At 42.7% G+C, this 120,923-nt stretch overlaps 6 protein-coding genes across 10 annotated transcripts; 3 read left to right on the top strand and 3 right to left on the bottom strand.

Annotated features, from left to right (window-relative positions):
- Positions 1-4,653: 4,653 nt before the first annotated feature.
- LOC112252186 (megakaryocyte-associated tyrosine-protein kinase) lies at positions 4,654-18,293 on the bottom strand. 4 transcript variants are annotated; one of them, XM_024423203.2, is made up of 13 exons: positions 18,157-18,293; positions 16,767-16,829; positions 15,750-15,863; positions 15,253-15,368; positions 14,044-14,263; positions 9,541-9,634; positions 9,236-9,301; positions 9,007-9,106; positions 8,787-8,871; positions 8,496-8,569; positions 7,341-7,536; positions 6,808-6,894; positions 4,654-5,196 (listed from the first exon to the last, which is right to left on the bottom strand). In XM_024423203.2, the coding sequence occupies exons 2-13, from the start codon at positions 16,812-16,814 to the stop codon at positions 5,005-5,007; spliced, it is 1,392 nt and encodes a 463-aa protein (XP_024278971.1). In that variant the 5' UTR covers positions 16,815-16,829; positions 18,157-18,293; the 3' UTR covers positions 4,654-5,004. The 4 variants fall into 4 exon arrangements, with proteins under 4 accessions (XP_024278971.1, XP_024278972.1, XP_042178983.1 ...); XM_024423204.2 differs by having other exon boundaries at positions 16,767-16,794; XM_042323049.1 differs by lacking the exon at positions 18,157-18,293 and having other exon boundaries at positions 16,767-17,537.
- Positions 18,294-20,590: 2,297 nt separating this feature from the next.
- Positions 20,591-51,426, bottom strand: LOC112252185 (zinc finger RNA-binding protein). Its single transcript, XM_042323048.1, is given in 20 exon segments — positions 20,591-22,362; positions 23,218-23,315; positions 24,405-24,516; positions 24,641-24,736; positions 24,922-25,010; positions 27,765-27,939; positions 28,979-29,150; positions 29,331-29,566; positions 29,713-29,839; positions 34,592-34,767; positions 35,191-35,310; positions 35,412-35,566; positions 35,719-35,938; positions 36,493-36,678; positions 36,908-37,161; positions 37,164-37,205; positions 37,359-37,568; positions 37,833-37,947; positions 38,935-39,190; positions 51,304-51,426. Coding segments are annotated over 20 exon segments (3,066 nt in total). The 5' UTR covers positions 51,357-51,426; the 3' UTR covers positions 20,591-22,188.
- Positions 51,427-52,511: 1,085 nt separating this feature from the next.
- Positions 52,512-71,284, top strand: LOC112252184 (caytaxin). Of its 2 annotated transcripts, XM_024423199.2 has the most exons (13): positions 52,512-53,196; positions 55,269-55,358; positions 61,642-61,700; positions 63,093-63,344; positions 63,685-63,858; positions 64,558-64,660; positions 64,926-65,057; positions 65,436-65,522; positions 65,644-65,742; positions 66,082-66,117; positions 67,872-67,955; positions 68,497-68,561; positions 69,097-71,284. In XM_024423199.2, coding segments are annotated over exons 1-12 (1,152 nt in total). In that variant the 5' UTR covers positions 52,512-53,194; the 3' UTR covers positions 68,531-68,561; positions 69,097-71,284. The 2 variants fall into 2 exon arrangements, with proteins under 2 accessions (XP_024278967.1, XP_024278968.1); XM_024423200.1 differs by lacking the exons at positions 52,512-53,196; positions 55,269-55,358 and adding an exon at positions 57,536-57,745.
- Positions 71,285-80,224: 8,940 nt separating this feature from the next.
- LOC112252183 (protein-lysine 6-oxidase-like) lies at positions 80,225-85,364 on the top strand. The gene is made up of 6 exons (XM_024423198.1): positions 80,225-81,249; positions 81,519-81,627; positions 82,202-82,496; positions 82,567-82,662; positions 84,306-84,421; positions 84,522-85,364. The coding sequence occupies exons 1-6, from the start codon at positions 80,376-80,378 to the stop codon at positions 84,526-84,528; spliced, it is 1,497 nt and encodes a 498-aa protein (XP_024278966.1). The 5' UTR covers positions 80,225-80,375; the 3' UTR covers positions 84,529-85,364.
- An 8,405-nt stretch (positions 85,365-93,769) lies between these two features.
- Positions 93,770-102,181, top strand: LOC112252182 (myeloid-derived growth factor). The gene is made up of 6 exons (XM_024423196.2): positions 93,770-93,973; positions 94,597-94,647; positions 94,890-94,951; positions 95,307-95,388; positions 100,938-101,010; positions 101,251-102,181. Exons 1-6 carry the CDS (start codon positions 93,833-93,835, stop codon positions 101,328-101,330), a joined length of 489 nt encoding a protein of 162 aa, XP_024278964.1. The 5' UTR covers positions 93,770-93,832; the 3' UTR covers positions 101,331-102,181.
- LOC112252181 lies at positions 100,133-118,296 on the bottom strand. Its single transcript, XM_024423195.2, has 3 exons — positions 117,160-118,296; positions 106,040-106,928; positions 100,133-100,710 (listed from the first exon to the last, which is right to left on the bottom strand). Exons 1-2 carry the CDS (start codon positions 118,165-118,167, stop codon positions 106,158-106,160), a joined length of 1,779 nt encoding a protein of 592 aa, XP_024278963.1. The 5' UTR covers positions 118,168-118,296; the 3' UTR covers positions 100,133-100,710; positions 106,040-106,157.
- Positions 118,297-120,923: the final 2,627 nt, after the last annotated feature.

The following is a 120,923-nucleotide window of genomic DNA, read 5'->3' as shown; positions in this document are numbered from 1 at the left end:
GTAATTGCAGCCAAAGGTGATTGTAACATGTATTAACTTAGGGGTGTGAATACTTATGTAAATTAGATACAATGGGCTCTAAATGTCAATTAAAATGTTATTTGTCACATGCGCCGAATACAACAAGTGTAGACAAATTCACTTATATGTGTATTAAAGTAGTTGAAAGTTAAGTATTTTGTCCCATATTCCTAGCACACAATAACTACATTAAGCCTGTGACTGTACACACTTGTTGGATGCATTTGCAGTTTGTTTTGGTTGTGTTTCAGATTATTTTGTGCCCAATAGAAATAAATGGTAAATAATGTATTGTGTCATTTCGGAGTCACTTTTATTGTAAATAAGAATATAATGTTTCTAAACACTTTACATTAATATGGATGCTACCATGATTACAGATTATACTTATGCCTCTGTAACTTTCTCACTCATCATTATTCACGATTTATTCAGGATTATCTGTAATCATGGTGAATTTGTCCCAAAACCTTTGGACCCCTAAAATGGTGGACTATGTACAAAAAGTGCTGTAATTTCTAAACGGTTCACCCGATATGGATGAAAATACCCTCAAATTAAAGCTTACAGTCTGCACTTTAACCTCATAGTCATTGTATCCTTTCAAATCCAAAATGCTGGAGTACAGAGCCAAAATAACTGAACATGTGTCATTGTCCCAATACTTTTGGAGCTTACTGTATTTCTGTACTTAATTTTCAATACATTTGCAAAAATGTCTAAAAACATGTTTTAACTTTGTCATTATGGGGTAGAGTGTAGATGGGAGATATTTTATTTATTTAATCCATTTTTAATTCAGGCTTAACAAAATATAGTCAAGGTATGAACACTTTCTGAAGGCACTACATAGTTTTGTTATTGTACAGTTAGTTCTGATGGCTGGAGTTTATTTGTTGCAAAGATGATTTCTTTAGACAGTGATTCTGCCATAGAGAAACCCATGTCCACATTTCACTGCTGTTTATAGTATGGAGTAGAGGTCGACTGATTAATCGGAATGGCCGATTAATTAGGGCCGATTTCAAGTTTTCATAACAATCGTAAATCTGTATTTTTGGGCGCCGATTTGACCATTTTTTAAATATATTTTTTATTTTTTATACCTTTATTTAACTAGGCAAGTCAGTTAAGAACACATTCTTATGTTCAATGACTGCCTAGGAACGGTGGGTTAACTGCCTCGTTCAGGGGCAGAATGACAGATTTTCACCTTGTCAGCTCGGGGGATCCAATCTTGCAACCTTACAGTTAACTAGTCCATCGCAATAATGACCTGCCTCTCTCTCGTTGCACTCCACAAGGAGACTGCCTGTTACGCGAATGCAGTAAGCCAAGGTAAGTTGCTAGCTAGCATTTTTTTTAAATGCCTTCCTAACCATCTTAAATAAACATGCCCCATTCAAGAAATTTAGAACCAGGAACAGATATAGCCCTTGGTTCTCCCCAGACCTGACTGCCCTTAACCAACACAAAAACATCCTATGGCGTTCTGCATTAGCATCGAACAGCCCCCGTGATATGCAGCTGTTCAGGGAAGCTAGAAACCATTATACACAGGCAGTTAGAAAAGCCAAGGCTAGCTTTTTCAAGCAGAAATTTGCTTCCTGCAACACTAACTCAAAAAGTTCTGGGACACTGTAAAGTCCATGGAGAATAAGAACACCTCCTCCCAGCTGCCCACAAGATAGGAAACACTGTCACCAATGATAAATCCACCATAATTGAGAATTTCAATAAGCATTTTTCTACGGCTGGCCATGCTTTCCACCTGGCTACTCCTACCCCGGACAACAGCACTGCACCCCCAACAGCAACTCGCCCAAGCCTTCCCCATTTCTCCTTCTCCCAAATCCATTCAGCTGATGTTCTGAAAGAGCTGCAAAATCTGGACCCCTACAAATCAGCCGGGCTAGACAATCTGGACCCTTTCTTTCTAAAATTATCTGCCGAAATTGTTGCCACCCCTATTACTAGCCTGTTCAACCTCTCTTTCGTGTCGTCTGAGATTCCCAAAGATTGGAAAGCAGCTGCGGTCATCCCCCTCTTCAAAGGGGGGACACTCTTGACCCAAACTGCTACAGACCTATATCTATCCTACCGTGCCTTTCTAAGGTCTTCGAAAGCCAAGTCAACAAACAGATTACCGACCATTTCGAATCTCACCATACCTTCTCTGCTATGCAATCTGGTTTCAGAGCTGGTCATGGGTGCACCTCAGCCACGCTCAAGGTCCTAAACGATATCTTAACCGCCATCGATAAGAAACATTACTGTGCAGCCGTATTCATTGATCTGGCCAAGGCTTTCGACTCTGTCAATCACCACATCCTCATCGGCAGACTCGACAGCCTTGGTTTCTCAAATAATTGCCTCGCCTGGTTCACCAACTACTTCTCTGATAGAGTTCAGTGTGTCAAATCGGAGGGTCTGCTGTCCGGACCTCTGGCAGTCTCTATGGGGGTGCCACAGGGTTCAATTCTTGGACCGACTCTCTTCTCTGTGTACATCAATGAGGTCGCTCTTGCTGCTGGTGAGTCCCTGATCCACCTCTACGCAGACGACACCATTCTGTATACTTCCGGCCCTTCTTTGGACACTGTGTTAACAACCCTCCAGGCAAGCTTCAATGCCATACAACTCTCCTTCCGTAGCCTCCAATTGCTCTTAAATACAAGTAAAACTAAATGCATGCTCTTCAACCGATCGCTACCTGCACCTACCAGCCTGTCCAACATCACTACTCTGGACGGCTCTGACTTAGAATACGTGGACAACTACAAATACTTAGGTGTCTGGTTAGACTGTAAACTCTCCTTCCAGACCCATATCAAACATCTCCAATCCAAAGTTAAATCTAGAATTGGCTTCCTATTTCGCAACAAAGCATCCTTCACTCATGCTGCCAAACATACCCTTGTAAAACTGACCATCCTACCAGTCCTCGACTTTGGCGATGTCATTTACAAAATAGCCTCCAATACCCTACTCAACAAATTGGATGCAGTCTATCACAGTGCAATCCGTTTTATCACCAAAGCCCCATATACTACCCACCATTGCGACCTGTACGCTCTCGTTGGCTGGCCCTCGCTTCATACTCGTCGCCAAACCCACTGGCTCCATGTCATCTACAAGACCCTGCTAGGTAAAGTCCCCCTTATCTCAGCTCGCTGGTCACCATAGCATCTCCCACCTGTAGCACACGCTCCAGCAGGTATATCTCTCTAGTCACCCCCAAAACCAATTCTTTCTTTGGCCGCCTCTCCTTCCAGTTCTCTGCTGCCAATGACTGGAACGAACTACAAAAATCTCTGAAACTGGAAACACTTATCTCCCTCACTAGCTTTAAGCACCAACTGTCAGAGCAGCTCACAGATTACTGCACCTGTACATAGCCCACCTATAATTTAGCCCAAACAACTACCTCTTTCCCAACTGTATTTAATTTTTATTTATTTATTTATTTTGCTCCTTTGCACCCCATTATTTTTATTTCTACTTTGCACATTCTTCCATTGCAAAACTACCATTCCAGTGTTTTACTTGCTATATTGTATTTACTTTGCCACCATGGCCTTTTTTGCCTTTACCTCCCTTCTCACCTCATTTGCTCACATTGTATATAGACTTGTTTATACTGTATTATTGACTGTATGTTTGTTTTAATCCATGTGTAACTCTGTGTCGTTGTATCTGTCGAACTGCTTTGCTTTATCTTGGCCAGGTCGCAATTGTAAATGAGAACTTGTTCTCAACTTGCCTACCTGGTTAAATAAAGGTAAAATAAAATAAAATAAATAAAAATTAAACTTATCTTATAAAAAACAATCAATCATAATCACTAGTTAACTACACATGGTTGATGATATTACTAGATATTATCTAGCATGTCCTGCGTTGCATATAATCTGACTGAGCATGCAAGTATCTAAGTATCTGACTGAGCGGTGGTAGGCAGAAGCAGGCGCGTAAACATTCATTCAAACAGCACTTTCGTGCGTTTTGCAAGCAGCTCTTCATTGTGCGTCAAGCATTGCGCTGTTTATGACTTCAAGCTTATGAGGCTGGTGTAACCGAAGTGAAATGGCTAGCTAGTTAGCGCGCGCTAATAGCGTTTCAAACATCACTCGCTCTGAGCCTGTGGTTGTTTCCCTTGCTCTGCGTGGGTAACGCTGCTTCGATGGTGGCTGTTGTCGTTGTGTTGCTGGTTCGAGCCCAGGGAGGAGTGAGGAGAGGGACAGAAGCTATACTGTTACACTGGCAATACTAAAGTGCCTATAAGAACATCCAATAGTCAAAGGTTAATGAAATACAAATGTTATAGAGGGAAATAGTCCTATAATTCCTATAATAACTACAACCTAAAACTTCTTACCTGGGAAAATTGAAGACTCATGTTAAAAGGAACCACCAGCTTTCATATGTTCTCATGTTCTGAGCAAGGAACTGAAACGTTTGCTTTCTTACATAGCACATATTGCACTTTTACTTTCTTCTCCAACACTTTGTTTTTGCATTATTTAAACCAAATTGAACATGTTTCATTATTTACTTGAGGCTAAATTGATTTTATTGATGTATTATATTAAGTTAAAATAAGTGTTCATTCAGTATTGTTGTAATTGTCATTATTACAAATAAATAAATACAAATCGGCCGATTAATCAGCATCGGCTTTTTTGGTCCTCCAATATTCGGTATCGGCGTTGAAAAATCATAATCGGTCGACCTCTAGTATGGAGTCATAGTGAGTGTGCATAAAGGCTCATTGATGATCTAAGAAAGATGTATGCTGCATGTCCCCTTCGCAAAATCAGCCAATGTTCAGCCTCTTTATGAGTCACTACCATTAGATCCAACCCTGACCAGCCTTCTGTGGGTTCAGGCTCACTTCGGTCCACCTGTCCCGGGTTACTGTCCATCTCCAGGCAGCTCTGAACAAAGAACAATAGTTATTTGAATAGGATTATTGAGGTGACCTCAGCAGGCAGGCCCAGGGCTGTGTTTGGTCAGCTCTCTCTCTATCTTCTCCTGTAGTTTATGAAAGGAGGGCCTTTTCTTGGGCTCGGCCTCCCAGCAGCCCCTCATCAGGGCGTAGACACTGGGGGGGCACTCCTCTGGAGCATCCATACGGTAACCCTGCTCCACCCGCTCCTTCACCTCCTTCACAGACTGAGGGAGACGAGGAAGGAGATAGAATAGGAGAAAGACAGAAAAAGAGATGGCGCATGAGATAATGCCACCCCCTCTTAATGGGTCGGTTCACTTTTTAGTGGACAGAAAATAAAAGGTCAAACGTTCAGCCTACATACTGTATCTGTATGTTAATCACCTGGATTAAACAAGTACAGTACAACTCACTCATTCTAATTATATGGTTAGACACTAAGCATGCTTTAAGTCATTCTACCTGATCCCCCCCCCAGGCTGTCCCTATATCCCCCCCTGACCTACCAGGCAAACAGGGACAGGGCTAGATGGGTACAAAGGATTGACAGTGAGACTGTGTGTCACAGGAGAGTGTAAGTACCATAATCTCCCTTCCCCCATGTACAAACACAAAATACGCACAAAAGGACGCAAGTACACACACTCACACTCTCTCTCACATCCCCACCCCTCCCCTTCGCTCTTCTTTTTGGCTGGCTGCCATCAGGAGCTGTTGCCTTAGAAACGCAGCCTACAAGCACTAATCCTGGTTTATCTCTGCTGTTATTACCTGGTTAGTGCCATTGCTTTGATTCTCTGCTTTACATACCTGTGGGGGGAGTAACAGACTCCCTACAAACAGATACAGCATGGAAAAAGGGGATTTTAAGTATGGAGTAAATAAATAAATACACACGCCCTTCCGTTTCACTCCAGTTAACTGCCTTCTGATCACAGCAGAGTTTGTTCATCGGCGCTGCTTCACTAAGACTGAAGTGTGTCTCTTCAATTGAACACATATCGACAATGAGTGTCAATGAAAATATAGTGCTACATAAACAGAGGTCTGGGCCAGATTACAGTATGTGACACCATGGGAAAGAAATAAAAACCTACTCATGGGGTCCTCTTACTGGTATAACATCATGACTACACATAGAAGAACCCCATCTTATGAATGCTCAAATTTCACCCCCGACTCCTATTCAGGGTAGATCAAATGAGCCCGGGGCAAATCCATGTCCTGACGCACTAACCTGCCTTTAATCTTAGGGGAAGTTTCTTTAGTTTCAGTACCATAAGTCTATCAGTGGATAAAGCACTGCTGACATAAACTGGATAATGGGTCATAGAGGGATAAGGGTCAAACAAACCCCATTTTCCATGACCTGCCCTAATAGATCAGGTGTTTTATGTAACCTGAGATTATGGTCATTTGGAGAGACGCACTGGTGCCAGGATGTCAATGGTGTTTTCAGTTAGTAAAAACTACTGGGTTGCCACTGATCAGCGGTAAGATGAGGGCACTGGACGCTGTGGCAGGCATCCTGAGAACAGCATCAGTAAGCTTTATTGTACTGTGGCTCACCTCTCACGGGCAAAGACCTCTGGAACACCTGCTGAGAACAGAGGACCTTGCAGCTTCCATGAAGCACAGAGAGCTATGGCATGCCATCATTCAGCGCATTGCACCACCATAATAAGCAAGTGAGCAACTGGGTCAGACTGCCTTGATAATAATTTTCAAAGCAGCCGTTCATATTTTTGTCACACACTAATTTCTGTTGCATTGTTGTGCCAGTAACTCAGAACTATACATCAATGTTCATAAAGATCAGTAAAGTCAGGACTCACCATCTTGGGGTAGGGCTGTCGACCGTAGGAGAACGTCTCCCAGAGGAGAACACCATAGCTCCATACGTCTGACCGCATGGAGAATTTCTGAAGGACAATCACACATGACCACAAAAGCAATTCAATGACAAAATTCCACTGATGGCTGCTCGACATGCTAGTTACTGTGTAATAGCCACATAGGCTAAAAAAACAGACTCCAAACCTTATAGTTCACATACAATTCACATGAATTACACATACTGTTAAGTCTGTAAAGTGGGCGTCAGTAACCGGAAGTTTGAATCCCTTAGCCGACAAATCTGTCGACGTGCCCTTGAGCAAGGCACTTAGCGCTAATTTCTCCCACACTCCGAAGGTGTCTCAGGGGGAGTTGGGATATGCAAAAAAAACTTTTACAATTCACACATTTGCATTAATACACACTTGTGAAATAGGACAGATAAGCACCCACCTAATTCATATTTTATAATAAACATGTCTGTACTATAAGCATGATAAACACTAGATGTTAGAGGTAAACATGATCCTACCTCTTTCTTCAGGGCCTCAGGGGCTGTCCATTTGACTGGTAGTTTAGCATTGTCCGAGGCCTTGCAGTCCACCTTGGTCAACCCAAAGTCACTGACTTTGGCCACGCCTTCGTTGGAGACCAGGATGTTACGGGCAGCTAGGTCTCTGTGAACCAACCTCTTAGACTCCAGGTACTCCATGCCCTCGCACACATCTCTGAACACACACATACACACACTCTTACTGAAATACACAGAAATGCAAAGCTTCTAATAAAGACTCTCAAAAAGAGGCTTTCAGTAAAGTTGGTAATGTGGCAATGTTTTAATGTATAACATATAAAGTTATATTAAATGATATACTCCGAGTCAATATTCATGTCATAAGAAGCAATTCCCTACGACTATGCCCACAAAAATAGGTGAAACACATTCTTTCCCATTGACCGCCATTGTAAAAGAGCCAACTTCATCGTCAATGTTTAGTTAGTGCATTCGGAAAGTATTCAGACCCCTTGACTTTTTCCACATTTTGTTACGCTACAGCCTTATTCTAAAATTGATTAAATTGTTGTTTTTCCCTCATCAATATACACACAATAGCACATAATGACAAAGCAAAAACAGTTTTTTAGAAATGTTTGCAAATATAAAACTGAAATATCACATTGACATAAGTAAGGTATTTAATTGTTATTTTATTTTATACATTTGCAAGAATTTCTAAAAACCTGTTTTCACTTTGTCATGATGGGGTATTGTGTGTAGATTGATGAGAAAATAAAATATTTAATACATTTTAGAATAAGGTTGTAACGTAACAAAATGTGGAAAAAGTCAAGGGGTCAGAATACTTTCAGAATGCACTGTACAGAAGTAACAAAACATGCTGAAAAGCTGCTGTGTTGTTCAATGTACATGTAATCAGGTCAAAACTCCAATCCTACGGTTGCCTCGGGAGCAGGTAATATTGAAAAGTAGTCTTTAGACATGCTGCACTTTTCTTAAATGTAATTTTGTACTTGACTAAAACAAGCCGATAACAAGAAAATTGTGTTTGAAAAATGTCAGTTTTTTTGCTGTGGGCCAATGGGGTAACCTAGGTTGATTTCCCCACAGGCGGGCAGGGCCACGAAGTTCTATCAAATACCGCCTGGGACTGTGGTGGGGCCTCACAGTGCAAAACGTAGAAGCTGGCCAGTGCTAATGACAAAACGGCCCCTCGTCCGGAGGAAGTTCACCAGATTACCCTGCAACACACAAATAATACAGTTGGATAACAGTTGTGTAATCTGAATTAGATGAGTAGATAGTCCTAATTGTTTGTTTGTTACAGATAATTGTTTTGCATCAACAAGCTGTTGGGGCTTGTCTCCTGGACTGAGATTAAGCCTACTCCTAGTCTGTTAGTTAGTCTTGATTGACTGTGATGACAGATTGATGGTACTGAAGTCACGGCAGCAGAACCTTGGCCATGAGCTCTGTGACGATGTGCAGTCCATTGTCTACGATCACCCCCAACAACCGCACCAGGTTCTTATGCTGCAGTTTCCTAGTGGAAAGTTCGTAATCAGATCAAAAACAGATCAAAACAATAAAATGAAAAAAAGAAAGGAACAAAGGTCAGACAGTCGTTACTCCATTTAATGAAGTTAATTAAGAAACTGTGTCGCCACTCTGGACTCACGTCATAACAGTGGTCTCTTCTAAGAATGCCTGTGCCGTTACATCACATTTGATGTTCTTTACTGCCACCTTCTGGCCAATGTAGTCTCCTTCAAACACCGCTAGGGGACAACAAAATAAGACCAAATTAAATCTGTAACAGAATCAGGGTTCAACTCAAGGTTACAATGGTCTACCGGCTTATTTAAAAAAAAACTCCACCGACACAATTGAGGAAATTGCAGCCTCACCTCCAAACTCCCCCTCTCCGATACTCTCTCCCAAGGTCAGCTTCCTGATGTCCAGCAGCCATCCCGCTGTGACACACAGAGATACCAATCTAAAACGGTATCTTTTTTTCTCTCTCTCACTTCTAAAGAAACAGGTAGCTTTTACATTTATCACTCTCACTTCTAAAGAAAGTCACATTAACACCCCACCACCACATCCTCCCACATACAGAATACCCTTCATCCCCCTCACCCAGGAAGGGTTCTCCGAGCCTTAAGGAGGCCAACTCTGACACATCATGAGAGTGTAAAGACCAAGCCCTTACTTTTAGACAGTTCCAACTCAGCTGACTTGGTGCCCTCCTTATCTTTGGGCTTCAGAAGTTTGGTGGCGATAGCTCCCTTGTGCTTGGAGTGGAACTACAAAGATGGCCATTATTATTATTAACCTTTATTTATACAGGGTGGGTCCCCATTGAGACCAGGTTGTCATTTACAAGGGAGCCCTGTGAACATGAATATACACAATAAAATGTAACAACATAATGTAAAATAACAATACCAATACAACAAGAATAATCAAATCAAACAGAACTCTCACATATCACCTCCCTTAAAACTTGATCTAAACTTTCCAATGAGACCAGCGAGTCTAGCTTCAAGGTGGCCTGAAGGCTATTCCATGAGCTGGGGGCATAAAGACTAAAAAGCATTTCTCCCCCAACTAAGTGGAGACCCACGGGACCTCCAGAACCATCCAGTCCAGAGAGCGGGTCAGCTTGTGACAGCTTACGGTATATTAAGAACAGAGAATGAACTATGCTGTCGTTGACACTTAAAAGGGTCGGTATGAGGCTTTGATTGCTTAGTTGGTTGCTAAAACTCACAACACCAGTAGAGCTGATTCCTGTATGGGCAACATACAGTATACCAATTGTATGTACAGTATTTACTGTTAGTTATTCATTCTAAAACTAGAACAATTAAGTACTGTCAAAAAGAAAACAGAATGATGGTAAGGGGAACTGTACACAACAAATGCATTTTTTACAAATCCAATAGTCCTGTGTGTCAGGAAGCAGCTGGATTCTCCCTTTATTTCCTCACAAGAGTAAGTCAGCGATATGAGTCAGGACTAAAGACTTCTGTGCTCCACAGATAAGGGAGTGGTGAGGCATCTTTAGCCTTTACAGTCACCCGTATCTCCAAACTCCTTAATGACTGTCCTTCCAATAGCTCGGAAACTCACAGGGACAACATAGATAAACCTTAAAAGGTCTGCTAAGACCTTTCTTTTAAACTGTAAGCAATTAATGACAGTTACTTTCTATGGGTGACAGTTTGCCGTGGTTAGGTTCAAATACAATTCTGAGTGATTCTTTTTCCATATAGAGGCTGATTATGAACATTAGCTCCTCAGTATAAAGATGTAGGCAAGACATTTGTATGGAAATCCTGTATTTTCATACACTCCTCTTTTAAATGTGACTCTACTATACTACCCTACCAAGCAAAAAGGCAGTAACTCCTCATTTGGTCAAAAATGAGTTAGTCATTTTTGCTATATTAAATACATGCTTAAATATATATGCCCCCCCAACCCCTCTTTCTGTTTACCATATATGCATAGTCACTAACTATACATTCATATGCATACTACCTCAATTAGCCCGACTAAATGGTGCCCCCACACATTGGCTACCCGGACTATCTGCATTGTGTCCTGCCACCCACCAACCACTCTTTTACACTACTGCTACTCTCTGTTTATAATATATGCATAGTCACTTTAACCATATCTACATGTACATACTACCTCAATCAGCCCGACTAACCGGTGCCTGTATATAGCCTCACTACTGTTATAGCCTCGCTACTGTTATTTTTCAACTTAAATTGCACTGTTGGTTAGAGCCTGTAAGTAAGCATTTCACTGTAAGGTCTACACCTGTTGTATTCGGCGCACGTGACAAATAAACTTTGATTTGGACAAGTATCCTGCCTCTATTTTATTGTGTTTGTGAGAAAATGGGGGTCATGTTAGCAGTAACTGCATAAAGTTACTGTGAAACCAAGGTAAATAAAAGCCATTTTTCTCAGTTCCACACTATGAGCAGTTACTGCCTTTTTGCTTGGTAGGGCAGTGTATAATCTAGCATTTTTTATTTGAGGTCAAATGTTTACTATGAGGCCGATGTGAGTAAGAACTTTAAACAGGTTAAACACATTCGTAAGGCTGTGGGGCCAGAATGAATACCAGAGCGCTTAATCAGAGCATGCGCTGACCAGCTGGCAAGTGTGTTCACTGACATTTTCAACCTACCCCTAACCCGGTCTGTAATACCAACTTGTTTCAAGCAGAACAGCATAGTCCTCATGCCCAAGAATGCCAAGGTTCACATCTATAGCCATGAAATGCTTTGAAAGGCTGGTTATGGCTCAAATCAACACCATCATCCCTGACAACCTGGACCCACTCTAATTCGCATACTGCCGTAACAGATAGAATAGAATAAAACTTTATTGGACATTTTTCTTTGGCATCACCTTCATTAAAAGAATCACATACACATTCATTTTTTATTTATCTGTTATTTTACCAGGTAAGTTGACTGAGAACAATTTCTCATTTGCAGCAATGACCTGGGGAATAGTTACAGGGGAGAGGAGGGGGATGAATGAGCCAATTGTAAACTGGGGATTATTAGATGACCATGATGGTTTGAGGACCAGATTGGGAATTTAGCCAGGACACCGGGGTTAACACCCCTACTCTTACGATATGTGCCATGGGATCTTTAATGACCTCAGAGAGTCAGGACACCCGTTTAACATCCCATCCGAAAGACGGGTGAATGGGCAAGACAAAAGATTTAACTATCTTTGAACAGGGTATGGTAGTATCTGCCAAGCACACCGGTTTGTGTCGAGAACTGCAACACTTCTGAGGTTTTCATGCTGAACAGTTTCCTATGATGTCAAGCAAAGAGGCGATGAGTTTGACGGTAGGCCTGTAAATACATCCACAGATACACCTCCAATTGACTCAAATGATGTCTATTAGCCAATTAGAACCTTCTAAAGCCATGACATAATTTTCTGAATTTTTCCGAGCTGTTTAAAGGCACAGTCAACTTAGTGTATGTAAACTTCTGACCCACTAGAATTGTGATACAGTGAATTATAAGTGAAATAATCTAATCTGCCAACAATTGTTGGAAAAATCTAAAGAAATCAGCCAAGACCTCTGGTTCATCATTGTGGGATCAATTTCCTGACACCTGAAGGTACCATGTTCATCTGTACAAACAATAATACGCAAGAATAAACAACATGGGACCATGCAGCCGTCATACCACTCAGGAAAGAGTTGTGTTCTGTCTCCTAGAGATGAACGTACTTTGGTGCGAAAAGTGCAAATCAATCCCAGAACAACAGTAAAGGACCTTGTGAAGATGCTGGAGGAAACAGGTACAAAAGTATCTATATCCACAGTAAAACGAGTTCTATATCGACATAACCTGAAAGGCCGCTCAGCAAGGAAGAAGCCACTGCTCCAAAACCACCATAAAAAAAGCCACACTCCGGTTTGCAACTGCACATGGGGACAAAGATCGTACTTTTTGGAGAAAGGTCCTCTGGTCTGATGAAACAAAAATATAACTTTTTGGCCATAATGACCGTTGCTTTGTTTGGAGGAAAAAGGGGAAGGCTTGCAAGCCGAAAAACACCATCCCAACCGTGAAGCACAGAGGTGGCAGCATCATGTTGTGGGGGTGCTTTGCTGCAGGAGAGACTGATGTACTTCACAAAATAGATGGCATCATGAGGAGGAAAATTATGTGGATAAATTGAAGCAACATCTAAACACATCAGTCAGGAACTCAAAGCTTGGTCGCAAATGGGTCTTCCAAATGGACAATGACCCCAAGCATACTTCCAAAGTTGTGACAACATGGCTTAAGGACAACAAAGTCCAGATATTGGAGTGGCCATCACAAAGCCCTGACCTCAATCCTATAGAAAATTTGTGGACAGAACTGAAAAAGAGTGTGCGAGCAAGGAGGCATACAAACCTGACTCAGTTACACCAGCTCTGTCAGGAGGAATGGGCCAAAATTCACCCAACTTATTGTAGGAAGCTTGTGGAAGCCTACCCGAAACATTTGACCCAAGTTAAACCATTTAAAGGCAATGCTACCAAATACTAATTGAGTCTATGTAAACTTCTGACCCACTGGGAATGTGATAAAATGTAAAAAAGCTGAAATAAATAATTCTCTCTACTATTATTCTGACATTTCACATTCTTAAAATAAATTGGTGATCCTAACTGGCCTAAAGACAGGGAATTTTTACTTGGATTAAATGTCAGGAATTGTGAAAAACTAAATGTATTAAATGGTTAAATGTATTTGTATTAAATGTATTTGGTGTTTGTAAACTTCCGACTTCAACTGCAGCCATGTTATTTTTACTCGTTATTGTTATTCAATCTGCATTGTTGGAAAAGGACCTGTAAGTAAGCATTTCACTGTTCGTCTACACCTGTTGTTTACGAAGCATGTGACAAATACAATTTGATTTGATAGTACAGAATGTCACCTTTGTGGGTATTTTTTATACATATCTGTTTTACCTTTTAGAAATGAAAGCACTCCATGTATCTAGTCCCCCCATTTGAAGAAGTCATAAATATTTGGACAAATTCACATATAATGTATTAAAGTAGAAAAAAGTGTAGTATTTGTTCCCATATTCCTAGCACTCTTTGACTACATCAAGCATATGACTCTACAAACTAAATAACAAATCCATCTCCGCCTCACCTCTATCATGTCTATGAGGTTGTAGAAGTACTGGGTGTTGTCGATGGTCAGTTTGCTGTGCTGGTACATGACTCGGTAGTGGATGACCTGGCTGGAGTAGCCGACACAGAGCACATAATCACCAGGGTGGCGGATGGACTCCCGCACCAGGAACAGGCCATCCTCTACAGGCCGCAGCTTGGACACCGCCTCGGGACCTGAGATCTTCCCATGGAACCAGCTGACATGGACCAAAAAATTATTCGTAGAAGCAATTAATAAAGAGACATTCCACAAAGTGTATTGCACAGGGCTAAGGATTTTGTTCTGGTCAAGTCACCTGTTCAGGAAATCACCTGGCCCTAGCTATATAAAACCCTCTTAGGCCTCACTCCCCCCTATCTGAGATATTTACTGCAGCCCTCATTCTCCACATATAACAACCGTTCTGCCAGTCATATTCTGTTAAAGGTCTCCAAAGCACACACATCCCTGGGTCTCACATCTTTTCAGTTTGCTGCAGCTAGTGACTGGAACAACCTGCAACAAATACTCAAACTTGACAGTTATCTCAATCTCTTTATTCAAAGACTCAATCATTGACACTCTTACTGACAGTTATGGCTGCTTTGCGTGATGTATTGTTGTCTATACCTTCTTGCCCATTGTGCTATTGTCTGTGCCCAATAATGTTTGTGCCATGTTTTGTGCTGCTACCATGTTGTGTTGCTACCATGTTGTTGTCATGTTGTGTTGCTACCATGGTATGTTGTTGTCATTGGTCTCTCTTTATGTAGTGTTGTCTCTCTACTCATGATGTGTGTTTAGTCCTGTATTTAAAAAAATATATATATATTTTTTTAAATCCCAGTCCCCGCAGGAGGCCTTTTACCAGGCTGTTATTATAAATAGGAATTTGTTCTTAACTGACTTGCCTAGCTGAATAAAGGTTAAATATTATTTTTTAAATAGCTCTAAGCTTACATAACTGGAAAAAAATCCCCATCTAAATTATATTATAAACTGCTAGTACAAAAAAATGGCACGATGAGGAAGTGTACATATCAGTCCTTCTGTGGAAGACAGTGTGGATATTATGGAGAAGAACAAAAAGGAAACAGAAAAAAACACAAATGCTTAAATTGCACAATATACATGGTGGTCAGTCATATGACTGGGGATAAAGGAAAAATAATGAAATCCAGACTGATAGCCTTAACGTAGACTTACGGCATGAGACTGAGACTGGGGTCGACACGAATGGCCTCTCGCTCTCGCATGTTGGTGGCAAAGATGAGTCCTTCCTCTCCTGTGGTGTTGTGTCTGGCCTTGTAATGTTCTTTCCCCTAGAAAACAGCAGCAGAACAGCTTTCAGTAGAATCATGCAAATAGATACATTTTTATCTCAGTTCAGTTCAATTATATTTATAGAGCCCCCACCAAAGCAGACAGTGCACAAAGATCATGGGCAAGCTTTTATTTTAATTTTAGAAAAGTACATTATAAATGATGTGCTTACATTTGTATACGATCACATATCTCTCTCTATTATGCATGGGAATATTTTGGAACAGATTACCTAAATAAAAATATCATGGAGCTTATTTGCTGGTGTTTTTACAGTCTCTTTTTGCTCAGAAAACTTGTGGGGCAAAATAAAATCGCCTGCGCGCCAAATTCGGCCTGTTGCCGCAAGTTAGGGAACCTTGCTATAAATCATTACATACCATTCCTGTTCTAATAATAGTGAGGATGTCTCCTTTGCGATAGGCCAGTTCACCAGTTTTGGGCTGGCTGTGGTCACTCTTGGCAACACATTGTGTGCCGAACACCAAACACTTCTGTAAGGGAGAGGTCAAAAATGCAAAGGCCTGTGAAAGAACTTTGACATTTACAGCATCGGTTGGTTCAAAATTCTAAAATTAGGACATTTCTCTGAAATGTGTACACTACATTTAACAAACATTATAAACTGGGTGGTTTAAACCCTGAAGGCTGATTGGCTGACAAATCAAATCAAATTTATTTATATAGCCCTTCGTACATCAGCTGATATCTCAAAGTGCTGTACAGAAACCCAGCCTAAAACCCCAAACAGCAAGCAATGCAGGTGTAGAAGCACGGTGGCTAGGAAAAACTCCCTAGAAAGGCCAAAACCTAGGAAGAAACCTAGAGAGGAACCAGGCTATGTGGGGTGGCCAGTCCTCTTCTGGCTGTGCCGGGTGGAGATTATAACAGAACATGGCCAAGATGTTCAAATGTTCATAAATGACCAGCATGGTCGAATAATAATAAGGCAGAACAGTTGAAACTGGAGCAGCAGCACAGTCAGCCGTGGTATATCAGATCGTATACCACGGGTATGGCAAAACATGTATTTTTACTGCCCCAATTACATTGGTAACCAGTTTATAATAGCAATAAGGCACCACGGGGTTTTGTGGTATATGGTCAATATACAGTACCACCGCTAAGGGCTGTGTCTAGGCACTCCGCGATGCGTCGCACTTAAGAATAGCCCTTAGTCGTGGTATATTGGCCATATACCACACCTCCTCGTGCCTTATTACTTAATTATTGTTCAGACACTGGTGATTGTACATTATGAATTACGATAAGTTATTTCTCAGGCGGTAATGAATCACACTACTAACAGATAAAGAAGCTTGTGTCCTGACAGAAAGATGGCTTTTATCTCCCGGTGAGTGACCCTGTAGTGACCCAAACATGGAATGGATACATACCGTTGCCATCCTCAAGATTGGAATATGCCTGGGTGGATGTAAATTCATAAGTAAAGAGAACACCTGTTTAAGGAGAGCACATTATGCAAAACCTCATATGGAAAACGTTCAACACAAGTCTAGCAATAATAGTAGGCTAAATAAACAATATGTTATTTAAGAGTAACAGTAGCCTCCCACTGGGAAAAAAAAATGGTTGAATTAAGGGTTGTTTCCACGTCATCCTTTTTTTTTTTTTTTTTTTTTTTTGTATCTGATGACCTTGAATCAACGTGGAAAACTGATTGGATTTGCAAAAGGTCATCAACATAAGGGCATTTTGTATTTTTTTTCACACAATTCTTTTTATCTAAATGCAGTGTGTCATGGTGAAATTTTTTGCAGTGGTGGAAAAAGTACCCAATTGTCATACTTGAGTAAAAGTAAAAGATACCGTAATAGAAAATTACTCAAGTAAAAGTCACCCAGTAAAATACTACTTGTGTAAAAGTCAAAAGTATATTTAACACCAAATAATTTAAGTATCAAAAGTAAAAGTATCAATCATTTCAAATTCCCTGCACCATTTTCTTGTTTTATTATTTACGGCTAACCAAGGGCACACTCCAACACTCAGGCATAATTTACAAACGAAGCATTTGTGCTTAATGAGTCCACAAGATCAGAGGCAATAGATGACCAGGGATGTTCTCTTGATAAGTGCATGAATTTGACAATTTTCCTGTCCTGCTAGCCATTCAAAATGTAACGAATACTTTTGGATGTCAGGGAAATTGTTTGGAGCAAAAAGTACATTATTTTCTTTAGGAATGTTACGTTAGTGAAGTAAAAGTAGTTGTCAAAAATATAAATAGTTAAAGTACAGATACCCCCAAAAACGAGTTAAGTAGTAGTTTTTGTTAATTTCACGTAGTTGACAACTTATGTGCAGTGGGCTACCACTGCTCATTTCCCTGTCATTAAAATATATACATTCCTGAAAAAATAAGCCCTTTTTGAATTATCAGTTCAATATAATTATTAAAAGAAAGGAAAAAACAAAGTAGGCAACAGCATTAACAGACGACTGAGGGTGGGGCATCATATGGCAGTGGCAGTCTGTATACCTGTGGCTCAGCAATGTAGCAAAATGTTGCCTAATGTGGTCCAAGGACAGATGTGATCAGAGCGCTAAGAGTATACAGGTTTTTGGTGACCAGTCAATAGACACATGAACTAACACCATTTCCTGACAATGAGAAGACAGTTGAAGCCATAACACAGCTATAACGCTGCATTTGTACGACCTGTTACATTTAATCATTGCAGTGTCGAGTGGGTAACCAATCGCTGCGATTCATTACAGGCTATTCCGTAAAAAAAGGAAATCGAGGTAGAGATAACTGCTTACTTCTTCCTTAGGTCAGACGTCAAGAACGGAAAGGTTAAGCAGACGCATCTTCGAATAATAGACAGCGCTTCATGCACTATTATTCATCATCACTCACAATAGTCCATCTCATCGCCCCCTTTCCAATCATGAATATTCAATAAGCCAGAGGGGTGTTCTAGGATATGTGGAAGTGCTGACAATTTTTTCAATGACATGACTGGCAACACATTTTAAAAAGGTTCGTGGGGCGCCAGTTCCGTCAAAAATAATAAATTATTCATTCACACAATGAGAAAAGTATACATGAGTTATGTCTAATATTCATCCTTGGTTTCAGGCAGCACTACAAAGACGTTCAAATAATATTACAGCAACGTTAACTCACCTTTTAACAAAAAGTTGATTGCAACATGATCCAAAGACCAAAAGTTAATTAAAATGGCTATTGTGAAGATGCTCTTTGAAAATAACATCAAAAGCGTTTTTTTTATTTTTTTTTACAAAAACCATAATTCAAAGATATCTGCATTTTTCCTCATTCATCACAATAAGACGTTCAAAATATTGCATGATACAGTATTGATTTATTACAATGTTCCCCTTTTAGAACTGTCAGTCCATATCACTCCTCCTCGCCTCCCCACCTGATGTGTGGTGAGCATTCTGGCCCAAATCGGTTACTGTGCATCACCCAAGTGGGTGTCACACATTGGTTGTGGATAAGGTGAGCTTCCCCCTAACTACAGTTGAAGTCAGAAGTTAACATAAACGAGTTTTAATGACTCCAACCTAAGTGTTTCAATCACTCCACAAATTTCATGTGACCAAACTATAGTTTTAGCAAGTCGGTTAGGACATCTACTTTGTGCATGACAAGTAATTTTGACAACAATTGTTTACAGACAGATTTCACTGTATCAGTATTCCAGTGGGTCAGAAGTTTACATACACTAAATTGACTGTGCCTTTAAAACAGCTCAGAAAATTCCATAAAATGTCATGGCTTTAGAAGCTTCTGATAGGCTAATTTACATAATTTGAGTCAATTGGAGGTGTACCTATGGATGTATTTCAAGGCCTACCTTCAAACTCAGTGCCTCTTTGCTTGACGACATGGGAAAATCAAAAGAAATCAGCCAAGACCTCAGATAAAAAAAAATTGTAGACCTCCACAAGTCTGGTTCATCCTTGGGAGCAATTTCCAAAACGCCTGAAGGTACCACGGTCATCTGTACAAACAATAGTACCCAAGTATAAATACCATGGGACCACGCAGCCGTCACACGACTCAGGAAGGAGACGCATTCGGTCTCCTAGAGATGAACGTACTTTGGTGCGAAAAGTTCAAATCAATCCGAGAACAGCAGCAAAGGACCATGTGAAGATGCTGGAGGAAACAGGTACAAAAGTATCTAGATCCACAGTAAAACGAGTCCTATATCGACATAACCTGAAAGGACACTCAGCAAGGAAGAAGCCACTGCTCCAAAACCGCAATAAAAAAAAGCCAGACTACGGTTTGCAACTGCACATAGGGACTAAGATCGTACTTTTTGGAGAAATGTCCTCTGGTCTGATGAAACAAAAATATAATTGTTTGGCCATAATGATCATTATGTTTGGAGGAAAAAGGAGAGGCTTGCAAGCCAAAGAACACCATCCCAACCGTGAAGCACGGGGGTGGCAGCATCACGTTGTGAGGGTGCTTTCTACAAGAGAGATTGGTGCACTTCACAAAATAGATGGCATCATGAGGAGGAAAATTCTGTGAATATATTGAAGCAACATCAGTCAGGAAGTTATAACTTGGTCGCAAATGGGTCTTCCAAACGGACAATGACCCCAAGCATACTTCCAAAGTTTTGGCAAAATGGCTCAAGGACAACAAAGTCAAGGTATTGGAGTGGCCATCACGAAGCCCTGACCTCAATCCCATAGAAAATGTTTGGGCAGAACTGAAAAAGCGTGCGCGAGCAAGGAGGCCTACAAATCTGACTCAGTTACACCAGTTCTGTCAGGAGGAATGGGCCAAAATTCACCCAACTTATTGTGGGAAGCTTGTGGAAGGCTACCCAAAACATATGACCAAAGTTAAAAACAATTTAAAGGCAATGCTAACAAATACTAATTGAGTGTATGTAAACTTCTGACCCACTGGGAATGTGACGAAAGAAATAAAAGCTGAAATAAATCACTTTATCTACTATTATTATGACATTTCATATTCTTAAAATAAGGTGGTGATCCTAACAGGGAATTATTACTAGGATTAAATGTCAGGAATTGTGAAAAACTGAGTTTAAATGAATTTTGCTAAGGTGTATGTAAACTTCCAACTTCAGCTATATGTAAAGCGCTATGTAAATCCAACCAATTAATTATTTGAAATCTCCAAACACACTCCACAAAAGACAGACTTTTAAATGCAAAGAATATGGCTGCATATAATAACTCATTTCATAAGAGCTTTATTCTCATAGCATGCTAGACAGACTGTGCAACATAGGAGCGATCTGTCAACTCCTCTTAAACAAAACATATTCTAGAACCCTGTGATTTCCTTAAAAGCGTTTTGTGGTGCAATCAATCACATCTTCAAAAATGCAGATTTTTTTTTCAGGTGTCTGACAAATTTATAGACATCTTTAGACTACACAGAGAGAGTGCTTTTCAAAGCGCTGTTTTCAGAGTGTTGCTTTACAGCTTTAGCATTTTATTTGTCATTGCCTGCAATTTTGGCACAATGAACTGTACATTTTTAAAACTTACTTTAATGTACTAATGTCGGTCTTTAAAGGGGGGCTGAACTTGGTTTCAAGTCTCATTAGAAAATGCGACAGAACGGTTTCGGAGGCGTGCATTGATGTGGGTTACTCGTCTGTGTTTGAACATGGGAAGTATTTGTACTTTTACTATGCCAAAACAGTAGTTACATTCACTCACCCTTCTAGATAACTTGAAACAGTCTAACCATGTCTCAAAGTAGTCTTGCTAGTAAGTTAGCCAACTTCTTTCACCAAGTCGCTTCAGCCGCCTGGTGTGCAACTGTGGCAAAATTGGGTTGACTTTGGATTGCCTGTCTGTGGAGCTAGTTAGGGACTGTCAATAAATTACACAATGTAAATGAGACAATAACTTCATGTTGCACACCTGTTCTCTTTAAATTATTTCAATATTTGTATATTCATTTCTAAAATGTATAGTTGGTTTGATGTCAAGTCATTGAAATTTGGAGCTATTGATATTTTTAAATGTTGTCCCATGTACATTGTGTAATTTACTGATGGTCCCTAACTAACCCCATAGCGATATCGAATGTCAAACCAAATTGACCATGGGCATTACGATCTAGTCCTGTGCAGCTGCGCTCTGAAGTGATGATTATTTGGGTGCTGCCAGCTATGGGCAGGATGATAATAAACCCAATATATGTACCTAAATTAGTAACTCCTGCAGTCTTCAGTATATAACTGGCCTGTACAGTAAATGATTACATCTTCTCTTCAATAAGAAAAGCAGGGGGAAAAAGTCCTTACAGTACATACAAAACAATGTAAGGAACAGTGGTTGGTACAAGTACTGTAAATGGCAGGGCTTCAGAAGTTGAGTGGGCAAATATTCTGGAAATGGAATGATGCAATCATTTAGTCTGGTTCCAGATCCGTATGTGCTTTAGCAAACTCCTCTGATGATTGTTGTCATGAAGCACATATAGATCTGGGACCAGACTATCAGTCATTAGCTCCTAGAAACCTCAGTAAGTCAGTCTGACGTTAAAGCCAATTTTCAGCACAATTTTAAGAGTAAATCATCTTTACCTTTCCTATCCCATTCCCTCTAATGGAGACATACATGTTACAACTAAGTCAGTTATATTCATATAGATTCTGAAAATTAAAAATAAATGTAAAGGATGTGACATTCTGCCAGTATAGACGACTAACCTGCTATAGCCTGGGTGCTGATATGTTTGTTTTACTCTATCATTATCATGCCAACATTAGAAGCAAAACCAGACTGCCATCCAAGCTAACACTGCTCTGTCAGAGATCAAGCATCCACCTCTTCTGTATCCTCCTTCTTGTCTTTCTTGACCTCCCCTTCTCCAGTCTCGCTCCCGTCCCTTCTGCGCTTGCGGTTCCGAGCGCTGGCCTTGGACACCGGCAGGGAGTCCATCCCCAGAACCTTGTGGATCTGACGGAACGCCAGCAGTCGCAGAGCATGCTGGAATCAGAGACGAGAGGAGGATCAGTGGACTTCAAACACATTCCATTGTCACACATATCAATGGGTAAAAATCAAAGACGAATGAAGTGTAATTAGAGCTAGCATAATGACTAGGGGTTTAAGTTAGAGGGATATGAGTGTACAAAACTTTAACACCTGCTCTTCCATGACAGACTGACCAAGTGAATCCAGGTCAACGCTATGATCCCTTGATTTATGTCACTTGTTAAATCCACTTCAAATCAGTGTAGATTAAGGGGAGGAGACAGGTTAAAGAAAGATTTTTAAGCCTGGAGACAATTGAGACAATAATTGTGTGTGCCATTCAGAGGGTGAATAGGCAAGAGTAATGTAAGTGCCTTTGAACAGACTGTTAGTAGGTGCCAGCCAGGCGCACTGGTTTGTATCAAGAACTGCAACGCTGTTGGGTTTTTCATGCTCAACAGTTTCCCATGTGTATCAAGAATGGTCCACCACCCAAAGGACATCTAGCCAACTTGACACAACTGTGGGAAGCATTGGAGTTAACATGGACCAGAATCCCTGTGGAACATTTGACACCTTGTAGAGTCCATGCCCTGACGAATTGAGGCTGTTCTGAGGGCAAAAGCTCAAGAGGTTGCAACTCAATATTAGAAGCGATCTCAGTGAGATTGAAAGAGGAGTCGCAAAGAAACATAGGGGGTTTAAAGATTGTGTGTACACACACACACCTTATCCATGATTTCTTTACAGAAATTCATATTCAATGTCTTCTGTACGCAGCACAGTTTCCCAGTCTAAGATGGTAGACCACCAAATGTTAAAGTTGATTATACCAATCACATGGTGAGAGTGTGGTAGTGAGCATACCTGTGCACTGGCAGTAATGTCTTCCCTGGCTTGTTTGGTCATGCTCCACAGAGCATCGGTTTGGTGTTTCTCACAGGGGTCCAGCAGCCCAGGACCATCTAAGAAAGAGGAACACAAAATCAGTACACACACACACTGATTTGTTTAACACTTTTTTGGTTACTACATGATTCCATATGTGTTATTTCATAGTTTTGATATCTTCACTATTATTCTACAATGTAGAAAATAGTAAATATAAAGAAAAACTCTGGAATGAGTAGGTGTCCAAACTTTTGACTGGTACTCTGTGTGTGTGTGTGTGTGTGATATATATATCACACACACATCCTACTGCCACATTATTTAGATTGTTCCACTCACTGTTCATTTTCGTACTGGTCCCCTAGGGGTAAGTATCAAACCCACAACCCTGCCATTGCAAGCGCCATGCTCTACCAACTGAGCCACATGGGATCAATGTGATGTGGTGGTGATTCCCCCCCTCCCCCTGGCCTAACAAATAGATGTGGGGTGAACCTGGCCTAACTAATAGATGTGGGGTAATCCCCCTGGCCTAACTAATAGATGTGGGGTGATTTCCCCCCGCCCTAACTAATAGATGTGGGGTGAACCTGGCCTAACTAATAGATGTGGGGTAATCCCCCTGGCCTAACTAATAGATGTGGGGTGATCCCCCTCCCTGGCCTAACTAATAGATATGGGGTGATTTCCCCCCCCGCCCTAACAAATAGATGTGGGGTGAACCTGGCCTAACTAATAGATGTGGGGTAATCTCCCTGGCCTAACTAATAGATGTGGGGTGATTTCCCCCCCCCCCTAACTAATAGATGTGGGGTGATCCCCCTGGCCTAACCAATAGATGTGGGGTGATCCCCCCTCCCCTGGCCTAACTAATAGATATGGGGTGATCCCCCTGGCCTAACCAATAGATGTGGTGATCCCCCGGCCTAACCAATAGATGTGGGGTGATCCCCCTGGCCTAACTAATAGTAGATGTGGGGTGATCCCCCCCCCCTGGCCTAACTAATAGTAGATGTGGGGTGATCCCCCCCTGGCCTAACTAATAGTAGATGTGGGGTGATCCCCCCTGGCCTAACTAATAGATGTGGGGTGATCCCCCCTGGCCTAACTAATAGATGTGGGGTGATTCCCCCCCTGCCTAATGAATACTATAACTCCCTCACCTGGCAGTAGGATGCCAGTAGCGATACATTCCAGGACCCTACGCATGGCTTCCCCTGGGCTGAGGGGCCCTGTGGCACTGCTGATGGCCTTCTCTACCAGCAGCTCCATAGCCTGAACACAGGGAAAGGACACACACAAACACACCACGTAAGACACAATTGACACAATCGAAAACATCAATTATCATCAACTAGCTTCCTTAGAAAAGCTCAACACTGAGACAGAACATCCTCACCCAGGATGGCATCTTGCCCCAGGTTGGCACTCGCTGGCAAAGATCCCGTAACACTCTAATGATGATCACACATGACTGAAGACCATTGGCACGAGCCTGTAGATGCCACACACACACACACCTGTTACAGTACAGTGTTACACAGAGGCTAGCCTGGAGTACTTTGTAGTTAGCCTGAGTCCCAGATCTGTTTGTGCCGTTAGGCCAACTCCATTGCTGTCATCGTCATGATCCAGGACTCCAGCTAGTTTGAAGTGATCCATTGTACATATTGTCTTTACCTGGAACCACTTGGCATGTCTCAGAGCAGCTAGGTATTCCAGGCACTTGTTCTGGTTCAGAACATCAGCAGGGTCTTTCTCAGGCACCCCTAGAGTAGGAGAGAAAGGACACACTGGCTCATTGATTACTGATCGATCACTCATATGACTGTCCAGCAGTGCCACCTACAGTTCTGTTTCACATAGATTTATGGGTTATGGCCCAGTATTAACAACAGAGAGATATTTAAATATTTAAGTGATTGCACTGGATGTGTTGATTAACAAAAGATAACAAACAGGATAATTCAACAAAATGATTATGTCAGACTGTCTTCCCACAAATCTGTTCCATGGTAAGACGATGTGCCTACAATGCGCCTACAATGCATTCAAGTTGGGAACTCAAGGAATTCTGTTTTGGGACTTGATGTTCTTAATGCATTCATTGCCATGTCATACTATTTATCAATAGACAGACATATTGAACTGAGTAGACATATGGAATGCCAAATGGTAACTTCTCAGTAATTTCACAAGATAAGCTACAGTAAGCAGTACCATGGGGCTTTCCATACTTCCATGTTCCTAGAGACTGTTGTGGCAAAAGTGGTAGACACCTTACCGCAGGGGTGGACAAACTACAGCCCGTGGGCCGGAACTGGCCAACGAGCCTATTCAATCCTGCCCGATGGAGGTTTGAGTAAAAAAATGTGTGTGTGTGGGGTTAAAAAAAAACACTTCAGGCCACTCAAGCATCTAAAACCAGATAGAAAGTAAGTAGAAATTATAAACGGACATACACTACCGTTCAAAAGTTGTGTCACTTAGAAATGTCCTTGTTTTTGAAAGAAAAGCACATTTTTTGACCATTAAAATAACATCAAATTGATCAGAAATAACCATAAAACTTAATTAAAAAGTACCCGCAAAACACCAGTCTCAACGTCAACAGTGAAGAGGCGACTCCGGGATGCTGACCTTCTAGGCAGAGTTTCTCTGTCCAGTGTTCTTTTGCCCATCTTAATCTTTTCATTGGTCAGTCTGAGATATGGCTTTTTCTTTGCATCTCTGCCTAGAAGGCCAGAATCCCAGAGTCACGTCTTCACTGTTGAGACTGGTGTTTTGTGGGTACTATTTAATGAAGCTGCTAGTTGAGGACTTGTGAGGCGTCTGTTTCTCAAACTAGATAGTCTAATATACTTGTCCTCTTGCTCAGTTGTGCACCGCGGCCTCCTACCCTTACTATTCTGGTTAGCCAGTTTGCGCTGTTCTGTGAAGGGAGTAGTACACAGCGTTGTACCAGATCTTCAGTTTCTTGGCAATTACTCGCATGGAATAGCCTTCATTTCTCAGAACAAGAATAGACTGACGAGTTTCAGAAGAAAGTGCTTTGTTTCTGGCCATTGAGCCTGTAATCGAACCCACAAATGCTGATGCTCCAGATACTCAACTAGTCTATAGAAGTCCAGTTTTATTGCTTCTTTAAATCAGAACAACAGTTTCCAGCTGTGCTAACATAATTGCAAAAGGGTTTTCTAATGATCAATCAGCCTTTTAAAATGATAAACTTCGATTAGCTAACACAACGTGCCATTGAAACACAGGAGTGATGGTTGCTGATAATGGACCTCTACATAGGCGTACAGATATTCCATTTTTAAAAATCAGCCATTTCCAGCTACAATTTACAACATTAGCAATGTCTACACTGTATTTCTGATCAATTTGCTGTTATTGTAAATGGACAACAAAAAAAAGTGTTTCTTTCAAATACAAGGACATTTCTAAGTGACCCAAACTTTTGAACGGTAGTGTATATATTTCAAATAACTGCCATTTTTCAGGCCCGTAAATTGCTTTTGACAAACAATTCGGTCCGTAAAAGAATCTGCGTGTCCCTCCACAAAATTTGGTAATCCCAATGTGGCCCTTCAGCAAAAAACATTGCCCACCCCTGCGTTAGATCCTCTGGTACAGGGGGATATACATGTACATACTGTATGGTTGTCTAGGTCTGCTGATACAGGCAGACACACTGATCAACAAACCCAAACACAACTTAAGCAATGGGAAATATAATTTGTTTTCCAAGTAGTGTATACAGTAATAGAAAAAGGTGAAATCAGCTCAAATAGGTGAGGGAGTGTTTTACATCTCACAATGGTTCTAACAGTGTGCTGCACTGCATCGCAGCCTAATCAATTCATAAATCTCGTCGCAACTTTAATAGAGACCATTGTGTGGGGATAGAATTACACTCCAACACCGTGTCAACCAATACTTTGATAATGCCGTTTCAGTTAGCAGGCATGAGAGACGGAAGTGTGGGAAGGTCATGGGACCTTGTGAAATCCCTTAGCAACTATTGACCAATTACATGACAGAAATAGACATGGCGATCAATGGTAACAAAATAAAGTCATTAATTTCAGAAAAGTGTTAAATGCACCCTTAACCCTGGGCATCATCTTCACATAGCTCAGTACTTCCATTGTTGTCATGGTTTCATGGGGCATATCTGGGCATGTTTAGAGAAACATACACAAAAACCTTAATGGCATAGAAAGGTCGGAGAGCCCGGCTTTAGATTTCCATATCAAACAAAGTGAAAAACAACTGGTACTACAAATAATGGATAAATTAAAACAAGAGACAGAAACAAAATGGTGAGTCAATTCACTTCATATCATCGGTGTCCGGGATGGGAGAAACAAAAGTATTATTCTATGATATCTACCACATTTGGATGAAATAGTCATTATGTGCTTGGTTAAAAGTCCCATTTGAGTTTTTTTTGGTTCAGCTTGAGGTTTGGGGGACACACAGTGCATTTATTGGACTGAAAGCTTGGCTTCTCTAACCTTTCTCAGCCGCTTTGTCTCCTGCCTTTTCCTCCTTGTCAGGGGCAGGGTCCTCCCTCATCAGTGGCGAGGTTAGAGAGATGGTGACCTGCATTTTTGGCTCCTTGCTCGAAAAAATCACGATGTTGGCTTCCTCAGGGTGAGCCTTCACCTCATACTGATCTTCAGAAAATGGCTGCCGGTTAAAAGGACACTGGATTACTCACTACAGAGGAGGGGGTTATCTTTATGGACTGGGGGGCAGGGGAGATTAGTTTGATAGGGCACTGGATTCATGTATTTGGCCCCAGATATTCAAATAATTTCTTAATAGCTGCATTTAGCTTTTAAAAAGGCCAATTTAGATAACCTTGTGCTAGTGGACAAATGCAGAATTATATATTTTTTTTTAGACAGTAGTTGTCAATACATGGGCACAAATGTTGTTTTTAATCAATGGCTTTATGTAACCTTAGGGGAGTAAATTTTAACTATAGCCCCACTCTCTCTGTAGGGTTCAGGTGTCATAACCAGGCAGTGGCACTAAAGATCAGTCAAATGCACTACTAATGAAACACTTATTGTAGCAGAACTTCAGGAGGGAGGAAGGAAATGCAACACACACCACAGGTTTAATCTACACCTGGGCTCAACAAGTATTTGTTTTCTTTCAAATGCTTTGAACATTTAGTTAAACCTGCTTGGAGTGCCAGATGTGCAGAATTTGCACTCACTTGTATTTGATTTGTTTTACCATTTCATTGTTTCCATTGTGCCAGACAAGCTCATAGCTCAATCAAGCGCAGCCAAAGTATTTGAATGAAAACAATTACTTTAAGCCAAATCTGTTTGGTATAGGTCCTCTCCTTAACTGTTTCGTTTTGAATAGCCTTGATGTCCATCTGTATCCACTCTCCTTTAATAATTAATGATACAGTGTGATCTTCCAATTAGTTCCTCCTTCAGTGTTGGTGCCGATTTCTTTCACTTTAGCCCTGATGACAACCTCACGACATGAAGTCAAGCGTTGTAGTTCGTATTTAAAATGATCAGATTTCCTCTGTTGTGACACTTTGCCTAACAAATATGATTGGGGGGGCTGCTTATAATGGTTGATGTGATTAATATTTCTGGTGTGTAATCCAACTGTATGTAGAAAATCCCACCTCCAACACATAGACAGTGGATCCCAAAAGACAGTGATTCCACTAAAGGAAAGCTGTCTGTGGTCTTACCGCCATTTCTTTGGGCAGCTGCTCAGCAATGTCCTTCAGCAGAGAGAGGGTGGGCTTCTTGGCAGCCAGCAGAATGAGCTCCACGTTCCTATCCCCATGGAGCAGCAGGCCCTTGGCCAGGATGCCCACCCTCATCACCCCCTTCAGCATACGGGCCGCCTGGTTGTCCGGTCTATACACCAGGGATCAGAGGACCAGCAGGAATGAGTAAAGAAAAAGCTACAGATCAGGCTACATGCCCATGGCCCACACCACGAGGGATCAGCGTTACAGAACTTTCAAGTATAAATGTGTTGTAGAGAACATTGTGTGAATGATGTAGTGCACTAGTACAGACCCATACAGCTCTTACCCTTTCTCTCCAGCATCAGCCTCTGTAGCAGCCGATGGAGCAGCCGACGGAACAGCCGACGGAGCAGCCGACGGAGGCTCTTTCTCCAGCAGGGAGACAGACACCAATTTGAGGGCTCTCTCAGTGTGGGAGACGATCCTCTGCACCGCCTGCAACTCCTCCTCCACAGGGTAGATGGTGGAGTGTTTGGCCATGATGTGACGGTCGTCTGGGGAGTCCGGCCGACGCACAGGCTGCTAAGGGGAAAAGAGAAGAGCTCAATAAAACCAGGTGCCCTCTTAAAACTAGCCACTTCTGGAAACAAACTGAAAAGCTAAAACACCAGTTTTTTTCTCTATTGATCAAGTTCATATAAATGATTGATTGAATCATTGATTCTCACCAGTAGGGGGGGAACTGGCATGCCGGGCCGGCTCATGAGTGGAGGGGGGGCCATCATGTGCCTCTGCTCCCCCCAGTACAACTGCTCCTCCTCCCTCCTCCTCCAGTACATGTCCTCCTCATAGCGGCTGGCAGAGGACACACATACAGAACAGGAATATTAAATATTCTGACTGGGTAGATTTTTCTGCTGAGATACCCGTCTCTGTCAGGTGAAAATGCTGATCAGGAGATAAGGAAACATCTTTGAGACAGTTAGAAAGCAGTTTGCAAAATTATGCAGGGGGAATGAAGAGAACTTCTTGATCAACAGAAAGCAAATTACAGACTCCTTTTTCAATCTGCGTATTCCCTCAAATCTCAGTTGTCTTGAGTCTGCGCAGAACTTTCAGGACCTAGAATCAATGGAGAAACTCAAGTTTTTAATCCTGTATCTATTGGACACATTCACAAAAATAGTTATGGCCTCTAAACCCTCAAGATGCATAGCGGACCCTATTCCAACTAAACTAATGAAAGGCAGGCCAAGCACCGGAAGTAGCTCTCTGTTGAACATAATAAATGGCTCCCTATCCTCCGAATGTGTACCGCAAACGACCACCCCTCATCACTGTCAAAAGCACCATAAAATGGCTTCCCGGGTGGCGCAGTGTTCTAAGCCACTGAATCGCAGTGCTAGCTGTGCCACCAGAGACTCTGGGTTCGAGCCCAGGCTCTGTCGCAGCCGGCCGCGACCAGGAGGTCCATGGGGCGACGCACAATTGGCCTAGCGCCGTCCGGGTTAGGGAGGGTTTGGCCGGTAGGGATATCCTTGTCTCATTGCGCACTAGCGACTCCTGTGGCGGGCCGGGCGCAGTGCACGCTGACCAGGTCGCTAGGTGTACGGTGTTTCCTCCGACACATTGGTGCAGCTGGCTTCCGGGTTGGATGCGCGCTGTGTTAAGAAGCAGTGTGGCTTGGTTGGGTTGTGTTTCGGAGGACGCATGGCTCTCGACCTTCGTCTCTCCTGAGCCCGTACGGGAGTTGTAGTGATGAGACAAGACAGTAACTACTAACAATTGGATACCACAAAATTGGGGAGAAAAAGGGAGTAAATGTTGTTTTTTAAGAAAAGAAAAAAAGCGCCCTAAAACACTTCAGCGAGCAGGCCTTTCTAATCGACCTGGCCTGGGTATCCTGGAAGGATATTGACATTCCATCAGTACAGGATGCCTGGGTATTCTTTAAAAGTGCTTTCCTCACCATCTTAAATAAGCATGCCCCATTCAAAAAATGTAGAACTAAGAAAAGATATAGCGCTTGGTTCACCCCAGACCTGACTGCCCTTGACCAGCACAAAAACATCCTGTAGCATTCTGCATTAGCATTGAATAGCCCCCGCGATATGCAACTTTTCAGGGAAGTTAGGAACCAATATACACAGGCAGTTTGAAAAAGCTAGCCTTTGCCTTCCTAACAGAAATTTGCATCCTGTAGCACAAACTTCAAAAAGTTCTGGGCCACTGTAAAGTCCATGGAGAATAAGAGCACCTCCTCCCAGCTGCCCACTGCACTGAGGCTTGATCTTTATCTTGGCCAGGTCGCAGTGGTAGATGAGAACAAGTTCTCAACTGGCCTATCTGGTTAATAAAGTTGAAAAAAAATGGAAAGAAATAAAGCACTAAATAAAGTTAAGTTAGTGTTAAAACCTCTTACGGATAAGCCCGTTTCCCCCCCCAATTTTTGCCTAAAATGACTTATCCAAATCTAAACACTGCTGATAAATTCTTGACAAGAACAAAAAAAAAAAATGTGATCATATTACTCCAGTGCTAGCCTCTACACAGGCTTTATGTTAAGGCTAGGGCTGAGTTCCAAGGTTTTACTGTTAACCTACAAAGCATTACATGGGCTTGCTCCTACCAATCTCTTCGATCTGGTCCTGCGTTAACACCTACACCTGCGCTACGGTCACAAGACGCAGGCCTCCTTATTGTCCCAAGAATTTCTAAGCAACAGCTGGAGGCAGGGCTTTCTCTTATAGAGCTCAATGTTTATGGAATGGTCTGCCTACCCATGTGAGAGACGCAGACTTTAAGTCTTCTCTTGAGTAGGTCCTAACCTGTACCCCAATACATTGACTCGGTACCAATACCCCATGTACAGTGTGGCAAAAAAGTATTTAGTCAGCCACCAATTGTGCAAGTTCTCCCACTTAAAAAGATGAGAGGCCTGTAATTTTCATCATAGGTACACTTCAACTATGACAGACAAAATGAGAAAAGAAAATCACATTGTAGGATTTTTTATGAATTTATTTGCAAATTATGGTGGAAAATAAGTATTTGGTCAATAACAAAAGTTTCTCAATACTTTGTAATTGCCAACAAAGCGTATATAACAGAGGTCAAACATTTTCTGTAAGTCTTCACAAGGTTTTCACACACTGTTGCTGGTATTTTGGCCCATTCCTCCATGCAGATCTCCTCTAGAGCAGTGATGTTTTGGGGCTGTTGCTGGGCAACACGGACTTTCAACTCCCTCCAAAGATTTTCTATGGGGTTGAGATCTGGAGACTGGCTAGGCCACTCCAGGACCTTGAAATGCTTCTTACGAAGCCACTCCTTCATTGCCCGGGCGTTGTGTTTGGGACCATTGTCATGCTGAAAGACCCAGCCACGTTTCATCTTCAATGCCCTTGCTGATGGAAGGAGGTTTTCACTCAAAATCTCACGATACATGGCCCCATTCATTCTTTCCTTTACACGGATCAGTCATCCTGGTCCCTTTGCAGAAAAACAGTCTCAAAGCATGATGTTTCCACCCACATACTTCACAGTAGGTATGGTGTTCTTTGGATGCAACTCAGCATTCTTTGTCCTCCAAACACGACAAGTTGAGTTTTTACTAAAAAGTTATATTTGGTTTCATCTAACCATATGACATTCTCCCAATCTTCTTCTAGATCATCCAAATGCTCTCTAGCAAACTTCAGACGGGCCTGGACATGTACTGGCTTAAGCAGGGGGACACGTCTGGCACTGCAGGATTTGAGTCCCTGGCGGCGTAGTGTGTTACTGATGGTAGGCTTTGTTACTTTGGTCCCAGCTCTCTGCAGGTCATTCACTAGGTCCCCCCGTGTGGTTCTGGGATTTTTGCTCACCGTTCTTGTGATCATTTTGACCCCACGGGGTGAGATCTTGCGTGGAGCCCCAGATCGAGGGAGATTATCAGTGGTCTTGTATGTCTTCCATTTCCTAATAATTGCTCCCACAGTTGATTTCTTCAAACCAAGCTGCTTACCTATTGCAGATTCAATCTTCCCAGCCTGGTGCAGGTCTACAATTTTGTTTCTGGTGTCCTTTGACAGCTCTTTGGTCTTGGCCATAGTGGAGTTTGGAGTGTGACTGTTTGAGGTTGTGGACAGGTGTCTTTTATACTGATAACAAGTTCAAACAGGTGCCATTAATACAGGTAACGAGTGGAGGACAGAGGAGCCTCTTAAAGAAGAAGTTACAGGTATGTGAGAGCCAGAAAACTTGCTTGTTTGTAGGTGACCAAATACTTATTTTCCACCATAATTTGCAAATATATTAATTAAAAATCCTACTATGTGATTTTCTGGATTTTTTTCTTCTCATTTTATCTGTCATAGTTGAAGTGTACCTATGATGAAAATTACAGGCCTCTCATCTTTTTAAGTGGGAGAACTTGCACAATTGGTGGCTGACTAAATACTTTTTTTGCCCCATATATAGCCTAGTTATTGTTGTCATTTTCTTGTGTTACTTTTGGATATTTATTTTTTTAAAGTTTATTCAGTAAATATTTTCTTAACTCTATTTATTGAACTGCATTGTTGGTTAGGGCTCGTAAGTAAGCACTTCAAGGTAAGGTATTGTATTCGGCGCATGTGACAAATACAATTTGATGATTGAGTGTCCAGTTTTGTGCCCCCTCAGTCTCGTGCAGTGGAGGAGATCTTCGTGGGCTATACTCAGCCTTGTCTCAGGGTAGTAAGTTCGTGGTCTGTTGATATCCCTCTAGTGGTGTGGGGGCTGTGCTTTGGCAAAGTGGGTGGGTTATATCCTGTCTGGTTGGCCCTGTCTGGGGGTATCGTCGGACGGGGCCACAGTGTCCTTCAACCCCCCCATCTCAGCCTCCAGTATCTATGCTGCAATAGTCTATGTACCTGAGGGCTAGGGTCAGTCTGGTATATATGGTGTAATTGTCCTGTCTGATCTGGTGTCCTGTGTGAATTTAAGTATGCTCCCTCTAATTCTCTCTCTCCCCCCAGAGGACCTGAGCCCTAGGACCATGCCTCAGAACTACCTGCCTGATGACTCCTGGCTGTCCACAGTCCACCTGGCCGTGCTGCTGCTCCAGTTTCAACTGTTCTGCCTGAGGCTATGGAACCCTGACCTGTTCACCGGACGTGGTACCTTGTCCCAGACCTGAGGTTTTCAACTCTCTATCGCACCTGCTGTCTCGACCTCTGAATTCTTTGCTATGAAAAGCCAACTGACATCTACTCCGGAGGTACTGACCTGTTGCACTCTCTAAAACCACTGATTATTATTTGACCCTGCTGGTCATCTATGAACGTTTGAACATCTTGAAGAACAATCTGGCCTTAACAGGCATAATATTCTATTACTGAAGAAGGCAGGGGATTCCCCTTTTGGTTGAACCAGTGTGACAGCGTGGGTTGCAAAACTGCATGGGGAGTTTACCCAGCACCCACAAGTGGGGTTCCCCTGTCTGCCTTCCTCTGGCATCATCAGCAAGAAACATAGGAAGAATGACTAAGCACAGCTCAAACCTTAACCCCAAATGGATGAGGCTAGGATTTGGGGAGGGTAAGCTTGATCCTAGATCTGTGCCTAAGCAAGGGCTCTGACCTCATCTCTGTGTGCCAGCTGCCGTCTGGCTCTGACCTCATCTCCAAGTGCCAGCGCTGCTCGTCATCCCGCTGTCTCTTCAGCACAGCCTTCTGCTTCCTCAGTTTGCCCTCTTGCAGCTTCCTGGCCCGATTACTGGGCTTGATCTCCACCGACAGCTCTGGGTTCACCTTCTTCTACAGGAGGGGATGGAAGGGATAGTAAACAATGTCAAGAGCTGTCAAACATACATACATAAAATACATACATAACACACACCCAGTGAGTGAGTAGCAGGCTCTCCAACTGAGAGGTAGGCCTATAGCCATCATCCAAATAAATGATTATATGATGTGTCAAGGTATTCATAATTCAACAGATGACCAAATTACAAGGGGGCTACAGGACATCAAGCAATGTCTACATCCTGCCTAAATAAATTCTGCCATCTAGTGGCGCTAGTTTTGCAGTGACTTGACATAATGCTTGTACAACAGGGCTCAATGCCTAAGTTGCAGTCAATTAATTTTGGCAGTACAATAAGTGCATTGTAGTACGTAGCTGCTAGCTCTAGAAACATCTTGCGAAAAGATAATGCATCGTATGTAGTACTTTCTTACCTTGTACTGCAGCCGGTGCCTGCGTCCCTTCAGGTGCATGTCTTTAGCATTGGGGTCATTGAAACTGCATTCACAGAGTTTACAGTGGAAGCGAATTACCTTCCCATCATCATTACGCACCTGAGGATAAAAATGTAAACTTGCATTACAACATACCTTAGTATCTTTAACAACATGGTTAGTGAATCAATTAAATAAACAAGAAATAAATGAACTCCTACCTCCTCCACATAGTCATGTCCTACAGGCTGGACGTCGCCCTGCCTCCCCACTCCATCCCCGTCCTCATCGTCACTCGTGGTCTCACTCTTTGACGCTGTTGCTGACTGCTTGGCTTCATTCTCCTTGGCTACTGGAGGGGTGGCCGGCTTGTTGGCTGTCAAGAGAAAGTCCAAATATAAGTATGGAGCATTTTGGCATTGTAGCTTGAGTCCAAAATTACTGCTTAAATGAAACATTATTGGTTTATTCTGTCAGGACAGATATCATAATTCCAACTAATAAACACTGATTCCTTGGAAGACTTACCAAGAAGGGTTATTTTGGGTGCGACTGGCTTCTTCACAGGTGCTGGGGCCTTGGTGGCGTTTACGACCACCAGTTTGGGTGGCGCTACCGGAGCAGTTGCCGTAACAATGATAGGGGTTGTCTTCCCAGCTGTCGACGTTGAGATAATTGGAGCATTGTTCACTAAAACAGGCTCAGTTGAAGGTATAGGTTTGCCTAGTTTGGTGTGGAGCTTCACCACCTACACAGGGTTAAGAGGGAGAGAAATAAAACTAAGGCATGCACAATACCAGTATCGCAATATTTAAAACACGAAGGAGAGCAAACTCTTTGGTCCTTTAAAAACCTGCTGTATGTAAAATATTGTGCTATAGCTTGGAAAATAAATACATGTGACTCTGGATGACAACAATGTTTGTTTCCAACATTAGGGCTGTTTTCCTAAAGAAGTTAAATCTGCTTTGTGTTTAGTTTGCCACGATACTAACGAGTATCATGATACTAGTATCGTCCCGGCCCTAAATAAAACATCATAATACATTGACTCCCTGGAAAACATTGGCAACTGTTACGGAGTGGGCTATACAGGCTAAATAAAATAAAAAGTAACAATAAAATGGATGTCACATAAATGCCTGATTAAAAAGTGTTATACTAAAGACATACCAACTATCACAGAGCTGATCTAGACAAATTAGCTAGCTAAAGAGTGCATCAATTAGCTAGCTAAACGGTGCATCAATTAGCTAGCTAGTTGCCTGATGTTACTCCTCCTGTCAGTGCAGCTGTGCTGACCTTCTGGTGCTTGGCCCCTCGGATATGGGCAGCGTACGCGTCTACGCCAGTGCAGGCAATGTCACATAGTTCACAGCGTAGCTGGGTCTGAATCCCCCGGGGCCCGTTGCTCCCCCCCGCGCTGCCAGACTTCAGAGCTGCATCCTTCTTCTTGTGCTTCTGGCCCTCGAGGTGCTCTCGGTACGTCTGCAGAGAAAACAATTCAACAACAGTTAATTAAACTTATCTACAACAGCAAACCTTCAACAACAAAAAAATTGTACATCCTGTGTTGCTACAGTATGTCTCCTCTTAGGCACTTTGTTTAACTGTTGTATGTTAAAATACTGTACATTCATTTGAGTCTAAAGTGCTTATGTCCATTGCCGACAAATAACCTGTCCCTCATAACGCATCATCCACAAAGCGCCGCTACCTGCGGTCCAGCACAGCTGATCTTGCAGATGTCGCAGTAGTGCAGCTGGGGTTGCTTGGGCGGTGCTTTCGGCTTCTGAAGCTTGTTCTGGTGGAACATGGGCTTCTTGTAGGCGTTGACCGTGGGAGCAGCCACCATGTTGCTGCCCGCATTGCTCCAGGAGGAGCTGGTGAGCTGCTTGGGAGGCGGATGGGACTGCTGGGGGGGCGGCTGGGGCTGAGGAGGTGGTAGCTGGGCAGGCTGGTAGTATGAGGGGTGGAAGTGTAGCCACTTGAATCATAAGTAGAGTAGCTGACGCCTGAGAGGTAAAAAAAAAAAAAAGAGGAGAGAGAGTTGAGACGGGGAAAGAAGGGTGGGGGGGAATCACACTGTAAAAACATACACTGCGACAAATAAATATATTTCACAAAGGTTGATTCTTGGCTGTGTGGGGATATGTTCTTGTTCTTGCCAGAGTAGGTGCCAGCTGTGGAGCTGAAGGACGAGCAGGGGGTGTAAGACGAGATGGGGGGCTGCTGTACACTGGTGGACACTGGGTAGATGTTGTAGCTGGTGGACGCTGAGCTGGCAGGGGCCAGAGGCTTTAAAGTTGTGACATGCCTCTGTGGTGGTGGCGGCTGGCTGTATACTGTGCTGACTGGACTGTAGCCACTCTTCACGCCTACAGGGAAGGAAACCATCACAGAGTGTTGTTTAACAGGCTTGGTTCCAATTCAACGATATTCAATACACTGGCTTTTGTAGTACACCAGCAGCCAAGTTCTTTTGCACAGTGTAGGTGTTTAAATGAATAGTGTATAAACACAGTAATAACGATGTACTGTCAGATGAGAGAACATTTCAAATGAATAATTGGCTTTTGTATTAGTGTTATGACAATTTATGTGTGATTATGCGTGGGAAGAAGGTTGGCAATGACTCTGACCTGTCTGGTAGTAAGCTTCTGTTGGTGTCCGATGGGCTGGAGCTATACTAGTCTGGTAGTATTGCTTAGTCTCATAACTAGTGGCTGCAGGCAGGCGTCCGTAACTGTAGTTATCCTGAAAGGTTGTTTTACAGCATGAACATGGATGGCAGAAAAGTGTAAATAGTAAGCAAAATAGATTGTGACTTTAACAATCTAAAATTCTCCCCATGTACTTGAATTTATATACAATAGCTCAGTGGTCACCAACCTTTTCTGAGTCAAGCAAGCCGAGATCTACAGCACAGATTTTTAAAACACGACTTAACTGTAACATTAACCTAATAAAAACGGTTCTGTAGGAATGAGGTTTGTGTAGTAGGCCTAATAAATTATCACATCCTATTGGCTATATGCATGGTCTGCCAATATTGTTCTTCTTAGACCATATACTTCAAAAGTCGAGCTTTGATAACAAAATAGATCACTTGGTGTAGCACTTGTTACGCACAGCGGAGAATCAATTTTAATAATTTGCTTCTTTATTTTACTGGACTGATGGTACCTGCATCTGATGGTCATGGTGCTTTCAAGACAACTGGGAACTCGGGAATAAAAAGGAGGTCAATGATCTTTAGATTGGAAAGTCGGAGTTCTAGAAAGAGGCCCAAGTTCCGACTTGGAATTCTGAGTTGGATGACCGTTCAAAGCGATTTTTCCCCAGTTGGTGAGACTGACCAGAGTGAGGGCACACCGTCTCCACCTGATGGCGAAACTCGAGTCGCACCGCGTCTGCCTCATGCATAAATTCATGTTGTTCCTATGACCAGAGAAAGTGAAATATTCCTCGATATTAAAATATAGACAACGAGCTGCTGCTAATAATAATATTAATAATCAAAACGCAGGGCTAGCTACACGTGTGCACCTACTGCTAATAGCGCAACACACAAAAAAGAGCACAAGCCTTTATCGTTGGCTTTTCTACAGACATGTTTGGTGATCTACTAGGAATTCCTTGACGCTCGACCAGTCGATCGTGATCGACCACTGCAATAGCCAATAGATAAAAAACACGACAACAGCATGCAATGGGATGATAAGGAATGGAATTGTGACTTACCGTTTCAGTGTATATCGGTAGCTGGTATGTCTGTGGGGTGGTGGTGGGTTGGGGCGTGGGGTCCGGCTGCCGGTAGCCATAGTCTGGGGGGGTAGCGTGGGTCTGGTAGGCCACCGGGTAGGCAGAGGCAACGGGCCTGGCTGGTTGTGCAGGGGCAGGGGCATAGGAGGCAGTCACTGCATGGGCCACGGCAGGGGCCGGCTGGACATTGTAGCTGGCTGTGGTGGGATGGGCATAGGCTGGTGGAGGCTGAACGCTGTGGGGACAGAGACAAGATGGAGGGAAGAATGAGGCACATGAAACAAGGTAAGGAACTTGTCTGTCAGCCCTACATTAAAGACCAAAATTGGTTAAAGAAAAATGGTGAAAAATAAAGTACACCAGTTGAATTTAAGAACCAAAAAAAGTACAGCTGCACCATACAGGTTGCAAAAAGAGATTTGATGTGCAGATTCTATGGCACAAGGTTTATGAACTGACAAAAACTCTGCCTAGCTCTGCAGATTTTGCTGTTTAGAGAATCATTAGATCACTTGTTTTGATACTGCCCATATGTAGCTTTGTTTTGGTCGCTGGTAAAGGAACGGCTGAAGAATTGCAACATTTACCCGGATCTCTGCAAATAGCACTCCTGGGTGACTTGAAAAGCCATAGATCAATTGATCAATAATACTCTCAGTAAAAATGTTAATCTTTAATTTACAATCTGTAGAAATAGAAATTCTATGAGAATAGAAAGTGAAACATTACAGCACAGTTGAAAAAAGATATGGCAATTAGAAATCAAAACTGGAAGGTTTTCAGAGATAGATGGGAGGGGTTGAGGGTAGCTGAAGGGTGGGACTAAAAACAAATTAAAAAAGATAACTAATGTAAAATATTCAGTGTCCGTAAAATGTATATAGTATGAATAAGCTGGAAGTAGAAGCATAAGTGTTGTTGTCCATTAGTTTACTCCACACACACTGCCTTCGGAAAGTTCAGACCCTTTGTCTTTTTCCAGTCAGGTTACAGCCTTATTCTAAAATGTATTAAATCGTCCCCCCCCCCCACTCAATCTAGACACAATGCCCCATAACGAACAAAGCAAAAACAGGTTTTTAGAAATGTTTTCTAATTTATTAAAAGAAACGGAAATATCACATTGACATAAGTATTCAGACCCTTTACTCTGTACTTTGTTGAAGCACCTTTGACAGTGATTACAGCCCTGAGTCTTCCTGGCGATGATGCTACAAGCTTGGCAAACCTGTATTTGGGGATTTTCTTCCATTTTTCTCTGCATTTCCTCTCAAGCATGGTCAGGTTGTATGGGTGCGTTGCCGCACAGCTATTTTCAGGTCTCCCTAGAGATGTATGATTTGGTTCAAGTCCGGGCTCTTGCTGGGCCCCTCAAGAACATTCAGAGACTTGTCCCGAAGCCACTCCTGCGTTGTCTTGGCTGTGTGATAAGGGTCATTGTCCTGTTGGAAGGTGAAGCTTCACCCCAGTCGGAGGTCCTGAGCACTAGGAGCAGGTTTTCATCAAGGATCTCTGTACTTTGCTCCATTCATCTTTGCCTCTATCCTGACTAATCTCCCAATCGCTGAAAAACATCCCAACAGCATGATGCTGCAACCACCATGCGTCACCTTAGGGATGGTGCCAGGTTTACTCCAGATGTGATCCTTGGCATTCAGACCAAAGAGTTCAATCTTGGTTTCATCAGACCAGAGAATCTTGTTTCTCATGGTCAGAGTCCTTTGGGTGCCTTTTGGCAAACTACAAGCGGAGCTGTCATTTGCTGTTTATTGAGGAGTGGCTTCTGTCTGGCCACGATACCATAAAGGCCTGATTGGCAGAGTGCTGCAGAGATTGTTGTCCTTCTGAAAGGTTCTCCCATCTCCACAGAGGAACTCTAGAGCTCTGTCAGAATGACCATCAGGTTCTTGGGTCACCTCCCTGAGTCTTGGTGGTTCCAAACTTCTTCCATTTCGGAATGATGGAGGCCACTGTGTTCTTGGGGAAGTTCAATGCTGCATTCAATTTTTGGCACCCTTCCCCAGATCTGTGCCTCGACAGAATCCTGTCTCAGAGCTCGATACACGTGTGTGTGTGTGTGTGTGTGTGTGTGTGTGTGTGTGTGTGTGTAGCAACAGTCAAAAGTTTGGACAGAGCTACTCATTCAAGGGTTTTTCTTTATTTTTTACTATTTTCTACATTGTATAATAATAGTAAAAGACATCAAAACTATAAAATAACACATATGGAATCGTGTAGTAACCAAATCAAAATACACTGCTCAAAAAAATAAAGGGAACACTAAAATAACACATCCTAGATCTGAATGAAATTTTCTTATTAAATACTTTTTTCTTTACATAGTTGAATGTGCTGACAACAAAATTACACAAAAATTATCAATGGAAATCAAATTTATCAACCCATGGAGGTCTGGATTTGGAGTCACACTCAAAATGAAAGTGGAAAACCACACTGCAGGCTGATCCAACTTTGATGTAATGTCCTTAAAACAAGTCAAAATTAGGCTCAGTAGTGGTGTGTGGCCTCCACGTGCCTGTATGACCTCCCTACAACGCCTGGGCATGCTCCTGATGACGTGGCGGATGGTCTCCTGAGGGATCTCCTCCCAGACCTGGACTAAAGCATCCGCCAACTCCTGGAAAGTCTGTGGTGCAATGTGGCGTTGGTGGATGGAGCGAGACATGATGTCCCAGATGTGCTCAATTGGATTCAGGTCTGGGGAAAGGGCGGCCCAGTCCATAGCACCAATGCCTTCCTCTTGCAGGAACTGCTGACACACTCCAGCCACATGACGTCTAGCATTGTCTTGCATTAGGAGGAACACCGGGCCAACCGCACCAGCATATGGTCTCACAAGGGATCTGAGGATCTCATCTCGGTACCTAATGGCAGTCAGGCTACCTCTGGCGAGCACATGGAGGGCTGTGCGGCCCCCCAAAGAAATGCCACCCCACACCATGACTGACCCACCGCCAAACCGGTCATGTTGGAGGATGTTGCAGGCAGCAGAACCTTCTCCACGGCGTCTCCAGACTCTGTCACGTCTGTCACATGTGCTTAGTGTGAACCTGCTTTCATCTGTGAAGAGCACAGGGCGCCAGTGGCGAATTTGCCAATCTTGGAGTTCTCTGGCAAACGTCCTGCACGGTGTTGGGCTGTACGCACAACCCCCACCTGTGGACGTCGGGCCCTCATACCACCCTCATGGAGTCTGTTTCTGACCGTTTGAGCAGACACATGCACATTTGTGGCCTGCTGGAGGTCATTTTGCAGGGCTCTGGCAGTGTTCCTCCTGCTCCTCCTTGCACAAAGGCGGAGGTAGCGGTCCTGCTGCTGGGTTGTTGCCCTCCTACGGCCTCCTCCACGTCTCCTGATGTACTGGCCTGTCTCCTGGTAGCGCCTCCATGCTCTGGACACTACGCTGACAGACACAGCAAACCTTCTTGCCACAGCTCGCATTGATGTGCCATCCTGGATGAGCTGCACTACCTGAGCCACTTGTGTGTGTTGTAGACTCCGTCTCATGCTACCACTAGAGTGAAAGCACCGCCATTCAAAAGCATTCAAAAGGCCTGACCAAAACATCAGCCAGGAAGAATAGGAACTGACCACTAGACCGCCAGCATTCAAAAGTGACCAAAACATCAGTCTGAGAAGTGGTCTGTGGTCACCACCTGCAGAACCACTCCTTCATTGGGGGTGTCTTGCTAATTGCCTATAATTTCCACCTGTTGTCTATTCCATTTGCACAACAGCATGTGAAATGTATTGTCAATCAGTGTTGCTTCCTAAGTGGACAGTTTGATTTCACAGAAGTGTGATTGACTTGGAGTTACATTGTGTTGTTTAAGTGTTCCCTTTATTTATTTGAGATTAGGGCTGGGCGATATGGCCAAAATCTCATATCCCTATATAGGTCATTTCATATCCCGATAATGATACCTATCACGATATAGCACATTTTCTGTAAATTCAATGAATAAATAGTTTATATAAAATGACCACATGTAAAGGCCCATTTCTTAATACATTTTGAATTATACTCAACAAATAAAAGGTACTTACTCATATTTGATTATTTCTCCTTTTATTTAGGACCTTTGAGCAAATTTTCAATTAAGCATTTAACAAAATATATGAATGTATAAAATCTAAAATAGGTAAATAGAAAACACTTCAACTGTAGTTGCAAACAAAATAAATATAGGCCTAAAAAAATATTTATTTTTGGGGGCTTGCCTGTTTTGAATGTTATTTTGGCATTAATAAGTGTCACATATCAATTTGCATTTGGTACCTTGGGTCGAGTGTTGCACCGACTCATGAAACCCCCGTTTCTCAACCGTGTAAATTTGGGCCATGTCTTTGCAGATGTAAGTTGTAATGGCAGCTGTTATCTCCTTCCATCTTCGTGATTCTTTGCCATATGGTGCGCCGCGGTAAAAGCCTGAGTCGTGGGTTTGTTTTGAGCACTCTACTGTACTTTTTTGCATCTCATCCGTAGACTCGCCATACTGTTTCACATGATTCTTGCGTAGGTGGTAAAATAGGTTAGTGATGTTTGAACCGATTGTCGGGACCGTTCTGCGGCATATTTTGCAGAGGACGGTTTTCTGGTCCGTGTCAGACTTTTCATACCTAAACCACGTCCATGCGACCGAAGTAGCCCCTCTTTTAGGTACGGGCTCCGTGCTCTGTGTCACGTTCACACTCCTCCATGTTTGTTTGTGTTGCAAATTCCCTTTTACATGGCACGTGTGGAAGAACGCAAAACGTTGCCCAAAATATTGCCGTAAAGAATGTGATTTGCGACACAACGAAATAAACAATAGAGCATATGACACTATAGAGGTTTTTCTATCGTCACATGATGTACAGTCATATCGCCCAGCCGTATTTGAGATTCTTCAAAGTAGCCACCTTTGCCTTGATGACAGTTTTGCACACTCTTGGCATCCTCTCAACCAGCTTCATGAGGTAGTCACCTGGAATGGATTTTAATTAACAGGTGTGCCTTGTTAAAAGTTCATTTGTGGAATTTCTTTCCTTCTTAATGTGTTTGAGCCAATCAGTTGTGTAACTAAAAACCCTTGAATGAGTAGGTGTGCATACTTTTGACTGGTACCAATTACATTGATAGAACCCACAATGTATCTGCAATATTAAAGCTGATCTACTATAATATATTAAAGCTGATCTACTATAATATATTAAAGCTGATCTACTATAATATATATATATATATATATATATATATCAACAATGGTCAGCACTGTCCAAAAAGCAGGGCAGTGTGTGCTGTAGGCAAATGCATGATGATGTTTAATAGATGGCCTATCTCTGGCCATCTATTAAACATCATCATCCATTTGCCTACAGCACACACTGCCCTGTTTTTAGACAGTGCTGGCCATTGTTGAGCCACCTATCTACTGAAACATCAGTCTGTTTTAAAAAATGACTCAAGGAGGAGTACTGAAATAAGAAATCACCACCCACAATAAAAGCAATACTGCAGACTACAGCACTCTACATTTAACATTTAAAGAATGGAAAATCTATTTTCTGCAGAACATGCAATGCCAAAAGGATGACCTTGCAAACATAAAGCAACAGCCCTATCATTATAATGTATTTTGATGCTAACAGACCGCCTTTCTAAAATCATCTTTGTCAGCATTTTGTCTGGAATAACCACAATTTGTTTAATGAGGGACAAGGAAAGATCAAAGTAATAGATTATGGGGGGAATAAATACAAATGAAATCTGTGAAGAAGTTTAGGCTGTTCCTCACTCGTACTGTACTGATATACAACGGCACAAGCCAGCAGACATTGCAAAATGGAACTGACCAAAGAAAGCAATGTTCCTATAAAAGGAGAATGCAGTGACATCACAGTCAAGTGAGCCTGATTTATTCTAAAAAAGAATCAACTGAGAATCTACTGAGAGTGACAGCTGTAGAATGAGCTGGCAACTAGCAGCTCTAGGCTGCCATGTAAACATCAGGGAATAGTGTGAAAAAAATAATCTATGGTGATAGTTAAAAACAAGGCAAAAGTAAACATGTTGTCCCCCACAAATGATGCAGCCCCCCGGGCCAATTGAGAAATTGCATGTGACTAACATTTCAGGTAATTAGTATAGCTCCCATCTTGGGTCAATCAGTGTCATTTTTGTAAATGCCGGACCTCTATGGCAAGACGCATCATTCACCCAAGTTTGGACAAAATCGTCCAGCACAGTGTGATGAACTACTATTGTATGGAAGAAAAAAATAACTAAAGTCCCTTCACCGATTTCATCATGTGGGACAACAAAGTATTCTAACTAGTGATGCACCAATGAGACATTTTTGGCCGGTACCGACGTCCAACATTTTCCTTGCCAAAAAATACGATACCGATACTTAAAATTTTTGCGACTTTTTAACTATTTAATTGTACAAGAATGCTTAACACACACACACGGATGCAGCGGTCTAAGGCACCGCATTTCAGTGCAAGAGGCGTCACTACAGTCCCTGGTTCGATTCCAGGCTGTATCACATCTGGCCGTGATTGGGAGTCCCATTAGGGCGGCGCACAATTGGCCCAGCGTTGTCTGGTTTTGGCCGGTGTAGGCAGTCATTGCAAATAAGAATTAGTTCTTAACTGACTTTCCTAGTTAAATTAAGGTTACCCACACAGACACACACATACACCAACCACACTGACCAAAAAGTTATTTTATTGGCATTACACATGTCCCCATTACCAGTAAAACATAATCAAAACCTATTTCCTTCACTTACTTGCTGTGCCGTTTCATTGTTCAGTCGTTTCATTCTCAACCAGGATTTCTATGGAACGCCGTTTGGGTCTTTGCGTGTCAAAAAATATACTGTTTAACACTATTTGACTTGTCAAATAAGTTTGTAGACCAAACAGGACCTGAATATGACTGCACGTCACATAATAATTTAACGCCTTCATTCATTTTGTACGTAGTTATTACACATTGATTACACTACCACTCGTATTTCATGTTACAACGAATTATAGATAAATATGCTATGATGCCGGTAAAGTAGTCTAGCTGGTCATTAAAAAAAAACTTAGCTAGCTCATGGATGCAAACAATATTCTTCCACAAAAAGATAGCAAAACGACATCTGTTTCAGTAGCTATAGTTAGCTAGCTAACTATATAGCTAGGTGTCATCTAAAATAACCCTAATTTAGAAGACAGTTCTTATTTGATTAATGGTGGTCGGACCCATCTATGTGAAACTAGCCACAATACTGGCCTTCAAAATAAAAGTATTGCACAATTCTACTACTATTCTACTCATTAGCATCACTGTCAATGACATACTTTAATTTTGAAAGAAAACTGCAAATTCCACTACTGTGCCTATCTTCACAACACATAACCCCGTCCGGTTGAGCCTCACTAGCCAGATGAAGCTAGCTGGCTGCTTATAACATTAGCTTTGGGCAACAGGGTGAAGTAGCTAGCTAGCAATTTAATTTCATGAACTGAAGTTCAATTTCAATAGGCGAACAACAATACTTACAAGGACTCCTAAATCATTGCTAAGAATAATGAAAATGAATGCAGTTTCTACTGGTCATTGTTTTCAGGCTGGTTGTATTGGTGCTAACTAGGTAACGTAGGCTAACCCCATTCTGTACAAATGGGCGCAACCGCGACATTCAAACGAGGCTGCAAAGAAAACTAATGGGACTGTAGCGACTGTGTTGACATCAAAATTTGGGGTGTGGACTACGTTTCTATGCAAGCGTTGATTGACATAGTAATGGCTCTATAGTATTGGAGAAAAGTTGGGGAAAAAACTGACCCCCCCGACGTTGTACGTTACATCGTGACGTGTCATGACGTAACGTACAGCACTCATAAAGCAACTAATTCTGTCTTACAGCCTCTCTCCACCAGATGTAGCACTTCTCTCACCGTTTAAAAACAAGAAAGGGACAGGGTAAGGGGGGGATACCTAGTCATTTTTTGTGTCATCACTGCAAGCTATCATGACTCTCAAAAGCCGCTGTCTACTTCTGAAGATCAGGTTTTTAGGGTGGTGCTAAAGTGATTCAAATTTGACACAAACCTTCAAATAGGTATGTAATGGCACATTATATAAACTCTTTATAGCGTTTTATTTACATTTTAGAGGCAATAAGGTGATAAGTTGGACAGATCAAGTGAAAAAAGCTGTTTCCCCAAACGACATCCCTCTTTCTCACTATCATGCCATAGGTTTAGCTTCCCCACCCGCCATTTTAAAAAATTAAAAAACGACGGAGCTCATTGCCTTCTTGAATCATGCAGAGATAGGCATCATGAAGGTCTCGTCCTTGATTTTGTTGGAAAGGGGAGAAATTGTGCTTTACATTGGTATTGACATTACAGTTGATCTGGAAGCATTACGTTTTTTGGGCGCTAAAAGAAGGTCAATTGTACAGACCAGCACAATGTACAAAAGTGAGTGAGTTTACGTCACCAAGCTAAAGCTTGCTACCCCAGAAGATGCGGTCGAGCAAACAATGCTTTATTACCAACGCGGTATTGTAAATACATCGTTTGTGGCCTGGGTTTGCTGACTTTTTTGTACAGCTTTATCAGTGCTACTGTATATTTTTTTGACACGCAAAGACCCAAACGGCGTTCCATAGTATGTACAGTGGGGCAAAAAAGTATTTAGTCAGCCACCAATTGTGCAAGTTCTCCAACTTAAAAAGATGAGAGGCCAGTAATTTTTATCATAGGTACACTTCAACTATGACAGACAAAATGAGAAAAAAAAATCCAGAAAATCACATAGTAGGATTTTTAATTAGGTTATTTGCAAATTATGGTGGAAAATAAGTATTTGGTCAATAACAAAAGTTTCTCACTACTTTGTTATATACCCTTTGTTGGCAATGACAGAGGTCAAACATTTTCTGTAAGTCTTCATGCCGTGGAGAACGTTCTGCTGCCTGCAACATCCTCCAGCATGACCGGTTTGGCGGTAGGTCAGTCATGGTGTGGGGTGGCATTTCTTTGTGCCAATTCAAGACAATGCTAGACCTCATGTGGCTGGAGTGTGTCAGCAGTTCCTGCAAGAGGAAGGCATTGATGCTATGGACTGGCCCGCCCGTTCCCCAGACCTGAATCCAATTGAGCACATCTGGGACATCATGTCTCGCTCCATCCACCACGTTGCACCACAGACTGTCCAGGAGTTGGCGGACGCTTTAGTCCAGGTCTGGGAGGAGATCCCTCAGGACCATCCGCCACCTCATCAGGAGCATGCCCAGGCGTTGTAGGGAGGTCATACAGGCACGTGGAGGCCAAACACACTACTGAGCATAATTTTGACTTGTTTTAAGAACATTACATCAAAGTTGGATCAGCCTGTAGTGTGGTTTTCCACTTTAATTTTGAGTGTCACTCCAAATCCAGACCTCCATGGGTTGATAAATTTGATTTCCATTGAACATTTTTGTGTGATTTTGCTGTCAGCACATTCAACTATGTAAAGAAAAAAGTATTTAATAAGAATTTTTCATTCATTCAGATCTAGGATGTGTGATTTTAGTGTTCCCTTTATTTTTTTGAGCAGTGTAATGATTTTAAGAAAGGCATTGGTGTTTATGGTTAGGTAAACATTGGTGCAACGACAGTGCTTTTTTCGCAAATGCGCTTGTTAAATTATCACCCGTTTGGCAGAGTAGGCTGTGATTCAATGATAAATTAACAGGCACCGCATTGATTATATGCAATGCAGGACAAGCTAGATAAACTAGTAATATCATCAACCATGTGTAGTTAACTAGTGATTATGTTAAGATTGATTGTTTTTTATAAGATAAGTTTAATGCTAGCTAGAAACTTACCTTGGCTCCTTGCTGCACTCGCGTAACAGGTAGTCTGCCACGCAGTCTCCTAGTGGAATGCAATGTAATCGGCCATAATCGGGGTCCAAAAATGCTGATTACCGAATGTTATTAAAACCTGAAATCGGCGCTAATTAAATTGGCCATTCCGATTAAAATCGGTCGACCTCTACTTTCAAATGACTGCTTGACTTGTTGACTACTCAATCAGCAGACATTGTGGGTCTATAAGTACCTAGGTGTCTGGCTAGACTGTAAACTCTCCTTCCAGACTCATATCAAACATCTCCAATATAAAATCAAAACTAGAGTCGGCTTTCTATTCCACAACAAAGCCTCCTTCGCTCACGCCGCCAAACTTACCCTAGTAAAACTGACTATCGTACCGATCCTCGACTTCGGCGATGTCATCTACAAAATAGCTTCCAATACTCTACTCAGCAAACTGGATGCAGTTTATCACAGTGCCATCTGTTTTGTTACTAAAGCACCTTATACCACCCACCACTGCGACCTGTATGCTCTAGTCGGCTGGCCCTCGCTACATATTCATCGCCAGACCCACTGGCTCCAGGTCATCTACAAGTCCATGCTAGGTAAAGCTCCGCCTTATCTCAGTTCACTGGTCACGATGGCAACACCCACCCGTAGCACGCGCTCCAGCAGGTGTATCTCACTGATCATCCCTAAAGCCAACACCTCATTTGGCCGCCTTTTCTTCCAGTTCTCTGCTGCCTGTGACTGGAACGAATTGCAAAAATCGCTGAAGTTGGAGACTTATCTCCCTCACCAACTTCAAATATCTGCTATCGCTGCAGCTGTACATAGTCCATTGGTAAATAGCCCACCCAATTTACCTACCTCATCCCCATACTGTTTATATTTATTTACTTTTCTGCTCTTTCGCACACCAGTATCTCTACCTGCACATGACCATCTGATCATTTATCACTCCAGTGTTAATCTGCAAAATTGTAATTATTTGCCTACCTCCTCATGCACACAATGTATATAGACTCTTTTTTTTCTTTCCTACTGTGTTATTGACTTGTTTATTGTTTACTCCATGTGTAACTCTGTGTTGTTGTCTGTTCACACTGCTATGTTTTATCTTGGCCAGGTCACAGTTGTAAATGAGAACTTGTTCTCAACTAGCCTACCTGGTTAATTAAAGGTGAATTAAAAATAAATAAAATAGTTTAGAAAAGCTGTTTGCATGTATAGCGCAAAATTTTACGTGGAGTCATTACATCATGTACCTTCGTTATATAGGTATGCACGTCAGCTTTGACATCGGTTTTGCACATCGGACGTTAAACTAGACATCGGCCGATACCTTTGTTGGTATTTTTAGCTAATATAGGACAAATATATTTTTTGCCTTTATTTAACTAGGCAAGTCAGTTAAGAACAAATTCTTATTTCCAATGTCGGCCTAGGAACAGTGGGTTAACTGCCTTATTCAGGGGCAGAAGGACAGATTTTTACCTTGTCACCTCGGGGATTCGATCTTGCAACCTTTCGGTTACTAGTCCAACGTTGTAACCGCCCCAAATGTTTGCCGATATATCGTGAATCCCTAGTTCTAACGGTAAAATAAGTTGGCAACATTATTATAGACTGGTGACTAATTTATTTTGAAGTTGCCAAGTACCTCAACTCATCTAAAAGTTGAGTTTACCTGAACCTTCGACTCCTTTGAGTTGCTATGCGTCTATACTTAAATGTAAATTCTTAAACCTTTACTGTGTAACGTTACCTGTTTGTCCTCTGTTGTTGCATAACTGTTTGCTGAAATCCATATTATTAATAAGATGTTAATTCAATCGACTGTTTCCTCATTGTTGCTACTCTAAATCGGCTATTCAGCTCATGTGTCAATTGAATCTCAAGAAGGAAACAGTCGGTTTGTATTTGATCAATGTTTTATTAAGTATGGATTACATCCGATCTGTCGGCTCTATTCATGGTATTTATATCTGCATCGTTTGGCAACTGAAAGTGGCTCAAGTTTTCAGCAAATTCACTTTGCCCAAAACGTGACAGGTAGATAGTTTCAAAAGGATCAAACTGACCAGAAACTTGCTTTCAGCTAATTCGTGCGTCCCTGCCGCTAGAGAAAAAGATAGCTAGCCATTATGCCAAAGTAAGATACTGGTTGTTTCTGATTGTTACACAAATAATGTAAGCAAGCTAACGCTATAACTAATATTTGGCATATTAAATGAGACAGTTTGAGGTTTCATTCTATTCCAAGTGCGAAGAAAGCGCTCCTTAGCCGGGTAAGACTGGAACCTGCTTGCCTGGCTACCTTATTTCGCTAGCATATCCATTGCAATGAACTCCCAAGGCCTCGAGCTTGCAATATCGCACAAGCAATGAGGCATAGCTACTCGTCGCAATAAGACGGGACGACGACTCGAGATGAGTGCATGCTACCCATACCCAGAATCGATGTAATTACCTGTACTGAGGACCGGCACCATGCGTGAATCCATAATAATTGCTTGCAGCCATCTTGGAATCTACTGTACTGGGAGTCCGGGACAGACTTTCTGTCACGTGTCCGTCATCTACAATCGCGCGCATGCTTCGACATTTAAAGGAGCAATTCGCAGTTAAAACAATAACAAAGCAAAGCTCCCGCCTCTGTTTTGATTTGAGGGATGGGCCTGGAGAAATAGAGGGATGGGCCTGGAGAAATGGAACCACTCTCAAATTAATAGACAGAGCTGTGGATGCAATAACTCTATTATATAAACATTATAGTTTTTACCATTATTTGAGGCCATTGTGGTTTTTTACATTTACATTGTTTACAAACATTGGAGTAAAACAAGCATATATTTTGGGTTGCGATAGGGTACGACAGTTGAACTAAACTCATGAGGCATTAGAAGTTATTCAAGAAATCGACGGGTATATATAATTAAGCTAAAATAATGGATGTAACAACTGCAGATTGCCATTTTAACTCTAGATGCGCTGGGACAATGTATTTCACAATTTAAAACTATAGCTATATATGTGTAGCCTACTCTGTTTGCATGAAATTCTGTTCTAACAGTCTCAGTTTCTCGATACATTGTTGCAATAATAAACCGGTATGCGTGTAGCCAACAGTAGCTTCTGCGACTGAGATCGGGTGGTTTGCGTAACCAAGTGCAAAATGTAGGCTATTAGAAGTATAGAGGTAAGAATCATGCAAATATCCATCCTAAATAGAATGGTGAAATGTTGTGTTGGTAGCCCATCAGTGCACTGTGTAGAGCAAATGAGTTTTAGTTTAAATCAGTTTCAATCCGTATAGGCCTATATAGCTTCTGAACATTTATAGTCTATTCTGTTTAAAATCTACAAGCTGTGCAGAGTCCATACTGATGCAACTAAACTAGTGGTGAACGAAGTGTGTATTAAGGGTCAGACAAGTGCCACATATAGACCTTATGACCTCCCACCACCACTGCTGCCTAGGGCAGAAAGCTCCATAGAGGGAAAGTCCAGTACTGCAGCTGGGCATAAAAAGGGGAGAAGGAAGGACAAGAATGGGTGGAGCATAAGCAGCCGGGTGAGAAATCTGTGGATGAAAGGGGAATATGATTGGTGGAGAGAACTGAAGTGAGAGAGTGAGACTGAATAAGTGAGTGTATGGGTAGGGGATGGGAAGGTGATGTGTTGCGTGTAGAGAGAGAGAGAGAGAGATGCTGTTGCCAGGGAACAGTCGGCATAGAGGACCATTCACAGCAGCTCATGGAGTAAAAACACAAAGAGAGACTTGATATATTTGTGGTGTTTTTAGAATAAACAGGCAGATAGGAAAAGGAGGAGTATCCCAGTATGGACTGGAATAAACCAACATGAGCAGAGAGGATAGTACAGTATAACTGCTGAAGAGGAATTGGCACAGATGAAATAGCTATTATGGGATGGAGAGAGGAGGGATTATCACAAAAGGATTTAGAGTATAAATAGAATTACATGGGCAGAATAGACAACCAGAAACAGTCAAAATGATACCAGCATTGATGCCTTCAATTTAAAGGGTTGAGTGGAACTCTAAAGGAGCCTGTCACTTCAGTCTTCACGGCCAGTCTCTTTCACATTCTCCTTCCCCAACAGAGGTGGCCAGGGGGTTTTAGGGAACAGAGCTGCCCCCTGTCTTCAGACACCTGCTGCTGCCTTGACACAGGGGATGTAGAGAGAGGGGGGCGCCTCACTAGACCCATGCATCAACCCTGGTCTGGAGGATTACAATTCCTAGCTGTCCAATCTTTACATCAGTGAGTAAGGAGGGTGGACGCACAGGGACGCACAGACAGACGGAAGGAAGAGATTCAAAGGATCTCTTATTGCCCATGTGAGTACTACGGCCGCTCAGACCAGATGCCCTTGCGTTCTTCCTCTACCCTCTTTATTACAGACTCCTTGTACAGTGTGTGTGTGTGTGTGTGTGCGTGCGTGCGTGCGTGCGTGCGTGCGTGCGTGCGTGCGTGCGTGTGTGGTAAATGTATAGTAGCTCATGAAAACCATTGTCTATCAACTCAGTAGGATTAAATGTAAAAGAGGAATGTTTCCATTGTATTCTGTCTTGCATTTTCCTTGCAGGTGCATACTGCACACTACTACAATTCCTCTTCATTTACTCAAATGCCTGGCAGAATACTGAATACCCTTCCTGCCTACAGGCATAGCCTCCATTTGTATGCCCTCCAGAGAAGTAGTACCATCATTTCATTGTCAGTGTCCTACCTTAAAGTATTAGGATCCTATAAATATTTATGCATGGACATTATAGTGAGGGCACAAAACAATCCATAGTGTTTTATAAATGAAAGATGCGGGCAATTGATTACTTTGAGCACCTCTCATGCTAGTTTGTTTTTCTTCTTCCCTCCATCGTGATAACATGCCAGCTCTCTTTTCATTTGTGTGGATAGGATACTGTATTACTTCACTAGGCACAGACAGTTGGGTGTAGGAGGGTATGCAAATTATTCTGGCCACACAATAAGGCTCACGGTTGCACACTCAATCGAAGTGACATGTTTTGTGGGTTATGGCTGGGGTATTCTGCTATGCCCTTGGATATAAAGGACACTTCCCTATAGCCTCTGAGAGTGTGTATGGTGTAGATGTATACATTATATATATAGAGCCTGACCTACCTAACCACTCCTCTATCTTTGACAATTAATATGATTTTACAAAGACATTATAAAAACATAGTACATCTTACAATGCATTTGAAAGTATTGCCGGACAACAACATGATGTAAACAATCATTGAAACATTGTGATGTGTGTAGGACATTGCCTTACAAATCGTAGTGTTATCTCATTTATTTGTTCTGTATTTGTGTTGTGTGAATTCTCAGAGTAAGTGTTGCCACTTACCCACAGATCGGTACTGTACTTAAGGGGCCCTCCGTCAGTGAATATGTTTCTATAAATATGTCCACAGCTGACCTAGGGAACTTACTGTATGTCACTCAGTACACCCCCAGTACACCCCTTTGTTGATTTTCTACATGAGTGAAGAGGTACAAAGAGAGGAGGACTTCAATTCCATTAAACAACATTGGTCCCATTCTAATGCAATGAACCATACAACCTCAGCAGTAATTATACTGTGTATCTGACTCTTAATAACATTACATTGCCTCATTCTTATTCAACACCGTGGATGATGCTAATGAAAACTGAAACCTACGTTACACTTACAAATTTCCCTTAAAAACAGAATGTCAGTGATTACACTACGGTGCACTAATTAACATGATGTTAACACAGCTTGAGCTACCTGTAGGCAGTATTATTACGCTGTAGGCCTGTCACTGTCTATTTGAACTAGTGGCAGACAGACAGGATAAACCTGAACACATCAAAAAGTTGGCAACTGGGCTGAGGATTAGTAGCTGAGGAGGAGGGATTCAGAGTTGATTTCTCCTGGACTCTTGGATTCCACCTAGGAAATTCCTTCATTGTGATTGACTTTGAGTGAAGCTGCAAGGGAACCTGAGTCACATGTTCCTCACATGGTACATAGAGGGATAAACGCCCCGTGGCCTAGATTAAGCCTCTCAATTGAAATCATAAATACCGATAAATGAAATAAAAATCCTAATAACTGTACCATTGTTCCTTTTGTACAAACTCATTATTGCCTTATAATGTCTTATAACGGAGGAATTATCTGTGTTACACAAAACATGGGCTTATTGAAGTTGCCACTTGCACTTCATACCTGAGGATTGTTTTGATTTGGTTTGAGGTAGTTTGATAATATAATAATAGTAGTGATGGTGATCAGTGATCATTATAATTGTGATGTAGCACTTTTCCAAAGCTCAAAGTGCTCCATTGTAACAAGTGATTGATTGATTATTGTTGGTTAGTTAATTATGCATGGTCTGTCACTGTGTGCCACAGGCCCCTCTCCTCCCCTCCATGGAATGAGGCGACTGTAAGAATGGATAACATGGAGTATAAAGACGAGTGGCAGGATGATGACTTTCCCAGGTGGGTGTCAGATGACATTGATAATGCTGTACTTTACAGGGTACTTATTACTGTGTGTCAAGTATTGTAATAACTCACCGTTACATTGTACTTACAGCAGTAATCCAACAGTATGTAACAGTATACATAGCCTAAAGTGTAACCACAAAGATTACAATTAAGCAATAAGGCCTGAGGGGGTGTGGTATATAGCCAATATACCACGGCTAAGGGCTGTTCTTAGAAATGATGCAACGCGGCGTGCCTGGAAACAGCCCTTAGCCGTGGTATATTGGCCATATACCACAAACCGGTGTCTTATTGCTGGTGCCTTATTGCTATTTGTTGTCATGGCATTGTTCAATACTTGTTTCTGATTGGCTTGAAGCGCATTCTAGAGCATGCATTATTTCCCTATAATGCACAGCATATTTTCAGGTAGAATTCAATGGCTATAGTTCATTCTTACATGTTCTATATTTGAGTTGCTTTTGAAAGCAAAAGTTTAATTGAAAACATTATTTGCATTGTAGATTTTCATAATGGCAAGCTAGGACGGATGGTTTGGTTAGCTAAACTAGCAAGTTGATTTGTTTGGTTACCACGGCAACTACTGTAGCTATCTAGTAAACTTGCTAGCTACAGTCCTTCAGGGATGTTGAACACATTTCCACTGGCAAATTATAACATTTCTAGTGGCAAATATGTTCAATTATAGCTACAGTATAAAAGGGACAATCAACTCGGGGTGCTATGTGTTCTCTGGAAAATAATGCAACACCATGGAAGGTCGGGGAACACACCTTCCACGTTGTTCATTATTTTCCACAGAACACATAGCCCCTCGTTGACTATCCCTTACATAAACTGGTTACCAAGGTAATTAGAACAGTAAATAAGTTATTTTGTGTCAGCCAATCAGCATTCAGCATTGTGTTTACTTTTTTTATCACCTGGGCATCAGTACTGAGGAGATGTGATGGGTGGATGGCATTTCATCACAACTGGTAGATGACAATGACTCATGTTTGCAGTGATGTTTGTTGATGAATTACTATGATCAGCTTCAGCAAAATGTGCTTGAGGATTTCCCAGTGGGCTAGCCCCGTGCAGCTGGTCTAATTATAGACTGGGATACCCAGCAGATACCCCCATCTACTGAAATCAACCTTCTCTGAAATTACAATAGCTATATCACAATAGTATGTGCCTTAAACATTGACAAACACTGCATTGATAAAGATTAATTGGCCCCCAATAACTGAAGATTTACGAAGAGAACTTGATTTAGGTGTGATATGTCCCTTTATTGTCCCTATGAGGTGTACGGAGATCAGATACTTGCTCTGTAGGCGTGAGAGTGAAAGAGTGAAAGAGTGAGAGTGCGAGAGAGAGAGAGAGAGAGAGAGAGAGAGAGAGAGAGAGAGAGCGAGCATCCTGACACCAGGCAGCATCCTTTCTCTCTCGATCTGCAGCCTGGTCACATAGACTAGACGTAATATAGTAAAAGTAAATCCAGGACACACAAATTAGTACGATATGTTACAATTGGTATGTTACATAAGACAGAAGGTTACTAAAAGCAAAAACAAAAGTAGGGTGTTTGTTTGGGGTGGATGTATAACGCAAACGTCTAGAAACCCAAAGGTTAAGTGTTCAAATCTAATCACAGACAACTTGAGCATTTTAGCTAATTAGCTACTTTGCAACTACTTAGTGTGCTAGCTAACCTTCCCCTAACCCTAACCTTAACCATTTAATCTAACTCCTAACCTTAACCAGTAACCCTAATCCCTAGCCTAGCTAACATTAGCCACCTAGCTACCATTAGTATTAGTTATCTAGCCACCTAACTAATGTTAGCCACAACAACTTGGATATTGTAACATATAATAACATTTGCAAATTCATAACATATTGTATGAATTGCAATTTGGAAAATATTGTATGAATTGCAATTCATAACATATCATACGATTTGAAAGTCATTACATATCATACGAAATCAATGATGGACATCCACAAATTAATACATACAGTTCCATATGAAAGTAACATATCAGACTAATTGGAGTGTCCCGGATTTACATTTACTATGTTGCGTCTACCCCTGAGTCCAGGTTTCCATCTGAGGGAGTGGAGGCAGGGAGCAGCTCTCATTAAATGGCAGTGGGCTATGTCATGTGATGCAGCCAGGAGTCAAAAACACAGCATCACCAGGAAAATGGTGGCAAGTCAGCTTTAGGGAAGAGGAGGAAGAGAAAAGCAGCAGCTCTGAAGGATGATGTGCCTGAGGCTCGCTATAATCGACTGAGATAAGGAAATGCATAATAATATAGGATCTAGGGTTGTGAAGTCAATTATTTGCCTGGATCATCTTTGAAATCATCCTTCTCCTTTTTCATAAGGTAAGCTCTTATGATATGTTATTTCAGCCCTCGTCTTCTTAGGAGAAGAATATGGCCTGACCGCTTGACATTTCGGATTATAATACCCTTTGTTAGATATCAATCCTATTTAATTTAATCTTCATGGATTTCATTTTATGTAGGAAAATGGTTATTGAACAATGGGAGCTTGTCAGTAGTGATAGCAGTAGTCTGTCTTCAGGGACACTAGGTCGGACACCATGCAGTGTAACGGATGCTCTTGTCATTTGTTATTGCCAGTCATGTTGTTTTGGCAACACTCTGTTCTGGACTTTCTGTTCACCCTGGGATGTTAGGAAGAAAGGATACCTTAGGCTTATGCAGCAAAGCAAAGTGGAACTGTATACCTGTTACGGTTTTCCTCCGTTGAAAGAGAGTCGGACCAAAATGCAGCGTGGTTAATACGATACATGTTTAATGACGAATAAACACGACAATACAAAAACAAACGAAATGTGAAAACCTATACAGCCTATCTTGTGACAACTAACACAAAGACAGGAACAATCACCCACGAAACACTCAAAGAATATGGCTGCCTAAATATGGTTCCCAATCAGAGACAACGAGAATCACCTGCCTCTGATTGAGAACCACCTCAGGCAACCATAGACTTTGCTAAAACACCCCACTAAGCCACAATCCCAAAACCTACGAAAAAACCCCAATACACAAACACACCACAAAATAAACTCATGTCACACCCTGGCCTGACCAAATAAATAAATAAAACACAAAATACTAAGACCAGGGCGTGACAGAACCCCCCCCCCCCAAGGTGCGGACTCCCGGCCGCACACTTAAACCCATAGGGGAGGGTCCGGGTGGGCGTCTGTCCACGGCGGCTCCGGCTCGGCACGTGGACCCCACTCCAACCAAGTCTTAGTCCCCCTGTAACGCGTCCTTTGATTGGCGAACCTCGCCGCCGACCTTGGCCTAATAACCCTCACCAAGGACCCCACTGGACTGAGGGGCAGCTCGGGACTGAGGTAGAAGCTCGGGACTGAGGGGAAGCTCGGGACTGAGAGGAAGCTCGGGACTGAGGGGTAGCTCGGGACTGAGGGGTAGCTCGGCACTGAGGGGAAGCTCGGGACTGAGGGGAAGCTCGGGACTGAGGGGTAGCTCGGCACTGATGGGTAGCTCGGCACTGAGGGGTAGCTCGGCACTGAGGGGAAGCTCGGCACTGAGGGGAAGCTCGGCACTGAGGGGAAGCCCAGTACTGAGAGGAAGCCCAGTACTGAGAGGAAGGTAGTTGGCTCTGGCAGATCCTGGCTAGCTGGTGGTTCTGGCAGATCCTGGCTGACTGGCGGTTCCGGCAGATCCTGGTTGACTGGCGGATCCTGGCTGAATGGCGGATCCTGGCTGAATGGTGGATCCTGGCTGAATGGCGGATCTGGAAAATCCTGGCTGACTGGCAGATCCTGGCTGACTGGCAGCTCTAGCTGCTCTGGCTGCTCCATGCAGACAGGTAGCTCTAGCTGCTCTGGCTGCTCCATGCAGACAGGCAGCTCTGGCTGCTCCATGCAGACAGGCAGCTCTGGCTGCTCCATGCAGACAGGCAGCTCTGGCTGCTCCATGCAGACAGGCAGCTCTGGCTGCTCCATGCAGACTGGCAGCTCTGGCTGCTCCATGCAGACTGGCAGCTCTGGCTGCTCCATGCAGACTGGCAGCTCTGGCTTCTCCATGCAGATTAGCAGCTCTGGTTGCGCTGAACAGGCAGGAGACTCCGGCAGCGCTGGAGAGGAGGAAGGCTCTGGCAGCGCTAAACAGGCGGGAGACTCCGGCAGCGCTGGAGAGGAGGAAGGCTCTGGCAGCGCTAAACAGGCGGGAGACTCCGACAGCGCTGGAGAGGAGAAAGGCTCTGGCAGCGCTGAACAGGCGAGGCGCACTGAAGGCCTGGTGCGTGGTGCTGGCACTGGTGGTACTGGGCCGAGGACACGCACAGGAAGCCTGGTGCGGGGAGCTGCCACCGGAGGACTGGTGTGTGGAGGTGGCACTGGATAGACCGGTGTGTGGAGGTGGCACTGGATAGACCGGACCGTGCAGGCGCACTGGAGCTCTTGAGCACCGAGCCTGCCCAACCTTATCTGGCTCGATGCCCACTCTAGCCCGGCCAATACGAAGAGCTGGTATGTACCGCACCGGGCTATGCACCCGCACTGGAGACACCGTGCACTCCATAGCATAACACGGTGCCTGCCCGGTCTCTTTAGCCCCCCGGTAAGCACAGGAAGTTAGCACAGGTCTCCTACCTGGCGTAGCCATACTCCCTGTGAGCCCCCCCCCAATACATTTTTGGGGCTGACTCGCGGGCTTCCATCCGCGTCGCCGTGCTGCCTCTTCATACCAGCGCCTCTCCGCTTTCGCCGCCTCCAGTTCATCTTTGGGGTGGCGATATTCTCCAGGCTGTGCCCAGGGTCCTTTTCCGTCCAATATCTCCTCCCAAGTCCAGAAGTCCTGTGATCGCTGCTCCTCACAATAAATAGGGGGAGTTGGCTCAGGTCTGAACCCTGACTCTGCCACACTCTCCCTGAGCCCCCCCCCCCCGATACATTTTTGGGGCTGACTCTCGGGCTTCCTTGCCAACCGTGTTCCCTCGTATCGCCGGCTCCTATCTCCGGCTGCCTCTGCTCTCCTAAGTGACTCCACCTGTTCCCATGGGAGGCGATCTCTTCCAGCCAGTATCTCCTCCCAAGTGTAACAACCCTTGCCATCCAAAACGTCTTCCCATGTCCATTCCTCTTTTCGCTGCTCCTGCTGTCGCTGCCTGTCACCACGCCGCTTGGTCCTGTGGTGGGTGATTCTGTTACGGTTTTTCTCCGTTGAAAGAGAGTCGGACCAAAATGCAGCGTGGTTAATACGATACATGTTTAATGACGAATAAACACGACAATACAAAAACAACAAACGGAACGTGAAAACCTATACAGCCTATCTTGTGACAACTAACACAAAGACAGGAACAATCACCCACGAAACACTCAAAGAATATGGCTGCCTAAATATGGTTCCCAATCAGAGACAACGAGAATCACCTGCCTCTGATTGAGAACCGCCTCAGGCAACCATATAGACTTTGCTAGAACACCCCACTAAGCCACAATCCCAAAACCTACGAAAAAACCCCAATACACAAACACACCACAAAATAAACCCATGTCACACCCTGGCCTGACCAAATAAAGAAAGAAAACACAAAATACTAAGACCAGGGCGTGACAATACCTTATATTTCCTCTGTGCCTCTTGGTATTTGGTTGAAGTTGTTGTTTCTCCCTGTTATACCCTTGATTCCCCTCCTCCTTCACTTTGTTTCACATTACAATAGGTGACAAGGGAAATTACACCTCGTGTTAAGGGGTAACCTAACAGTGTGTCTGCCTCCCTGTACAGAGAACAGGGGGTTTTGACATACCACCGCCTCTCCCTCCCTCCTCTCAACATGGCAGTGCTATCATCTAAAGAGCTCCCTGGGGAGATGCTAATAACCATCCAGCCTCTCTCTCTGTGCTCCCTTTGTGGTGCTGAGCCAGATCACTGACAACCCCACTGACATGATTCAAACCAAATCAAATCAAAGTTTATTTGTCACGTGCGACGAATACAACAGGTGTAGACTTTACAATGAAATGTTTACTTACAGGCTTTAACCAACAGTGCAAAAAAGGTATTAGGTGAGCAATAGGTTGCTGGCATATGTTAATTTTGCACCATCTGCAATGATGTGATACTGTACTAGTGTGCTTCCAGGACTATTTGGGGTTTGGTTTATTTGAATCAAGTCTGACTGGCTGGCTTTAGGGTTCAGTCATGTCATGCTATTGTGTGTGGCTGTGGCTCTGACAGAATGCTGTGCCACTGTGTTGATTTTTCAGACCACTTCCTGAAGACGGTGACATGGAGTCTTCCTGTGGTCTCACCGATGACAAAGCCTGTGAGTAACTTTAAAAGACTATGTGACTGGCATTAAGTACCTCAATTAACTTACACTACATGGCCAAAAGTATGCGGACAACTGCTCGTCGAACGTCTCATTCCAAAATCATGGGCATTAATATGGAGGTCCCCCCTTTGTTGCTGTAACCGCCTCCAGTCTTCTTGGAAGGCTTTCCACTAGATGTTGGAACATTGCTGCGGGGACTTGCTTCCATTCAGCCACAAGAGCATTCGTGAGGTTGGGCACTGATGTTGGACGATTAGGCCTGGCTCGCAGTCGGCGTTCCAATTAATCCCAAAGGTGTTCACTGTGGTTGAGGTCAGGGCTCTGTGCAGGCCAGTCAAGTTCTTCCACATCGATCTCAACAAACCATTTCTGTATCTACCTCAGTTTGTGCACGGGGCCATTGTCATGCTGAAACAGTAAAAGGGCCTTCCCCAAACTGTTGCCACAAAGTTGGAAGTACAGAATCGTCCAGAAGGTCATTGTATGCTCTTGTGTTAAGATTTTTCTTCATTGGAGTTAAGGGGCCTAGCCCGAACCATGCAAAAACAGCCCCGGACCATTCATCCTCCTCCACCAAACCTTACAGTTGGCACTATGCATTGGGCAGGTAGCTTACTCCTGGCATCCGCCAAACCCAGATTCGTTGGTTGGACTGGCAGATTTGTATTTGTATTTATTATGGATCCCCATTAGCTGCTACCAAAGCAAAATTAAGACAGTTGTTGAAGCTAAGTGAGTGTTGCGACTGAGGACAGACGATTTTTATGCACTACGCGCTTCAGCACACGGCGCTCCTGTTCTGTGATATTGTGTGGCCTACCACTTCACGGCTGAGCCATTCTTGCTCCTAGATATTTCCACTTAAAGTTGACCAGGGCAGCTCTAGCAGGCCAGAAATTTGAAGAACTGACATGTTGGAAAGGTAGCATCCTATGATAGTGCCACGTTGAAAGTCAGTGAGCTCTTCAGTAAAGCCATTCAACTGCCAATGTTTGTTAATGGACATTCCATAGCTGTGTGCTCGATTTTATACATCTGTCAGCAACGGGTGTGGCTGAAATAGGGGAATCCACTAATTTTACGGGGTGTCCACATACTTTTCTGCATACAGTGTAAGTAACTTCAGTAGTATTACTTTATGAATAACATGTATTATCCAATTGTCATATTTTGCTGATGATTGTTATATTGTTAAAAAGGCCACTAAATATATTGTTAAAAAAAATAAAAAAATACTTTATGACAATAAGCCTTGCCTCACACACTGATGCTTTAAACCCTTTTTTTCACATGCTACTTCATAAACCCTGCAACTGTGAATTCAACTGGATGTTATGTGTGTACACTACCAGTTACTAATGAGTCTCACCTCCTCTGCCGCAGCTCCCCCCAACTCTCTGAATGTTAGTGCAAGTGGAGGTGGCGGAGGTGGAGTAGTGTCCACTCATCGCAAGCGCCGTACGTTAGTGGCCCCGGATATCAACCTGTCCCTGGACCACAGCGAGGGTTCCATGCTGTCTGACGACTTCCTGGATACGCCCGACGACCTGGACATCAATGTCGACGACATCGACACCCCCGACGACAACGACTCTCTGGAGTTCATCACCAATGGCAATGAGCTGGAGTGGGAAGGTGAGTAGGGCTCATGGGGCATGGATTAATGGTAGCCCTGGTATCAGCCTTCAGCCCTGGTTGCCAGCCTGGTAGCCTGGGTGCCAGTCTTTCTGCTTTAGACAACCTGTTATTTGGCTAAATGTAGTCTGGCACGGTCTGGCACCCACTTCTGGTAGATAAATAGCTGCATAGTACACTAATGTTTATGTCCACAGCCAAACAGCAAAAAAGCTAAGATACTGAAGAGAAATACAAAAGTGGATGACATAAAATAAATAAATGTTGTCTCACTCATACAAATACATTAGCTTCACATTGTAGCATAAACACCTTTCAACTTTCCACTATGTATGTCCAGATGATACCCCGGTGGCCATTGCCAAAGCGGGGCCTGGTGACGGAGTGGAGGAAGACTGTGCTGATGGGACGGGGGGTAACGGGCGCCTGTGGAGGACCGTGATAATCGGGGAGCAGGAGCACCGTATCGACATGCAGGTCATCAGGCCGTATCTCCGCGTCATCACCCATGGGGGTCAGTATCCAGCCAACAGCATCCAGCCAGAGCCATAGATACTGTATACGTATTTATTTTATTTTTTATTTCACTTTTATTTAACCAGGTAGGCCAGTTGAGAACAAGTTCTCATTTACAACTGTGACCTGGCCAAGATAAAGCAAAGCAGTGCGACACAAACAACAACACAAAGTTACACATGGAATAAACAAACATACAGTCAATAACACAATAGAAAAGTATATATACAGTGTGTGCAAATGAGGTAAGACAAGGGAGGTAAGGCAAAAAATAGGCCATAGTGGCTAAATAATTACAATTTCGCAATTGAACACTGGAGTGATAGATGTGCAGAAGATGAATGTGCAAGCAGAGATACTGGGGTGCAAAGGAGCAACAACAAAAAAAACAGTATGGGGAGGAGGTAGTTGGATGGGCTATTTACAGATGGGCTATGTACAGTTGCAGTGATCTGTGAGTTGCTCTGACAACTGGTGCTTAAAGTTAGAGAGGGAGATATGAGTCTCCAGCTTCAGTGATTTTTGCAATTCGATTCGACATAGTTAAACTCATTAACATTTAATTGTCTATGAACTTTCTCTGCCAACATGGTGCCAATTATTAAATCTCAAACTGAGTTTACATCTGTAAATGGCTGTGCATCCAACATAGTGACACCAACAGAATGAACTAACAGGCTCTACTCTCCTCCTGCAGGTTACTATGGTGAGGGTCTGAATGCCATCATAGTGTTCTCAGCCTGTTACCTGCCCGACAGCAGCTGTGCAGATTACCACTACATCATGGAAAACCTCTTCCTGTGAGTAACTGTGTTATTAAAAATATGACGTTGCACCCATCAGAAAGCCTTGCTATGTAGTGATATTTGAAACTAGGTTATCATGCACAAAATGCTATCATAAAAAAAACATTCTTCAGAGAGAGCATGTCATACATCATGTAGGAATGTTGGATTGAACATTTACGCTGCCAGACAATATAACCTGATTGAGATTTCATTAGTGCTTGCAATGGCAGCAATAAAATGAACCTCAATATTTTTCCCTTCCACATTGCCATCTCAGGTATGTGGTTAGCAGCCTAGAAATGCTGGTGGCTGAGGACTATTTGATCATCTACATGAATGGAGCCACACCGCGGGGCAAGATGCCAGGCATAGGATGGCTAAAGAAATGCTATCAGATGATTGATAGGAGGTAAGGATATTTATATTTTATACTAACTACTGAACAACAGCTTTTTTAATTCGATCGTTCATGCTGTTGACATAGGATGGACGTGCATGACATAAATATCAACTGAGTTTAAGAAAAGTTAATGGCGCTACTGGCAGTCAATGGGAAAGGGATTCACTCATACTAAGCTGTATTTCCTTATTTCAACTGCCGGCAGGTAACCTAGCGTTTAAGAGCGTTGGGCCAGTAAACAAAAGGTTGCTGGTTCAAATCCCTGAGCCGTCTAGGTGAAAAACATTTAGATGTGCCCTTGAGCAAGACACTGAACCATAATTGCTCTGGATAAGAGCATCTGCTAAATTACTAAAATGTAACTGCTTAAATCTGTTGTCTCTGTAGGCTCAGGAAGAACCTGAAGTCTCTGGTCATTGCCCACCCCACCTGGTTCATCCGCACTGTGCTGGCCATATCCAGGCCCTTCATCAGGTGACAACACAACGACACATTAATAACACAGTTATAGTATACATATCGTCACTGACAATTTATAGCTGTACACAAAACATAAATATAACTTGTTGTTGCTGTATCCTGTTGTTATTTGCAGTGTGAAGTTTATGAATAAGATCCAGTATGTACACAGTCTGGATGAGCTGGCAGAGATTGTCCCCATGGAACATGTGCAGGTCCCAGAATGTGTAATGCAGTAAGTATCATCAACCATCATGGTTAGTAACTGACTCCCACCATCATTCACAGACTTGCAGTGATTTACAATTTTGCTGGAGTAGACTAATAAATGATGTAAACTTGCAAGAAAATAATTATTCCTTCAGTGAAAAGACGTGGATGCCTGGCAGAGACTTTGAGGCAGTAAAGAAGTCATAGAAGAAGACATTTAAATATCAAAGTTTTTCAAATGGGAATTGATATGTTAATTATGTTATTCTCAGCCAAGGACTACATTTAAGATAGGTTCTGTATTACAACTTGAAAAGGACTTGGATAGGAATAGGAATCGTATGATTTTTCTTTCTTTTTATAGATTTGAGGAGGAGAGGATCAAGGCTCGGAGAGAAAGGTAAAATACATTTACATCTGATTTACACTACCGTTCAAAAGTTTGGCGTCACTTAGAAATATCCTTGTTTTTGAAAGAAAAGCACATTTTTTGTCTGTTAAAATAACATCAAATTGATCAGAAATACAGTGTAAACATTGTTAATGTTGTAAATGACTATTGTAGCTGGAAATGGCAGATGTTTTTATGGAATATCTACATAGGCGTACAGAGGCCCATCATCAACAACCATCACTCCTGTGTTCCAATGGCACGTTGTGTTAGCTAATCCAAGTCTATCATTTTAAAAGGCTGATTGATCATTAGAAAACCCTTTTGCAATTATGTTAGCACAGCTGAAAACTGTTGTGCTATTTAAAGAAGCAATAAAACTGGCCCCCTTTAGAGACTAGTTGAGTATCTGGAGCATCAGCATTTGTGGGTTCGATTACAGGCTCAAAATGGCCAGAAACAAAGACCTTTCTTCTGAAACTCGTCAGTCTATTCTTGTTCTGAGAAATGAAGGCTATTCCATGCGAGTAATTGCCAAGAAACTGAAGATCTCATACAACGCTGTGTACTACTCCCTTCACAGAACAGCGCAAACTGTCTGTAACCAGAATAGAAAGAGGAGTGGGAGGCCCCGGTGCACAACTGAGCAAGAGGACAAGAACATTGGAATGTCTAGTTTGAGAAACAGACGCCTCACAAGTCCTCAACTGGCAGCTTCATTAAATAATACCCCCAAAACACTAGTCTCAACGTCACCAGTGAAGAGGCGACTCCGGGATGCTGGTCTTATAGGCAGAGTTCCTTTGTCCAGTGTTCTTTTGCCCATTTTAATATTTTATTTTTATTGGCCAGTCTGAGATATGACTTTTTCTTTGCAACTTTTCCTAGAAGGCCAGCATCCCAGAGTCGCCTCTTCACTGTTGACGTTGAGACTGGTGTTTAATCAACAAATTAGGCACATTTGGGCAGTCTTGATACAACAATTTGAACATAAATGCAATGGTTCATTGGATCAGTCTAAAACGTTGCATACACACTGATGCCATCTGGTGGCCAAAATCTAAATTGCACCTGGGCTGGAATAATAGTACATTATGGCCTTTCTCCTGCATTTAAAAGATGGTACAAAAAAAATACAAATACATTTATTTGTATTATCATTTACCAGATCTATTGTTTTATATTCTACAACATTCCTTTCACATTTCCCTAAACTTAAAAGTGTTTCCTTTCAAATGGTACCAAGAATATGCATAACCTTGCTTCAGGGTCTGAGCTACAGGCAGTTAGATTTGTCATTTTAGGCCCAAATTTTTTTTTTAAAGGGGCTTATTCGTAAGAGGTTTTAACACTAATCAGTACAACAGTTTTCAGCTGTGCTAACATAATTGCAAAAGGGTTTTCAATTAGCCTTTTAAAATGATAAACTTGGATTAGCTAACACAATGTGCCATTGGAACACAGAAGTGATGGTTGCTGATAATGGACCTCTGTATGCCTATGTAGATATTCTATAAAAAATCAGCTGTTTCCAGCTACAATAGTCATTTACTATATTATCAATGTCTACACTGTATTTCTGATCAATTTGCTGTTATTTTAATGGACATTTCTGTCGGGGAAAATCATGTCTGACATGTCTAAGTGTAAATTACAAACATCAGAAGCCTTTTTAAACCTCAAATACACTACAAGTTTTAAATTTCCTCCAGGGTGATCAAATGAAGATCCTACATCTGTATTGTGTCCCTCTGCCTGAACAGGATGGAGCAGGAACAGCGGCAGCAGGAGCAGCAACATCAGCACCAGGCAAACCCACAGGAGTCTTCTTCAGCCAAGGCAGAGAGGTAGGGAGTAGACAGTTGCACTACAATGGCCTGTGTGTGATAGCCAAATTAAGCAATAAGGGAGGAGGGGGTGTGGTATATGGCCAATATACCACAGCTAAGGGCTGTACTTATGCAGGACGCAAAGTGGAGTGCCTGGATACAACCCTTAGTCATGTTATATTGGCCATATACCACAAACCCCTGAGTGGCCTTATTGCTATTATAAACTGGTTACCAACGTAATTAGAGCAGTAAAAATAAAGGTTTTGTCATACCCGTGGTATATGGTCTGATATATCACGGCTGTCAGCCAATCAGCATTCAGGGCTTGAACCTCCCAGTTTATAATATCGTATAGACCAGGGACCTTTAACTCCCTCTTCAGTCTGGATACCCAGTAACTCTCCGGGACCAAGGTTGGAGATCCCTGGTATAGACCAAGCAGTAGTCAACATGTCCATATGGTCAAGCAATATTTCCTGTCACTAGCAATATAGAAGGGAATGATGGGGAAACAATGTTACAGAGACATGTTTATTCATAGTCATGTGATTTGCAGGCCCAAGTCAATGATCGCAGAGCAAGGAATCTGAAAAGGACCTCTTCCTCTATGTTCATCTCATGGTAAATACATAACACTCCACTGCTTCTCTCATAGGGACCACAAGGTGGCACTGCATTCATAAATACACTGCATATTGTGCATATAGTATCCACTGGCAGCCTTTGGCAGGAGCCAGGCTCATAGAAATCCTGTTAAATTAGTTCTAAGATATAATTCTGTGGTCGTTAAACCACTTAAACAGATGTTAACCACCAGCACCATTTGAACGTCTACTGTTATGTAATGTCCACTTGCTCAGTTTTTTAAGAATCAGACCCTGTCAGCCCACAATGCTATTATAAAGGAATGACCTATCAAGTGCATACAGCCAAGTCTAATGAGTGGACGTGTGAAGAGTGTGTGTGTCTCACTGTGTCATCATGGGACTTTCAGGGGTTAAGGGGTCATGCATGTTGCAGCCCCATTCATTTTTCAATAAGGCCAGCTGTATTGAATGAACTGCTCAGTCTGCCGTGTTGAAAAGTGTGTTCTTGTACAAGTTGTTTAAATCATTAGCCTCCTTCTTAATGACAGTGTCTTTTTTAATCTGTGCAGTTGCTGAAAGAAGTTTGGAGCATGAATACAATGTTTTATAAGAAGCAAGAGGAAGGCCAACAAATCTAAGAATACTTCCTAATTTATCAATATCAAGCTGAAGAAAGAATAATGATTTTTCCATCGTGATGTGAACCGACCTGACCCCCAGCACACACACACACACACACACTCCTCTGAAGATCTTAGGTTGCAACTGATTACATCAGGACATTCCAAGGAAGGCAAAGTCCCAACAGGTACTCTCGCTGTTACAAAGACTGTACAACTGCATATGTTACTTAATTTTTACGACTGCTTGAGGCAGTTACTTTTGAACCCCCAGGTTCCCACCATGAGTTTTGTATCCATTTCAAATATAGATACCAGTGTGACAGTGAAATCCCTTTGCATTAGTCAAGATGTAAGGAAAACGTACAAGAATATTGAAGAAAATGTTCCACAGGACATATTGTAACTGGTGTAAGCTGTCAGTAGCAGGCAGGCTGGTAACCAGACCTGTTTGATGTGTTGGAGGCTCTTGCGGGGACCATGGTAGGCTAGACTTGAGGATGTAGTGTATGCTGAGAGGAGGATATGATCAAAGAGGAGAAGAAGAGAGAGTCAAGCAATGCTTCCCAGAGAGCTCAGCAATGGTGTATGCTGTGGCATAATAAACTATCTTTCACCCATTAGCGCAATGCTACTCCTTGTGTAGACCAGAAGGCTTTGCGAGACATCAGATGCCTTCACCTTTGCTTTGTTTTTGCCTCATAATGTCTCCTAAAACAGGCCTTATTTTTAATCTGCTGCGTTGCATGAATCATTTTGATGCCATTGTTCCATATTCCTAGATTGATCTGGGGATCATTCAGTACCCAACCAACCCATGTACCTTACATTCTGAAGTGCCGCACAAATTATGTCTGTACATGAATATGAAGGCACACTGAAAGTAAGACCAACAAGATATTTGCTGTTTTTTCAAGAGGACAGCATTTCGTTTAAATTACTTTAGTCATTCATGTTGTGATTTAATCACATAATTTTTCCATTGTGCTTTGTTTTTGGTACAGTCAAAGCATGTCAACATGTTGCCAGCCTGTAATGTCCCTTCAGATGTCCTATAAGACAATAGACTAGCTGTAAATCTTCTATTGGATACTCACCTAATGGATGGTAAAGGGGAGGTAGTGTTAGAGTTTTTATTTTTGTAAGAATTACATACATGATGTTTTGCCAGTGTAATGTAAGTGTTGTTTTGCACTATTGAATTTGATTGTCATTAAATGGTTAGCATAGAATCTATCTGTGTATATTTGGGGACAGGTTGGCTTCCTAATACTGTATGTAACTCAAGATGGATTTTTGTGTGCTGTTGACATTTTTGTGCATTTAGTATGTACAATTTCATGCATTTTTGGTTACCTGTCTAGGCATGCACCTCTATAGCAAGTATGATGATGAGAAATGTCTAGATGTTTCTGAAAAGCCATCCACCTTCAAAATGTTACTGTACATTGATTCATGTAAAATTGAAGATAGACATTTTCTGTGGACTGGTATTGTGCAGCTGATCATGGGCTGGACTAGAGGTTACCGATATTCAAAGGACAGAGTAAGAAAATGTCTTCAGAAAAGTTTACGAAACATTCCGAACACTGGAACGTTTATTTTGCCTTTGAAATACCTATCCCACCAAAAGGTAGGCCTAAACAAGGCACATAATTGCAGGAGTTCTTCTGTAGTCTCCCAATGTTGCTGGGGATTGTGCCCTTTTCTAAGGAATGTCAGTTCTTCTGAGTGCCTATCTATCTTTCAACCAAATTCTACACAGAAAACTATGATGTGGAACGTAAAAATATATTCTCTTAACACTTAGTTGACTACTGGGACTTTTTCCAAGTCATTGGTAGTAAACTGATTTTGTTGACAGTAGTGTATTTTGTTTTGGTAAATGTTCTCCATGGATAGCAACCCTTGAGCATCCAAAAAAGGATATGAATCATATTTTCAGTCTTTAAAAGCACAATATGTTATTACACTGGATGATTTGAAAGAGATCAGTGGGTAATTTGTCTGCTAGCATACTGTATGTAGTTTATTTAAAATAAAAAATGCAAAGCTTAAAATGGGGATCAAAGATTAGCCTTGTTCTTTAGATTGTGATGGTAAATTCTTCCATGTAAATAAAAAAATTAACTGTTCCACCCAACAATCTCTCTGTGACCTGTATTCTTCAATTTCTAATTGACAAATTGCTGTAATGAATATCTTTCACACATTCAGAATGTATGGATAGCTTTCACTTGAATCGAACTTGTTGAGAAAATTACAGTTACATTTGCATTACCATAAAAGTAAGGGTGTCCAGGTGTTCACTGAGTTGACTTGAAGCAATGCTGGACTTCCCGAACAGGTGCTTGTTGGGGTTCAAATGAAGCTATTAATACACAGTCGTGACACACACATCTACATCCACTCTAACGAGTATCACATGAGCCTCCCGGCTCTGTTTAAAAAAAAAAGGACAGTTACATCAGCTCAGCTGTATTAGTGACAGAGGCAGAGTTGGTCACTGGTCAGTCACACACATGGATCTAAATTAAGAATGGCCTTCAGCAAATGACATGTGCAGCCAATTACATTGTCCTATCAAAACAATTGCAGTCACGTATGACTCGCAACACAAATACTGTATCTGTTTACTCATAGTAGTGAGAAGTATTGTGGTGTTTTGAACTAACGCATATGCAATGGCCTTGGTAGGCTATCATATGTGGAGAATGGAATACAGAATTTTTTCTACATGAAAGACTGGTACAATACATTTTGTTCTGAATGTTTTGATTCACAGTACCTGTCAAATGTTTGGACTTCTACTCATTCAAGGGTTTTTCTTTATTTTTACTATTTTATATACTGTAGAATAATATTGAAGACATCAAAACTATGAAACCAAAAAAGTGTTAAATAAATCTAATTATATTTTACATTTTAGATTATTCAAAGTAGCCACCCTTTGGTGGGAACTCCTTCAAGACTGTTGGAAGTGCATTCCAGTTGAAGCTGGTTGAGAGAATGCCAAGAGTGTGCAAAGCTGTCATCAAGGCAAAGGGTGGCTAGTTTGAAGAATCTCAAATATGAAATATATTTTGATTTGTTTAACACTTTTTTGGTTACTACATTATTCTATATGTGTTGTTCCATAGTTTTGATGTCTTCACTAGTATTCTACAATGTAGAAAAATAGTAAAAATAAAGAAAAACTCTGGAATGACTAGGTGTGTCCAAACTTTTGACACGAGCAATGGACATTCGACTTGTGGAAGTCTGTCCTTTGGTCTGATGAGTCCAAATTTGAGATTTTTGTTTCCAACCACTGTGTCTTTGTGAGACGCAGAGTAGATTAACGGTGGATCTCTGTGTGTGTGGTTCCCACCATGAAGCATGGAGGAGGAGGTGTGATGGTGCCTTGCTGGTAACACTGTCAGTGATGTATTTAGAATTCAAGGCACACTTAACCAGCATGGCTCCCACAGCATTCTGCATTGATATGCCATCCCATCCGGTTTGGGCTTAGTGGGACTATCATTTGTTTTTCAACAGGACAATGACCCAACACACCTCCTCGTTGTGTAAGGGCTATTTGACCAAGAAGTAGAATGATGGAGTGCTGCATCAGATGACCTGGCTTCCACAATCACACGACCTCAACCCAATTGAGATGGTTTGGGATGAGTTGGACCGCAGAGTGAAGGAAAAGCAGCCAGCAAGTGCTCAGCATATGTGGGAACTACTTCAAGACTGTTGGAAAAACACTCCTCATGAAGCTGACGGAGAGAATGCCAAGAGTGTGCAAAGCTGTCATCAAGGCAAAGGGAAGAATCTCAAATATATAATACATTTGGATTTGTTTAACACTTTTTTGGTTACTACATGATTCCATACGTGTTATTTCATAGTTTGGATGTCTTCACTATTATTCTACAATGTAAAAAATAGTAAAAATAAAAAAAACTTATTAAGGTGTAATAACTATATTTGGTAATTTTTTTGTTTATGCTTTCATTCCTTGTCAGTTCAGTTCCTTTGACATTTAGGAAGTGATAGAGCCATAAACAAAGTCCCCATACAACCATCACTTAGTGCCACAACGCCATTCATTGGGGAATTAATGTAATTATATATTTAGTGAGTGTGTGTGCGTGCGTTGTTAACATCTGCCTAAGTTACTGCCCAGATCTTCCAGTCTGGATGACCAGACGACGGTTCTGGAACGGCTATCACAATCCGGACACCCGCTGCCCATCCTTGTGGCGGCCTGTTCCATTTGCAGAAATCCTACCAAGGTAAACCACCAGAGGCGGGGACCGCAACGGCGATCATCAACCAGGACATCCCCTGGCCATTCCTGTGGTACTTTGCAACTTCCAGGAAACCCACCAAGGTAAACCACTAGAGTGGGACCGCAACAGCGATCACCAACTGGACATCATTGTGGTGGACTGCTCCGCTTTCAGAAAGCCTACCAAGTTCAACCACCAGAGGGGGACTGCAACGATGATCTACAAACGACATCACATGGTCATTATTTTTATGTTGATTTGTAACTTGCAGGATAATCACAAGATCCAAACCACCAGGGGGGAACTGTCATGACGTGGCCCTTTCTGAGTGTAGGTCGTGGCTTCCCCCTCTCTCACTGACTTCATGGAGGAGAGGAAACACACATAACTATATCTCTGAATGTGTACTTTTCTCAATTATGGGGTTTGCATCTAATTCTTCTATAAAATCAATGAGTAAAGATGAAACTATTTGTGAAATGATGTCACGTGATGTTAACCTTTTAATTTGAGAGAATTGAATTCTCTGTAGTTTCACTAGTCAGCAGCCATGCCCCCGTGAGCACAGACATGATCAGGCGTCATGGAACTGCCCTTTTCTATTGTTACGAATAAAAACCCATCCTGAGGAAATCCTCTTCAGACTAAGCAAACCCACAGCGTGAGCTGTGATTGCGAATAGTTGAGTACCGAGACTAGAAAGCCATACCACGTGGTGCATTGGCTACACGGCTGGCAATGGTTAAACTCTGAGACTATCGATCCCTACAGAATAAGAGCAAATCTTAGATACTAATTACTAGTCTGCAGCTAGAAATGATGTAAACATGGGATGCAAATGCCGGCAACCGCCGAAACATCTATTCTAAGAACAATGGACGCCTGACGTACCCATTACAACAGACACTATCAGGAGCCGCCGATAGACCTTCATCCACTCTCTGATGAACTGACTCTCCAGCAGACGGACCAACGATTCCAACAGAGAAGACAACAATGACATATGAGCGTAAATATATTGATTGGAATCATTCCCGAATGAGCGAGCGTTCATGTGCAAAGGATTAGCATTTCAATGAATATAATTATCCACTGTGTAGTGAAGCCATTTTGTCTTTCCCGCTCCTTTATTGGTCCACACCCCCTTTCCTTTGTCCACCAAGACGTCATACCGGCTTAGCCCATTAGGGAATCTTCCCTATCATTGTTAGTAACCAATATCTACTGTTTGTTTGTTTATGCATTTGTGATTATTTAGTTAGTTAGTAAATAAATGATTTAGCCAATTGGTGTATGGATGATTCATGGTTTAGGCTGGATTCGTACAGATAACCAAGAATTCTTTGAAATGAGACTGACGGAAGTTAATAATAATTAATTAATAGAAGAGTAATTGATCAGATATTAAAATATCTGAAGAGTTATATTCGGAAAATTCTAAATTTGTAATCTGAAGATTTTCCGTGGTGGCCCGATTTCCTAGTTAATTACATTTACATGATTAATTTAATCACTTAATAATAATTACAGAGAATTGATTTGATAAAATAACAGTATTCACCTTTAATTATACTAAAGACACAACACTATTTGTGTTGTGTTATGTCCACTATATGAATACGTACCAAGTGTCTTGCAGTGTTGTGTAACCTGGAGACCATACCGTGAGGACGTGATAGGTGTCGTTGTGTGAACTGTACTCTCAACACCAACATGGACCCTGCTAAGATTTCTACCGATCTCATGGAAATATACACATGTCCATGGTACATAAGCCAGCTTTAATCAGCATTTCCACACACCCTACAGTAACAGTGCTTGAATTATTCAACGCTGCTTTACAGTAAGGTCTATATTAAATCTTAACCTAAGCAACAACAAATCCTGTCTAGACAATTTCCTGGAGGAACTTTTCAGAGGGAAAAGTGTATAAACTCTGTTGTACATCCATCATTCTATTTGTGCCTGAATAGCATCTACAGTACACAACATTCTGTATTAAATCAAGGGGAAACTGCATGCCAATAGTTTGTGGTATGATGTTTGGCATATGGTTAAGCTATTGAAGCACCAATACAGACAGTTGTATGGTTTTAATAATGTCACTACATGACCATGGTCAGATCATCATTAATTTATCATTTGATACCCTGATGAAGACAGCTTGGCTGTCGAAACTTTGGTAATTAAATTATTGCATCTGAGCTCCTAGAGTGTGCGGCTCTCTTTTATTTCAAGTTTTCTACTCCGCTAGCCAGCACCTCGTCTTAATAGCTGTGCGTTTCTTTTTATTCTAGACGGATCATCATTTATAGCTACCAAGCTTGTCAACAATTATAAGAGTCATTGTTATTATACCACAATGAAGTACCAAAAAAATTCTGAACAAATGGCTAAACTGCACCTTGTTTGAAATGAATATAAATATCTGATTACAGATGACAAGAGGAGCTGTTTACATAGAATATTGTCTGGTTTCATCACTTGTTTAATTTATGGCAACACTTTACAACACAGAATAAAGTGGTAAGAACATGGTAATAGTATGGTTTCTTATAGCAACTTCTCACATCTAACAAAGTGACATTCCTGAGTTCTACCTGCTATGCTACCTGTAACCTGTGCCCTATTGAAGCCCATGTATCAGGTATGAAGGTAAGACCCAGATGCAGACAACGTCGAATTAACAATGGTTTAATAATCCAACAGGGGCAGGCAATATAGGTTAAGGCAGGCAGGGGTAAGTAAACCAGAGGTGGGGCAAAGGTACAGGTCGGCAGGCAGGCAGAGTGGTAAGGCAGGCGGGCTCAGAGTCAGGACAGGCAAGAGTCAAAACCGGGAGGGCGAGAAAAGAGAGACCGGGAAAATCAGGAGCTGAGACACAAAACCACTGGTTGACTTGACAAACAAGACAAACTGGCAACAGACAAACAGAAAACAAAGGTATAAATACACAGGGGATAATTGGGAAGATGGGTGACAACTGGAGGGGGGTGGAGACAATCACAAAGACAGGTGAAACAGATCAGGGTGCGACACCATGACCTTAAATAAAACCTGTTGACAGAGGGAAGGGCTGTGAGGAAACTGTAGGAGACCTACGTAGTAACCACCTGTTGACATGCATCCAGTTGTAGCCAGCTGACCCTGCAATGGTTGCCCTCTGGAAGACAGACACATTGCTGGAAGGCTCTGAGTGCTTCTGGACATAGGCAGGCTGTGTGTTTATAATGAGCTGGGATTCACGCAATGTCAGGGGAGGAGATATATTACTTTTACAAAGATGGACACCCCCATGCTCTTATCCACAGCATAACTGGCCTGTTGCCCGAAGCTACCCTCCTGACTGACAGGTAGCTCCCTAGCCTGCCTCTTGTCCAGCCACAATGCATCAGAGGAGGACAAAGCAGGGGAAGGGGAGGCTCTAATGAAGCCACTTCACACCCTTTCAATTAAGTATATAATGAGTGGAAACAATTACGCACAATAACCCACTTGCCTTTCCATGGAAACCCATGGTATGGTAACCTATCGTCCCTATCCTCTGTCCCTACCCTCTGTCACCTTGCACAACATATGATGATATATGAGTTATATTGACACTGAGCTGTTTAATAAATGGTATCACACAGAAGTTGTCATGGAGTCATTGTAGGCACATGTGCAATAGCTTACATAATCCTCTTGCTATTCATCTTGCAATTCATATCACACAGGCATTCATACTGTATTTTACTGTACTGTATACCGCTATGGGACAGGGCCAATTAGCACTCTTCACTGCAGACTATTCTAAGATTTCTGCACTGTAACATATCTGATGTGAAGGCTTCATGTAACAGATCTGACGTGTACAGTAACAGATCTCTGAGGCAGGAAGAGTTCACACTGTTCGACAGCATCCAAGACTTCCATGGTGATATAAACTATATATACAAAAGTATGTGGACACCCGTTCAAATGAGTGGATTCGACTATTTCAGCCACACCCGTTGCTGACATGTGTATAAAATTGACCAAACCGCCATGCAATCGCCATAGACAAACATTGGCAGTAGAATGGCCAAACTGAAGAACTCAATGACTTTCAACGTGGCACCATAAAAGGATGCCACCTTTCCAACAAGTCAGTTTGTCAAATTTCTGCCCTGCTAGAGTTTCCCCGGGCAACTGTAAGTGCTGTTATTGTGAAGTGGAAGGGTCTAGGAGCAACAACCGCTCAGCCTTGAAGTGGTAGGCCACACAAGCTCACAAAATGGGGCCGCTGAAGCGTGAAGAGCGTAAAAATCTCACTAGCAAATTCAACCTGCCTCCTGAAGCAACGTCAGCACAAAAACTGTTAGTCGGAAGCTTCATGAAAAAGGTTTCCATGGCCGAGCAGCCACTCACAGCCTAAGATCACAATGTTCAATGGTTCAGGCTAGGCCCCTTACTTCCAGTGAAGGGAAATCTTAACGCTACAGCATACACTGACATGCTAGACGATTCTGTGCTTCCAACTTTATGTCAACAGTCGGGGGAAGGCCCTTTCCTGTTTCAGCATGACATTGCCACCGTGCACAAAGAAGGTCTATACAGAAATGGTTTGTCGAGATTGGTATGGAAGAACTTGACTGGCCTGCACAGAGCCCTGACCTCAACCCTATCAAACACCTTTGGGATGAATTGGAACGCCGACTGCAAACCAGGTCTAATCACCCAACATCAGCGACCAACCTCACTAATGCTCTTGTGGCTGAATGGAAGCAAGTCCCTGCAGCAATGTTCCAACATCTAGATGGAAAGCCTAACCATAAGAGTGGAGGCTGTTATAGCAGCAAAGGGGGGACCAACTCCATATTAATGTCCATGATTTTTGAATGAGATGTTCGACAAGTAGGTGTCCACATACTTTAGGTCATGTAGTGTATGGCAAATCATCATGAGCCATTGAGTAAGATACCAATCAGTTTCACGGTCTTATGTAACGACAGTTCACGTCTGGGTAAAGTCATGTATTTAAAACCTTAAGCATAGGCATTGGCCATCTGAAAGACTGGCATTGGCATTATCATTCAGCAGTAATTCCCTACTCTGCACAATTTGCAATACTCCCTTGAAAATGGATAAATAATTATCTTGCCATTTTTACTTGGCAGCTTATTAAAGTGAGACACTAGGGAAAAGCTTGATAAGATGTGACTGTAGGTTAGTTCCATTTCATATGGGCAACATTGGAACCAAGTTCTGTCATTGGGATTTGTAGTTAATTGTAGAAGATTAGCCTGCTGTTTGGATTATTGTTGAGTAATAAGATTGTTAATTATAAGGTTAATAAAATCCATTATGGATTGAGATCGAAAGATAGAGCTTTATTTGAGATGTACTTCACCTTGCATTTGTGTATAGCCACTCCGTTGTGTGTATATCCATGATGGGTTTGGTGTCCCAATGCGCTTTAATGCTGAACTACACCTGACGTTGGTAGCCACATGTATTGTAGAGTTTACCAGTAGTTTCCTTTCCAAAGAAAACAAATCAAGTTTGGATGAAGTACAAGGAAGGTTTTGCAACGTTTTTTAATTAGTCCTCGGGGGCTGCGGACATCACCTCCGTTATCCTTCATTGGAGTGCACAGAAGAACACGCCATAAAAAGTGAAAGGTATGGTAACCACAAAAAGTAAACTACATAGTTGAGGTAAGTTACATGGTCAGATGTTTGTATTACAAATCTCTGCTGTGACCTTTAAATACCTGGTTTGACCTGAAGGCATAGGCCATATGCCTACTTTTTATCTAGTGTGCCAATAAAAACATTTGTTTTACATGTTTACATGTGTTTTGATAGACCACAAACTTAATTTATTTAATTACTTACTACTTTATTTCGCATTCAACTCGAGGTAGAATAACTGGTGACCAGTTGAACAACGTGGTCTGTTGCTTTTATACAACGGATGCAGCCTTCTTTAGAACGACACTGTGGTAGACTTGACGATAGGTCGTATGGCAGGAATTGTGTAGTTTTCCTTAACCAGGTCAGGCGCAATGTGTTTTTTTAAACTCAGTAAATACTTTCCCTATAGGCCCACTGCCATCAGGTGGCAGACGTGAGGTAATCGAGGGACCAGAGTGGAGAGTCAAAGAGAAACAGAACTCGATAACCCCTATTCTTATCCCTCAGCTGCATGGTTCTGTATTTCAGAGAGGTGGTGTGAGGTAATACAAGGCCCGCCCCACTGTGTGCTTTTCCAATGTGGCATTTACCGTTAAAATAAACAGGGTGAATGGATCTCAAAGAGCCATGCAGCAGCAGTGCGCGCCACCTGCATGTGTGCTTATTTTCATGATGCAAATAGCACCTATTATAAAACACATTTTCTATTCCCCTATTATGAAGGTTTCAATTTAATCCACGTATAGAACGTATTGCTTATGATGACTATCAGTCAGTTGTTGTGAAGTTCCCAATTGCCAAGAGGTCATTGCGTCATGACGCAAAAGAAATAGACAAAAAAGTTGGATGACTAATCAGGGACACATTTGTTTTTACTAAAACCACTTAATTAAAAAAATATGTAACTTGCATTTTCAGCAAAAAATCTCAACGTGCTCTGAGAAAGGGCTACCGCTTATGCGGAAAATGTACTTATAGGCCTACTGAACAAATAGCCTAGTTGTAATAGCACGCCCGATATGGTGACGAAACGGTTAAGTTAAACATGGTGTCTGTAAAATAAGCCCTTGCCCCTCTCTGTGCATGCGTAGACAAACTAATTATATGAAAGTGAGTGCCTACATTTCCACTCCAAGTAGTTCACCTGAATTTCACTATGGAGATGTGGTGCGCAACTCCCTGACAGAATCAAGTGTGTACAAAACATCACCCGTACCCCAGCATCACTTAGATTACATTTTTACTGAAGTAACAAATTTACGAAGTGTTTTGTGTAGTTGCAATACTTTTTGCCATGGAGAGGTTTTCTTTTCTACTTTTTTGCCTGCTTTGTGTTCTGGTTAGTTTAAGCACTGGACAGCACCATTTACGTGCGCGAATGGGGCCATGGAGACACAGAATCCAATGGGAGAACAACGGTCGGATGTATAGTTTACTCAGCACGGGGTCTGAATATCTCGCACCGGCACAGGCGAGGAAACTACCTGCTCAGCTCTATCTGACCACCAATAATGATTTCTATATACGTCACCCACCTTCCCCGAGGGACACGGTGCCGGTGGCGGGATACCCAGGAGCGCGTCCCCCTCCCCAAGGAGGCACCGGTTCCAATTCCAACGGTACTGATTCCGGGTCTCTCCAGGAGTTCTCAGGCAGTGGGATACCGAGGGTAGGACGAAACACTACTCGGGTTGATGTCAGCCTGCCGGTTCCGCGACAGGTATCTGTGTCACCGGTCAGAAGCGCAGAGAATGCGCATGATCAGGGCACGAGCCAAGCGCGACATGAGATCCCAGAAGCATCAGCCCACCCACCCACATCTGGCTACGTGAATAATTCCGAGGATGCAGACAACAGACAACGTGCCCAGCGCATTGCCCAAGCAGCGGATTCTACTCCCTCATCCAGACGCATTCCAGCTCCAGAATCAAATACATCTCCAACTGCCCTGAGTGCGCTTTCTAACAATGGCGTGGAGGCGCACATCACTCGCTCGCAGCCCCAGCAACCGAGGAGGGTTGAAAGTAATAATATGATAGGTGATTATGATGATGATCGCACGGACCCAAATAAAAACCACCAAAATTCTGTTTTTTATAACGGAAGAACCAGAGAACCTGTGCGTCTTCCACCGGGAACAGGCTATGGCACCAGATTATTTCATAACGGTAAGGTAGACAGTATGTGAAAATTAGGCTAGCTTTTCTATGTCTTATATAGTAGGGTGTTCTATTTTACCCAGGGCCATTTGCTTTGCATTGCATTATGCAGACATATTTTTACATCCAGATAAAAGTACAGAATATTACAAACAATACATAAAACACTTCAGACTCTCTTGTTGATAAAAATACAAATGTGGTAGGTTACAACAACCCTCACACACCCTTGTAAATCATACAGCTAACACGGATGGATTGTGATTCCTTTTCCCCAGGTCTCCCAGACCTTGTCCCTGACCCCTACTATATCCAAGCTGCTTCTTATATTCAACGGGTACAGATGTATGCCCTGAGATGTGCAGGAGAGGAAAACTGTCTGTCACGGTAGGAGTTCATGTTTTATTATTGATTACACATATCAATGTGTAAGATCAATACCACTAAAACATTTATATTGGCATCATCAATGTATTATTACACAAATTGATAATATTTGACATATACAGTCATTTGTTTGATTAGTGGTAGACATCAGGCAGGTTGTGTCGACCAGACTTCCTTGGCACTGGGCCCATTTGGAAATAACAGTATAATGACAGTACCATACAATCTGGCAGCCGACCTCGATTTTCCCTCTGTATCTCTGCTCTGCCAAGTAAAATAAACTTCAAATGAAAGGCTGTGGATTCCTGAGGTGAATATTAAACTGTCCCAAATACACCTCAAGCCTCCTCCTCAATGTCTTCTAAAGCATAATACGTGAACTGTTACTTACTTCTTATTAAGCTGTCATTAATGATAATTCAAATGACGGTCCATGCCCTTACCTGTAATAATTGGGGCCAGGAGTTTTTTCTGACCAAGAAAGTTATGGTCAGGTGACATTGTCAGGAAAAACTCCTGACCCTAGTCATTATGTACAGTCTGTTATTTGTATTTTTAATTTCTCTCCCCCAAGGTCAGCGTATCGACCAGGTGTCAGAGACATCGACTACAGGACTCTACTGAGGTTTCCTCAGAGGGTGAAGAACCAGGGGACTGCCGACTTCCTCCCAGTCAAACCCAGACACCAATGGGAATGGCACAGCTGCCACCAGCACTACCACAGCATGGAGGCCTTCAGTAACTATGACCTGCTGGATGTCATCACAGGCAGGAAGGTGGCAGAGGGACACAAGGCCAGCTTCTGTCTGGAGGACACGAGCTGTGACCCGGGAGTCCGCCGACGCTTCGCCTGCACAGCACACACACAGGTTCTGATAGTTTGATCAATTGATCAACCAATCAGTTTGTTATATGTTTTTAATCACATGTTTGGTACAGGGATTGGGTCCTGGTTGCTATGACACCTACAATGCCAACATTGATTGCCAGTGGATTGACATCACAGACGTGCCACCAGGAAACTATATTCTCAAGGTAACACTATAGCCACTTTAAGGAAGAGACAGATATACAGTGCGCTACAAAAATATTGGGGCAGTATTAGCTCTGTACTTCAGCACTTTGGATTTGAAATGATACAATGAGGTTAAAGTGCAATGAGGTTAAAGTGCAGACTGTCAGCTTTAATTTGAGGGTATTTTCATACATATCAGGTGAACCGTTTAGAAATTACATCACTTTTTGATCATAGTCCCCTCAGTTTAGGGGACCAAAAGTATTGGGGGAAATCCACTTATATGTGTAGTAAAATAGTCAAAAGTTTAGTATTCGGATAGTCCTGAATTAATCGTGAATAATGATGAGTGAGAAAGTTACAGACGCACAATATCATACCCCCAAGACCTGCTAACCTCTAACCATTACAATAACAGGGGAGGTAAGCATTTTTGGGGGTTATGATATTTGTGTGTCTTTCATCATTATTCACAATTAATTCATGACTATCTGTAATCATGGTAGCATCCACATTAGTGTAGAAGTGTTTAGAAACATATTCTATTCTTATTTACAATAAAAGTGACTCCAAAATGACACAATACATTATTTCACATTTGTCAGGACTCCTCTTCCGGTTCGGGTGGTGCTCAGTGGTCGTTGTCGCAGGCCTACTAGCTGCCACTGATTCTTTCCTCCCCCTCCTTGTCTGTTTATTGGTTACACCGGTTATGCGTTTGTGGTGATTAGTTGGGCTTTATTAGTCAGCCGGCCCGCCTGTTTCTTTGTGCGGGATTGTTTGTTGTAACATTTGTGTATGCTGGAGACGAACGTGTTTGTTCCTGTTCGTGGGTTTTTCTGGACTGTTTTAGTCCCCGTGTTTGTTCCTGTTCGTGGGTTTTTCTGGACTGTTTTAGTCCCCATGTTTGTTCCTGTTCGTGGGTTTTTCTGGACTGTTTTAGTCCCCGTGTTTGTTCCTGTTCGTGGGTTTTTCTGGACTGTTTTAGTCCCCATGTTTGTTCCTGTTCGTGGGTTTTTCTGGACTGTTTTAGTCCCCGTGATTGGGGCATTTGTTTTTTAGAGCCCAGTGTTTCATGGGGTGGCCTATGTTCGCCGTGTGTGCATTAAAGAGCACTACCTTGAACTCTCTGTTTCCTGCGCCTGACTTCACACCCACGACACCTAGATCGTTGTAACATTCATTTCCATTGCGCACAAAATAATCTGAAACACAACCAAAACAAACAGCAAATGCATCCAACAAGTTTGTAGGGTTACAAGCTTAATGTAATCATTACGAGCTAGAAACATGGGACCAAATACTAAACTTGACTACTTTAATACACATAGAAGTGAATTTGTCCCCATAATATTGGTCTCCTAAATGGGTGGACTGTACACAAAGTAATTTCTGCTTTAATTTCTAAACGTTTCACCCGAAATTGAGGAAAATACTGACCATCTGCACTTTAAGCTCATATTCATTGTATCATTGCAAATCCAAAGTGCTGGAGTACATAGCCAAAACAACAACAAATATGTGTCACTTTCCCAATACTTTTGGAGCTCACTGTAAACCAGATAGATACAGCTCTTTGTCACTGGCATTTTTCAGTTGTCCAAAACATATAGCAAAACTAGCAACATGTCATTGACCCGTCTTGTCTCACGATGTATCTCAGGTGACGGTAAACCCAGCTATGCAAGTGCAGGAGTCAGATTTCTCAAACAACATAGTGAAGTGTGACATCAGGTACACAGGAAGCTATGTCAATGCCAGGAACTGTAGGATCACTGGGTAAGTCACAAGACTTTCTGTATATAATTGATATACACATTTAATTTGTGATACTGTGAAATATGTGTTTGTTTATCATTGGTTTGTGTTGATTCTACAGGAGTTAACCCTAAATTGCTCTGATGGAGGGGACCATTTTCTGCTACCATACGCCTGCCAATGATAACCAAGCCAGACGAGTAACATGTATGGATTTGAATCAATATTTTTTGTTGAAGTCAGTATTGACACCTGTCTTTCCTTAAGCACTTTCTGGCTTTTTAAAATCATCCAATGCATATGTTCTTAGGTGTGAGCTGTGATGTACTTAGCTACAGTAAGTATTTAACAAGTTATCCTCTTTGTAATAAAGACATGCATGTTCTGCATGAAAGCAGCGGAGGTTGTATACAATATGTCAAAGTTACAGTAGTATAATGCTAAGCTAAAATGTATACTATGGTGCTGTGCAAACATAGACATAACAAGTCTTCGAAAGGCCATTTCAAATCAAACAAATTTGTTTGTTTTGTGTCCCAAGTTGACGGTTATTCCAAGAAGGTCAATGGTGCTCTTGTCTCCTTTAGGCCATTTCTATTTTGATGGAGAATAAATGCAGTAAACCAGGCACTGACCCTAAAGTTTATGCTTATTGAAATGAGCCACACGTATGTACTTTATTTATGTGATTATATGTACCATATATTCCTATGGATGGGTAATAAAATGCATGGATTTCTTTGCTTTCTTTTATAGATTCAAACTACTAAAGCAGGCATAAGAACACTAACTGCTACTGTCAAACAGTATATATACTGGGTTTAAAAATATATACAGTATATTTGGTTATTTTGTAATGAAAATAGATACTGTATGTTTTTGAGGAAGTTGTTCAGCAGTTCTTAGTTTGAGAATTTGTCTTTTGTAATAAAGTTTGCCTAAAAATGTTGAGAAAAATATAAAATATGACTGGAGCCTTATTTAAAACTCAGCAACAACAAAAAAGTCAATTTTTCAGGACCCTGTCTTTAAAAGATCATTCTTAAAAATCCAAATAACAAAACACATCTTCATTGTAAGGGGTTTAAACACTGTTTCCCATGCTTGTTCAATGAAACATATACAATTAATGAACATGCACCTGTGGACCGGTCGTTAAGACACTAACAGCTTAGAGACAGTAGGCAATTAAGGTCACAGTTATGAAAACTTAGGACACTATAAAGAGGCCTTTCTGCTGACTCTGAAAAACACCAAAGAAAGATCCCCAGGGTCCCTGCTCATCTGTGTGAACCTGCCTTAGGCATGCTGCAAGGAGGCATGAGGACTGCAGATGTGGCCAGGGCAATAAATTGCAATGTCTGTACTGTGAGACGCCTAAGACAGCGCTACAGGGAGACAGAACGGACAGCTGATCATCCTCACAGTGGCAGACCACGTGTAACACCTGCACAGGATCGGTACATCCGAACATCACACCTGCGGGACAGGTCCAGGATGGCAACAACAACTGCCAGAGTTACACCAGGAATGCACAATCCCTCCATCAGTGCTCAGACTGTCTACAATAGGCTGAGAGAGGTTGGCCTGAGGGCTTGTTGGCCTGTTGTAAGGCAGGTCCTCACCAGACATCACCGGCAACAACATCACCTATGGGCACAAACTCATCGTCGCTGGACCAGGCAGGACTGGCAAAAAGTGCTCTTCTCTGACGAGTCGTGGTTTTGTTTCACCAGGGGTGATGGTCGGATTCGTGTTCATTATCGAAGGAATGAGCGTTACATCGAGGCCTGTACTCTGGAGCGGGACCGATTTGGAGGTGGAGGGTCCATCATGGTCTGGGGCGTTGTGTCACAGCATCATCGGACTGAGCTTGTTGTCATTGCAGGCAATCTCAACGCTGTGCGTTGCAGGGAAGACATCCTCCTGCCTCATGTGGTACCCTTCCTGCAGGCTCATCCTGACATGACCCTCCAGCATGACAATGCCACCAGCCATACTGCTCGTTCTGTGCGTGAATTCCTGCAAGCCAGGAATGTCAGTGTTCTGCCATGGCCAGCGAAGAGCCCGGATCTCAATCCCATTGAGCACGTCTGGGACCTGTTGGATCGGAGGGTGAGGGCTAGGGCCATTCCCCCCAGAAATGTCCGGGAACTTGCAGGTGCCTTGGTGGAAGAGTGGGGTAATATCTCACAGCAAGAACTGGCAAATCTGGTGCAGTCCATGAGGAGGAGATGCATTGCAGTACTTAATACAGCTCGTAGCCACACCAGATACTGACTGTTACTTTTGAACCCCCCCCCCCTTTGTTCAGGGACACATTATTACATTTTTGTTAGTCACATGTCTGTGGATCTTGTTCAGTTTATGTCTCAGTTGTTGAATCTTGTTATGTTCATACAAATATTTACACATGTTAAGTTTGCTGAAAATGAACACAGTTGACAGTGAGCGGACGTTTCTTTTATTGCTGAGTTTATAAGAACCAACGCTGATGATGAGAAGCAGGTATGTCTCCGGAGTCTTTCTTTTTCCCAACGCAGTTAAGCCAAAACCACGCTCCGTTATTCAGAGAGGCGTTCTACTACGCTCCCATTGGCTAGCTAGCGTTGTCTCACTCACAGGCGATCAGCGCAGAGACAGTGACCTTCCAAGGTAAGGATGGAAAGTGTAATTTAACAATTATTTGCCTACCATAATGCAGGCCTATTATTATCATGTTTGGTAACATTTGCCCATGAATTTATTTTCAGAGTTTCAATGAGTTATAAAAATGTCTCAGAACTCTGCTGAATTCCCTAAATTGACGGTCAGCTAAGTTAACGTAGGCTACTTAATATTACTAGCTAGGTATTTGAAGTTGTTATATTATCATTAGTAGTCTATTATCAGGTAAAAGCATATACTTATTATTCCTAATTTCTCAAATATTTATTAGCTAATCATTCAGGTGAATATGCTATGCTACACAGCCATTGAATCTGTCTTTGAGTATTAACGAACATTAATGGCTAGCTCGGTCCAGGATATTGTTATTATATTTTTCAATCTTGAAATACCAGGGCAAATGTTATTAATCAGTGACTGAAATTTCGCACTACGTGATACTCACTTCTGGACTTGGAGACTTGAAGAGCACTTAAAGCGTTGTAGAATGCCCCTCTGAATAACAGGGCGTGGTTTTGACTTAACTGCATTGGGAAAAAGAAAGACGCGGTATGGAGAGTGAACATTTAATTAGCACAGACATGGAACAGGACAGGAACAGCATCAGAACAGGTGATTGAGTCCAGGTGAGTCCAATGATTCACTGTTGTGTGTGATGAGTGAAGCAGGTGTGCGTAATGATGGTGGCAGGAGTGCGTTTAACTCAAGCTGAGCTCAAAACCATTTGAGGGCAGAGAAGTTGATTTCTTAAATTATTTAAGAAAACACGGCATGCCTCAGAAATGTATGAAATGATCTAACTTAGCACATTGTGTTTCTTGGAAAGGGAAAGAAAAATTAAAGGCTTGAGCGTGGAAGCTGCTCTTGCGTGTGTTTTGCCATGTCAGTATGTCATTAAAGCTGTCTAGAGGACCCACTCCCCTGGTGTCAACTCCATGTCAAGTGCCTCTTGAAATGTGTTTACATTCAGCCGCAGTGTTCAACCAGAGCCTCTGTCTGATGGGTCCCATTCAGGAATGGAAAAGATTTAACGAGTTACGAATACCCTAGAATTATTAATGATAACAATTTGGGTGAGTTAATGTAACAGGTCGTGCCTGTTCTTGAGTTTATAACAGGGGAATACTGAGCATGAGTTAAATTGAAAGGACTACACGTTAAGCACATTGCCTCATGTCCTTGTCATCTTAAACATGCCATGGAAATAAAAGAGGCTCTGGTTTGTTCAGCTGGATGGAGCTAATTTATTAAAGGCAAATGGTCTATGGAATGGCTCTGTTGCCACTGCTTAACTTGCTCCATGAAAATACCTGCTCCATGAAAAACCATCAACACATCCCCTTTAAGAACTTGACAAGAGGAAATACCTTTGTAGTATTTATGATAACCTTCTTTCAAAGATGTGGAGGTCACAGAGTGCATCTAGTATCGCCCCATATCCTTAGTGAAACAGTGAAAAGCTACTTATTTTTATCATTAACCCTATTTTGTAACAAACCATCCTTCAAGAAACACATGAATAAGTATAAGGGTTACTCACTCTCAATGGGTACATAGGGAAACTGTGTGCTTGAACTCCGTCCACAAACCACCAGAGGGATATTTCTGTCATCTTCCATCCAAAAATGGCCTCTCAGTTGTAGCTCACGCCATCTTTGGTAAAAACAGAGGTGCTGATGTGAATTGAAGTGTGACAGAATGTCAGAGAGAGAGAGCGGTGGTGCCGGTTGTTTGCCCAGGGAGCCCAACGTGCTAAGTCTCAGTAATGTGCTACAGTTTGGACTAGAGAAATTTCACGGCTACAGTGTCAGCCAGGAATCAGGCCAGATGACTGCTGAGATCAGCAGCAGGACTGATCCATCCTTCACGTACTTTACTGTACACAGCCATCCCAGAGCAGACCAGACCTGGGGGAGACATTGGTCAAACATACAGTAGTGGTTACTATACTGTCAATGTACAGACAACATCCTCAAAGATAATCAATATTTGGGCTTGGGCTAAATGGGTATACAGTACCTATATGATAGGCTTGGGCTTTCAATAGGCTATTACTCATATCAGTAAGAATATAAAAATAAAAGAATTGCACCTTTTTGTAGAATATCTAGAAAACATGGAACATTGGGAACTCATGGTATTTTTAAATGTAATAAATGTTTCTTATTTGTTTCTTTAGAGTTAAACAGCTGAGTGTCTGATGCTTCAAAAAGAGAGTGTTTACTTGGGCAGAACAAGGGATTCTATTGGTTAAACCCATTTGCACATCAATATAGTTTAACAAGTAGCCTGTTTGAAATAGAAAAATGTGCACTTATTAATGTCCCTGTGCAAATACCAAAGAGTCAATATGCCATCAGGGTCATTTATACCATGGTAAAATCCTGTTATTCTATTATTTTTGGGCAGGGAAGAGGAGATGGGTGGGGAGACCAGCAGGATGGGGCTGGGGGTGGTGGGGAATTCTTCAAACTGAACTGAAACTAATGATCCTGTTATTTTTTGTTTATATACAGTCCTAAATACTAGTGTTGTTCCACATTTATAGCATACAAATGCGCGTCTGCCAAGAAGTCTCCCATCTGTCTAATACGCTCAATGAAGAGGGCCATAGAGTCAGGTGAGTGCTGCCCTTGTGTCTTGCTCATTCTCTTGCTCTCTCTCAGACATAGCAGGGTAGTGCTGAAGTGAAGACACGCAGGTTTGTTATTGAGCTTGGACAGGAATACACTTGTTTAGAAATACCCTAATTGTTAGCTTTTGGAAGCAATAAGAAAGTGTGACTGTTCTTCTACACACAAGCAGTGTGCATTGTATTCTTGCCGTTCATTCTGTCACATCCTATGGCCCTCGCCATACATCATCACCACATGAATCATGGACAAAGATCACAGTGAAGTATCCCTGAATTAGCAGTGCAGTTTCAGCCAGTGCACATGAGGAACCTGAAACAGGCTGGCCTTCTATAGAGTGGAGGGAGAGGGGCTTGTAGGGGTGAGTGTATGAAAGTCTCAGACAAGACTTAAATAAACAGAGACGCTGGTCAGTGCAGATCCAGAAATACATACAGTGCCTTGCGAAAGTATTCGGTCCCCTTGAACTTTGCGACCTTTTGCCACATTTCAGGCTCCAAACAAAGATATAAAAGGTGGCGCTACAAAGTATTAACTTAAGGGGGCTGAATAATTTTGCACACCCAATTTTTCAGTTTTTGATTTGTTAAAAAAGTTTGAAATATCCAATAAATGTCGTTCCACTTCATGATTGTGTCCCACTTGTTGTTGATTCTTCACAAAAAAATAGTTTTATATCTTTATGTTTGAAGCCTAAAATGTGGCAAAAAGTCGCAAAGTTCAAGGGGGCCAAATACTTTCGCAAGGCACTGTACAGAGTCAACTGCTATACCACTGTTATTTCCTATTACTATAGAACCAGGGAAGATGGGTTCATAATGTTGAATAGTCTACTTTCACAATATTGGTTTTAACATTTTCTTTACATTAACACTTTAAAATATTTTTTTATATTAAAAGTGGTAGAATTCTTGCAAAGACCGTTGAACTATTCATAATTGACCTGTGGACTGTGTTTTGGTTTTCTCAATGACTTGTAAACAATAAAATACAATAATATTTGATCTCAATGAGATCAAATAACAAACAATCAAGTAAAATAGAGGATAAATAACCATAAACAAAAAGGTTGAAACGTGTGGGTTCTCCTGTAGATGAACTTCAGAACAATCAACTTAGTCACCAGTGCAAGATAAGACAAGAAAACAGCCTCAGTATTTTTAGAAAATGGCGCCCTCGTGTGGTGAAAATGAACTATCAGGGAACTAGTGTTTTAGTACTATATCTCTTGACACAATGATGAAAATAATCATGGCCTCTAAACCTTCAAGCTGCATACTGGACCCTATTCCAACTAAACTACTGAAAGAGCTGCTTCCTGTGCTTGGCCCTCCTATGTTGAACATAATAAACGGCTCTCTATCCACTGGATGTGTACCAAACTCACTAAAAGTGGCAGTAATAAAGCCTCTCTTGAAAAAGCCAAACCTTGACCCAGAAAATATAAAAAACTATCGGCCTATATCGAATCTTCCATTCCTCTCAAAAATTTTAGAGAAGGCTGTTGCTCAGCAACTCACTGCCTTCCTGAAGACAAACAATGTATACGAAATGCTTCAGTCTGGTTTTATAGACCCCATCATAGCACTGAGACGGCACTTGTGAAGGTGGTAAATGACATTTTAATGGCATCGGACCGAGGCTCTGCATCTGTCCTCGTGCTCCTAGACCTTAGTGCCGCTTTTGATACCATCGATCACCACATTCTTTTGGAGAGATTGGAAACCCAAATTGGTCTACACGGACAAGTTCTGGCCTGGTTTAGATCTTATCTGTCGGAAAGATATCAGTTTGTCTCTGTGAATGGTTTGTCCTCTGACAAATCAACTGTAAATTTCGGTGTTCCTCAAGGTTCCGTTTTAGGACCACTATTGTTCTCACTATATATTTTACCTCTTGGGGATGTTATTCGAAAACATAATGTAAACTTTCACTGCTATGCGGATGACACACAGCTGTACATTTCAATGAAACATGGTGAAGCCCCAAAATTGCCCTCGCTAGAAGCATGTGTTTCAGACATAAGGAAGTGGATGGCTGCAAATTTTCTACTATTAAACTCGGACAAAACAGAGATGCTTGTTCTAGGTCCCAAGAAACAAAGAGATATTCTGTTGAATCTGACAATTAATCTTAATGGTTGTACAGTCGTCTCAAATAAAACTGTGAAGGACCTCGGCGTTACTCTGGACCCTGATCTCTCTTTTGAAGAACATATCAAGACCATTTCAAGGACATCTTTTTTCCATCTACGTAACATTGCAAAAATCAGAAACTTTCTGTCCAAAAATGATGCAGAAAAATTAATCCATGCTTTTGTCACTTCTAGGTTAGACTACTGCAATGCTCTATTTTCCGGCTACCCGGATAAAGCACTAAATAAACTTCAGTTAGTGCTAAATACGGCTGCTAGAATCCTGACTAGAACCAAAAATTTGATCATATTACTCCAGTGCTAGCCTCTCTACACTGGCTTCCTGTCAAAGCAAGGGCTGATTTCAAGGTTTTACTGCTAACCTACAAAGCATTACATGGGCTTGCTCCTACCTATCTCTCTGATTTGGTCCTGCCGTACATACCTACACGTACGCTACGGTCACAAGACGCAGGCCTCCTAATTGTCCCTAGAATTTCTAAGCAAACAGCTGGAGGCAGGGCTTTCTCCTATAGAGCTCCATTTTTATGGAACGGTCTGCCTACCCATGTCAGAGACGCAAACTCGGTCTCAACCTTCAAGTCTTTACTGAAGACTCATCTCTTCAGTGGGTCATATGATTGAGTGTAGTCTGGCCCAGGAGTGGGAAGGTGAACGGAAAGGCTCTGGAGCAACGAACCGCCCTTGCTGTCTCTGCCTGGCCGGTTCCCCTCTTTCCACTGGGATTCTCTGCCTCTAACCCTATTACAGGGGCTGGGTCACTGGCTTACTGGGGCTCTCTCATGCCGTCCCTGGAGGGGGTGCGTCACCTGAGTGGTTTGATTCACTGTTGTGGTCATCCTGTCTGGGTTGGCGCCCCCCTTGGGTTGTGCCGTGGCGGAGATCTTTGTGGGCTATACTCAGCCTTGTCTCAGGATGGTAAGTTGGTGGTTGAAGATATCCCTCTAGTGGTGTGGGGGCTGTGCTTTGGCAAAGTGGGTGGGGTTATATCCTTCCTGTTTGGCCCTGTCCGGGGTGACCTCGGATGGGGCCACAGTGTCTCCTGACCCCTCCTGTCTCAGCCTCCAGTATTTATGCTGCAGTAGTTTATGTGTTGGGGGCTGGGGTCAGTTTGTTATATCTGGAGTACTTCTCCTGTCCTATTCGGTGTCCTGTGTGAATCTAAGTGTGCGTTCTCTAATTCTCTCCTTCTCTCTTTCTTTCTCTCTCTCGGAGGACCTGAGCCCTAGGACCTGAGCTCCAGGACTACCTGACATGATGACTCCTTGCTGTCCCCAGTCCACCTGGCCATGCTGCTGTTCCAGTTTCAACTGACCTGAGCCCTAGGACCATGCCCCAGGACTACCTGACATGATGACTCCTTGCTGTCCCCAGTCCACCTGGCCATGCTGCTGCTCCAGTTTCAACTTCCACCTGACTGTGCTGCTGCTCCAGTTTCAACTGTTCTGCCTTATTATTATTCGACCATGCTGGTCATTTATGAACATTTGAACATCTTGGCCATGTTCTGTTATAATCTCCACCCGGCACAGCCAGAAGAGGACTGGCCACCCCACATAGCCTGGTTCCTCTCTAGGTTTCTTCCTAGGTTTTGGCCTTTCTAGGGAGTTTTTCCTAGCCACCGTGCTTCTACACCTGCATTGCTTGCTGTTTGGGGTTTTGGGCTGGGTTTCTGTACAGCACTTTGAGATATCAGCTGATGTACGAAGGGCTATATAAATAAATTTGATTTGATTTGAACTATCGCAGAGAGATACTGATTGGAGATTTAGATTTCTGCAGGGTGAAAAAGAACAATAAATTAAACTGTTTAACCACATATGTGTTTGTATTTGAAAACATCAGGAAGTTTCGCGTATTTGAGAGCAAAAACGTGTTTTTCACTAATTCCCTCATCACTTGAATTATTTTGAGTTCCCTGTGACGACACTCGGCAGAGCACTCGCATGAGTTATCGGTCAGTAGCAGCAGAACAAAATGGCGCAAAATAACTTTGCATTTATTGCTTTGTTGGTTGTAACGTCAACAGTTATATTGGCTAGTGCTGATGAACAAACGAAAACTGTGGAATTCAACGTAAAACCCGGCGGAATGGTGCACACGTTCTCTGAGAAAATGGTAAGCAATATAGCTAGCCACAACATCCAGCCAACAAACAGTATTGTACTACTAGACAGCTAGTGAAGTCGTGTATGTTGCATTGTAAGGTTGTAAGTGGCACAAATATGCATACGAATTGCCGAGTAACGTTATAGTTCCCTGCAAACTATCTTGCTGTTTGTTCACATATGGTAGCTAATTCAAATAACAACCAAGAACATGATGGCACCGCTCACAAATTGAAACTCTATGTAGATTAAAAAAATAAAAATCTTAAGTCTCTGGTCGTCGCATGATGATGAGGAAACGACCTCTGATATGTTGACACGTCAGTACCGGAGTACCACAAGGAGGCTATTCATTGGTCTAGAATATATCTACATTTTCCGACAGAGACGCAATCCATGTTGTCTTTATGTTAAATCACAAATATTGAAAATAAAGTGCCCCGTTGTATTACAAATTGCAGATGTTTGAAATAATAATGAGCTATAAATTGTTTGACTCCCAAACACCCGATTTGACTTCCAAACACTTAGGCCTACAAATAAATAATGTGTTTTGTCTTTTAATGATCATTCCAGTTTCAATTTAATCATCAAGAAAAATGTGCAGACTACTAATTCCTCCTACTTTCACAGAGAGAATATGAATGTTCATTCACGTATGCATCACAAGGGGGAACCAACGAGGTAGGTTGTATCCTGATCTAAGTTTCAACCTAATAAATAGGACACTTCATTCTAGTCTAGAGTAGAAACATATGCTACCTGCAGTAAACGGATTCATAGGTTTTAGTGTGCAGTTTAAAAGTACATTCCAAAGTAGATCAACAGAAAGTACATTTTAACCTGTGCCATGCTACTCACATACCTAAAGAATACATAATCAAAATAATAATATAACATGTTTTCATGTTATGTTGTTTTAACAGCAATGGCTGATGAGTGTGGGCCTGAGCGACGAAGACAGTCTGTTCTCCTGCTCTTTGTGGAGGTAAACTGTAATCCCTGGTGTGAGGTCACACTGAACAATCGAAGTTAGACTGCAGAGATTTCCATGTACACTGAATTACTTATTCATTCAACTGTCACTTGGTGGTCATTCACCTGAGATATCTCAGGTCAATCAGTTCCAGTTTTTCATCTTGGCTTTGCCTAGTGAATAACTAACAGCAGAGTCAACAATTGTGCTTTATCTTGGCCATGTCACAGTTGTAAATGAGAACTTGTTCTCAACTGGCCTACCTGGTTAAATAAAGGTGAAATAAAAAAAATCTAATAAAAACGTCAGTGGTGATTTAATCCCTATCTTCATTTGTGTTGATTTCTCTCTTCCTCTTTGTTAATAGACCCCAAGGGAAGTCCTACCTGTTTTTCACACAGTTCAAGGCTGAGCTGAAAGGAGCAAAGATTGAGTATGCCAATGCATATGTAAGTATCCTTCATATACAGATGGGTCGTGTAATTTGCTCTCCTATCAGCATTTCTACATCATAATGCATTGGAGCACAATCTTTGCTAACATGTTTTTGTGGTGTAAAGTAGATAAGGTATATGTCCAATGTCAGCATATTGTCGTAGCAGCATTGATCCGTCTTCTCCGCTGGTCTCCTGGTTGAAGTGCGCTTCTGTCTGTCTCAGTGATAATGATGTAGAACTGCATATCCCAATGGAAACATGTCTTCTACATTGACTGTATGTACCTACCTACACATTTTTACACTTCGGTCTGTTTTTATCCTGATTTACTGGCAAGCTACAGTTGAAGTCAGAAGGTGACATACACTTAGGTTGGAGTCATTAAAACTAGTTTTTCAACCACTCCACAAATTTCTTGTTAACAAACTATAGTTTTGGCAAGTCGGTTAGGACATCTACTTTGTGCATGACACAAGTCATTTTTCCAACAATTGTTTACAGACAGATTATTTCACTTATAATTCACTGTATCACAATTCCAGTGGGTCAGAGGTTTACATACACTAATGTAACAGTATAACTTTAGACCGTCCCCTCGCCCATACCCGGGCCCCTCTGCACACATCAACAACATCTTTACAAACAATAGTATGCAAGTATAAACACCATGGGACCACGCAGCCGTCACACGGCTCTTGAAGGAGACACGTTCTCTCTCCTATATCCACAGTTAAACAAGTCCTATATCGACATAACCTGAAAGGCCGCTCAGCAAGGAAGAAGCCACTGCTCCAAAACCGCCATAAAAAAGCCTGACTACGGTTTGCAACTGCACATGTGACAGAGATTGTACTTTTTGGAGAAATGTCCTCTGGTATGATGAAACAAAAATAGAACTGTTTGGCCATAATGACCATCGTTATGTTTGGAGGAAAAAGGAGGTAAGGCTTGCAAGCCGAAGACCACCTTCCTAACGAACGATGAAGCACAGGGGATGGCGGCAGCATCATGTTGTGGGGGTGCTTTGCTGCAGGAGGGACTGGTTCACTTCACAAAATAGATGGCATCATGAGGAGGAAAATTATGTGGATATATTGAAGCAACATCTCAAGACATCAGTCAGGAAGTTAAAGCTTGGTCGCAAATGGGTCTTCCAAACGAACAATGGCCCCAAGCATACTTCCAAAGTTGTGGCAAAATGGCTTAAGGACAACAAAGTCAAGGTATTGGAGTGGCCATCACGAAGCCCTGACCTCAATCCCATAGAAAATGTTTGGGCAGAACTGAAAAAGCGTGTGTGAGCAAGGAGGCCTACAAGCCTGACTCAGTTACACCAGCTCTGTCAGGAGAAATGGGCCCAAATTCACCCAACTTATTGTGGGAAGCTTGTGGAAGGCTACCCAAAACGTTTGACCCAAGTTAAACAATTTAAAGGCAATGCTACCAAATACTAATTGAGTGTATGTAAATTTCTGACCCACTGGGACTGTGATTAAATAAATAAAAGCTGAAATAAATAATTCTCTCTGCTATTATTCTGACATTTCACATTCTTAAAATAAAGTGGTGATCATACCTGACCTAAAGACAGGGAATTTTTACTAGGATTAAATGTCAGGAATTGTGAAAAACTGAGTTTAAATGTATTTGGTGTGTGTAAACTTCCGTCTTCAACTGTAAATCAAAGCTAATATAGGGCTCTATATGGGTAGAGATGATAAAATAGATTGTCGTGGCAACACACTGTACCATTCAAAAGTTTGGACCCAGCTACTCATTCAAAGGTTTTTCTTAATTTTAACTATTTTCTACATTGTAGAATAATAGTGAAGATATTAAAACACATCTGGAATCATGTAGAAACAAAAAAGTGTTAAACAAATCAAAATATATTTTATATTCTTTGAAGCAGCCACCCCTTGCCTTGATGACAGCTTTGCACACTCTTGGCATTCTGTCAACCAGCTTCACCTGGAATGCTTTTCCAATTGTCTTGAAGGAGTTCCCACATAGGCTGAGCACTTGTTGGCTGCTTTCCCTTCACTCTGCGGTCCAACTCATGATTGTGGAGGCCAGGTCATCTGATGCAGCACTCCATCACTCTCCTTCGTGTTCAAATAGCCCTTACATAGCCTGGAGGTGTGTTGGGTCATTGTCCTGTTTAAAAACAAATGATAGTCCCACTAAGAGCAAACCAGATGGGATGGCGTATCGCTGCAGAATGCTGTGGTAGCCATGCTGGTTAAGTGTGCCTTGAATTCTAAATACAGTGGGGCAAAAAAGTATTTAGTCAGCCACCAATTGTGCAAGTTCTCCCACTTAAAAAGATGAGAGAGGCCTGTGATTTTCATCATAGGTACACTTCAACTATGACAGACAAAATTTGGAGAAAAAAATCCAGAAAATCACATTGTAGGATTTTTAATGAATTTATTTGCAAATTATGGTGGAAAATAAGTATTCGGTCACCTACAAACAAGCAAGATTTCTGGCTCTCACAGACCTGTAACTTCTTCTTTAAGAGGCTCCTCTGTCCTCCACTCGTTACCTGTATTAATGGCACCTGTTTGAACTTGTTATCAGTATAAAAGACACCTGTCCACAAACAGTCACACTCCAAACTCCACTATGGCCAAGACCAAAGAGCTGTCAAAGGACACCAGAAACAAAATTGTAGACCTGCACCAGGCTGGGATGACTGAATCTGCAATAGGTAAGCAGCTTGGTTTGAAGAAATCAACTGTGGGAGCAATTATTAGGAAGTGGAAGACATACAAGACCACTGATAATCTCCCTCGATCTGGGGCTCCACGCAAGATCTCACCCCGTGGGTTCAAAATGATCACAAGAACGGTGAGCAAAAATCCCAGAACCACACGGGGGGACCTAGTGAATGACCTGCAGAGAGCTGGGACCAAAGTAACAAAGCCTACCATCAGTAACACTGCTTCAGGCAGTACATGTCCAGGCCCATCTGAAGTTTTCTAGAGAGAATTTGGATGACCCAGAAGAAGATTGGGAGAATGTCATATGGTCAGATGAAACCAAAATAGAACTTTTTGGTAAAAACTCAACTCGTTGTGTTTGGAGGACAAAAATGCTGAGTTGCATCCAAAGAACACCATACCTACTGTGAAGCATGGGGGTGGAAACATCATGCTTTGGGGCTGTTTTTCTGCAAAGGGACCAGGGCGACTGATCCGTGTAAAGGAAAGAATGAATGGGGCTATGTATCGTGAGATTTTGAGTGAAAACCTCCTTCCATCAGCAAGGGCATTGAAGATGAAACGTGGCTGGGTTTTTCAGCATGACAATGATCCCAAACACACCGCCCGGGCAACGAAGGAGTGGCTTCATAAGAAGCATTTGAAGGTCCTGGAGTGGCCTAGCCAGTCTCCAGATCTCAACCCCATAGAAAATCTTTGGAGGGAGTTGAAAGTCCATGTTGCCCAGCAACAGCCCCAAAACATCACTGCTCTAGAGGAGATCTGCATGGAGGAATGGGCCAAAATACCAGCAACAGTGTGTGAAAACCTTGTGAAGACTTACAGAAAATGTTTGACTTCTGTCATTGCCAACAAAGGGTATATAACAAAGTATTGAGAAACTTTTGTTATTGACCAAATATTTATTTTCCACCATAATTTGCAAATAAATTCATTAAAAATCCTACAATGTGATTTTCTGGATTTTTTTTCTCCAAATTTTGTCTGTCATAGTTGAAGTGTACCTACGATGAAAATTACAGGCCTCTCTCATCTTTTTAAGTGGGAGAACGTGCACAATTGGTGGCAGACTAAATACTTTTTTGCCACACTGTTTATCACAGACAGTGTCACCAGCAAAGCACCCCCACACCATCAGACCTCCTCCATGCTTCACGGTGGGAACCACACATGCGGTGATCATCTGTTCACCTACTCTGCGTCTCACAAAGATACAGCGGTTGGAACCAAAAGTCTCAAATTTGGACTCATCAGACCAAAAGAGAGATTTCCACCAGTCTAATGTCCATTGCTCATGTTTCTTGGCCCAAGCAAGTCTTCTTCTTATTGGTGTCCTTTAGTAGTGGTTTCTTTGCAGCAATCTGACCATTAAGACCTGATTCATGCAGTCTCCTCTGAACAGTTGATGCAGAGATGTTTCTGTTATATGAACTCTGAAGCATTTATTTGAGCTGCAATTTCTGAGGCTGGTAACTCTGATGAACTTATGCTCTGCAGCAGAGGTAACCCTGGGTCTTACTTTCCTGTGGCGGTCCTCATGAGAGCCAGTTTCATCATAGCGCTTGATGGTTTTTGCAACTGCATTTGAAGAAACTTTCAAACTTATTTAAATTTTCCGAATTGACTGACCTTCATGTCTTAAAGTAATGATGGACTGTCTTTTGTCTTTGCTTATTTGAGCTGTTCTTGCCATAATATTAACTTGGTATTTTACCAAATAGGGCTATTCTGTATACCACCCCTACCTTGTCACAACACAACTATTTAGCTCAAACGTAGTAAGAAGGAAAGAAATTCCACAAATTAACTTAACAAGGCACACGTGTTAATTGAAATGCATTCCAGTTGACTACCTCATGAAGCTGGTTGAGAGAATGCCAAGAGTGCACAAAAGCTGTCAAGGCAAAGGGTGGCTACTTTGAAGACTCTCAAATATAAAATATATTTTTATTTGTTTAACACTGTTTTGGTTACTACCTGATTCCATATGTGTTATTTCATAGTTTTGATGTCTTCACTATTATTGTAGAATGTAGAAAATAGTCCAAATAAAGAAAAACCTTGAATGAGTAGGTGTGTCCAAACTTTTGACTGCTACTGTAGGTATTTGAGAGAACATTATATTGCAGTCAGAGAGTACATTGTTACCCATGTTGCATTCAGATCTAACCATGTATTCTTCTCCCAAGTGAATGCTGCTGTGTTCAGAGTACAAACAACTCTCAGACTAGTGTCACATCACATGTAAGTTGCACACAGTTCTAAAAGGCAGTGGTTCCTAAACCGGTCTGTGCTGTGTCTGTCCCACCATAAGTTTTTTTATATCTCCCTCTGATCTACTATGTAAACTAGACTGTTGTTAGTCATGATGCAGTTTATTGCCACATCTTCACACAAATCAATGGCAACCCACCAGTGTTTACCAAAACACCATACAGGGAAACACTGTTCTGAGGAGTCTGTCAGGCGAGGAGGCTTTGTACATCGCCGCACATACACTGCTCTCCCACAGGCCTCTTGACCATCCTCCCTCGCAAGGACAAAGCCTCAGACAGATGCTGTCGTCAGAACAGAACCGTTCAACCTCTCCTCCTGACGGCACTGTCCCCTGTGAAAAGACAGAGAAAAAAACAACACTCACTAAACATTGGGATAAAAATAACCAGCACTCCTGAGAAGCAGAACATCTCCTCGACCTTGTCACTCCACTATAACTCTCCTTGCCTCTGTCGTGATGAGTTTCTCTCTTTTCCATTCACACTTTCATCCCCTTGTTTGTTATCCCTTTTCTTGTCAATCCCCTGCTCCCATCTCTCCCCGTCATCGTCTCCACAGTCCCAGACTGTTGCGGGGGGACAGAGGGATGTGACTTTGAAGGAAGATGAATTCACTGTGGGGGATTCTACAGGTGAGATGACTAGTCTGCTTACTACTGAGCTCCATTCCCATATGTCTGTCACAACAGATCAAAACTATTCTTGTTTTTTACCTATTTGTCTGGAATGAAGTGTTTGCGACAAAAGTAGATAGCATTGATGATGAATCTATGGTATGCCACTGTCTACTACTGAATGTTGTTTTTTCATTGAATGTTGTACTTGTGTTATGACGTTGTAGTAACTCCATTCCTCTCCCATCACCCTTCCAGTGACCCACAAAGATGGGAAGTTCCGCGCTGAGCTCTCCAAACTGACTATTATTGGCCGGACACGACGCGATGAGCTTTGATTGGCTGGAAATCCGAATGACTGTTGTAATATCATCAAATGGTGACATCCAGGCGTGCTCTCAAGGCAGGCCATTGTGCTCTAATGTCGACAACAGTGGCAATTGAAGGACGATATTCAAGCACGAAGGACGATACAGTAATGAGTGACAGCCTTAGACCTTGGTGGTCTACAAATATGCTGTTGAATAAATCTATTGTTTTTTATTTGGAGTATTATGGCTTTACATGGAAAATTCATTATGTTCCATACTGTATGAGAATGCATATTGGGATGTCTGATCTTAACGGGTGTAGAGAGATATAGGTTCAGAGGATTTATTGGTCTTATGCTAAGCCAGGGAAATGTGAGTAATCATTTGTCTTCATCGTGTGCACGTTAAGATATATACGTTTTTCCAATCTGCTTATTCTCTAAGCAAGTGAATGGTTAGTACAGATAATGTAGAGCATGGAGCCCCAGTTTCTATGTTCTTTTGATCTAGATAGAGCACCTGATTCAACCAACCAATCATCATTCAATGCAGTTGATTTAGTTTTTCTCCCTCCTCTCTCACTCCTACCAACAGTCTTAATGAAGCTAGGTGGAGCTTTAGAACAGATGCTTATTTGGCCTACCAGGATTAGAGACATATTGCCTTGATGTAGAGGATAGTTAGCTTTCCAGCACATACCAGGTTCATCCCTGTCTGTCTAGAGGAGGCCCTCACTCAGCGTTGATAGTGGAGTCCCTTGGCTCCCAAAAGGAAATACCACCGGGCACTTGTTTTTTTTATATTTTATTTTCTACTCCTTGGATTTCTAAATCACAATGTGCAACTGATGCTCCAATAAAAGTCATATTGTCTGGGAATGTGAAATGTGTGTTCTCATTTGTTTTGACGCAGCTAAGATTTCACACTGCTGTCCATGTTCAGGTTTGATGGTTTTCAGCTTGGATTACTTTCAGAGTTCTGTGTGCTGATCTCATGCTCTTTTTTTTATATTATTAGGACACACATTTTCAGTCCAGCAGATTCCAACATTATTACGATCCATATGAAAATGTAGCTATAACACAAAGATGAAATTCGATGTGCATAAGGTTTTTGGACCGTTTGCAAACAATGTAAAAAAAATAATGATAAAATCGTTGAGTTAATAAAGCCGAATACAAACATGGTCTCTTTTTTTGCTTTCTTGAGTAAGGCAGCTCCAAAATGCAGGTGTTTCAGCCAAGCTCAGTGCTTTCTGTGGTGGTGGGGCATTCAGCGGAAAACAAACTCCCATATTCAGGATCCTGTCTTTCAAAGATAATTTGTCAAAATCCAAATAACTTCACAGATCTTCATTGTAAAGGGTTTAAACACTGTTTCCCATGCTTGTTCAATGAACCATAAGCAATTAATGGACATGCACCTGTGGAACGGTCGTTAAGACTCTAACAGCTTACAGACGGTAGGCAATTAAGGTCACAGTTATGAAAACTTAGGACACTAAAAAGGTATTTCTACTGACTGAAAAACACCAAAGAAAGATGCCCAGGGTGTGTGAACCTGCCTCAGGCATGCTACAAGGAGGCATGAGGTCTGCAGATGTGGCTAGGGCAATAAATTGCAATGTCCTTACTGTGAGACGCCTAAGACAGCGCACAGGGAGACAGGACAGACAGCTGATCATCCTCGCAGTGGAAGACGACGTGTTACAACACCTGCACAGGATCGGTACATCCAAACATCACACCTGCTGGATAAGTCCAGGATGGCAACCACAACTGCCCGAGTTACACCAGGAATTACACCACAATCCCTCCATCAGTGCTCAGACTGTCCGCAATAGGCTGAGAGAGGCTGGACTGAGGGCTTGTAGGCCTGTTGTAAGGCAGGTCCTCACCAGACATCACTGGCAACAACGTCGCCTATGGGCACAAACCCACTGTCGCTGGACCAGACAGGACTGGCAAAAAGTGCTCTTCACTGACTAGTCGCAGTTTTGTCTCACCATAGGTGTTGGTTTGATTCGCGTTTATCGTTGAAGGAATGAGCGTTACACCGAGGCCTGTACCCTGGAGCGGGATCAATTTGGAGGTGGAGGGTCCGACATGGTCTGGGGCGGTGCGTCACAGCATTATCGGACTGAGCTTGTTGTCATTGCAGGCAATCTCAACGCTGTGCATTACAGGGAAGACATCCTCCTCCCTCATGTGGTATCCTTGCAGGCTCATCCTGACAAGACCCTCCAGCATGACAATGCCACCAGCCATACTGCTCATTCTGTGCGTGATTTCCTGCAAGTCAGGAATGTCAGTATTCTGCCATGGCCAGCGAAGAGCCCTAATCTCAATCCCATTGAGCACGTCTGGGACCTGTTGGATCAGAGGGTGAGGGCTAGAGCCATTGCCCCAGGAAATGTCCGGGAACTTGCAGGTGCCTTGATGGAAGAGTGGGGTAAGAACTGGCAAATCTGGTGCAGTCCATGAGGAGGAGATGTACTGCAGTACTTAATGCAGATCGTAGCCATACCAGATACTGACTGTTACTTTTGATTTTGACACCCCCCCCCATTTGTTCAGGGACACATTATTCCATTTCTGTTAGTCACATGTCTGTGGAACTTGTTCAGTTTATGTCTCAGTTGTTGAATCTTGTTATGTTCATACAAATATTTACACGTTAAGTTTGCTAAAAATTAACACAGTTGACAGTGAGAGGACGTTTCTTTTTTTGCTGAGTTTACGTAGCGTAGGGGTTGTTAATGTTCTCTAGTTGCGCCGTGATTGGCTCAGTGTTCTGTCACTCATGGGGACACTACGTCACCACCAAGTCTAAGGGTAGAGCTCAAAAATTCAAGCCCCTTGTGTGCTGCCATAGAGTTACATTACAAGAGCCCATCCAAGAAGGCTCAAGGTCATTGGCCACAGATAAAATTACATCAAATCATGTTATATCTACAGTACCTTTGATTGGACTGATCATGTCAACATACTTTCAAAATCTTAGCTCGCAGTCATCATCCTGAATCAAGTTGACAATCTACTGGCAAATCTTTTTTTAATCCTTGTCATATGAAGGGAAATAATGAGAATTTATAGATAAAACATATCGGTGCTCATCAACCATCAACCATTGGACATCAACATTACACAACAAGTCGGAAGTTGCAAATTCAACAATGAGTGGTTTGGAAGGAATCAGTAGCTAACTGCAAGCATTGCAAAGCAATCACTAGCCTGCTATTCAGTGGAGTGACTGTGTGGTCCCAAGTCTGGGTTTCAGGGTCTCTTATCCAAGCTTAAAATTATAAACATTCAACATTGGCCATGCTGTCAATGAAGCATGATTTGTGCTGCGCTCAAAACAACTTAACTTGGACTGGGAAATCTGACTTCAATGAGTTCAAGACAACTGGGAACTCGGGGAAAGGCCCTTTCCTGTTTCAGCATGACACTACCCCCATGCACAAAGCGAGGTCAATACAGAAATGGTTTGTCAATATCGGTGTGGAAGAACTTAACTGGCCTGCACAGAGCCCTGACCACAACCCCATCAAACACCTTTGGGATGAATTGGAACGCCGACTGCGAGCCAGGCCTAATCGCCCAACATCAGTGCCCGACCTCACTAATGCTCTTGTGGCTGAATGGAAGCAAGCCCCCGCAGCAATGTTCCAACATCTAGTGGAAAGCCTTCCCATAAGAATGGAGGCTGTTGTAGCAGCAAAGGGGGGACCAACTTCATATTAATGCCCATGATTTTGGAATGACACGTTTGACGAATAGGTGTCCACATACTTTTGTTCATGTTGTGTATCTGTGACCAACAGATGCATATCTGTATTCCCAGTAATGTGAAATCCATAGATGAGGGCCTAATGAATTCATTTCAATCGACTGAATTCCTTATATGAACTGTAACTCAGTAAAATCTTTGAAATTGTTGCATGTTGCATTTATATTTTTGTTCAGTTTATGAACAGGTTGTTACTATTGGCCATCTGTTACTACTATAACTGTTGACTTTAACTTCCCATCAGAAAACATAGCCAACTTTGTCTAAAAAATTGTATTGGAAGGTATTCCTAAAATCCCTAAATTTCCAGTACAAATGTATCTGCTGAAGTACATGTCAAGTCCACAAGATGGTATCAAATTAACTAAAAATACAAATGATCTACAACATGCAATAGCACATTACAACCACTGTGATACAGGCAGATTGATTCTGAACTATGGGCACCATGATACGACCCGATGAGTGCGTCATCATTTCTCTCTTTTGAATGCTCTCGGCCAGTTTGGACTGCGTTCCCCCATCTCTCTCTCTCTCTTCCTCTGTATTTCCTGATTGACATTTACAGGGAACAGATGGAGCTTGTGGATGAGGAGGGTTAGGTTAGGAATCACCACCAAGGGCCCTTTGAAGGGTAGGACTAATGGCCAGCTGCCCCACTGTCTCTGTCCCCCTCTCCCCTATCTCCCTCAGACACACTTCCAAGCACTGGGTGACCAAGTCAGCCAAGAGACATGGTACGCCAAAGAGATGCTCTCACTTCCTATTTGGTTGTGTCATCATTCTGCTAAGTGGGCATCTGCATCGGGCCCTAGTAGTTACAAGTGCGCCGAGCCAGGTGTTGCTGTCTCTTATCCTGTCTCTTATCCCTGGTCAGAGCCAAGCCAGAAAGGTGGAAAGGGTGTCAGGAGAAATGCAGCAGAACTCTGCTGACATATACCTACCCTGAGACACCTCTCATCACCTTGGAAACGTGGGCTCTGCTCAAGTTGGCGAGCCTTAAATCACCCTCTGCTCCCTCAGCTCTGTGGTAGTTGCTCCATTAATCCAACCACCTCCCTCTCACACCGTGGTCGAGAGCAGTTTTCTCTTCACAGGATACGGGGGAGCCTTCTTGGGGTCCTTGCCTTTACTTGCCCCCCGATCAAAGTGCCCATCGTGCGGGTAAGGAGGCGGCTTGCGGCCCTTGGGCCCTGGAACTCTCCCTGGGCCGTGTGGGACTGTCTGGCCCTGCGTTAGCCCCAGCGATCTAGCAGATGTTGTCCTCACTCCCTCCACCATGGTCTGGGTCTTACGGGCTCTGGGTGGGCTGACAGGGAGAGGTGACCTCATGGGTGACCCTGTTTGGGTTTCTAAGGTGACAGAAGGACCGAGAGCAGAGGGGTGAGGAAGGGAACTTATTTCATGAGGGGGAAGTCCAAGGATGTGAAAGAGAGCAGAGTTAGAGGCATGGTTGAGGGGGTAATGTAAACTCTTGCTCTTGACTGAGGGATCATGGGTGTTGGGGTGAGGTGGGTTGGTACTGATGGGGGACAGACCAGAGGTGGGAGGGCGAACAGGGCTACTCCTGTGAGGCCTGGGAGCAAGTTGGTGGGGAAGGCGGACCGGGCTGGAGGCAGGGTTGTGACGCTGGGGTGAGTTAGTCCTGATGAGGGAGGACAGAGCTGCGTCCCCCTGCCTGGCCTCCTCACCCCCTGGGCCTCTGGGCCTCTGATGGCTACTGCCCATCGTGACTCCACTGGAGGTGGAGCTACTGTCGCTGGGCAGGCTGGGGCTGGCTTCTCCTTCACTCAGGTCAATGGACGAGGTCAGCAGCTCAATCTGCTGCACCACCTGTGAAAGAGATTAAGATACACGTCAGAGATGGGGCTGGAGAGATGCGAGAAAATGAGATGGAGAAAATGTTTGATCTGCCTCAGCCTTTGCTGTGTGTGGTCGTACCCTTGCTAGGCAAATTGTTTTTCTCACTTAACTACTCAAGTTCTCTGGTGTCTTCCTTCAGGTCCCTGACCACCTGGTCCAGTAAGAGATTTTCCTTGCACCACACTATAAGAGCAGCATCGCTGGATGTTACTCCATACATTTATTTAACGTTCTACTGTCATTTACAATACCACTGTGGAATACCCTTGCTCTCGGACTGCACTTATGCGGAACTTTCCCCCTGGCATGGCAGGAGTGCCATATACAGTACTGCAATGCAACAAGATAACGTGAGAGGGGCCGATTTACATGTCACTTTTATGGGATGAGAATATGAGCCAGGGCTCAGGCGTTTCCATAAATGGATTAAAAGCATGGTTCCAGCTGCTCCTCTGTCAGCATCTGGTGGTGGAAGGACTGGAGAGGAGAGGGCACCGCTGCTGAGCATCACTTTAAAACATTGCATACATTAGGTAAATGGAGCATAGCAGGGTCGTTCCACGAAAAGAGCGCCTGTTTGCGTACCTTTGATATTTTAAGCAGAAATTGTGCACCAATAGAAATGGTGCCCTTTAATATAGACCACATGGTCAATTTAATACATCAGATTTTTTTTAAATGAATTAAGTCTTGCTAAAGTGCCCAAATCCAGTATTTTAACATGTCCCTCTGTTCACCCCTTGAAAGAAGATTTTAACCCACTGAACCCTAAAACATTTTCACCATCATTGTAAAGCCATAGTTATTTTGTTGATTTGACAAGGTCATTTCTGAAGATGATTATTTATTTCATGTGATTAGTGATTTAATAAAATAAAATACAAAAAACTCCCTGTTACGTGAACTGAACTTTTGCTTTAATATTTATTTCAAAATAAACATTGGACATTTAATAGTCAAATCATAGTGTAAAAGCAGTGAGCTGGTTCTACTCTTTTTGGCCATTGTTTAGTGTTTTGATGATGGGAAACTGAGCGGGTCAAGCATAACACATTAACCCTGTTACCAATAGATAGACAGGCTAGAAATGTTTCAACAATTTCATTTTGTAAAGTTTGCATTCAATTACCCCTCCCTGTTGCACACAGCAAGCTTCCATAGGGATTTATGACTAATTTAAGAGGAAATCGTCAACCCTGTAACTTTATTTGGAACTGAATTTTTGTATTTAATTAACTTCTTGAGATGGGAAACTTGTTTTTCATTAAGTTTAACATGTGCTCTTTATAACAGAATGTTAAAATGAGATGGGGGAAAAATGGACGAAGTTACACTACCCAGAAGGTTTTCTCATTTGATGGAACCATAGAGAATGATAGAGGCCTCTACTAGCCAAAAGCCTGTATTAGCATGGGCAGCACGATTGAGGACTTTCACCATTTTGAAGTAGTCAAGTGGGTGGGACGTCCAATGGGTTAAGGAAGGATCATATGATTCCATCCGAGTCATCAGGAGGGGTCAGCCAATGAATATACTCGTGAGAAGAAATTCCATAACTGCAGGTGGCAGTAAATCGGCAATATTGGCTTTATACCTGTTCAAACAACACACTACAAGTGGCAGAATGTATTCCTTTCAGTTTGTTTGCCAACAAAAGAGAATGGTGTTGGAATGTATAAAGGCCGTTTTACGGGCTCCTGACCAACTCTGCTATTTTGTATGTTTTTTTGCGCTGATCGTAACTTTTTTATACATTATGTTCCCGCCATCATTTCCTATGACCGAAAATAACTTCTGTACATCAGAACAGCGATCACTAACCTCGATTTGGATGAAGATTTCTACTTCAATGAGTTGGCGGCAGAGGGCATACTGCTCACCCCGGACAAGGCCGTAATCCCGACACTCGGAAGAGAAAGAGGTGACAATATAGAGGCTGATTTGCGGGGTACCCTGATGAAAGAACGGACAAGTAAATAATCCACCTCTACCCTCTGTTCTATTGGCGAATGTATAATCACTGGAGAAGGTACTGGACAAGCTCCGTTCGACACTATCCTATCAACGGAACCTGAAGAACTGTAATATCCTATGTTTCTCGGAAACTTGGCTGAACAAGGACATGGATAATATTCTCTGGTTTTCTATGTATCGACAGGACAGAACGGTAGTGTAAGGTAAACTCAAGGGTGGTGGTGTGTCTCTTTGTTAGTTAGTAGTTGGTGCTCAATCTCTAATATTAGGTTTCAAGGTTCTGCTTGCCTGAGTTCGAAAACCTCATGATAAGCTGTATGCTCGCTTAGAGGCACACAACACTGTACCATGCGTAAGAGCACAAGCTGTTCCCGGATGACTGTGTGATCACGCTCTACGTAGCCGATGTAAGAATTTTAAACAGGTTAACATTCACAAGGCCGCAGGGCCAAATGGATTACCAGGACGCATACTCAGATCATGCACCGACCAGCTGGCAAGTGTCTTCACTGATATTTTCAGCATCTCCCTAACCCAGTCTGTAATGAATACATGTTTCAAGCAGACCACCATAGTCCCTGTGCTAAAGAATGCCAAGGGAACCTGTCTAAATGACTATAACTCCTTAGCACTCACATCTGTAATCATTAAATTCTTTGAAAGGCTGGTCAAGGCTCACATCAACACCGTCATCCCAGACACCCTGGACCCACTCCAATTCGCATACCGCCTCAACAGATCCACAGATGATGCAATCTGTATGGCACTCCACACTGCCATTTCCCACTTGAACAAAAGGAAGACCTACGTGAGAATGCTGTTCATTGACTACAGCTCAGCATTCAACACCATAGTGCCCTACAAGCTCATCACTAAGAGTAAGACCCTGGGACTGAACACCTCCCTCTGTAACTGGATCCTGGACTTCCTGATGGGATTCCCCCAGGCGGTGAGGGTAGGCAACAACCCATCTGCCACACTGACACTCAATGCGGGGGCCACTCAGGGGTGCGTGCTTAGTCCCCTCCTGTACTCCCTGTTCACCCACGACCACATGGCTACGCATGACTCCAACCCCATTATTAAGTTTGCTGACAACACAACGGTGGTAGGCCTGATCACCGATGACGATGAGACAGCCTATAGGGAGGAGGTCAGAGACCTGGCAGTGTCGTGCCAGGACAACATCCTTTCCCTCAACGTCAGAAAGTCAAAGGAGCTGATTGTGGACTACAGGAAACGGATGGCCAAGTACGCCCCCATCCACATCACTATGGATCTGTCATGGTCCAAATACACCAACACGGTTGTGAAGAGGGCACAACAAAGCCTCTTCCCCCTTAGTAGGCTGTAAAGATTTGGCATGGGCCCTCAGATCCTCAAATAGTTATACAGCTGCACCATTGAGAGCATCTTGACTAGCTACATCACCGCTTGGTATGGCAACTGATTCGTCATCCGACCGCAAGGCTTTACAGAGGATAGTGTGGGCAGCCCAGTACATCATTGTCGAGCTCCCTGTCATCTAGGACCTCTATACCAGGCGATGTCAGAGGAAAGCCATAAAAATTGTCACAGACTCCAGTCACCCAAGTCATAGACTGTTCTCTCTGCTATCACACGGCAACGGTACCGATGCACCAAGTCTGAAACCAACAGGACCCTGAACAGCCTCTACCCTCAAGCTATAAGACTGCTAAATAGTTAGTTAAATAGTGAACCAAATAGCTACCTGGACTATCTACATTGACCCTTTTTGCACTAACTTTTTTGACTCATCACATCCGTGCTCCTACCGTTTACTATCTAGCACTTTATTCCTAGTTATACAGTGGGTATAGAAAGTCACCACACCTTTTCAAAATGTTCACCTTTTGTTGCCTTACAGCCTGAAATGAAAATACATAAAATTATACTTTTTCCAGCTTTATTTACACACAGTAACCCACAATATCAATTGGAAAAAAAGAATCCCCAAAACAGTAAAATGCCCTTTTTGGATAAGTCAACCCCCCCTTAGAATTTAAATTGAAAACTTGCTGAGGTATAACCAACCACAAATCAAGCTAATTGGCTTCCATCTGTGATCAGTTGTAGTGACTTTGATTAGTTCAGAATAAAAGCAGTTGTTCATAGAGGACTCCACTGCTTAGTAGTGCAATTCATAGCAAATAATCCATTATGGGCAGTACTTTCAAAAGATCTTTGAGATCAAGTTGTGGAAAGCACAAGTCAGGGGATGGATATGAAAAGCTTTCAAAGGCTTTGTCTATCCCTCGGAGCACAGGTAAGTCCATTATTACGAAGTGGAAGGCGTATGGCACCACCCAGACCCTGCAAAGATCAGGCCGTCCCTCCAAACTGGATGATCTGGCAAGGAGGAGACTGATAAGATGCTACCAAGAAGCCAATGGTGACTTTGAAGGAGCTTCAGGCCTTTATGGCAAATATTGGTCAATGTGTGCATGTGACCACAATACCACAAGCGCTCCACAAATCTGGCCTCTATGGGAGGGGGGCAAGACAAAAAACACTCCTCAAAAAAAGGGAGATGAGACCAAATTAAACTTTTTGGCCTGAATGCAAAACGATATATCTGGCGAAAACCCAATACATCGTTCCACCCAAGGAACACCAAGTCTATAGTAAAGCATGGTGGTGGCAGTGGTAACGATGTGCTCTGAGAGTCGGGAAGCAAGTTCGGGGAGTATGTGTTTTAATAAATAAACACAACATAATACCAAATAAGAAACATGGGCAACGCACAGACATGACACAGAAACAATGGCGCCTGGGGAAGGAACCAAAGGAGTGACATGTAAAGGGCAGGTAATCAAGGAGGTGATGGAGTGCAGGTGAGTGTCATGCGCGTAACGATGTTGACAGGTGTGCTCCATAACGAGCAGCCTGGTGACCTAGAAGACGGAGAGGGAGCACACGTGACAGCAACATCCTGTTGAGGGGGTGTTTCTCTTCAGCAGGGAGCATTTGTCGGGATGGAAGGGAAAATGGACAGTGCAAAATACCGACCGATTTTTGAGAACATGCAGCCCTCTGCCAGGAAGTTAAAAATGGGAAGGTGGTTCACGTTTCAACATGACAATGACCCAAAGCACACCGCCAAAGTAATTGTACAGTGGCTAAAGGACAAGAAGGTGAATGTCCTTGAGTGGCCTAGTCAGAGCCCCGACCTAAATCCCATTGAGAATCTGTGGAATGACTTAAAGAGAGCGGTCACTATGTAATTTGACTGAGCTTGAACAATTCTGCAAGGAAGAATGGGCAACTATTGCACAGTCTAGGTGTGCAAAGTTAGTAGAGACATATTCAAAAAGACTTATGGCTGTAATTCAAGCAGAAGGTGGTTCCACCAAGTATTAACTCAGGGGGGTGTTCACTTATCCAAATATGGTATTTTACTGTTTTAATTGTGGGTTAATTTTTCTCACTTGGATATTGTGGGTTACTGTGTATAAATAAAAAGTCTGATTTTATGTGTTTTCATTTCAGGCTGTAAGGCAACAAAAGGTGAACATAGAATTACCTCGTACACCTGCACATCGACTTGGTACTGATGCTCCTTGTATATTATCGTTACTCATTATGTATCTATTACTACTTTTATTATTACATGTTTTACTGTTCAATTATTTCTCTATTTTATTTCTCTCTGCATTGTTGGGAAGGGCCCGTAAGCATTTCACTGTTAGTCCAAACCTGTTGTTTCGAAGCAAGTGACAAATAGCATTTGTCCAGCTGTTCCGTGGACAGAATATGCAAAATGATTGCCTCCCCCCCATCTATCTTCAGAGCTCGTGCTGTTAGGTGACCTAAACTGGGACATGCTTAATACCCCGGCCATCCAACAATCTAAGCTTGATGCTCTCAATCTCACACAAATGATCAATGAATCTACCAGGTGCAACACCAAATCTGTAAACATCATCCTAACCAACCTGCCCTCCAAATACACCTCTGCTGAAAGCACCTTTAAAGAATAACCAGGATCTCAGCAATCACTGCCTCATTGCCTGCGTCCGTAATGGGTCCGCAGTCAAACAACCACCCCTCATCACTGTCAAACGCTCCCTAAAACACTTAAACGAGCAGACCTTTCTAATCGACCTGGTCTGGGAATCCTAGAAGGATATTGACATTCCGTCAGTACAGGATGCCTGGTTATTCTTTAAAAGTGCTTTCCTCACCATCTTAAATAAGCATGCCCCTTTCAGAAAATGTAGAACCAGGCTATATCTATAGCCCTTGGTTCACTCCAGACCTCACTGCCCTCGACCAGCACAAAAACATCCTGTGATGTACTGCATTAGCATCGAGTAGCCCCTGCGACATGCAACTTTTCAGGGAAGTTAGGAACCAATATACACAGGCAGTTAGGAAAGCAAAGGCTAGCTTTTTCAAACAGAAATTTGTATCCTGTAGCACTAACTCCAAAAAGTTCTGGGACACTGTAAAGTCCATGGAGAACAAGAGCACCTCCTCCCAACTGCCCACTGCACTGAGGCTTGGAAACACTGTCACCACCGATAAATCCGCGATAATTGAGAATTTCAAGAAGCATTTCTCTACGGCTGGCCAAGCTTTCCACCTGGCTACCCTTACCCCGGTCAACAGCCCTGCACCCCTCACTGCAACTTGCCCAAGCCTCCCCATTTCTCCTTCACCCACATCCAGATAGCTGATGTTCTGAAAGAGCTGCAAAATCTGGACCCCTACAAATCAGCAGGGCTAGACAATCTGGACCCTCTCTTCCTAAAACTATCCGCCGAAATTGTTGCAACCCCTATTACTAGCTTGTTCAACCTCTCTTTCGTATTGTCTGAGATCCCCAAAGATTGGAAAGCTGCCGCGGTCATCCCCCTCTTCAAAGGGGAGACACTCTAGACCCAAATTGCTACAGACCTACATCTATCCTACCCTGCCTTTCTAAGGTCTTCAAAAGCCAAGTTAAAAAACAGATCACTGACCATTTCTTAATCCCAACGTACCTTCTCTGGTATGCAATCTGGTTTCAGAGCTGGTCATGAGTGCACCTCAACCATGCTCAAGGTCCTAAATGATATCATAACTGCAATTGATGAGAGACATTACTGTGCAGCCGTATTCATCGACCTGGCCAAGGCTTTCGACTCAGTCAATCACCACATTCTTATTGGCAGACTCGACAGCCTTGGTTTCTCAAATGATTGCCTCGCCTATTTCACCAACTACTTCTCTGATAGAGTTCAGTGTGTCAAATCGGAGGGCCTGTTGTCCGGACCTCTGGCAGTCTCTATGGGGATGCCACATGGTTCAATTCTCGGGCTGACTCTATTCTCTGTATACTTCAATGATGATGGTGATTCACTGATCCACCTCTACGCAGATGACACCATTCTTTGTACTTCTGGCCCTTCTTTGGACACTGTGTTAACTAACCTCCAGACGAGCTTCATTGCAAGTAATGCAAGTAAAACTAAATGCAAGTAAAACTAAATGCATGCTCTTCAATCGAACACTGCCCGCACCTGCCCGCCCGTCCAGCATCACTACTCTGGACGGTTCTGACTTAGAATATGTAGACAACTACAAATACCCAGGCGTCTAGTTAGACTGTAAACTCTCCAATCCAAAAAAGCATCTCCAATCCAAAATGAAATCTAGAATCGGTTTCCTATTCCGCAACAAAGCATCCTTCACTCATGCTGCCAAACATACCCTCGTAAAACTGACCATCCTACCGATCCTCGACTTCGGCAATGACATTTATAAAATAGGCTCCAACACCCTACTCAACAAATTGGATGTAGTCTATCACAGTGCCATCCGTTTTGTCACCAAAGCCCCATATACTACCCACCACTACGACCTGTATGCTCTCGCTGGCTGGCCCTCGCTTCATACTTGTCGCCAAACCCACTGGCTCCAGGTCATCTACAAGTCTCTGCTAGGTAAAGCCCCGCCTTATCTCAGCTCACTGGTCACCATAGCAGCACCCACTCATAGCACGCGCTCCAGCAGGTATGTCTCTCTGGTCACCCCCAAAGCCAATTCCCCCTTTGGCCGCCTTTCCTTCCAGTTCTCTGCTGCCAATGACTGGAACAAACTGCAAAAATCACTGAAGCTGGAGACTCCTATCTCCCTCACTAGCTTTAAGCACCAGCTATCAAAGCAGCTCACAGATCACTGCACCTGTACATAGCCCATCTGTAAACAGCCCATCCAACTACCTCATCCACATACTGTCACGTTCTGACCTTAGTTCCTTTGTTTTGTCTTTTGTTTTAGTATGGTCAGGGCGTGAGTTGGGTGGGTTGTCTATGTTAGTTTTTCTATGATTTTCTATTTCTGTGTTTGGCCTGGTATGGTTCTCAATCAGAGGCAGCTGTCAATCGTTGTCCCTGATTGAGAACCATATTTAGGTAGCCTGTTTTCGAATGTGTTTTGTGGGTGGTTGTTTTCAGTCTTTGTGTGTCTACACCAAACAGAACTGTTCCAGTTGTTTCTTTGTTATTCAGTGTTCTTTGTTATTCTCCTGACCCCTCCTGTCTCAGCCTCCAGTATTTATGCTGCAGTAGTTTATGTGTCGGGGGGCTAGGGTCAGTTTGTTATATCTGGAATACTTCTCCCGTCCTATTCGGTGTCCTGTGTGAATTTAAGTGTGCTCTCTCTAATTCTCTCTTTCTCTCTTTCTTTCTCTCTCTCGGAGGACCCGAGCCCTAGGACCATGCCTCAGGACTACCTGACATGATGACTCCTTGCTGTCCCCAGTCCACCTGGCCGTGCTGCTGCTCCAGTTTCAACTGTTCTGCCTTATTATTATTTGACCATGCTGGTCATTTATGAACATTTGAACATCTTGGCCATGTTCTGTTGTAATTTCCACCCGGCACAGCCAGAAGAGGACTGGCCACCCCACATAGTCTGGTTCCTCTCTAGGTTTATTACTAGGTTTTGGCCTTTCTAGGGAGTTTTTCCTAGCCACCGTGCTTCTACACCTGCATTGCTTGCTGTTTGGGGTTTTAGGCTGGGTTTCTGTACAGCACTTTGGGATATCAGCTGATGTACGAAGGGCTATATAAATAAATTTGATTTGATTTGGTCAGTTTACTTTATTAAAAAGATGAACACGTACCACGCTGCGCATTGGTCCTCAACTTATTCCACCGACAACGGCCGATACACATACTGTATTTATTTATCTTGCTCCCTTGCACCACAGTATCTCTGTTTTTACATTAATCTTCTGCACATCTACCATTCCAGTGTTTAATTGGTATATTGTAATTACTTCGCCATTGTGGCCTATTTATTGCCTTACCTCCCTTATCCTACCTCATTTGCACGCACTGTATATAGACTTTTTCTACTGTATTATTGACTGTATGTTTGTTTATCCATGTGTAACTCTGTGTTGTTTGTGTTGAACTGCTGTGCTTTATCTTGGCCAGGTCACAGTTGTAAATGAGCACTTGTTCTCAACTAGCCTACCTGGTTAAATAAAGGTGAAATAAAAAAAATAAAAAAATTGATTTGAAGAAGAAAATGTTCTAGTTTAAAATGGAGATTTCCTCAATGGCTCGGCCCGTGCGCTCACAGACGTCATAATGGAAACGATATAGGGATGCTTTCTCTATCATTCTCTATGGGTGGAACGACCCAGCAAACACCACTTCCTCCCTTTAAAAATGCAGTGAAATCTTCACTTCTATGCTGTTTCATATATAAGACTGTCACACTGTGGTGGAGAGACGCTTTGCAAGCAGTATAACAGTGTATATCAATTCAGACGCCTTTTTAATGCATGTTAAAGTATCAAACGTATGAACTGGTATTATGCTCTTTCTGGGAAGTGCAAAAGTAGCACACTGTACAACTGCTCTTCACAGTCTCTTCAGGACCTGAAATAGCGTGATAATATGTTTATACAAATATCAAAAGAACATCAAAGAAAGCACCTGAAATATTTTGAAGGCTATATGACAATACCAGGATATAGCTCACTATCCCCACCCAAAACAACTTTTTTTCCAAGTATTTGACACTTATTGAGACAGTTTGGAAATTAGAAGAGTGGGATGCAGGGATTGAACCCCAGTCTCCGTTGTTCATGTGACTTGTGCCGGGAGTGTTACCACTACACCACAGCTCTGCACGAGAAACAGCTTTAAATCCCCCCATCAAAGATAGACCCTATCTGTAACTTATAGGCAAACAGAAACATCTTTACCTCCTTCATCTCCTGATGGATGTCCTTCAGGCCTCCTAGAACCTCCTCCAGGTTCTCCACCACTCTCCGGATCTGATCCCGGACCACCTTCCGGTGGCTCCTCTTCGACCCAGTCAGCCCTGGCCCTCTCCTGGAGCCATGGTGGCCGCTGGCGGGCCTGGTCTGGACATCCTCTGGGGTGGGACAGGGCTTACTGGGGCTCTGCTGGGGTCGGAGAGTGGGACCTCCCATATTTCTCTGAGGAACCTCTGTAGAGAATATGACCTCATGCAGAGAGCTGGGTCCATTGTAACCCTCCACAGGTTTAGTCAAGTATTTCTGGTCTCTTCTGGTCTCTGGTCCGCCTACTGGTCTAGTCAAGTCTCTCTGGATGTTTCTGACTTTTTTTGGGGTGGAACTCAAGGTAGAACCGAAACTCTGGTGTCTGGGTAAGCCCTGTGTGGCTGTGGTTGAATCCACCCAGCTGGATTTATGAAGGTTTCTCTGACAGGTCTGTCTGGGGTAACCCCAAAGCTGGTCCTCCAAACAAACAGGCACTTTACAGCAGTCTTGACATTTGAACTGTGTTGGTGGAGCGGGGGCCGTAACGTAGTTCCTGACTGAGGGGTGTGGTAACGTCTGGCGGTGGTTCCAAACAAAGGAGCGTTCTGTGTAGTGGTTCCTGACAGATGCGCTGTGTCTCAGGCCTGGCTCTGGAGACGGAACCTGGCTCCACCTGGAAGGACTGCCAACTTGGCTTCTTAAATCTAGCTCCTCCAATCCCAGTCCATTCAAATGGGGACCCATCCTTTCTTTCCCATGTATATTGTTGATAACCTCTTGTGATTTAAAGCCTACCTCTTTGGCTCTGTTGGGATAGGTAAGGTTGGCATCAGTCCGCCTGCGCTGCACATTGAGTCCCATGTCACTGTGATGGGCCCTGAATCTATTGTGGAGCCAGAGGTTGAGATGAGGGTTGCTGTGCTGAAAGCCTCTGTGCTCCCCAGGCGCTCTGGTGTCTGAGAACATGACGGAAGCAGTCCAGCAGCCACAGAGGAAGACTCCTTAAAGAATTAGCTTTGTCCCTCCAGCTTCCCACCCTTGACATTCACATGGAATGTTTTTCTCATTGACTTCTCCCTCTCCCGCTCTTTTCCTCTCTCTCGAAAACTTTCTTCCGCTTATTTCTCCTCAGACCCCCCACCCGCTCCCCTTTCCTGTCCAAGCCTGTTTCTGATTGTATCCCTTTGTTTTTTCTCTCTTTCTCTTCCCGGTCCTCCCCCCTCACTCTCCGTCTTAGCACGCTCTGATCCTTACTGCTTCCCCTGGTTGCCCTCTCTGCTGCTCATGGCCTCTCTGTCTTCCTCTCCCTGCGTCTCTGGCTCAGTGGCTGTGGCACTCTTCCTGTCTTCCCCTCTCTCTCTCTCTCTCTCTCTCTCTCTCTCACACTCATTCCCCCTGCCGCCCAGCACTGCGCTGTCTCCCTTTCTCGCTCTTTATTCCTCCCACTCCTTCTCACTGCTGTACCTCCCTCTGTACCTTTCTCCCTCTTCCCATCTCTCTCTCTGTATGTCTGTCTCTTTCTCTCCCATTTAACCCGCTTGTAGAGTGAGACTAGTGGAACTTCAATCAAGATTTTTGTTTTTTAATCCCTGGTAGACGCTGTGTCCCCACGTGAGCCTCCCCACTCCGCCTCTCATCTGATTACTCCTGTTCAGCTTGGGATACCAGAAGGGGCGAGAAGGGGATAAGGAGGGGGTGGGGTGGGTGCACAACACTGCACCCGTAGCACACAGCAGTTAGCTACACAGACATAAAATCCCTGAGCAGACACAATCTGTAACACACCTGTCCCGGCCCGTTAACTACAGTATTGTCACCTATGGAGCTGAGGCACCTCTTGTTGTTTCATGTTATTTTCTGCTTCTATGACTTCTATTTGTTCCAGTTATGCAGTGGCAGCTGCTATTTGAAGCTTGATTCAAATCCCATCTTGGCTTGGCAACTGTCTGGATTAGTTGTGATGTGTCTGACAAACCCAGAGATGCCACCTAGGGGTCTTTTGACTCACTGTGCGACTCCCTCCTTGGATGCACCCTAAACGAGACAATGGCAGTCACTGAGAACACTGATAGTGTCTGTCATTCAGGAAGAACAGTTTCAGTATTTGCCATGAGCTTACTCAGCACAACAAACTACTTCTGAGAAATCCCCTTTAGTGACAATAGGAAAATGAATGGACAAATACTGCAGAAAGACCATGACATATTCTAATAGATACATGTACTCAAAGTGATGGGGGGGTAATCCCCATTTCAGGGTAAGAAGATTCCTTCTCAAACTCGAGAGCCTGTGCTTAGCTGACCACTGCTTTGTGGATAAAAACTAACCCTGGAAGTAATAGAGGAGGCTGTATTAATCCATCCAAAGCTCTACTTGAACATGGCTTACGCTCTCCAATACCCCAGCTGTTTCCAATGACTGTTTCCTTTGTTTCAGTGAACACTTCTGCTGCACAATCACTCCATTCCCTATTGTTCCCAAGGTCACTCATGTGAACGTAAACAGATCCCCAAAAATATGTTTTGTCCTCAGATGTCGACCACCCCACTCCCACACAGACGCACGCGCACGCACGCATGCACGCACACACACACCTGAATTGTCGGGCTCTCATGTGCTGGACTTTACTCATCATACCTCTGGCTAAAACTCTCGGCTTTCAACCAATCACCCTCCCACTGTGTGTGGATCATAAATAACGTCCAGGCTGCGAAAATGCACAATGGTAGCTCATTTGAAAGTCAATGTGGAATAATAAGTACCTGTCGCTGTTGCTCGTCTAACAGCAGTCGACGTACGGTGGAGCCCAGTTGGAGACCTTCACTCCATCCATTACATTATGGTAATGTCTGTCCTTATAGAGCAACCACAACTTTACAGGCACTACACAGTAACAGAGCTACAGTAGACTAGCTATATATCCTGGTGGAGCTTCTGTCTCTGTCTACACAGCACAGCGCCAGAGAGAAGCAAAAGCAGCGTTATGTAAGCGTGTGGCGGAGATTGTCCTCTGGAAAGACCCCATATGTTGTCAAAGCTCTGTGAAAAAAAGTATTGTCACAGTCTGAAGCCCCTAAGGGCATTTTGGTAACTTTAGAACTATAGCCATTTAAACAGCAGAGATGCTTCAAGTGCAATACAGTATATTGAAATACATATTTTTTTTGCTGTCTTAGAGAATGACTGACTACATTGCAGGAAAAAAACATAGTGAGTCAACTCCCTCAATTCTCATTAAAGTACTGGCATTCCTGAGTCCAGCATGAGGTCTTACCACCGTGTAAAAGAACAGCATGCTTCAGTCTGTTCTTGTGTATTTCTTACATTGTTTTCGCTTTTGATGTCTTTCGGCTTTCATCTTTGAAATAACACGTCAGTCAGGTGCACTCAGAGGATTCACCAGAGCAAGAGAAAAGAGGGTTTGAAAGACTTCAAGTCCCAGGTAACTGTCATAGCTCCACTTGCCAGAGGGGAGAGCCTCTTTAAGCATACAGGATGAGGCAAAGAGTTCTGGATGTGAAGGGAATACAAATGAATGACAAATATAGCAGTTTTCTAACCCTGGATCTACTGACAAAAGAAACTCAAGCATGTTTGAAACTCAGTGATGGGGAAGATACTCTAAAAAAGATATAGTTTACCGAGCTACCAATTACTTTACACTGGAAGAAGTTAAGCTACCCTTAAGAAAAATATACTTTGAAAAAGTAGTCCACAACTAC

This window comes from Oncorhynchus tshawytscha, linkage group LG06 (genome assembly GCF_018296145.1).
Source record: "Oncorhynchus tshawytscha isolate Ot180627B linkage group LG06, Otsh_v2.0, whole genome shotgun sequence".
NCBI classification, from domain to species: domain Eukaryota; kingdom Metazoa; phylum Chordata; class Actinopteri; order Salmoniformes; family Salmonidae; genus Oncorhynchus; species Oncorhynchus tshawytscha.
This window is presented reverse-complemented; position numbering and strand designations above follow the sequence as displayed.

Bases quoted from the DNA above. Each gene is read 5' to 3' on its own strand.
- LOC112252182 (XM_024423196.2), top strand. From the start codon at position 93,833: ATGGCGCAAAATAACTTTGCATTTATTGCTTTGTTGGTTGTAACGTCA. The intron at 93,974-94,596 runs GTAAGCAATATA...CTACTTTCACAG, and splicing joins ACACGTTCTCTGAGAAAATG to AGAGAATATGAATGTTCATT. The intron at 95,389-100,937 runs GTAAGTATCCTT...TCGTCTCCACAG, and splicing joins TTGAGTATGCCAATGCATAT to TCCCAGACTGTTGCGGGGGG.
- LOC112252181 (XM_024423195.2), bottom strand. From the start codon at position 118,167: ATGTTCTCAGACACCAGAGCGCCTGGGGAGCACAGAGGCTTTCAGCAC. The intron at 106,929-117,159 runs GTAAAGATGTTT...TCTCTTTCACAG, and splicing joins TCCATCAGGAGATGAAGGAG to GTGGTGCAGCAGATTGAGCT.
- LOC112252183 (XM_024423198.1), top strand. From the start codon at position 80,376: ATGGAGAGGTTTTCTTTTCTACTTTTTTGCCTGCTTTGTGTTCTGGTT. The intron at 81,250-81,518 runs GTAAGGTAGACA...CCTTTTCCCCAG, and splicing joins CACCAGATTATTTCATAACG to GTCTCCCAGACCTTGTCCCT. The intron at 81,628-82,201 runs GTAGGAGTTCAT...CTCTCCCCCAAG, and splicing joins GAGGAAAACTGTCTGTCACG to GTCAGCGTATCGACCAGGTG.
- LOC112252184 (XM_024423199.2), top strand. The intron at 63,345-63,684 runs GTGAGTAGGGCT...ATGTATGTCCAG, and splicing joins CAATGAGCTGGAGTGGGAAG to ATGATACCCCGGTGGCCATT. The intron at 67,956-68,496 runs GTAGGGAGTAGA...TGTGATTTGCAG, and splicing joins TCTTCAGCCAAGGCAGAGAG to GCCCAAGTCAATGATCGCAG.
- LOC112252186 (XM_024423203.2), bottom strand. From the start codon at position 16,814: ATGAATTTACATCCACCCAGGCATATTCCAATCTTGAGGATGGCAACG. The intron at 9,107-9,235 runs GTGAGGCTGCAA...GTTGTCCCCTAG, and splicing joins CGGAGAGGGGGAGTTTGGAG to CGGTGTTTGAAGGAGACTAC. The intron at 5,197-6,807 runs GTGAGTCCTGAC...CGTCTCCCTCAG, and splicing joins GACAGCCCTACCCCAAGATG to TCTGTGAAGGAGGTGAAGGA.